At 46.3% G+C, this 116,782-nt stretch overlaps 3 protein-coding genes across 5 annotated transcripts; all 3 read left to right on the top strand.

Annotated features, from left to right (window-relative positions):
• The first annotated feature begins 8,649 nt into the window (after positions 1 to 8,649).
• Positions 8,650 to 33,096, top strand: HORMAD1 (HORMA domain containing 1). Its single transcript, XM_056111029.1, has 14 exons — positions 8,650 to 8,682; positions 11,799 to 11,943; positions 13,439 to 13,502; positions 16,132 to 16,168; positions 18,807 to 18,827; positions 19,045 to 19,071; positions 20,581 to 20,648; positions 22,281 to 22,432; positions 24,190 to 24,443; positions 26,518 to 26,584; positions 27,149 to 27,222; positions 28,422 to 28,505; positions 30,899 to 30,967; positions 33,016 to 33,096. The coding sequence occupies exons 1-14, from the start codon at positions 8,650 to 8,652 to the stop codon at positions 33,094 to 33,096; spliced, it is 1,176 nt and encodes a 391-aa protein (XP_055967004.1).
• Positions 33,097 to 34,590: 1,494 nt separating this feature from the next.
• GOLPH3L (golgi phosphoprotein 3 like) lies at positions 34,591 to 63,857 on the top strand. Of its 3 annotated transcripts, XM_056111169.1 has the most exons (6): positions 34,591 to 34,736; positions 35,185 to 35,322; positions 36,913 to 37,107; positions 51,945 to 52,076; positions 54,707 to 54,821; positions 61,523 to 63,857. In XM_056111169.1, exons 3-6 carry the CDS (start codon positions 36,925 to 36,927, stop codon positions 61,948 to 61,950), a joined length of 858 nt encoding a protein of 285 aa, XP_055967144.1. In that variant the 5' UTR covers positions 34,591 to 34,736; positions 35,185 to 35,322; positions 36,913 to 36,924; the 3' UTR covers positions 61,951 to 63,857. The 3 variants fall into 3 exon arrangements, with proteins under 3 accessions (XP_055967144.1, XP_055967085.1, XP_055967217.1); XM_056111110.1 differs by lacking the exon at positions 35,185 to 35,322; XM_056111242.1 differs by lacking the exons at positions 35,185 to 35,322; positions 51,945 to 52,076.
• Positions 63,858 to 73,442: 9,585 nt separating this feature from the next.
• ENSA (endosulfine alpha) lies at positions 73,443 to 80,192 on the top strand. Its single transcript, XM_056112251.1, has 4 exons — positions 73,443 to 73,566; positions 75,246 to 75,371; positions 77,278 to 77,444; positions 79,924 to 80,192. The coding sequence occupies exons 1-4, from the start codon at positions 73,510 to 73,512 to the stop codon at positions 79,937 to 79,939; spliced, it is 366 nt and encodes a 121-aa protein (XP_055968226.1). The 5' UTR covers positions 73,443 to 73,509; the 3' UTR covers positions 79,940 to 80,192.
• The last annotated feature ends 36,590 nt before the right edge of the window (positions 80,193 to 116,782 follow it).

The raw sequence follows: 116,782 nt of genomic DNA, 5'->3' as shown, positions 1-116,782 counted from the left end.
CATCCAAAAATTATTCTGAGGGACTGGAAAGGGGTTAGGGCACTTGTCTTAAATGTGACCAACCCTAATTCAATCCCCAGCACTTCCATAATAATTCCTTAGCACAGCCTGGTGTGATCCCAAAACAAACAAACTTCTTATGTGCCCATAGGCTTCAAAAGACAGACAGAGGTTAAGAACCCATGATTTCAGGGATCAGGCAGATATTCAACAGAGTGGAATACTTGCTCTGCACGTGAGAGGCCTAAATTAGAACCCCTACAGTGCCAGGAACAACTCAGAGTACCAGTGCTGGAAGTGGCCCCTGAGCATAGCTAGATGTGGTCCAAACACAAAAACTAGGCAATACTTTTTTCTTCCTCCAAGATTTTTGTTTTTACAGGACTTGAAAAAGTGTGTGGGGGGGTGGGTGGGGGGGTTAGGGGTAGAGCAATAGTACAGTGTGTAGGGAGTTTGCCTTGCACCTGGGTTCGATCCCCCACATCCCATATGGTCCCTCTAGCACTGCCAGGAGTGATGAGTGCAGAGCCAGGAGTAACTCCTGAGCATGAGTGTGACCCAAAAGAGTGTGTGTGTGTGTGTGTGGGGGGGGTAGCCAGAGAGATAGTACAGCTAGTAGGGCACTTGCCTTGCATGTGCCCAATCCAAGTTCCATCCCTGATCACATCTGGTCTCCTGAGTCCACAAGGAGTGATCCCTGAGCATAGCCAGGAGCAAGACCAAGGCATCGCAATGGGAGGGCCCCTCCAAAAACAAACAAACAAAAATTGTGGACAAGAGAAACATTTGTTAAAAATAAAAATAAGAGGCTGGAGCAATAGCACAGCGGGTAGGGCGTTTGCCTTGCATGTGGCCAACCCGGGTTCGATTCCCAGCTTCCCATATGGTCCTCTGAGCACCACCAGGAGTAATTCCTGAGTGCAGAGCCAGGAGTAACCTTGAGCATTGCCGGGTATGACCCAAAAAGCAAAAATTAAATAAATAAATAAAATAAAAATTAACAGATAATTTTTAAATGTACTGTTTTTTGGGCTGAAGTGATAGTACAGCAGGTAGGATACTTGCCTTGCACACAGCTGACTAGGGTTCAATCCATGGCACCCCATATGGGCCCCTGAGCCTGCCAGGAGTGATACCTGAGCACAGAGCCAGAAATAAGCCCTGAGCATCACTTGGTGTGGTCCAAACCTTAAAAAAAAATAAAATAAGAAGCACTGTTTCTCTCCATTTGATGATATTCACATTTTGATTTTGTCATGATAGTTATAAACAATTGTTCTTTAATTTTTTTTTTTTTTTTGCTTTTTGGATCACACCCAGCGATGCTCAGGGGTTATTCCTGGCTCTGCACTCAGGAATTACTCCTGGAGGTGTTTGGGGGACCATATGGGATGCTGGGGATTGAACTCAGGTCGGCCACGTGCAAGGCAAACGCCCTACCCGCTGTGCTATCATTCCGGCCCCCTGTTCTTTAATTTTTAATCAATTTTTGAGCCACAGCTGGAGGTGCCGAGGCTACTTCTAATCTGTTGCTTAGGTTTACAAGGCAAGGAGCGTCTAATCTGCTATACTCTCTCTGACTCAACCAAACAAAGAATGTTTTAACTAAGTATGTGTGATAATTAGAGGACAGAGAGATTGTACAAGAGATTGTACAAGATATATTTCTTGCGTGCTGCAGGCCAGTCTAGGATGGTTCAATCGCTAAGCATTGCCAGTGTAATCCTGCAGGCCGCTACACACTGCCAGGGTATTGCTAATAATCCTTAGCTCTGCAGAATCCAGGCACCCTGGCATCTTGGACCCTCGACAGTAATTTTCTGCCTCTTTGGTCAAGAATCACTGGAGGGGACCCAGAACTCCTGAACACAGCTTGGAAGACCCCCCCTCATAAAAATAATTATTGTAATCAAATATTCATATCTGGCCCCAGTTCCCTTCCTGCTTTATCAGAGGTATGAGAAGTCTCCCTTCACTGCTGTCTCCAGCAAACAGCTGCATCAGGCAGAGGAAGGGCCAGAACACCGGGCACACTCGCGTCTCCAGGATTGCAGGATATTCCTTTTCAGAAGAGAGGGAGATCCATGCCACTGTAATGGCCAGAGACAGCATCACAGGGTATGGGCCTGGCACCTTCAAGCACCCTCCCCGGAGCCATCTCCTAAGTCCTGCTCCTCCTGATATCAGGGTCTCTGACAGCATTAGTCTCTCTGCCCAGAATATTATCAAAGGAAATCGAGAGATGTAGGGAGGAGAAAGAGAGAAATACATGTTCAAGATAGAACACTGGCATCCCCAGGAGGGAAAAATCTCCCTCCAAGGTAAGTGAAAAAGTGAAATGTTGTTCCCTCGGAGATGTTACCTCTGTAGCACCTTCCTCGGTTCAATTTTTCCTCTTTTGACTTTCTCATTAAATCCTGTGCTTTTCTTTTCTAATATTTATACAAAATTATAATTATATATGCATTTATGTACTTATTTGTCTCACATCTTTCTCACTAGATTGTAAGCTTAAAAAGGGCAGAAATCATGACATATATTTACTATTTTATTCCTAGAGTGATAGCACAATGGGTAGGGCGTTTGCCTTGCAAGCAGCTGACCCGGCCGACCTGAGTTCGATTCCTCCGCCCCTCTCGGAGAGCCCAGCAAGCTACCGAGAGTATCTCGCCCGCACAGCAAAGCCTGGCAAGCTCCCCGTGACATATTCGAATTGCCAAAAACAGTAACAACAGGTCTTACAATGGAGACGTTACTGGGCCCGCTCAGGCAAATCGATGAACAACGGGAGGACAGTGCTACAGTGCTACTGATCTACAAATACCTAGAACATAGCACAGCACCTGCCTCAAAATACTCAATTTGAAAGAATCAGTAATAGATTCATGTAGATGAAAGACAGTATCTTACAAATGTCAGAAATACAAATATAGCTCTTTCAAAATAATAGAAATCTATGGGCTGGAGCAATAGTACAGAGGGTAGGGTATTTGCTTTGCATGGCCCTGGGTGGCCGGCCTGGGTTCAATCTCCAGCATCCCATATGGTCTCCCTAAGCACTGCCTGGAGTAATTCCTAAGTACAGATCCAGAGGTAACCCCTGAGCATGCTGAATATGACTCAAAAGGGGGAAAAAAGGACAAAATAATAGAAATCTAGTACTTTCATTTTATTTATTTGTTTTTTATAATGGGCTAGACTGATAGCACAGCAGTAGGGCATTTGCGTTGCACGCAGCCGGCCCAGCTGAGCCGGGTTCGGTTCCTTCACCCTTCTCGGAGAGGATGGCAAGCTACTGAGAGTATCTCGCCCGCACGGCAAAGCCTGGCAAGCTACCTGTGACATATTCGATATGCCAAACACAGTAACAAGTCTCAAAATGGAGATGTTACTGGTCCCGCTCAAGCAAATTGATTAACAACAGGAGGACAGTGACAGTGACAGTTTTTTATAAAGTTGTTCACAATAATTCATTACATTTATATTCAAATAGCAATCCCACCACCATTGCACCTTCCCACCAACATATTTGAATGTTTCCACCCCAAATCCCAAACTATGCCCCCCAAAATAGAACCAAAACAAATAATTTTGTATTGCTTGTTATGAATGGGCTGGAGCAATAGCACAGCGGTAGGGCGTTTGCCTTGCACGCAGCCAACATGGCCAACCGGAGTTCGATTCCTCCACCCCTCTCGGAGAGCCCGGCAAGCTACCGAGAGTATCTCGCCCGCATGGCAGAGCCTGGCAAGCTCCCCGTGATGTATTCGATATGCCAAACACAGTAACAACAAAGTCTCCAATGGAGACGTTACTGGGCCCGCTCGAGCAACTGGATGAACAACGGGAGGACAGTGTTTGTTTTGTTGGCTTGTTATGAATAATCTGCAAAAAATGATCCGATAAAGTTTCCTTAGAGGAAAGTGTGTGAAGACTGTTGTAGAAATCTAGTATCTCCAGATACTATTTCAAAGCTTCTGTTAAAAATGGTTCTTTTAGGGGCTGGAGCAATAGCACAGCGGGTAGGGCATCTGCCTTGCACGCGGCTGACCCAGGTTCGAATCCCAGCACATCATTTGGTCCCCTGATCACTGCCAGGAGTAATTCCTGAGTGCAAAGCCAAGAGTAACCCTTGAGGATCGCCAGGTGTGACCCAAAAAGCAAAAAAAAAAAGAGGGGGTTCTTTTAGAACCCTTTACAAATTCTTTTTCTTTCGGGTCACACCTGGCGGTGCTCAGGTATACACCTGAGTTTCTGTACTCAGGGATCACTCCTGCTGGGGTTCAGGGACCATATGGGGTGCTGGGGATCAGTCAGACACGTGCAAGGCCAGTGCCCTAACTGCTCGGCCTCAGTTTCATGTAACTTTAAGTGCAAGATATAAGTGAGACTTGAAGGAGAGAAGCTTTGTTTATTTATTTTTATTGAACCACAGCGAGATATACAGTTATACAGTTAGAGTTGTTCATGATTGAGTTTCAGTCTTATAATGTTCCAACACCCACGCTTTCACCAGTGTACATTTCCCACCACCAATGTCCCATCCAGCCCCTTCCTCCCTCCCATGTCACTTTCCTTCTCTGTCTGTCTGTCTCTCTCCTCTATCATTTTGGGTATTATGGTTTACCATATAGATACTGAGAAGTTATCATGTATATCCCTTTAACTACTCAGTTCTTGTCCAGAGTGATCATTTCTAACTATTTTTGTCACACTGCTTCCTTCCCTATCCTAACAGCCCTTTGACCCCTGCCCACGCCCCCCCACACACACACTTGTGGCAAGCTTCCAATCACTGTCCAGTCCTGGCCCATTTTTTCTGGCCTTGAATGAATATCAGTCTCATACTACTATTTTTTTTAATATCCCACAGACCAGTGCATTCATTCTGTATCTGTCCCTTTTCTGACTCATTTAACAGCATGAAACTCTCCATGTTCGTCATTTATAAGCAAATTTCATGAGGTGCGTTAAGTAGCACTGTAGCACCGTCCTCCCATTGTTCACTGATTTGCTCGAGCGGGCACCAGTAACGTCTCAATGATGAGACTTGTTGTTACTGTGTTTGGCATATCGAATACACCACGGGGAGCTTGCCAGGCTCTGCTGTGAGGGCGAGATACTCTCGGTATCTTGCCGGGCTCTCTGAGAGGGGTGGAGGAATCGAACCCGGTCAGCCGCGTGCAAGGCAAACGCCCTACCACTGTGCTACCGCTCCAGCCCAGTGCGTTAGGTAGGTGGACAAAAACAAAAATACAAAACATGTAGAAAGGAAAATAATTATTAGATTAGGGGATCATCACTAGTTCTAACCCTGAAACCTGCGTTTCTTCATCTTCTCTCTTACTGGCTCTGGGCAAATCTTCTATCTGGAGATTTTAACAGGCAATGCAGCTATACTCAGGCTCGGAATAATTTTAATATCACTGTCCACTGTCCTCCCGTTGTTCATCGATTTGCTCGAGCGGGCCCAGTAACGTCTCCATCGGAGACTTTGTTGTTACTGTGTTTGGCATATCGAATACGTCACGGGGAGCTTGCCAGGCTTGCCAGGCTTTGCCGTGCAGGCGAGATACCCTCGGTAGCTTGCCGGGTGGAGGAATCGAACTCGGGTCGGCCAGGTCGGCTGCGTGCAAGGCAAACGCCCTACCGCTGTGCTATCGCTCCAGCCCAATTTGAATATGCAGACCCGTATTTTTTTATTCTTTGCACACGTCACACTAACTTCGGAAACTTCCACGTGGACACAGTCTAGTGCTAGCCGGTGGCCCGGCTGCCTGGCGACGGCTCTAGACAGGGTGCTCGCCGGCCTCGGAGCGGCAGGTCCCGAACCCGAGCCGAGCGCGAGCGGGGGCGACGCCAGCGCCTTCGGCAGCTAAGCTCGGCCTGCGCATGCGCATGCGCACACGGCCCAGCAGGCGGCCGCGCCTTCCCAGCGTGCCTTGCGGCTCTTGGTGGGAAAGTGGCCGGCGGCGGGGGTCAAAGGTCGGCTCGCTGCGCGCGCACGCGGCTGGCCGACCGTTGAAGCCCTGCGCATGCGCGCCGGCTGCTCGTCCCGCGTGCTGCTCCTCCGCGCTCCGCCGGCCGCCGAGGCAGGTGAGGCGCGGGGCTTCCGTCCGTCCCGTCGGTTCGCGGCCCCGTCCTGGGCTCCCGAACGGCTTTTTCTGGCACCGGCCGCTCCTCTGTGGCCCTTCGGGTCTTTGGGATGAGCCGCTGGGCGTGCGGGAGCCGAGTGGGGCCGATGGGGTGAGGGGTGTGCGGCGGCGGCGCGCGGGAAGACGGGATGGCGAGGTCGGGGTGCGAGGGTTCGAGGTGTGTGGGGGGAGGGGACGGAGGGAAGGGGGTGTTGGAGCCGGGGTGCAGGGCGCGGAGATGGCTGTGTGGGCGCAGGGGGTGGGGGAGGGGGGAGGGGTGTGCGGGGCGACGGGTGCGGGCTGTGGAGAGAGGGAGCTAGGGTGGGGGTGGGGTGGGGTGAAGGGGTGGGGGGAGGGGTGCGAGTGCTGGGTGAGAGGTGAGCGGGGGTGGCGCGCGGGAATGGGGTGTTAGTCCTGAGGAAGGGGTGCTGGTGTCGGGGAGGGGGCGCGAGAGGGCGTAGGCTGGTGCCTCTCCCGGGGGCCAGGCCCCTCTCGGGTGGCTCCGGCTCTCTGAGGGTCGGGGGTTGTGCTCAAGGCGGCAGGACCGGTGTGAGTTCTCCTCAGGATGGCGTCTGAGGAGGAACCTGCGTGAGTTCTCCTCAGGATGGCGTCTGAGGAGGAACCTGCGTGAGTTCTCCTCAGGATGATGGCGTCTGAGGAGGAACCTGCGTGAGTTCTCCTCAGGATAGCGTCTGAGGAGGAACCTGCGTCAGTTCTCCTCAGGATGGCGTCTGAGGAGGAACCTGCTTGAGTTCTCCTCAGGATGGCATCTGTGGAGGAACCTGCGTGAGTTCTCCTCAGGATGGCGTCTGAGGAGGAACCTGCGTCAGTTCTCCTCAGGATGGCGTCTGAGGAGGAACCTGCGTGAGTTCTCAGGATGGCATCTGAGGAGGAACCTGCGTCAGTTCTCCTCAGGATGGCATCTGAGGAGGAACCTGCGTCAGTTCTCCTCAGGATGGCATCTGAGGAGGAACCTGCGTCAGTTCTCCTCAGGATGGCATCTGCAGAGGACAAATAGTGGGGAGGCCCCTCCAAGGAAACTGGCCCAAAATAACCAAACTGATGAGTCCCCAGCCAGAATCAAGGGAAATGGCTGGCGCTCTTCCAGATGTCTGTAACGTGGACTAATGTCCTGTGGCACAGAGTTGAGTCATGGCAGAGCCAGACCAGACAGGGGATGCAGGAGGGAGCCAGTGGCTGCAGTGCCTGTCGCTGTGCCTCAGGTGTGACCCCCACACCTCGTAGGTCACTACCCGCAGCACCCTGTGCTCACCTCCCTGGCAAACTGTGGTCCCCTCTCCAGCACCCCTGTTCGTGGTCCCCACAAGTGCTGGGCCTCTCAGTGGCCAGGCCATCAACTCACCTTGAGAGGCTCCTCTCTTGTCCCCACATTTTCCTTATTTTGAAGCTAAAAGTTTTTTGTTTAATTTTGATTGATTGTTTTAGTGGGTTTTTTTTTGGGGGGGGGGGCACACCTAGCAATGCTTAGCTCTTACTTCTGGCTTTGCACAGAGGAATTACTCCTTTTGGTGCTCAGGGGACCATATGGGATACCGGGGGGATGAACCTGGGGTCAGGCGCATGCAAGCAAACTCCTACCCACTGTGTTGTAGCTCTGTGTGGGTTCCAAATAGAACCCACATTTGGGAGCCCCAACTGGTGGTGTGCAGGGATAACTCCTGACTCTGCGATCAGGGGTCACCCCTGGCACTGCTCAGGGGACCAAATGTAATGCCGAGGATCAAACCCAGGTCAGCCAGGTGCAAAACCAAGCGCCCTACCTGGGCCCTGAAGCACTGCTGAGTGTAGCCCCCAAACCAAAAACATACAGAACAAACAAAAGCCTAAGCTAACAGTGGAATGATCTTCTGTTCCAAATGTCCCTGTGCCCTGTTGTGCCCTGTAGCCCCAGCGTGAAGAGTCTGCCTAAGATCAACCCAGCGACCAGCCCCGGGACGTGCGAAGCTTGCATTTTGCCCCTGAGCCTCATCCTACCCAGTCTCCCTTTTTTGAAAGTTCTGTTACAGAGCAAGTTTAATGCCCAATCTCTGAGACTTGCTAATAGAAAGGCTTAAATAAGAACCTTACTCAGGGGACACAGCTGGTAGGACACTTGCCTTGCATGCAGCTGACCTAAGTTCGATGATCTGACACTTCCATGAGGGTTTGCAGAGCCAGGAGTAAGCCCTGAGCATTGCCATGTGTGCCCCCCCCCCCAAAAAAAGGAACCTCACTCAGAAGAGCTGTCCAGTAAAGTGAGTATCCCAAATTCAAGATCCCAAAGTGTAAAGAAATCCTTCACTGCATTTGTGGTTCCAGGTTGTGGACTGGGTGACGCTCTGGGTTCCATTACCATCTAGCATGTACCCTTGGGCACTGCAGGGAACAACCCTTGGGCCTCAAGCCATGAGTTGTCCCCAAGCAGGTGGCTTTAGAGTAGTAAGTTATATAATGCTAGGCATAAAAATGATAAAAATTTAAGCTTGCATGTGTGTTGCAGGTTGAATTCCAGAATATGGCCACGGCACAGTTGCAGAAAACTTCCATGGTATGATTTTTAAATATCTTGACATAATTGAATTTAGCTGATTTTGTGGTTTCTTAAGGTTTGAACAATTTTATTATTTGGGAGTTAAGAGTAAACTGCTTGAGGGGTTAATGATACCAGGAAAGTTAATGGTTTAAGAAATAAAGTTACTTGTAGAAAATTCTAGTATATTGTGTTAAATCACTGATTGAAATTCAATTATATTAGATATTAATAAGTACTTTTTCCTTGATGATATTATTCATAGCAGTCCACTCCTACAAAATAAATGTCCATACCATACAAACAGATGAAATTGTCTTCCTTGCAATAGATCTTACGTTATAGTGAGTTGTGTTAAGCTTGGGCAATAACCAAAAAGGAAGTTAGTGCTAAATATTTACATACTTCACATAAGTATGGTAAAGGTAAAGGTAAAGGCCCTCCCGTTGATCGTCGATTTGCTCGAGCGGGCCCAGTAACATCTCCATTGGAGACTGTTGTTACTGTGTCTGGCATATACGAATACTCTCGGTAGCTTGCCGGGCTCTCCGAGAGGGGCGGAGGAATCGAACTCGGGAAGGCCATGTTGGCCGCTTGTAAGGCGAACGCCCTACGATAACTTATATAACTTACATACATACCTGCAAAAGGATTTTTTAAACACTATTCTTGTTTATTTGTACCGCACCCTCAGTGCTCAGAGCTGAACTCAGGTGTCACTTATTGCAGTGCAGGGGGTCCATATAGGATGCTCAGGATTGAACCAAGCCCAATTGTCTATCAGGGCAAGTGCCCTACAGCATTTTTAAGCATTTTTCAGGTCATCTTAGGCTGCTAGCCTGGAAATCCCCTCATATTCTAGAAATCATTCTTTTCCGGGGGTATGGTGCCGCCAGCAGGTCAATCTGTACCTGTGAGGCAAGTGCATCAGCAGCCTGATGGCACCATCAGACTTCCAGATACCCCAAAATTGCTGCTGTGCCTCTGGCCAGACCCCAACAACTTGGGGCAAAGTTTACCAAGAAAGTAAACAGCCAAAAGTTAGGTATGTGGGAGACACACCCACAAACCACCTCCAGCTCAGCTACATAATTGGAGGCATGGCCTCTCTGGTTCCTGATCGAACTGCTTAATGGCCATGATCCCAGAGACGTTAAACTACGGTGCCATGCCTCCCTGGGAGGAAGAGGGTGTTGCTCCCTTCTGCCTTTCTCCCCCCACCTCCCCACCCCAGCAGCAAGGTGGCTGCCGCCTCAGAGCTTAGAGGAAAGCCAGGTATGAGCCAGCGGTGACGGGGCAACTGCAGTCTCATGGGAAGGGGGACAGTATCAGCTCGTCTTTCACACCCTACCGAGGTCACAAGTTGCCCTCCACGAGCAGCTCTCCGGCACAGCCATGGCTCCAGAGGCAAAAGGACTTAGTCCAGAGCCCAGCAGCATGCAGCAGAAAAGTGAATGGACCATGTGTTAAACTTCAGCACCATGCCTCCCCGGGAGGGAAAGGGTGTTACTCCCTTCTGCCTTTTTTCCCTCCCTGGCAGCAAGGTGGCCGCCGCCTCAGAGCTTATTGGAAAGCCAGGTATGAGCCGGCGGTGACGGGACAACTGCAGTCTCATGGGAAGGGGGACAATACCAGTTCGTCTTTCACGCCCTACCGAGGTCATGAGTTGCCCCCCACAAGCGGCTCTCCGGTACAGCCATAACACCAGACGTACAAAAACCGATCTCGTAATTATCTGGCTCTTTGCAGAAATCCAAAATCATTATATGATTCTCATGACCAGCTATAGAAAACAAAGTATTTCACAATGCCTTTTCAGCAATTCTGATTGTGGGGGGGGGGGCGGAATTCTAAACAATATTGGTGCATCTTTTGTCGAAATAATGTAATCAATGTAGAGGAGTTAAGTGGAAATCATCTGCCTCACAGGCATTGGGAGGGGTGGAAGCGGGGTATATTGGGGTTCTTGGTGGTGAAAAATGAGTACTGGTGAAGGGAGTGGTGTTTGATCATTGTATGACCAAGACTTAAACCTGAAAGCTTAGTAACTTTTCCCACAGTGATTCAATAAATAAATACAAGAAGAAAAATAAAACTATGGAAAAAAAAGTAAGGTAGAGTACACGGCCAAATCAATCAGCTAATCAGTGGCTGAATAAATAGCAGTACTCCTACTTAAAAAAAAAATCATTCTTTTCTGGGATTACTAAGTACTATGGTTCGAAATTCTTTGGGATGGTATCATATTTATGCAAAATTAAATCTTCCTTCAGTTCAGGAAAACTGTCCTCCCGTTGTTCATCGATTTGCTCGAGCGGGCCCAGTTACATCTCCATTTTGAGACTGGTTACTGTGTTTGGCATATTGAATACGTCATGGGTAGCTTGCCAGGCATTGCTGTGCAGGCAAGATACTCTCAGTAGCTTGCCGGGCTGTCCAAGAGGGGCGGAGGAATTGAACCTGGGCTGGCTGCACACAAGGCAAACTCCCTACCACTGTGCTATCGCTCCAGCCCAGGGTGTGACCCAAAGAGAAAAACTACATTTTTAAATTTAAACACCATGAAGTAGTTCATGTTATAGTTGTTTCAGGCATTCAGTATTCCAACATCATTTTTACTAGCAGTGTGACCTTCCCTCTATCGTTGTCTCCAGTTTCCCACCCCCCTCCATACTGCCCCATTGTCATGCACTAACAGATTTACTTGATACTGCTTATTACCACATCACAAAAAGAATTACTGGAAAATAGAACAATAAAAGTCAATTTGTGATCATTGTTATATCCACAGTGGTGTTACTAATATCATTGAGGATTTACTGAACTGGATGGTGCTTGTTGATCCTTTTTTGTTGTTGTTTTCACTCACAAGGTTGACTGGGTTTTGTGGGCTTCTACACAACTTTCCCATCAAATTTGCTGTGCTCCTGCTGAGCTGTGAATTCTGTGAAAGTTGGAGATGTCACAGGAGCGGTGGAGCTGGGCTACTTATATGTCAGAGGATGTCAGGTGGGGGTTGCTGAGCATATCCAGGAGGGAAGAGAATCTGCCCACCTACATTCCAAGAAGACTGCAGAGTGGAAAACATTTTTAACAAATCTGAATAAAATATTTTAATTTTCTTTGATTTTTAGAGTGCTTTGGTTTTTCCCAGTAAGATACCAACTGAACAGCAATCTTTGGTGTTAGTAAAGAGACTCCTAGCAGTTTCAGTATCCTGCATCACATACTTAAGAGGAATATTTCCAGAACGTGCTTATGGAACAAGATATCTAGATGGTAATAATATTGATTTGAATTTTTTAAATGTGTTGTTTTTATTTAGACTTACTTTAAAACTTGAATTTTTTAAACTTAAGATACTTCCTTTTATGTCCACTATGTCGATATACCACATTGAGGGGTGTGTCACACCTGATAATACTCAGGGGCTACTCCAAGGCTCTACTCAAGAATCACTCATGGCAGTGAGTGACAATATGCAGTGCCGGAGATTGAATCGGGACCGTATGCAGTTCAGGGAACTAAGTCAGGGTTGTGCAAAGCAAGTGCCTTAACCTCCGTACTCTATTTAACCTCTCACCCTTGGATTCATGTGAATCTGTTCATTAACTGGTATATGTTTGGGGGTTTCCCACACTTTTATTATTACCAAAAAATTATATTTGTATAGATAAGTAGTTTATTTTCTTCAGGGAGAGACCACCCTAAGAACTGGTTTTGCCAGGGGCTCTTCCTGGTGGATTTGCACTTGGTGGTGCTTGAGGGACCAGAGATATGTGGTGCAGGGATTCAAATCAGAGTTGGTAGAATGCAAGGAAAGCAGTTTCACTCTATACTATCTCTTGCCGAATCTAAGTAGTTTAAATATTGGGGTGGTGTTAACAAGGTGGGGGTACCCAGTAGTGCTTAGGAGTTGTTCCTGGCTCTGTGCTTAGGGATCACTCCTGGCAGTGCTAGGTGGACCATTTGTGGTGCTGGAGATTGGGTCAAGGTTGACTGCATGCAGGGCAGGTGCTTTAACAACTCCGTACTATGTTTCCCCAGTTCCCAAGTAGCTTGTTTTTAAAAGTATATTCAATACCCTTGAAAAGAATCATAACTTCCTCTGTTTCTCAAGTATAAATTTACCTGCTAGTGCTCTTTTTGGGGGGCGGGGCAAGGTCATCCTAGGTTTTTGGACCTCTAAGGTTGTACCCAGTTGATACTCAGGGGATTGTGTGGGGATCAGACAAAGCCAGCCACATGTAAAGCTTGTGCCTTTTCTGGGGAGGGAAAGAGGAACACAGGTAGCAGTGGTAGGGGCTTACTCCTGACTCTGTGCTCAGGAGTCACTCTTAGTGAGCTCAGGAGACCATATGACATGCTGGGGATCAAATCTTGGTCAACTGTGTGCAAAGCAAACACCCTTTCCACTGTACTATGGCTACACTACTACCACTACCACTACTATACTACCATTACTACACTACTACCACTACTACCACTACTACAAAACAAACACCCTTCCCACTGTACTATGGCTCTAAAGGTTGTGCCTTAACTTCTCTGGCCCAAAAGCCTGTCACCATTAATTCAATTTATAGGCCAATTTATTATATACTACCTTTATATATTTAATACATTTTATAAGTAAATGTATAATAGTTACTGTAAGTTTATTGCCATCAATAATATATTTGTAATATGCAGATAGGGAAAATAATCATTTAAAATTTCTACTTATTTGTAATCCTAAATATCTCTGTATTTATATCACCATTTTTGTGTTTAGATCTTTGTGTCAAAATTCTGAGAGAAGACAAAAGCTGTCCAGGATCTTCTCAGTTAGTGAAGTGGTAAGTAAAATAATACCTAATAATAGAAAACATTTTTATTAAATAGAGTTATTTGTACCTCAGAAACCTTTCCATATTTAACAATAAGCCCCCACGAATAGCCAAAGCAATTCTTGGGGAAAAGAAAATGGGAGGAATCAACCTCCCTAACTTCAAACTCTACTACAAAGCAGTAATAATTAAAACAGCATGGTACTGGAACAAAGGCAGAGCTGTAGACCAATGGAACAGGGTTGAATATACTGACATCTCCCCCTAAGCATATGACCTTCGATAAGGGGGCAAGAAAAGTGAAGTGGAGCAGGGAAAGCCTCTTTAACAAATTGTGCTGGCAAAACTGGACGGCTACATGCAAAAAAGTGGGTTCAGATCTCTGCCTAACACCATGTACAAAAGTAAGATCAAAATGGATTAAAGACCTCAACATAAGACCGGAATCCATAAGGTACACTTAAGACAAGGTTGGCAAAACCCTCCATGACATTGAAGCTAACAGTATCTTCAAAGATGTCGCACCACTGGCCAAGCAAGTGAAAGCAGAGACAAATGGGACTACCTTAAACTAAGAAGCTTCTGCACCTCCAAAGAAACAGTGACCAAAATACAAAAACAGTCTACAGAATGGGAAAGGATATTTGCCAAATACATATCTGATAAGGGGTTGATATCAAGGATATACAAAATACTGGTTGAACTCCACAAAAAGAAAACATCCAACCCCATCAAAAAAATTGGCAGATGAAATGAATAGAAACTTTCACAAAGAAGAAATCCGAATGGCTCAAAGGCACATGAGAAAATGTTCCACATCATTAATCATCAGGGAGATGCAGATCAAAACCACAATGAGATATCATTTCACATCACAGAGACTGGCCCATATCCACAAGAACAAAAGCAACCGGTGTTGGTGCGGATGTGGGGAGAAAGGGACCCTCCTTCACTGCTGGTGGGAATGCCAACTGGTTCAGCCCTTTTGAAAAACAGTATGGATGATTCTCAAAAAATTAGAAATTGAGCTCCCATTTGATCCAGCAATACCACTCCTGGGAATACATCCCAGAGAGGCAAAAAAGTATAGTCGAAGTGACATCTGCAATTGTTTGTTCATTGCAGCACTGTTTACAATAGCCAGAATCTGCACCTCAAAACAGGCCTGAGAACAGATGACTGGTTAAAGAAACTTTGGTACATTTACACAATGGAGTACTATGTAGCTATTAGAAAGGAGGAAGTCATGAAATTTACATACAAGTGGGACTGCATGGAAAGTATCATGTTAAGTGAAATGACTCAGAAAGAAAGGGATAGACATAGAAAGATTGCATTCATCTGGGGAACATAAAGTAAAAAAATAGGAGACTAACACCCAAGAATGGCCGAGATTAGTACCAGGAATTTTACTCCATGGCCTGGAGGCCAACCACACATGTTAGGGGGAAAGGGAGCTCAGATAGAGAAGGGAGCACCAACTAAAGGGTGTTGGGAGGATCCTCCCAGGATGGGAGAAGCATGCTGAAAGTAGACTATAGACCAAACATGACTGTCACCCATTGCCTCTTTTGCAAACTACAACACCCAATAAGAGAGAACAAAAGGGAATGCCCTGCCACAGAGGCAGGGGGGAATGGGGGGAATGGGGGTGGGAGGGATACTGGGATCCGTGGTGGTGGGAAATGGGCACTGGTGGAGGGATGGGTATTTAATCATTGTATAATTGAAACCCAAGCACAAAAATTTGCAAGTCTGCAAATATACCTCATGATATCTCACTAATAAAAATTAAAAAATAAAATAAAAAATTTTTTTAAAAAAACCTTTCCATATTTAACCTAGTTTTACTGTTTTTACCATTATCCATTGATACTGTTTTTGCAATCTTTGTAGTTTTTGCATTAAAATTTGTCTTAGCATCCCATATGGTCCCCTGAGCACCGCCAGGGGTAATTCCTGAGCGCAGAGCCAGGAGTGACCCCTGTGCGTTGCCGGGTGTGACCCAAAGAGCAAAAAAAAATAAATAAAAAATAAAATTTGTCTTATTTCATGCTCCATGTGAGCAAGCTTGAACTGGAGCAATAGCACAGCTGGTAGGGCATCTGTCTTGCACATGAGCAACCCAGGTTCAATTCCCAGCATCCCATATGGTCCCCCTGGCACCACCATGAGTAATTCCTGAGGGCATAAGCCAGGAGTAACCCCTGTGCAATGCCGAGTGTGACCCAAAAAGCAAAAATAAATAAATGAGCAGGTTACATTTTCCTATTATGCTCAATAAATAGCTGTCATATATAGTATGCATCTCATTTTTATAATCATTTTATTTTCTCCCATGTTACTTTTTGATTATTTTAATGAATTGATAGTCTGGAGCAATAGCACAGTGAGTAGAGCGTTTTGCCTTGCACACGGCTGATCCAGGTTCGATTCCTCCTGGGCCCACTCGAGCAAATCGATGAACAACGGGAGGACAGTGCTACAGTGCTAATGAACTGATGAGAAGGGAGCTTTAATAACACTTTGTTTTAGTAATGCATAATGTATTTGGTAATAAGATAAATGTTTTTTTAAAGTACTATTTTCTGGAACTGCACTAGTCTAAAATGAATCCTGAGTTTGTTTGTTTTCGTAGGATGCTGGGATGTTACGATGCTTTACAGAAAAAATATGTAAGTCATATGAATTATTTTTTTCTGAAGTTTATGTTCTGCAAATAGGACATGTAGTAAAACAACTTGGGCTGGAGTGATGGTACAGTGGGTAGGGCACTTGCCTTGCACGTGGCCGACCCGGGTTTGGTTCCTCTGCTCCTCTTGGAGAGCCTGGCAAGATACCAAGCGTATTCTGCCCCCACAGCAAAGCCTGGCAAGCTACCTGTGACGTACTGGATATGCCAAAAGCAGTAACAAATCTCACAATGGAGACATTACTGGGCCCACTCAAGCAAATCAACGAACAACGGGAGGACAGTGACAGTGCTATAGTAAAACGACTTAAACTAGATTGTCCAGAGCCAGAGTAAAAGTTTGAACATTTGAATTTTCAAATCTTAACTTTTTTTCACTAATATGATTACAACGGGCTGGAGCGATAGCACAGCGGGTAGGGCGTTTGCCTTGCACGCGGCCAACATGGCCGACCCGAGTTCGATTCCTCCGCCCCTCTCGGAGAGCCCGGCAAGCTACCAAGAGTATTCGATGTGCCAGACACAGTAACAACAAAGTCTCCAATGGAGACATTACTGGGCCCGCTCGAGCAAATCGACGATCAACGGGAGGGCCTTTACCTTACCTTTATGATTACAACATGTTAATGTTTTGGTTTTGGTGTACAGAATTACTACACCTAGGGCAAGAGTAATAATTCAGCAGGTAGAGAATTTGGGAATTTGCAATTTGCCTTGCACGTCGCTGCCCCAGGTTTGATCTCCAGCACCACATAATGCCCCCAAGCCCACCAGGAGTAACCCCCTGAGTCCAGAGTCAGAAGTAATTCATGAGCACCACTCCTCCAAGCAAACAAAAAAATTACTACATCTTCATTATCCCCAAAGTGTCCAAACCTTCTACCACTGTCCTTATCACTTCTGATCCACTTGTTCTTCTACCCCCACTGCTCTGTAGTCTCGTTTCTGCAGTCGGAAGGCAAAGGGTTTGTCATTATTTGAAACTATATATTACCTTGTTTTGTTTTTCTGTATACTACTGTTTGGGCCCCAAGACCTCTAATCATTTGCTTTACCGGATAAAACTTCGTGGGTGGTCGTGTGAGAGCGCCAGCTGTCCTGAGGAAAACTTTGCTTGGTTTTCTTTCTTTTTTTTTTTTAATTTTTATTAGTGAGACACCATGAGGTACAGTTGTAGACTTAGAAATTTTGTGCTTGGGTTTCAGTTATACAATGATCAAATACCCATCCTTCCACCAGTGCCCATTTCCCACCACCACAGATCCCAGTATCCCTCCCACCCCCATCCCCCCCATTCCACCCTGCCTCTGTAGCAGGGCATTCCCTCTCTCTCTCCGTTTGGGTGTTGTGGTTTGCAAAAGAGGCATTGAATGGCAATTATGTTTGGTCTATAGTCTATTTTCAGCATGCTTCTCCTGAGGAAAACTTTGGAGGGAACCAGCTACTAGATGGTTTGATTAATCTTTCGCCCCTATACCCAAGTCGGATGACCGATTTGCACATCAGGACCACTACGGACCTCCACTAGAGTTTCCTCTGGCATCGCCCTCCCCAGGCATAGTTCACCATCTTTCCGGTCCTAACACGTGCAGAGAGACGAGCTGGTGGTGCACCCTCAGCGGACTGGAGAGGCCTCGGGATCCCACCTCGGCCTGGCACTTTCTAAAATCTCAGAGCTAGGACGAAGAAGGCGTTACTGGTGCCTGCTCGAGGAAATCGATGAACAACAGGATGACAGTGATGCAGTGATATACTACTGTAGCTCTGTCCTCCCATTCATCGATTTGCTCGAGCGGGCACCAGTAACATCTCCATCCTGAGACTTGTTATTACTGTTTTTGGCATATCGAATATGTCACAGGTAGCCTTCCAGGCTTTGCCGTGTGGGCGGGATGGTCTTGGTAGCTTGTCGGGATCTCCAAGAGGGGCCGAGGAATCAAACCCGGGTTGGCCGTGTACAAGACAACCGCCCTACCCGCCGTGCTATCACTCTAGCCCTCTATATACTACAGCGGAGTGAAATCATCTGTCCTCTCTTTCTCTCTCTCTTGCTCACTTATTTTCACTTAACATACCCTCCAGTTTCAAGTTGCAAAAAACTATAAGATTTCATCTTGTCTTATAACTGAGTAGTATTATGTATGCACATGACAATTTCTTTATCTGTCATTGGACTTTTGAGTTGTTTCTATAACCTGGCTATTATACTTAGAACTGAAATTAACATGGGTGTATATATATTTTTGAATATTTGAATATTTAAAGCAATAGAATTGATACTTAATAAAATTTGCCAAGAAGTATTTTAAAAAATTAAGGGGCTGGTAGGTAGGAAAGTTGCCTTGCACAGGGCTTACCAGGGTTCAATCCCCAGCACCCCATGTGGTCCTCTTACCCCCACCAGGAATAATCCCTGAGTGCAGAGCCAGGAGTAACCTCTGAGTTTATACCATTAGGTATGGCCCCAAAACAGACAAGAGAAATATTTCTTTTAACATGCATCATAAAATATTTCCTGCAATGTTATTTGATGAAAGAAGGCAAAAAATTATCAGGATCCATTATGAAAAACTATTTCATATAATAAAAGTAAGACTTTTTTTCTTTTTGTTGTATTTCAGCTAAGGATGGTGGTTCTAGCTGTAAGTATTTAAAAAAAACTTTAAGACTGTCAGATAATGGCCTTGCTTAATTAAAGAATACTAAAACAATTGATTTTATCACTATTTCAACAAACAAAAAACAAATTAATATTTTGATGGTTCATTTCGTGTATCTTTTGCTGTCAATTAACAGTTTAAACATAATTATTTCTTTAATACCAACTTCTATAACTCAGTTGTAAATTATTTTTAATAGGTTTACACCAATCCAGAAGACCCTCATGTAAGTATGCTTAAGCTAGTAAAGAAATAGAGGAGCTGGAGGGATTGCACAGCAGGTGGGGCGTTTACCTTGCACACGGCCGGGCCGACCGGGTTTGATTCCCAGCATCCCTTATGGTCCCCTGCGTACCGCCAGGAGTAACTCCTGAATGCAGAGCCAGGAGTAACCCCTGTGCATCGCTGGTGTGACCCAAAAAGAAAAATAAAAATAGAATGCTTATGTTATCTATAAATGACATGAAATATAATATCTTAGGCTCTTAATTGCACTTAAATTAATGTATTTTCACATTTATTTTTACACTTCAGAAACATTTTTGGAGGCAAAGCAGTGATTATATTGTTATATTTAAACAAATTAATATACATACAACAAGAGAGAGTATGCGAATGATCTCAGGTCATCATGCCATACATAAATCATAAACTCTCCTGACATTAGGTTCTTAAAAATACTCCTATTTTTAGGGGCCAGAGAAATACTACTACAGGTCGGGTGTTTGCCTGGCATGCAGCTGACTGTGGTTTGAACCCTGGCACCCCCATATGGTCCTAACCCCCAGCTAGGAGAGCACAGAGCCAGGAGTAAACCCTGAGCACTACCAGTGTGGCCCCAAAACCAAAGAGAGAGAGGGAGGGACAGGGAGGGAGGAAGGGAAAACTGATCTCTATCCCTATATTAGCACTAAAAAAAGTAAATGAAGCAGTGAAAAAGTATTAAGGGAAAGAACTAACAAGATGCCTGGGAGTATCAGGGAGATAGCACAAAGAAATGGGACACTGGCCGTATTTTCTTGAGTCATACCGTGGCACTGCATGGCCCCAGAAACTTCTGGAATTCCTCCTTTCTCCTAAAAAATAGGATTTAGAATGTATCTTTCCTCTGGTACTCATAGCTGAAGTTGTCTAATATTTCTCCCTGGCATGTGGCTTAGCAATAGAGCTTCGCCATGGATTAAATTTATGTGTCTTCAGGAAAAAAGTTTTTTAATCCATGGTGACAAAATTATAAAAGCAAATACCATAAATTATTGATCAGAAACTCTTCAGAAAATGTTTGTCTTTAGTTGTTTTATAATTGCACACTTTCTTTTGATGAATGAACAGATTTGCTGATGCATATTTGGTGAATGCTTGGCATACCAGATATTTCATTAAGGATTCTAAATTACCCCTTTGAAAGCCCTTAGTAGCTGGAAACTGAAATTTAGGTGACTTAAATGACTTGCTTGTGGTTATGATATATCAAAGATTTGAATTTTGTGCTTAACTATTCTGCCTGACCTACCTGTCGAGATACTTCTGCCTCTGATATATATATTGTAGAGATTCGGGGAATAAATCTTGCTCCAAATTCCAAACTATTAGTGCTTGAAAGTTTCATCTGAGCAGTTGGAATTAGCATAGAAGGTAAAATTACTAAATGATTTTAAGAATCACAAAAGCATGTATCTACTTGGCAACTAGTACTGTATATCAGAATATGTAATCACAATGTTTTTCATTTAAGACAATTTCAGAATGTTATCAGTTTAAATTCAAGTACACCAATAATGGACCAGTTATGGACCTCATGAGGTATTGTTTGATATTTTCTTTCTGTATTACAAATTACCACTAACTAATATTAAGGCTGTAAAGTTGACCGTCAGAATTAATTATAAAAATTCACAAACATCTCCCATTAACCTTTAAAGTATAACACTACAAAATATCCATAAACCAAGATTCTATGGATAATCTCATTTTAATTGCTTGACAAAACTAAAGAGTACAAATTATTGGGGCTGGAGCGATAGCACAGCGGGTAGGGCGTTTGCCTTGCACGCAGCCAACCTAGGTTCGATTCCCAGCATCCCATATGGTCCCCCGAGCACCGCCAGGAGTGATTCCTGAGTGCATGAACCAGGAGTAACTCCTGTGCATCGCCGGGTGGGACCCAAAAAAGAAAAAAAAATTAAGAGTACAAATTATTGTATACTTGAGTGATTAGAAATATAATATATAATTAAGGGGGCGGAGCAATAGTACAGCAGGGAGGGCGTTTGCCTTGCATGTGGCCGACCCGGGTTCAATCCCAGGTATCCCATATGGTCCCCCAAGCACTGCCAGGAGTAATCCCTGAGCAGTGCCAGGTGTGACCCCCCAAAATCAATATATATATATAATTAACCCAAATTTTAATTGTTTTTTCATTCATTCATCATCCTGTTATTCGTCGATTGCCTCGAGCAGGCCCCAGTAACTTCTCTTTCATCCTAGCCCTGAGATTATATTCAAGGCTCTTTAGGAGAATGAGACCCATCATTGTTACTGGTATTTGGCATATTTGGTACGCCACGGGGAGTTTGCCAGACTCTGCCCTGTGGGCAGGCTACATTCGATAGCCTGCAAGTTTGTCCAGAGTAGGAATGAGATAATAAGATATTGTGATAAGATTCCGGGAGCTGGATTTTTTAGTCTCTGAGTCTTGGCCGTTGATGGGATTACACGGCGCCAGGGGGCCAATTGGTGGGTGTGACCTCCGCCTACTGGAATTTGGAGGATCTGGGTGGAGGATGCTCAGCCCCGATCCGAGTAGGCTTGGAGATCTCGGCCCCGGGACCCACGTGGCTTTGTTCCTCTGCCGGTACCTTCAGGTGTGCGGAGAGTGGTCTCAGCATGGTGGTGGCTGGTCCTGGAGGTCTTCGGCTGCCGGAGCCCTGGTCGGGGTGGGGAGGAAAGCTCAACCCGCTCCCCTCCAAGGGACCCCAGCGAGGAACAGCCAGGCGTATTTGTTTAAAATCTTATTTAAATTGCATGTTCAAACATTTTTTGTTTTGTATATTATTTTAGATATATATTGTAAATAAAACATTTATAGTAACTTTCAACTTAACAGTAGCACTGTCCTCCCATTGTTCATCGATTTGCTTGAGCAGGCACCAGTAACGTCTCCATCGTGAGACTTGTTGTTACTGTTTTTGGCATATCGAATACGCAACGGGGAGTTTGCCAGGCTCTGCCGTGCAGGCAAGATACTCTCGATAGCTTGCCGGGCTCTCCAAGAGGGTCGGAGGAATCGAACCTGGGTCGGCCATATGCATGGCATACTTCCTACCCTCTGTGCTACCGCTCCAGCCCCCAACTTAACAGTATAATGTTTTATTAAAAAATAAGGATATCAAGTAGTAAAATTTGTAATAAGTGAAATATGTGATTCTCTTCTAGTAAAAACCAAAACAATGAGTCTAGTATGTCATCTGCTGACACCAAGAGAGCAAGTATTCTCCTCATTCGCAAGATTTATGTCCTAATGCAAAATTTGGGACCATTACCTAATGATGTTTGTTTGACCATGAAACTGTTTTACTATGATGAAGGTACTGTTTACAACACATCTCCTTTCAGTTGTTATCTATAGTATCTATTAATGAAACAATTGTTTTCCTGTCATAAATGGTTTTTTTTGTTTTGTTTGGTTTAGGGGTTTGTTTTGATTTGGGGGGTTTTTTGTTTGGGGCCCACACCTGGCAGTACTCAGAGCTACTTTTGGCTCTGCTCTCAGAGATTACACCTGGTGGGGCCCAAGGTACCAAGGATCAAACTTGGGTGGGCCTCATGAAAGGAAGCACCCCTACCCATTGTACTGTCTCTCCAGTCGCCTCACAAATGTTTTTAAACACCTGAATTGTAATGTTTCAAAATTATAAAATTTCCATTAGTACTTGAAAAAGATTGTGGAATAGAATCTTTTTTCTTTTCTTTTTTAATTTTTTTTTGTGTGTGAAGTAAAATATTTTATTTGAAGATTTTATAAAAAAATAAATAAATTTTTAAAAAGGAGGGGGCTGGAGTCATGGGCGTTTGCCTTGCACGCAGCCAACCCAGGTTCGATTCCCAGCATCGCATATGAGCACCACTGGGAGTAATTCCTGAGTGCATGAGCCAGGAGTAACCCCTGTGCAACACCAGGTGTGACCCAAAAATAAAAAATAAAATGAAGATTTTAGGAAGGGGAAGGAGGAACGGAAAGTATGTGTGAGAGAGTAACACCCTCAAGAGAGAACCCAGGCTTCTCCAAGGAGAGACCCCCCCTACACACATCCCAACATTAGATATGAAAGCACACTTCTCTCGAGGGGACATACGGGCGACACGTGCTCAGGTGCCACATATGCTCGGCCACATGGACACGAGCAGCACATAGGCTCAGGCAGCATATGCCTGGGAACAAAATCTTTAAGACATACACAAATGGCTAGAAAGAGAGCTCAGTGGCCCAAGAGCACCACGGCAGTCCCAGCACAGAATGAGGAGTGATCCTTGAGCACTGCTGGGTGTGACCCAAAAACCTCACCCAAAAACAAAACAGAAAGTATATATACAGACTTTTCCATGGACTTCTCCAGGTTCTAGGGATTCCTAGACACACACACACAGAGAGAAAGAGAGAGAGAGAGAGAGAGAGAGAGAGAGAGAGAGAGAGAGAGAAGAGAAGAGAGAGGAGAGGGGAAGAGAGAAAAGAGGGGAGAAGAGAGAGAGGAGAGAAAGAAGAGAAATAGTTGAAATCACACTTTTCATTTGCCAGATCAATAAAAGTTGTGACCCTGTTAATGGCAAGGGTAGGGGTGGGGGTGAGGATGGGAGTAAGTAGTACTTTTATTCACTTTTGAGGAAATTGAGGTGTATTTGTATTCTGTTTTTTTGGAGGGGTCATACCTGGTGGTACTCTGGGACCCAGGGCCCATACCTGAAATAGTGGTACCTCGGGGCTACTCCATCCAGATGAATCAAACCTGGGCCTGCATGCAAATCATATATTTAGCCCATTGAATTATCTCTCAAAACTCCTGAAATTATGACATTTTGTTTATTTTGTTTGCAGGCCATACCCAGAGGTGCTCAGGCCTTACTCCTGGCGGGCAGGGGGACCATATGTAGTGCTAGGAATCAAACCCAGATCAGGCGTGTGCAGGGCGAAAACCTTAAATGCTCTACTATATCTCTCTGACCCATGAAATTATGACTTTAATCTTCATATATTTTAATAATATTTTCAAAATCATGGGCAGTTATTGCAATCTCATTCTGTGATATTACTGTAAGATAGTTCAGTTTATACTTTATTCTTTTGAAGTTACACCCCCAGATTACCAGCCTCCTGGTTTTAAGGATGGTGATTGTGAAGGAGTGATTTTTGATGGAGAACCTATGTACTTAAATGTGGGAGAAGTCCCAACACCTTTTCACACCTTCAAGGTCAAAGTGACCACTGAGAAAGAAAGAATGGAAAAGATTGATTCAAGTATATTATCACCAAAACAAATAAAAACACCACCTCAAAAAATTCTCATGGACAGATATGATCAAGAAGATGAAAAGGAACATTCTGTAAGTATAAATATATTTAAGCAGCTCTGAAATATAATACATTTGACAGTTTTTTTACGTTTCATCAGTATTTGTGTAACTGGTGGGGGCGTGGCTTTTTGGGTCACACCCAGCTGTGCTCAGGGGTTACTCCTGGCTCTGCACTCAGGAATTACTCCTGGCGGTGCTCGGGGGACCATATGGGATGCTGAGGATTGAAGCCAGGTTGGCAGCATGCAAGGCAAACACCCTGCCCATTTAACTATTGCTCGAGCCCCAATATATGTGCAATTTTTAATCATAATCACAGGTTGAAAGGGACTTTAAAGAAAATAGAGCAAGGCTGGAGAGATTGTACAGGGGTTAGAGTGCTTGCTTTGCACGTGGCCAATCCAGGTTTGATCTCCACACCACACATGGTCGCCTGAAAGCTCCACCAGGGAGTGATCCCTGATCACAGAGCCAGGAGTAGACCTTGAAGTCTTAATATATTATGAAAATTATCACCCCAAAACCTTTTTCTAAAAAAGAAGGGAAAAGTAGAGACTTTTAAGTCATAAAACATTTTCCCAGGAATTTCAATTTTCTGTCCTGAATAAAGCAGAAAGTGGTGCTAGAGGCATGTCTCATTTTACTCTTAAGTTACGATCACAGAGGCCAGAGCAACCGTGCAGTGGATTGGGTGTTTGCCTTGCACCTTCCTACCTGGGTTTGATCCCTGGCATCCCATGTGGTCCCCTAAGTACTACCAGGACTAATTCCTGAGTGCAGAACCAGAAGTGAACCCTGAGCATCACTAGGTGTCACCCCAAAACAAAACAACAACAAATTATTATCAAAGTTCTCAAGTGTAGAGACTGACTTTTCTGATTTAGACTTGAGACCACGTTCCTTACAAATAAAAAATTTCGTTTTCAACCAGTTCAGTCAAAGAAGAAAACTTTTCCTTAAAAAGAAATCCCAGGAGATTTTTCTGTACCCTGGAGATTTATTTGTCTGGGAATAGACATGTAAAACAGAAGTTAGCTTCTTTTGCGGTTGACCTCCAAGTATAGAGCTAGTAGTAGTCCCTCAGCACTGTGAGGTGTGGCTCAAACTGCCCCTCTCCCCCCCTCGTCCCCGCCAATAGAACCAGTTTTGAGGCTGGAGCTATAGTACAGGGATAAAAGGCATTTCCTATACATGCAGCCAAGCCAGGTTTGATTCCCGGCATCCCATATGGTCCCCTGAGAACTACCAGGAATAATACCTGAGCACAGAGCCAGAAGTAATCCCTGAGCATCCCACCACCAGGTGTGGCCCAAAATCCGGGGGAAAAAAAATCACAGTTTTGCTTTTTAAACAAATATAGCTGGGGCCAGAAAGATAGTTCAGTGGGTAACACACTGATCTTGCACTGGACTTACCCAGGTTCAATCCCTGTTGCCCTACATCATTCCTGAGCCCTGCCAGGATCCCTGAACACCGCAGTGGTCCAAAATTTCCCCAAATTTAAAAAAACTTATAAATATGGCTGAAAATTGTGTAATTTATTCTTTAAACTATTGAAAGCTCTTGACATGTCATAAATGAAAGTAATAATAAGACTTTAAATCTATTTCTACTATACCATGTCTGAGTTTACCCTTCACTAACTCCCTGAGAAAGTTTGTGTTATATTTATAATGTATACTAGCATCTACATATGAATATATATACATAAATTCCAGAGTTATGGAAGCTATATGTGGTTGTGTGAACATGTCTAATATGTGTTTTCAAATAATTATATGTTCTAAAGTTCTAAAAGCTTTTAGGTAGTTTTAGGAAAGTTGTATGTTTTTATAATTTGCTTATAAAACAATCCTGCAAAGTGAAGCAGTATTTTATACATGTCTGGAGAAATAAGTTACCTTGTTGTAAAGCAATTATAGGACCACTTCATATGTAGCAAGCATAAGGTAATTATAGTGCTCCTTTTTTTTAGCTTTTATGTAAAATTATATAATTAGTAAATAAATTCATATTAAAATTTGTGTATAAAAGTTTATAAATATTTCTACCAGTTTCAATTTCTTTTTAAATATGTTCATTTTATTTTCATGTAATTATGAAGGATGATTTTGACAGTGAAATAAAAATGGAAGAGCAGAAAATAAATCCTGGATCTTCTGAATATGGAGGTAAAAATTTTTTGGAGGAAAAAAGTTTTCCTCTACATCAGTTAAAACGTAGAGGGGGGGGGAAAGTTTGGACTATCAAGCTAACATGGCTACTTTGATTCCCAGCAGAGCCAAAAAAATTAAGAATATTAAAATTTATTTTATTTTTCTTTAGGGGCAAGAGAAAACATTACAATGGGTAGGGCACTTGCCTTGCACACAGCCGACCTCAATTAAATCCCCAGCATCCCATATGGTCCCCTGAGCACCACCAGGAGTACTTCCTGAATGCACAGCCAGAAGTAAACTGAGCATTGCCAGTGTGGCCCAAAAACAAAACCAAAAAATGTTTTTAATTTCAAAGGGACCAACCAGATAGTTCAGAGGGTTAGTGCTATGTTTTATAAGAGGAAATGCAAATTTAATCCCCAGCGCTGTGTGGTTCCCTCAGCAATGCTAGGCACAGAACTGTAAGCATGAACCAGGAATAGGAGTACCACTGTTTGTTGCACCCTTCAAAAAAGTAGGTTAATTCATTTCCAAGTCTACATTGTATAACTTTAATTACTACTTTTTTTTAAACAGGATCAAATTTAGCTTGTGAGGATAAAGTTATGAAATCTAAAGAAAGTCCAGATATTTCCATTTCCCATTCTCAGGTATAATCTTGGTAGTACTATCTCAACTTTCACTGTCTTTTTCAAAAGATTACTTATATGCTTAGTTATAGCTCAGATTTTATTTTCATTTTTTAGAAGAAAATTAGGCTAATATTAACAAAATCTGAAATTATATGTTGAAAATTTTTGATTATATTAAAGGTTGGTTTCTGTAGTAAAAAGAAATTTTGGGGCTGGAGCAATAGCACAGTGGGTAGAGCATTTGCCTTGCACACGGCCAACTCGGGTTCGATTCCCAGCATCCCATAGGGTCCCCCGAGCACCGCAAGGAGTGATTCCTGAGTGCAGAGCCAGGAGTAACCCCTGAGCATCACCGGGTGTGACCCAAAAAGAAAAAAATATGTATGGTTTTTCTTAATAAACCTAATTATGGTTAATAGAACCAAAGGATTTCAGAGTTGAAGCAATTTATTTATACAACCATCCCTTATAATATCCAATACACTTTTTATAGCCTCGGAGCAGAACAAATTTGTTTTTGTTTTCCATGTAAAGTAAAATCCTGAAATTACAATATTAAATAAAATGAACTTGAAAATAATGGAACTAATTAAGTTTATCTTCATCTGCTCAACTCCTTTCTCAAATGGGAGTAGGCTGCAAGTTTTAACCTTAAGAAAGAATATTGCCTGCTGGTTATTTAAGACTTTCTCATGTCAGTGAATACTTAACTATGTAAGCATTAATTTTACTGTCATTTCCTTAGTGGCTTTATTTTGTGACAGTAAAAATCAACTCAAGGGGCTGCAGAGACAGCACAGCGGGTAGGGCGTTTGCCTTGCACGCGGCCGACCTGGGTTCGTTTCCCAGCATCCCATATGATCCCCTGAGCGTCACCAGGAGTAACTCCTGAGTGCAGAGCTAGAAGCAACCCCTGTACATCGCCAGGTGTGACCCAAAAAGAAAAAAAAATCAACTCAAAATTGCTGGATTTTATTAGTTAAGACTGAATTTTATGTGGTTGAATTTTTGAACCCTTTATTGTGCTATATAAAAACCCCTCCTCTGTGGGCGTTGAAGATATAGTTCAGGGGTTATGGTGCTTGCGGCCAACCATGGTTCAGTCCCTGGCACCACATATAATGCCTCCAGGCATTGCCAAGAGAGATCTCTGAGCACTGTCAAGTGTAGCCCCAAAACAAAAACAAGAAATGCTTACACGGTTGTTTGTTTTCTAGGTTGAGCAGTTGGTCAATAAAACATCTGAACTTGACGTGTCTGAAAGTAAAACAAGAAGTGGAAAAATCTTTCAGAATAAAGTGGTAAATGTCTCTTTAGATTTGTTTTCCATTCTGACCCTTTGGATTTTCTCTAATGTTTCTTCATTTTTTAAGTTATTATGTCTTTAAATTGAGCGTTAAAAAGTTATTTGGGACAGGTGAGGTAGCATGGGGGTGAGGTTGCATTTTTTGTATGTGTCTGTCTGGCCCAATTTGATTGTAGTCCTTCATCCCCCCCAACACCTGCCACAATCATTGCTAAGTATGTAACCCTGCTTGTCCCCAAGAACTGCTAGGGTAGCCCTGGTGATCGCTGGCGTCCCAAAGCCCAAGTATCACTGCATCCTTGGGCCTGTTGATTGAGTACTGCTTGGGAATGGCCCCCAGGGAATCTGAGCACTGCTTGGGAGCCCCCCACTCTCACTCTCACTTTTAAATGTTATTAGGGCCCAAAGATAGCCCACAGGGCTGGAGCACATACTTTGCACTTGCGAGCTCTTAGGTTTGAACCCTGGCATCACGTGGGTTCAAACAATGTTTATCCCCCAAGAATAGTTATTAGCAAAGTGGGCATAAATATATAAGCAGCACAAAGGTGGAGCGCATGCCTGCATGCTTTGCATGTATTGAAATTCTAAATCTTTTGCCTAATATTAAAAAAAAACAAAATTGAAAGGTACCTTGATTTGTAGTGGTTGTCATCAAATACTAATTTTTTTGTTTTGTTTTGGGGTGACACCTGGTTGTGTTCAGAGCACTGAGGGTTTGCTCCTGGTGGTGCTTGGGGAACGTATGATTCTGGGCATTGAGCCCAGGCCCACAACAGGCATGGCATGTACTCAGTTCATTGAAAACTCTCTGTGATCCCAAAATAATAATTTATAAAAACTGCATATAGTCTGGAATAGAATAGTAGAGTGTCTGCCTTGCAGGCATGAGTCTGTGAGTTCAGTCTCCTGCACTGCACCACATGCCAAGTACCATCTGACAGTAATGCTGTTCAGTGTCTTGATGACATTACAAAGTGTAACCTCCAGTATACTGAATCCAAGTGTGTGAGGCTTACAACGAAGTGTGCAAGCACTGCAGCCAAGTGTGCAACACAGTTATCACAACCACAAATGGAGGAGAAGGGGGAAATTTAGAATAGATTTTTTAGCAGTATTTGCCATATAGCACATTACTAAAACCAAGAGATGAAAATCATCAGTCAGTAAACAAAATTTGACATATCCATACAGCAGAGTATTACGCAATTATATAAAGGAACAACGTGGATGAACGTCTTTGCAAACATTTTACTAAATGAAAGTAACCTCTCATTAAAGTCCAAACATCATATGATTTCATCCATATGAAAGTCTCAAAAAGGATATTCTATAGAGGGAAAGACTTAGGGCTGGCAGCAGGATAAAGGAATGGTGAGGGGTTAAGGGGATGAAAACTTGAGGGTACAAACTTAATTTGTCATGATGAAAAGTATTCTAAAATTGCCTGTGGTGATAGTTACAAAACTCTGTGATAGTTACACAACTCTGAATATACTTTTTTTTTCCTTTTTGGGTCACACCCAGCATAGCTCAGGGGTTACTCCTGGCTCTGCACTCAGGAATTACTCCTGGCAGTGCTTGGGGGACCATATGGGATGCTGGGAATCGAACCCCGGGTCGGACGCATGCAAGGCAAACGCCCAACCTGCTGTGCTATTTATTGCTCCAGCCCCAGAATAGACGTTTAAAGCATTGAATCGCACTTAAAAAAAAAATTTTATTGACTCACCCTGAAATAGTTACAAAGGTGATCCTGGTTGAACTTCAGTCATACAGTGTTCCAACTCTCTTCCCTTCACCAGTGTACATCTCCTATCACCAGTGTCCCCAGTTTCCCACCCTCCCACCCCCCAGCCCGCGCCCAGCCTGCCATTTGTCTCTTTCTCTCTCCCCACCCTGGCTCTCCTCACTCCCACTCTTCCCCTCTCTCTTTCCCCTTCTCCTCTCTCCTCTTCCCCCTCCCTCCCTACCTCCCTCCCCCTCCATCCTCCTCCAATCCCCTCCTCTCCCTGTTTTGGGCAGTATGGTTTGCAGTATAGGTACTGAAAGGTGACCATGTTTGTCCCTTTACCTGCTTTCAGCACCCAGTTCTTGTCCAGAGTGATCATTTTCAGTTATCATTGTCATAGTGGTCCCTTCTCTATCCTGACTGCCCTCCTGCCACACCAATTGTGGCAAGCTTCCAATAGTGAACTATCCTCCAGTGAAAACTGTGAGTTGTACACTGTTAAGTGGTTAGATTGTATCTGAGTTATGTCTTGATAAAATATTTTTGATAAAACTTTCAAAATATAAAACGTCATATGATTGCCTCTGATTGGAAAAAGTGAGTGTTGGTTGCTGTTTGAAAAATGTCTTACCAGCAATTACTCTTTCTTTGTTGAGGTTAATGGAAATCAACCAGTAAAATCTAAAGAGAATCGGAAGAAACGTATTCGCGAATCTGGAAAATCTGTAAGTTTTATAAATAACACACAGTTTGGATAAAAATGGCAAATATCAGAATACCACTACTGTAAATTAAATTATAAATCGATAAATCTCTACTCTGATATGCAAATGTTTTGTTTCTAAAAATAGAATGATTTTTAATTAAGGTGTGCCGTGTTGGCTTGTTCTTTTTTCTAAATATATGGTGAAATGAATGAAAATATGTCAAGGGTAAAAAAAAGTGAATGGAGGGGCTGGAGCAATAGTACAGCAGGTAGGGCGTTGGCCTTCAATACGACCAACCATGGTTTATTCCCCATCATCCCATGTGGTCCCCCAAGCACTGCCAGCAGTAATTCCTGAGTGCAGAGCCAGGAATAACCCCTGAACAAGCACCGGGTATGACCCAAAAAGAAAGAAAAAAAAGAATGTAGTAAGAAAATGAGTATAAGAATAATAGGACCGGGACGGAACAATAGTACAGCAGGGAAGGCTTTGCCCTGCAGGCTGCCAACCCAAGTTTGATCCCCAGCACCCCATGCAGTTCCCCAAGCACTGCCAGGAGTAATAGCTGAGTGCAGAGCCACGAGTGACCACTGAGCTTGCAGGGCATGACCCCAAAACCAAAAAAAAAACCCAAAACACCCAATTAGGACCCTTTTTTTTACAGAGAGCTAAAAATAAGGCCACAAATTTGATCTGGACTTTCTAAAGAAAAATGTTAAGAATTTAAGATATCAAGTTTAAGTATTCCCCCAAAATGAAACCATATCCTCCTTATACTTTAAAAAACAAATTTTGCCTGAACTAGCGATAGCACAGCGGGTAGGGCGTTCGCCTTGCATGCAGCCAACATGGACGACCCGAGTTCGATTCCTCCGCCCCTCTCGGAGAGCCCAGCAAGCTACCGAGAGTATTCAATATGCCAGACACAGTAACAACAAAGTCTCCAATGGAGACGTTACTGGGCCCGCTCGAGCAAATCGATGATCAACGGGAGGGCCTTTACTTTTTTACTTTACTTTAAATTCTGTTTATATTTTTAATTATTTTACCAAATCAGATCATGTGTTTTTCAATTCTGAGTGGAAAAACTTACTTTTTTTGTCTAGAACTTTTAGTAAGTTAAAATTGGACAACTATAAACTTAGACTATTTTTATTTTATTTGAATTTTGAACACCACCAACCCCAGTGAGGCCTGGAGATTACTCATGACTCTGCACTCATGAATTACTCCTGGTGGTGCTCAGGGGACCATATGGGATGCTCAGGAATGAACCCGAGTTTGCCACGTGCAAGGCAAGCACCTTACTTCTATATTATCACTTTGATATTTTTAAAAAATAAGTTCTAAACGGATATTCCCAAGAATAGTTTGTTAATACTATTTTCAGTTACATTTCAGTTACATGTCTTGAGCAGGGAATGGAACAACCAGACATTTCATAACATTAGGTTCTTTTATTTTTCACAATGTATTGAGCTTTGTTTTTTCCCCTGAAAAATCTCTTTATAATTTTTTGTGCATTTTTTCAGAAAAGTGAAAGTTCAATAACTCAGATAATTTTATTAGAAATTTTCCTAATTCTCCTCCTATTTACTCAAAAGTGTCTATCAAATATCTACTATCAGGCTTCTCTGAGGACCATTGGAGACATGCATTAGTCTCATAGACAAAGACACATTCCTCATAGACAAAACATGAGTTAAATCTCACAGAATGCTAAAATACAGTCATTTTCTCTATTTTACCATTCATTAAGAACACACCCCTCTAATCCCCCTAAGAAATTTTACTATGTTGAGGATGTAATGTTAAATCTATCTTTATAATTACTCTAGCAAACCTAATGAATACCTATACTTTACAAGTATATACTTTCAGCAGCTGTCAGATGATGTAAATGCAGCAATAATAAAATTTACTTTCAAGGAACCTAGATATCCTGTCCTAGTAGGAAATAATTGTGCTGGGTATAACTTTTAAAAAGAAAGAAAACATGAAAAATGTAGAATAAAGACATTTAAACTGGAGAGCATCTATTCTTAGTAATAGTTTTGTTTTGACAGGTCCTTCATCACTATGATCCTGCTAGTCAAGAATCTGTGCCCAAAAGAAGAAAGTTTAGCGAACCAAAGGAACTTATATGAAATTTTTCTTTCACCTGTTTACAAAGTTATCAACATTTAAACTAAAGGACTCTATATTGCTGTTTAAGGTTTGTTTGCCCTGACTTATAAAATTTTTTGTAGTCTTAAATAGGAATCTTAGCTGTGGTATTGTTATCTTTAATCTCATCTGTGACAAATCCAGGAAAGCTTCTGAATACATACTAGTGTACCAGTTTTTAATTCTGTTAATCAATACTGATATATCTTCCATTTTGATGAACATTTTCTTTAAAATATATTAACTTTTAAGGCCCACTGGAGCCATTTTTTGAAATAATGTGTTTTTGGTATTAAATATCAGGAATTCACTTTTCACTTATGTTAAAACTAACATTTAACTGTCAGTGTGTTATTGAAACTATGCCAATATTTTGATACATTTACATGATAATATATAATGTACAATTAAAATTGGTACTTTGCATTTTTTTTTATATTTTTACCACTGAACAACCACAATGACTTTTTTTAAGTGGCAGTTTTGGCAGCATTGAATAAAATATTGTTCAGCATCTTAACTCATGGCTTTTAATTTTATTTAATTTGAATAATATTTTAGGCAATACTTTTCAGATTACATCTGTAGATACAGATTACGTTGCTCCTATCAACTGAGCCCACTTCCTAGAAATTTTGATTGGAGCCGTGCTTTCGATAAGAAAGCTGGGACTGACTCCAGCCTTGTCGTTTCCTTGAAGGAAGATTAAAATCTTGGTTTGCCCGCCTCTGGGGGTTTTAGCAGCCGGGTTCTAAAAACATCCATGGGTTTGCCAGTAACAGTCGCAGCCGAAGAATGTTGCAATGTAGGCTGTGGAAGAAGTGTCTGGAAGAATCATTTTTACTGTAAACCGACCCTCCCCACACTCAGACAGGGTTTCCGGGACAGGAACGACCCATAAAACTCAGCAGTGTAGAGAGCTCAGCCTGGAAACACGACGTTTTCCTTTCGTCCTGGGGCCTCGAGCGGCTGTGCTCAGGGCTTGCCCCTGGCTCTGTGCCCCGGGACCCTCCCTGGAGGGGCTCGAACTTAGATGGGCCGCGTGCGAGGCAAGGACCTTCGAGTTCGTTTCGCTGGCCCCCAAAACGAAGATGCATCGCGAGCTTTTGGACCCCCAGTACCGGCGCCGCGCCGGCCCCTAGGTCGCACCGCGGCCGCGACACCTGCTGCCTGCGGAGACGGACGAGCGGAAATCTCGGGGGCGCCGCCGCTGGCGCCAGCTCAGCCGAGCGCCCCGATTGGCCAGCGCGAGGGGGCGGGGCGCCCGGCCCGGGCTCCTCCGGGCGACGTTTGTCTGGACCGCAGCACAATGGGCGGGGGATGGGGGCGGGGCCGGGGGGCGGGCCGCCTCTCGTGGGCTCCGATTGGCTGATCTCCACCTCGGCGGCGTCTGATTGGCCCAGGGGAGAAACGCCAAGGTAGGTTGCCTAGCGATCCCGAGGAAGCCGCTGGGTTGCTCCCCGGCCTCGGAGGAAGGGTCGGGAAGTTTGTCTCTGCCTGGCTGGGAAGTTTTCCCTCCTCCTCGGGCAGGGGTGGAGGGGGATGAAGAAGGGAAGGCCCCTCCCCAGAGGAGCGTGCGAGCCGCGGCCTGCGCCTCCCCGCAGTCCCGGAGGAACGTCGGGTAAGGAAGGGGAAGACACAGTGTATCTGCGCGTGTGTTACCTGTCTGTCATATGTATCCAGTTTCTAGATTTTTATTTTGTGGGAAAGGGAGGGTCTCGGCTTATAGATTTGCCTGGTCATTTGTTCTTAAGTAGGATTTTTAACCAGTCAGTGCCCAGCGGGGCTGAATTCCTCGGAGAAAACACTCCCTTTGTAGATTTGCATTTCCTTGGATTGGGCTAGGAGGCAAAGCCTTTCCGCAGGGCCAGCTAGGTTAGTGTCCCTAAGCCTTTAGTTCGTGGTTCTCTTTCTCCTCCACTCTCCGTCCACCTCCCACCAAAAAGTCGGGTTCGAAATACAGCCTCGCGCAAAGAATCTTTTGAAAGTCAGTCCATTTGTACTTCTGTTTTGAATGTTCCTATTCGTTGACGAGTATTCGTTTTAATCAGTATATATTTGTTGAGCAGTTGCAACGCTAAAGACATTGTGCTAGTTGCTATGGAGAATATAAAAACTCAAGAAGACAGTACTCCTGCCCTCAAGAAATTTACAGTTGAGAGACAGCCAGACCCAAAGAAAGACTATAATAAGTACTTTAAAAGGAAGTAAGTATCTATAAAGTTCTGTGAAAGTATAGCCCAGGGAGAGACCAGTTCTGGCCGTGGAACACACAGGTAATGGGAAAGGAGACTTGACTTGAGGCTTTGCAGGGGGTCTTCAACAGCTTAGACAACCGGGAGAATTTAGGAAGGAAGGGAAAAAGAACTCCAGCATGTGCAAAAGGGCAGAGGCGGAAGGCATGGGATACGTTTGAGAAGCGATTTGATAACAGGGCATAGTCGGTAGTAATGTGAAATACTGCTAGAAGGTAGAAGAGAATCCGGTCACAGAGGTTATTGAATTATTTTCATCTTGAAAGTATGTTCTTTTAAGTAATTACAGATTAAAAATAGGTATTTATCCTTAAAAACTGGCATGTACATTTTTTAAAAATATGCTAACTGTAAATGTATTTCTTGAGTAGATTTTTAAAAGAACTTTAAGGCATGGTATAAAAGGTTATGTGCTTTAATTTTTTTGAAGTTGAGAAAAAAATGCTAGGTTTTTTTTTTCCAGGGGGACCAGACCCCCTGCAAAAAAAAGCTCAGACTTGATCCTGGTTCTGTGCTCAGGGATCACTCCTAGTGATGCTCAGGGGTCCATATGGGATACCCTGGTCACTGCCTGCAAGTCCACGCCCTACCTGCTGAACTATCACTCCGGCTCCAAAAGTTGCTAATTTTTTAACATTCTCTTTCCGGCACTTTTTCTCAGCAGCTGTGGGTGTGTTAGCAAGGTAGTTAGCTAAGGAGAGAGGTGAAATTTTTCTGGCTGTATGGATATTGCCCATGGTATTCTAAGCATGAGTCTCTAGACAGATCTCCAAAGTAAGTGCATAAAATGAGTTGCTAGGATATTGGAAGGGAATGTTAGAATATGTGCTTCTATTTACTTTTTTTTTAATTTTTTCTACTTTGTGTTTCCTTACGCACTACTGGAAGTATATAGAAATTATATGTAAATTGTAGCAGGGTCGTCCCGTTGTTCATCGACCAGTAATGTCTCCATTGTGAGACTTGTTGTTACTGTTTTTGGCATATCAAATACTTCACGGGTAGCTTGCCAGGCTTGCTGTGCAGGTGGAGTACTCTCAGTAGCTTGCCAGGCTCTCCGAGAGGGGCGAAGGAATTAAGCCCGGGTGGCCGCATGCAAGGCAAATGCCCTAACTTCTATGCTATCGCTCTAGCCCATATGTAAATTATTAAATATATTTTAGGATTTGGATGCTGATCGTTGCTGTTTCATATTATTTAATTTGGGTAGTGCGTTTTGTGAAAGAGGAGTTACAATGATGAACCTAGACTTCTGAGTTACAGGTTAGGCTCAAGAAATCAGAAGACTTAAAAGAAAACTGTTTTTACTTTTTGTTCATTGTCCTTCTGTGGAGTCTAAGCCACATACTTTAGAAAAGATAATGTGTTATCCACATAATTTTTTTGGTGGTTAACACTGCAAAATTTCTTTCTGGTCATTACTTCTTACTTTCTCCTAAGTTTCACTATTTTTTATTTGCATTTTTAGTATGTGTGTATAAATGTATCTATTTTCATAAACACTTACAAAGATCTTTCTCATCATTGCCCTCCACACACCAGTAACAGGTGAGAATGACCACTTTAACTCACCGTGCCCGGCGCACTGAATTGGGCAAAAACTCTGAGAAGAAGGTGGAAAATGAGGAGGACACTAATCAAGACAGGAGTCCAGATCATGAAGACTCTGGAGACTCCAAGGACATCCGCCTCACCCTCATGGAGGAAGTATTACTCCTGGGACTGAAAGATAAAGAGGTAATGCAGTTGGCTTTGCTAGGCTAGCTCAAGCCTTTAACTCTCCTAGAATTAATCTGATAGCCATTTTAATTAATACTAAATGAACCTTCTGCTTCTGCTTTCTGGAAGAGGGATGAGCATGGGAGAGTGGCAGATACTTAAAGGGTAAGATCCAAATGTAAAATCACTTGAAGTGTAATTTAACCGCAAAATTCAGAATTTTGAAGGATACAAAAGGGGATGTAACACAGTATAAAATTTTTTATTTGTAATTTCCCACATGAGATTGATAAGTGAGACTGATAGAAAAAACTTTACTAAATAAAGAGTTCACCAAATTAATTATGGCTTCATAATTAATTTGGTGGGGAGGTAGGAGAGTCTTTTAAGTCGAAAAATAGAAAATAATTTTTAAAAAAATAAATAAATAGAAAAAGAGAGGCCAGAGAGATAGTACATTGGCTAAGGTGATTGTGTCTCACATGGCTCTTCTGAATTCAATCCCAGAACCTCCAGAGAGTTCCCTGAGCACAGCTACATATGACCCAAAAAACAAAACAGTAAATAAATGGGAAAAATAGGAATATGTATGATTAGTCTGGAGCGATAGCACAACGGTAGGGCATTTGCCTTGTGCGCAGTCGGCCTGGCCGAGCTGGGTTCGATTCCTCCGCCCCTCTCGGAGAGCCCGGCAAGCTACCGAGAGTATCTCGCCCGCACGGCAAAGCCTGGCAAGCTCCCCGTGACGTATTCAATATGCCAAACACAGTAACAAGTCTCACAATGTTACTGGGCCCGCTCAAGCAAAATTGATGAACAACAGGAGGACAGTGACAGTGTTTATGTATTTATTTTGCTTTTTTTTTTTTAATTTTTATTTGCTTTTTTGGTCACACCTGACAATGCTCAGGTAACTCCTGGCTCTGCACGGGACTATTTGGGATGCCAAGGATTGATCCCAGGTCGACTGATGCATGCAAGGCAAACACCCTACCCTCTGTACTATAGCTAGGGCCCCTGTTTCTGTTTTCTCTTTCTAAATTTCCCCTTATTAATAGAACATTTATAATTGAATGCATTTGATATGAGTAAATATCTTCCTGACTTCTGCCAGTAGTGTACATTGATTTTTTTATTTGAGATTTACTTTTTTGTGTGTTTTTACACTGCTTTCTTCCCTAATGAAGGGTTCCAAAAATACATACATTTAATAATATACTTTTTTCAAGAAAGTCTTTATAAATAAAGTTTGGGCCAGAGCAATAGTATAGCAGATATGGTGATTGCCTTGCAATTAGCCCACTTGGATCGACTTTCTGGCATCCCTGTGGTCCCCAGAGCACCGCCAGGAAAAATTCCTGAGTGCAGAGACAGGTGTAACCCCTGAGCATCACTGGGGTGTGACCCAAAAAGCAAAAACAAACAAGCAAACAAAAACACCTAAATCTGATCATTGTAGTTATGTAGAAATATATCACTGTCCTCCCGTTGTTCATCGATTTGCTCGAGCGGGCCCAGTAACGTCTCCATTGGAGACTTTTGTTGTTACTGTGTTTGGCGTATCGAATACATCACGGGGAGCTTGCCAGGCTTTGCTGTGCGGGCGAGATACTCTCGGTAGCTTGCCGGGCTCTCTGAGAGGGGCGGAGGAATCGAACTCGGGTCGGTCATGTTGGCTATGTGCAGGACAAACGCCCTACCGCTGTGCTATCGCTCCAGCCCAGAAATGATAATGGTAGCTAGAAATGAATAGACCACTTTTCTAAATTGATTTGCAACTTGGTAAGTCTTTTGTTTTTTTGTTTTTTTATGCTCTTTGGTGCCAGCGATGAACTCTGGCAAAGTAAGTGCTCTACCAATAAATCATCTCCCTGACCTGCATGTTTAACTGAGGAACGCCCTTGTTTCTTTTAGACTTTATGTTTTATTGTTTACCGCTTTTCCCTCTCTCCTGTCTGTCAAATCACCAACTTGAAAAATATACTTGTAAAGCTTGTTATACTTGTGTATAAATTAATATTAGAGACATGCCATATGTACTTAACCAAGACCTAAATATATTCCAGAAAAGATATTTCCTGGAAGTGTGTTTTCCTGTTTGCTAGAAAGTTAATAAGGCTATGGTTTTTATAAATATCAAATAAGTAGCACTGTCCTCCCGTTCATCGATTTGCTCAAGCGGGCACCAGTAACGTCTCCATTGTGAGACTTGTTGTTACTGTGTTTGGCATATCGAGTATGCAATGGGGAGCTTGTCAGGCTCTCCGAGAGGGGTGGAGGAATGGAACACAGGTCAGCCACATGCAAGGCAAACGCCCTACCCACTTGTGCTGTAGGTACAGCGATAGCACATAGCATGATTTATATAGAGGAACTATAAAGAGATGTCTACACACATACACACACACACACACATATACATATATTCCCCAAATAAAATAGTTAGGCATATGTTTAATAATATATACAAAACATACAAAGAAAACTTAAAATTGCTGATGAATAAAACCGAATAACTAAATAGATGGAGACTTTTATTTCATGGATGGGAAACAATGTTGAGATGTCAGTTCTTCCCAGCTTGATCTATTGATTAACTTCACTGCAATCCTAATCGAGGTTCCAGCAAATTATTTGGCGATATTGATAAATGATTCTAAACTGAAGAGGTGTAAGGCTTAGAAAAGTCAACACAATAATTGAAAGCAAACCAAGATGGACCACTGCAACACATCATTTCAGGGTTGACCATAAACTATCAAATAAGTCAAAAAGCAAAACTGACTCTCCAAGAGGATGCAGAGTAGATATGAAGATTAGGTAGCATAAAAACTGCTTTGAGATGTTTATTCTCAATGACTAAGAACATTCATGAGTATAGAAGAAAAGCATATTAGAACGGAAAAGCTGTTTGTTTTTTCTTAGATTTGATTAGGAACCATTTCCTGCTGACCCTAGATACTAAAAACCTTTTGCTTCTGTCCTATAAATAAATGCTTTTGGATTATCTTCTATATTATTTTGTTTTTAATTTTTTAAATATGGGAGGGTTGTGCTCTGGCTTGCTGCTGGCTCTGTGCTTGGAGATCACTCCTGATGGTGCTCAGGGAACAGGAATTGAACTACTGTCAGCCACATGCAAGGCAAGATCCTTGTACTATCTCTTCAGCCTTCTTCATGTATTTCTGAGTTTATACCATTAGTTCACATAAATTTAAGGAAGCAGATTATTTAAATGTTTGGATGGATACTACCCATATCATTAAGGTACTGTACAAAGATGACATCAGAAACATCATCTTTTGAATTGTTCTAATTTTATTTTTGGAGATTGTTTTGTTTGTTGGCTGGTTTTTGGGCAATGCCTGGTGGTGCTCCAGGGCTACTACTGGGTCTGTGTTTGGGGGTTGTTCCCGTGATGCTTGGTGGACCATGCAGTGCCAGGGATGAAACCGAGACCTCCTGCAAACAGAGCATGCACTCAGCCTACTGAGCTATCTCTCCAGCCCTGATCAATTTAAGTTGATAAATTTTTATTTCAGTTGGATCAGGAAAAACAAGTAAAAAATAAACCTTTAGATAAAAATCGGGTAGACCAAACCTTCTGATTATTAAAATAATGTTACTTATTCCAAAATGCCGTTGCAGAGGTATCTTTGAAAATATTACATTAATTTCCAGCTCTTCTTTTTTCTTGTTTCTCAAGTATTTGAAGTTATTTCATCAAAATTTAGTGTGGGAGCTAGAGAAAAAAGCTCCATGGGTTAAATGCATTCTTTGGATACAGGAAGTCTAGTTTTGATCCACAGCACTCCCAGGAGTGGTCAAGAACTTAAGAGAGAAAGAAAATTTGGTACAACTTAGGTTACCCATATTTGCTTAGATTATGATATACTAAAATAAACATAAAATAGATAAAATATATTTCCTTCCCTCAAGAAACTTGAATTCTGCTAGGAAGAAAAATATGGATATCTTTTAAAAGTTTAGTAATCCAGAGGTTCTTCAACAAAACAGATAATAAGTATGAATATATTTATTTAAATGAGTATAAATTTACAGACTAGAAATGAACAGTGTTACAGAGCATGTGTTATTTTTATATCATGTTCAGTGTATATATGCCATGTGTACAAAATTTTAATTTCTCTAGAGTTTTTTTTTAATCTGTGTTTTCAGATGTTTTACTGTGTTATAATTGCTTTTTTCAAAACACAAGATTCAAGGTTTGTGTCCAGTCCCGTTTAAAAATGTTAAACTTTCTATTCTAAAGTTAACTTTTGCTGAAGATTTCATAAGATTCTGTTTCAGATACTAAATTCATTCATTCATTCATTCATCATCCTGTTGATCGTCGATTGCCTCGAGCAGGCCCCAGTAACGTCTCTTTCATCCTAGCCCTAAGATTATATTCAGGGCTCTTTAGGAGAATGAGACCCATCATTGTTACTGGTATTTGGCATATTTGGTAGGCCACGGGGAGTTTGCCAGACTCTGCCCTGTGGGCAGGCTACATTCGATAGCCTGCAAGTTTGTCCAAAGTAGGAATGAGATAATAAGATGTCATAAAAAAAAGTTTTGATAAGATGTCGCAAATGCGGCCGCGCGGTTCCGGGATCTGGATTTTATAGTCTCTGAGTCTTGGCCGCTGATGGGATTACACGGCGCCAGGGGGCCGAAGACCTCCAGATACTAAATACTAAAGACTAAATACTATATTTTTTAAAAGGGCTTTAAAAATGTAAATTGAAACTAATACAAAGAGAATATAGATATTCCAAGAACTCTAGACCTTGAAAGCAAAGATAGTACCTCATACAGTCAAATTTCTTGTGAAATTTTATTGTTGTCTCTTTTAAAATTCTCCTTTGGGAGGCCCCAAAGGGGAGGGGGAGAATTCCCTTAAGGAACAGGTGCCATAGATTGGCAGCTCTATTATCTTGGGAAAATATTTATTTTTATTGTTATAAAGTTGTTCACAGTAGTTCATTACAAATAATGTTCAAACACCAATTGCACCACCATGCACCTTCCCACCACCGTAAGAGGAAAGTGTGTTAAGATTGTTGTATTTCACCCTGGAACCGTCTAAGCCCTCATGCAGCACTGTAGCACTGTCCTCCCGTTGTTCATCGATTTGCTCGAGCTGGCACCAGTAACATCTCAACAAATTGTGGACTTGTTGTTCCTGTTTTTGACATATCGAATATGTCACGGGGAGCTTGCCAGGCTTTGCTAGGTGGGCGAGATACTCTCAGTAGCTTGCTGGGCTCTCTGAGAGGGGCAGAGGAATCGAACCCGGGTCAGCTGTGTACAGGACAAACACCCCACCTGCTGTGCTATCGCTCCGGCCCTAAGCCCTTATATAAGAGATTATAAGTAAGTATATTAAAACCAAACAAGTATGTGCTGCTTTAGGTACATCAGTGGGCTGTGTTGCTCTCCCCCAGGAGCTTTATTTCATAGTCTCTGGGTCTTAGCCATTGATGAGGTTATATGGTGCTGGGGGCGTGGATGTAACTGCCAAGCTACTGGAAAACTGAGAAGCTGACACTGGGCGTCGTGGGGGGGGGGGGGGGGGAGGCCTAGTCCTTCTCTGAGAGAACTTGGAGATCTCAGCCATGGGTCCTGCATAACTGGGTTTTTCCTGCAGGTTCCCCTGTACGTGAGGCTCCTCCGAGCATGTGGAAAGTGGCCTTGAGCATGGCTGCAGTTGGGCTCTGGAGCTTTTTGGCTGCTGCATGGGGTGGGGAGGGAAATTCAACCCGCCCCCCTCCAAGGTGCCCAGATGAAGACAGCCTGGTGCAAGGTCAGGATATTCCCAGGAAAATATTTTTAACTGCATATTAAAGTGTCTTTAAAGTACATTTAGAAAGTAGATATTGAGGGTCCAGAAGAAAAGTACAGCAGGTAAAGTGCTTGCCTTGCATGCGGATGACCCACTTTTGATCCCTGGCACCCCATATAGTCCCCAAACACTGTCAGGAGTGATCCCAGAGCACCACAGGGTGTGTCCCTAAAAAAAAAAAAACAAAAAAGTAGACATTGAATGGGGCTGGAGTGCTAGTACAATGGGTAGGACACTTGGCTTGCACACAGTCAACATAGATTAGACCCCTGGCACTCCAGATGGTCCCCCGAACCCAGCCAAGAGTGATCCCTGAGTGCACAGCCCAGGAGTAAGCCCTGAACACTGCCGAACACTGAACTCCCCTCCAAAAAATTTCTTGTTCTTTTCAAACAATACCGTTTATTCACACATACAGAAAAATGATTAATCTGATTGAATTAAACTTTCACATTATTAGCAAACTATATTAGTGCTAAGGTAGGGCGTTTGCCTTGCACGCAGCCAGCCCGGGTTCGATCCCCGGCATCCCATATGCTTGGGGGACCATATGGGATGCTGGGAATCAAACCTGGGTCAGCCATGTGCAAGGCAAATGCCCTCCCCACTATGCTATTGCTCCAGCCCCTTTAGTGGTATTTTTAACATAACCTGATGGTAAAGAAGAGCTGTTTTATATCAGGTCATATAACCCCAAAGAATTTGTTGGGGGAGATGGTTTAGGGCCACATCGATTAGTGCTCAGGTGCTACTCCTACCGTGGTGTTTGAAGGGCCATGTGGCACCTCTGACACGCAAAGCACATGCTATGCTCCCGTCCATTGAGCTCTTCCCGGGTCCCACAAAGAATTATTTACTGTATGATACTGTGAACTGGCAGATCAAAATTCCGTTTGACTAATATGTAGTCTAAGCTCTTCTTTCTTTCCTCTCTTAAGTTTTGTTTTGGTTTCTGGATCATCCAATATGATCAAGGGTTTCTCCTGGCAGTGCTTGAGGGACCATCTGCCAAGGATTGAACTCTCAGGCCTCTTTCATACAAACCATGTGATCCAGCCCTTTGAGCAATCTTCCCATGCCCAGAGTTTAAGCTTGTTTCAGAACCTGCAGTGCTCTCACTATCCCATACTCCAAATGCACACTTCTCATGTGAAATATTTTGTATTGATATTTTAAAAAAACCGCACGCTAACCAATTGTGCCACTGGAGCTCCTGGAGCGATAGCACAGCGGTAGGGCGTTTGCCTTGCACGCAGCCAGCCTGGCCGACCCGAGTTCGATTCCTCCGCCCCTCTCGGAGAGCCCGGCAAGCTACCGAGAGTATCTCACCCGCACGGCAAAGCCTGGCAAGCTATCCGTGATGTATTCGATATGCCAAACACAGTAACAACAAAGTCTCCAATGGAGACGTTACTGGGCCCTCTCGAGCAAATCGATGAACAACGGGAGGACAGGACCACAGGACAGAACCTCCATCCCCGTTTTTTTGTTGTTGTTAATTGTTATAAGCTATCTCTGTGGTAAGAAACAGTCTAAGGTGTAAACTGACAGTTCTTTTAAATCCTTTCTGAACCTGAACCTTTTGGGGGGTATTTACGGTGAATTTCTAATGTCCTCTGAATATATGTTATTACTTTCAAGTGTTTTTCATATCTGGCTCCTGAAGAGAAAACAAGAAATATAACAGGGAGGAGAAAGGTACCAACTCTTTAAATAACCAGAGGAAGAAGGTACTGAAATAAGAGGAAGTTACAAAGACCCAGGTTAGTGGTCTGCAATCACTGGTCTACAGACCCCTGCTGATCTACAGTGTAGGAAGGTTAAAAACCACAAGTCTGCTGTCATGGGTCTAACTGCTGGCCGGTGGACTAATATGCAAGCCACATGCCAGACAGGAGGTATAAAAAGGTTGAAAAACACAGACATGACCGAGGTGACTGACCGAGGTGACTGTCTCCATGATCTGCAGCAGCAATCAGTGAACAGAGATTCCTGATATTCAGAGGTCAGGGGCCTTACTACCCTTGCTCATTCCCAGGATTGACATGTAATCTGCGCCAAGTACTTGTTTGTGATCTGTGGGGCTAAGGTAAGAGGGGTAGGTAGTGCCTGATAAATTAAAGGTTCAGGGGCTGGAGCAGGTAGGGTCCTTGCCTTGCTCGAAACCTACCCAGGTTTGGTCCCTGGCATCCCAAATAATCTCCTGATACATAGGAGTGATCCTTGAGCACTGCTGGGTGTGGCTAAGAACAAAAGAAGTTAAAATTAATTGCAATTTAACATTCAGACCTTACCCTGAAATCTGGAAGAAACATCAGACTGTAGAGTTACATTAGTACATTCTGCTGATAGAACTCTATTAGTATGCGTTGCTGATAGAATTGTTGTCTAGGTGTGGAAATAGATACTCTAGTGCTTCCTGCTATACCCCCAGCTTGGTGCTTGGGTCATTCTGGTGCTCATGGGGGACTGTGCAGTGCCAGTTATGGAACTCAGCCTTTCCAAAGGCAAAATCCAGGCCTTTAAGCTATATTCCTGGCTCTGAATTTCTTTGAATTTCATAAACAGAACTGGAGGGTCATAGCCAGAGCCGGAGGAGGACAGGATGAAAGTGGTCAAAAGGTGCAAGGGCTGGAGCAATAGCACAGCAGGTAAGGCATTTGCCTTGCACACGGCCGACCCGGGTTCGATTCCCAGCATCCCACATGGTCACCTGAGCACCGCCAGGAGTGATTCCTGAGTGCAGAGCCAGGAGTAACCCCTGTGCATCACCGGGTGTGACCCAAAAAGCCAAAAGAAAAAGGGTAGTCAAAAGGTACAGACTTTTAGCTACACATAAATAAGTTCTGGAACCGTAATGTTCAACATTATTACGGTTAATTGCTACATTAACTGTAGTAATTAGTGATACAACATTTTTACTACTACAGTTAGTGAAACTTTATTTTGCCTTTAAAAGTTACCAGGAGGTTAGATCATAAATGTGTTTATCACAGCAAACAAATAGCTTGTTAACTTTGTGAAATAAATGAATGCTTTTGGGTGTTTGGGGCAATTTTCTTTTTTTTTTTGGAGGTGGAGGGTGAGATCACTCTTGTCAGTGGTGTTGGCTCTTCCTGGCTCAGTGCTCAGAAGAGACCTCTAGTTATGTGTGCCAGGTATCAAACGGGGCTCAGTGAGATTCAAGGCTTCAAGGCAAGTGCCGTAACCCCAGTACACTCTATGGTCTCCAAAATAAGGAGTGTTAACTAATTAACTTATAGGAGTTGATTTCATGTTCTATAGAGACATAATGTTGTACACCTGAGACTAAAATATAAACCTTCAAGTAACGTTGTTTCATTTAATAGCATCTCGTTATAACCTTAACGAGAAAGGTTTTGAGAACCTGCTTTTATCACGGCCAACATTGCACCAATGACTATTATATGAGAACCTACTTTTATTATACTTATTTTATTTAAAGACACGATTTCCAAGAAACTATCAATGAATGACATTGAGGTTTACTGCATAATGTTTTGTCATATATATACCAAAACCAAAAATCTAATTTTTTTTTCTTTTTTTGGTTTTGGGGTCACATCTACTGGTGCTCAGGACTTACTCTGGTTCTGTGCTCAGGGATTTCTCTTTGTGATGCTCTGGGGGTTGAACCCCAAGGCAAGCACCCTGCACAGTGTACTTTCTCTCCAGCACCAAATCTAAATTTTTTTTTTTTTTTTGCTTTTTGGGTCACACCTGGCGGTGCACAGGGCTTACTCCTGGCTCTGCACACAGGAGTTACTCCTGGCGGTGCTCAGGGGACCATATGGGGTGCTGAGAATTGAACCCAGGTCGGCCGCGTGCAAGGCAAACGCCCTACCCACTGGGCTATCTCTCCAGCCCCACCAAATCTAAATCTTAAATTGGGAAATAAATCGATATGGGAGAAGATGTGGTAATGGTTCTTATAAGAGTAAAAAATATAGGATATTTTGACTGGAATGAGATTCAAAACAAATATAGGAGTGCTCAGGGATTACCAGATTACCATTGCTTCCCTTTATTTTAGATTTTGTTTCTGTTTTTGGAACACAGCCAGTGGTACTCAGGGCTTACTCCTGGCTCTGCTCAAGGATCACTCCTGTCAGACTGAGGAGACCATAATGGGTGATGAGGATTGAACTTGGGTTGACCTTGTGCAATGCAGCTGCCCTACATGCTGTACTGTTTCTCGGCCCAACTTGAGATTTCTTTTTCACTAACAAAGCACTACCATATTTTAATTTCACTTTACCTGGGGGACGTTGGGCCACACTTGGCGGTGTTGAAGGTTACCTTTGGCTCTGGGTTGCTCCCAGCAGTGCTTGGGGACCTGAGCAGTGCCAGGGATAGAATTGGGGTCAGCTGCGTGCAAGACAAGAACCTTAACCCTTATACAATCTCTTCAGCCCTTATTTTCTAAATTTTTTAATAATCTTTAAAGGGGAAGAAGTTCATCTGGGAGTTCTGAGAAAACTAAAAAATAAAATTATTCTTATGACTAGTATTTCATCCTCCCACCCAACTTCCTGAAAAGCCTCTGAAGGGAATATAATAGGCAGTGTAATTTATTGAGAAATCTTGCCCATTTCCTTAGATTGAGACGCCATCCTGCGCCAGACATGCTGATGTCATCTGGTAACCCAGAATATCACCCAGGGTAGAGTTTTGTTCCCCATTATGATTCAGTAGATTGAATTTCAATGCTTAATTTCTTGTACGAGATATCTCAATTGACTGAACATAGACAAATGAATTAGAATGAGGATGAATCACACTCGTTAATAAAAGAATTTAGATCAAATCTTGGAGTAATTCTTTCAAAACAGCACTTTGAAGGAAAAAAGAGTACATTCACTCGAAGTAATTTTTAGACTGGCGCTCTGGCTCAGTAGTAGAATGCATGCCTTGCATGTATGAGGCCCAGGATTTAATCCTCGTAACAGCACCCCCACCTATACTTAAACTTATTTTTGGTGGGGAGTTTTTGCCACACCCAGTGGTGGTCGAGGTTACTTCTGGCTCTGCACTCAGGAATTACTCCTGGTGGTGCTCAGGGGACCCTCTGGGATGCTGGGGATTGAATGGAGGTCGGCCATGTACATCGCAAACACCTACCAGCTGTACTGCTTCAGCTCCCCTGCAGAATTTTTAAAGTGAAATAGTTTTGCGCTTACAATTTTTGAGAAGCCATGGAGATTGTGTAGGCATCGGGGTTAAGAATTGGACATATGGAAGTCCTCGAGAGATAGTACAGCTAGTAAGGCCCTTGCCTTGCATGTGACTTACCTGGAATTAGTCCTCAGCACCCAGTGGTCCTCTAAACCCTACCGGGAGTAATCCTTGAGGGCAGAGCGAGAATGTATCCCCCAAAAATGTGGGGGGGTATATAGCTATGGGCTAGCAAACTAGTACAGGAGATTTTATGGCCCTGTATCACATAATGGTCTGAGCACTGCCAGGGATCAGGCCAAGTACAAGCTGAACATAGCTCTTGAGCACTGTTGGCTGTGACCCAACCTGCACACCTCCCCCAGAAAGTGGGCATATAAAAAAGGACACAGAAGAATTCTATCTTGAAAGATGAAACAGTTTTCGCATTAAATCTTGAGATTTGGAAAGAGGAAAGTGTATTTTATAAGGTAATATTTTTTCACAGCATGTTATTTGAATAAACTATAAAACATTTTATAATATCTTACATAATCAGCATCATCTTGAATATAACTATAGGTAAGCAAGCAGCTTTAAATCATTTAGCCTTCAGAATTGTTTTAAGGTGTGTCTTCAAGGAAGTTTGAATAAGGAACTTGACTAGGCGGAAATTCTGCACAAAGTATTTACTGTGAATTTATTGACATTTCATTGCCCAGCCTTTCCCAGAGGAAAAAAAATAATAAAAAACATTTCACTCTGAAAGCAGGGAGATAGGTCACGGGGCTAGGGCTAGGCCCAGGCTTTATCACTTGGTCCCAAGTTCTACTGGGAGAGGGATCCCCAAGTAGTAAGCCCCCAGGTATCACCAGTGTAGCCAAAAGCCACCTCCCCCCAAAGAAAGTAAAAAACGTTCTACGGGACCATGTGGTGACAGGGATTGAACCCAGGGCTTCTGCATGCAAATGTGGTCCTGCTCCCTCCCAGCACCTTTCAGCCCTGGGAGGGAAAAAAAGTTTCCTCTGCACCGGCCTTTGCCTAATCCATTTTGCTAGTTTTGATGCAGTTGTGTATTATGCAATTCCATAGTTTTTCTAAGGTTTCTCTCTTTATCCCCATCTTTCTCTCTCTATTTGGTGATAAGATTTAATGATTGTGTGGTGAACTTGAACATGGATATGCCACATAACCGTGTGCACTAGCTCTTTAATGCAATATTTACTATAACTGGTTTGAGAATTCAGTGTAGACAGATATATTGAGAGAAGAAACCTTAGAATTAGTTCTTTCTTAATCTGTGTATGTGTATTTTTGCACAGAAACATAGAAATGTGGAGTGGCCGCCACATTTGATGGTACTCAGGGCTGACTCCTGGCTTCTGCCATCAAGGGATCACTTCAGGTGGGTGTTGGGGATTGAACCCAGGTTCGCCACTTGCAAGGCAAGTGCCCTGCCTGCTGTCTGATCCCTCCAGTCCCACCAGGAGTATGTTTTTTATGTATTTTTTCTTCCCTGGCATATGACTCAAGAGGAAAGTTTTGGAGTCAAATATGGCACCGTGATTTTAAAAAAAGAAAAAATTACGTTGTAAATGTTGCCTCCAGCATCACCAGAAAAAAAAATTTTTTCAGTCAGTAACAAAATTCAAAATTTTTTAAAAAAAATTTAAATAACAAAACTCATTTGGAAGTCATCAAGATAGCCCCAGTGGCACAGTACATGCCCTAGACCTGTGTTTCCCCAAGCAACACCAGCTGTGATTCCAGTGGCCACTAGTACAGCTAAGCCTGGGAACCACCCATTGCGTAGGAGTCATGTCTGTTTAAAGGTCTTTGTAAAGGTCTGTTTAAAGACCTTTGAAGAGTGGGGGAGGGCGGGCAGTGACCGGAAAGGCTGACGTTCATTACTACAGTCTCTATAGTCTGGTCTGCGTGATTTGCGTTGCTTCTCCAAGGCAGTAAAGAGGATTTCTAGATCCCGAACAGTAGAACTTTTCTCGACTTGCTTTACTCTTGCTAAACTGTTTGTAATACCTGCCAAGATGTAGTAAATCACCAGGATTTTATGAAAGTTATCCTCCAATAAATTATGTATTCTGAAGTAAGTTCTAGTTTAATCTTAATTAGGCAGCTCAATTGTATGAAGCCAGTTATTAGTATTTCTTTTTTAGACTCTGCCAGAACTGCCAAAGTAGCCGTCATGATCCCCAGTACCCCAGTATCGCCCACACCTGCCCAGTGGCGAGTATCAGTCAGACTGGACAGATTACTGGATGCCCAGGAATTTGGGGCCAGAGCCAGCAGAGGGAGCTCAAGGCTAGAGCACATGCTGGAGCACCTCCCTGCTGGAGGCTGATATCCTCCTGGGCAGCGCCCCAGGAGTAGCCCCTGAGTACCACAAGGTGTGGGAGCCCCAAAACACACAGACCCCAAAGACATCATCCAGTTTCTCCAAGCCATATTAGGAAAAATGGAATCATCAGGCAGTATATAGTAGTGGGGTGAATATTGTCTTTTTTGAGAGAGGACCAAATCACTTTCTTGAAAGATAGAGGTAGATGTTTAGTACGACTTTTTAAAAAGTTAAAGGTAGCTCCAAGAGCACGTACTTCCGGGTGGCCAAAAAGTCACCATCTTGGCTATGCAAAGCCAATGTAAGACTTAGCTCTCAGTGTCACTTGTGTCCCAGTGTTTGTCAGAGAGAGACACTACAGCAGATTCAGGTGCCCTCGTCTTGTGCAGTTACCAGAAGAATTGGGTATTTATGAGCCTGAGAGTTAGTCCAGGGTTATTGTTGTCTTGCAAGCAGCCAAACCCCATCCTGGTTCCCTGGCATACAAATGGTCCACCAGGCATTTCCTGGAATGAGCTCTGAGCACTTCCAGGTGTAGTCCAAAAACAAACAAAACAAAGAATCGGATGTTAGCAATAAACCTTGAGGTCACAGTAGAATGAGGAAGTTCAGTTTAAAAGCCCCAGTTCTGTGGTAATCTCCAAACTTCCTTCCCCAACTCTCTGCTTCACTTTTCAGATGCAAATATGGGCCTTCTCTCTGGGGGAACATAACATTTAAGCCACTTTTTTAGTTTAAACTTTTAAAATTAAAATCACCAAAAAATTAGATATCTCAAAATTTTTTTTAATTTTGGAGGGGGAGGATGGGGGCCATACCCAGCTATGCCCAGGGGTTACTCCTGGTTGTGCACTCAAGAATCATTCCTGGTGGTACCCAGGAGACCTTATGGGATGCTGGGGATCAAACCCAGATCAGCCACGTGCAAAGCAAATGCCCTCCCTGCTATATTATCACTCTAGCCCCTTTTGGCTAGTTCTGAAGTGTGTTTATAATCGCCTTCACTGAAGGGAGGAAATCACTACTCGGGTGGTTACTATATTTCAGACTTTGTACAAAATGCTTTCTCATACCGAACATCTTATTATGCCTCACAGCAAACTTAGATAGATCTTAGTGTCTGCATTTCACAGATGAGAGCGTTGCCTTTGAGAAAGGTTCAGTAGCATATCCAAAGCATCTAGCAAAACTAGTTTATGCTACACCACCCATCAAAATATCTTGCAAATCAGGTAATGCTTTGGAGGAATAAAGGCGCAATTTTTTTTTTTTTGCTTTTTGGGTCAAATATTTTATATATTTTTTCTTTATTTGTATTTGATATTTAGAGTGATGAAAATGGGTTTCAAAGAAGTAAAAATACTCAAAAATTAAAAGTCAAACCATAAGTATTACAAAGATTTTTAAGTCAGACCACTCTCAGTATGCTTACTACGAATCTTCCTCTCTCAGAACAGTTTCCTCTCCCTTTTCCAGGGCTACACGTCTTTCTGGAATGATTGTATATCATCTGGCCTACGCGGGGGAATCCTCATAGAGCTGTCCATGAGGGGTCGGATCTATCTGGAACCCCAGACTATGCGTAAGAAGCGACTGCTAGACAGAAAGGTACAGCACCCTGTGGGACTGTTCTCTCCTGTGGGACTGTTCCCTCTTGTGGGACTTCCTCTTAGCTTAAGAAAGGGTAGGTTCCTAGCAGCTGGTGAGCTGGCCTGAGTTCACCACTCAAGCACCTGCCTGGCATGTGTGAGGCTCTGGGCTCAAACCCTGAGACCATGTGGTCCTTATTAGAGGGAGGGAGAAATGTAGGAAGGGAGGAAAAGGAAGGAAAGAGGAGGAAGAGAGAGGGGCAGTTTCTAACATTCCACATTTGAAGAAATAGGGTTTGCGTAGTGAGATAAGGTAAACATTTCTGACTCAGCTGTCCTGCTGACTCAGATTCGGGTATCCCACAACAACCAGGAACCAAGGCTCAAAATTTGGAGCTGGAGAGAGAATGCAACAAGTAGGGCTCTTGCCATGCATGCGTCCAATGTGGGTTTGATCCCTGATACCCAATAGGGTCCCCTGAGCCCCACCAGCAATGATTCTTAAGCCCTGAGCACCACTAATGTTAGCTTAAAATATTTGCGGGGGGCATGGGGGGTGATGGGCGGGAACCTGGGGACATTGGTGCTGGGAAATGTACACTGGTAGAAGGATGGGTATTGGAATACTGTATGACTGAAATCATCGTGAACAGCTTTGTAAGGGTCTGTCTCACAGTGATTCAATAAAAAAGTTCAAAAATATATATTTTTCAATAATTGTAAAGGCAGAGGAGACAGCTCAAAGGGCTAGAGTGCACGGTATGCACATGGTGGTGCTGGGAACCACATGGTTTCCCCCAGCACTGCCAGGTGTGCAACCCCCACCCTAAAAAAATTAAGAAGTTTGTGTTATTTTCCTTTCAGTACAGTCATCACACTTCAAATACTAGGGCAGGAGTGAGAGTACACTCCTGGGTAGGGCTTTTGCCTTGAGTGCTGCCGACCCGGGTTCTATTCCCAGCGTCCCATTTGGTCCCCCAGGTACTACCTAGCCTGTAGTAAGTAGCTCCTGAGTATCGTTGGGTGCAGTCCAAAAATGAAAGAAAAAAAAAAGAGCAAAAACACACTTAAAATACTGTCGATCATTTCTCTGTTTGTGCCTCTACTGTTGTGAAGTGGAGTATTATATAGACAGGCAGACACGTCAGCAGGAACAGTCTCTGCTGGACTCTGGTCATCCTCAGCTGTTTCATTTCCTTCTGTTCACTGCATATCTTCTCCAGCACGTTGATATGTACACCTGACTCTCTTTTCTTGCTGATTTTTTCTACTCAAAATCTCTACCATTTTTTTTTCTACTCAGAACTGGCTGAGGACGTGACTTGCCTCAGGTGAGTGGGGCTCTGGGTTCCATCCCCACCACTACATGCCCCCACCCAGAACTACCTGGTATCGCTTGGTAATCCCAAACAATTGGTAATCCCAGGTGTGATAACTCCACAGTAGCAAAACAAAAAAACCGCCATATGGTATTGAGAAACTGCATTCTTCGATAAAGCCAAATTCCTTCCAGTGAACGAATTAGTTTTCTCTTTTACGTGAGCCATTTTTCACGACCTCCTCCTATCTCCATTCTTGGCTTTCTCACTTCTCTGGTAGTACCCTATTTCCATTCTTCATTTCTTGGGGGCGGTGGGGCAGGGGGCCCAGGCCGGGAAGAGAATGGCCTCCCCAGCAGTTGCTCAGAAGACCCGGGCCACTCTGACAGTTTTTGGGGAACCAGCGCACCGTCAGAGGCCCACAGATCCACTGCTGCTTGTAGTGCCAGAGCTTGTGGGGCCTCTCGGTGATGCTGGGACCTCCTAGGCCACACCTGGCAGTGTTTGGGAACCTCCAGGCACCCCTTGTGGTGCTTTGTTTCTTTGCAAAATAATTTTCTGTCCTTTAGGTGTTGTTGAACCACATCTAGGAGTGCTTAGGGATTTTCTTGGTGGTGATGTGGGGACCATGTGGTGTCAGGGCTCAAAAGTCGGCTGCTGATTGCCAAGTGCTTGCTCAGACCACTGACCCGTCCTCCTGAGGATGCTGTTTACCTTCACTGCTTGACCTGTCACCTTTGTGACATCAGCTGCCAAGTTCCTCGACATGTCTTCCTTGTCCACTTCCCAGAATATATTTAACTACTGACCAGATGTCTCAGCCTCACTCTTCCAAGATAAAGCTGTTATCAAATTGGCTTCCTTTCCTGGCTTTACTATCTTTGATTGTCGTTGGCGGGGTGGGGGTGGAGAGCCCCATACACACCCAGCAATGTTCAGGCATTATTCCTGGCCTGCACTAAGGAATCGTTCCTGCCGGGGCTTGGGAGGCCATATGGGATGCCAGGGATAGAACTTGGTTGGTTTAGTGCAAGGCAAGTATTATCTCTCCAGCCCCTGACGTTCCCGTCTTAATTGTTTCACAAACTGTTTTCCTACACTCAGAGTTAATGAAACTTTCCAGCCTTATCATTTGGTTGTATCAGTATCAGTTGGTTACCAAAGACCCCTTCAATGGTTTTTTTGATCTCCCTTATTTCCCCACATTCTTGAGAGATGGGGTCAGTATATTTTGCATTTCCTATAACACTTAACCAATAATGTGTGTGTGTGGTGTGATTTTAATGTGAAGGAAGTGAATGAACTGGGTGCCTTGTCTCTTTCCTGAAAGGTACTGCTAAGGTCTGACAGCCCAACTGGTGACGTCTTACTGGATGAAACTCTCAGACACATCAAAGCAGCCGAGCCCACAGAAACTGTCCAAACGTGGATAGAGTTACTTACTGGTAAGATGATCACAAAATGATTTAAAAATCCCAGACATTTTCATCTTGATCCAATTTTTAAAATAAGAAAAGTGAACAGAAATTCAGGTGCTGGTCCAAGAGAGAATACGGGGATTAAGGCATTTATCTTGCACACAGAAAACCTGGATTTGATTCCCAACACCTCGTATGATCCCCTAAGCACCACCAAGAGTGATCCTGGAGCCCAGAGCCAGGAATCAGTCCTGAGCATAGCCAGTTGTAGCCCCCTAGAGAAAAATAAATAAGCCCCATTCCCATTGGCGATTTCCCCCCAAATTTTCCTCTAACTCTTGCCAGTTCTGGGCCATCACTAATACCCATTTTTGTTTTTGTTTTTTTTAATTTCATAAAGTTGCTCACAAAAATTGATTACATTCAATATTTCAACACCAATCCCACCACCATTACACCTTCCCACCACTATTATTTCGAAGTTTCCCACCACCACTCACGCCTGCCCCACAGGCAGATGCTAGATAATTTATTTATTTTGTATTGCATGTTATGAATAGTATAAGATGTCTGTAAAGGTCTATTTCACAGTGATTCAACAAAAAGCAAAAAAAAAAAAATATGAGATATAGTGCAACTGCAGAAATGGCTGCACGCTCCTGGGATTGTAAAAATTTAAATAATTGGATCCTGGAGCCACCACTGCAACGAGCTGCTTGATTCTGAGATTCATTTGAGTCTCTGGATCATGGCCTTTAATGCGTCTGAGTGGCACCCAGAGGCAGTTCGTGGATGTGACAGCCAGGACCCCAGGAGGGCAGGAGGGGCAGGGGGATAGGAAGGGATGGCCCACTCCTGACCCCATGAGGCCTGGCGTTTTCAGTCACTGGTCCTGCCTAAACCTGGCTTTTTCAGTGGATTTAGCCTCTTGCATGGGGAACCCATGGCCCAGAAGATCGGCCATGAGAGTTAATGCCCATTTTTTAATTATATGCTGTTCTCGTTGAGTTTAAAAGCTATTCATATATCCTAGATATTAATCCCTGTCAGATATGATTTGCAAATAATATTTTTTCTCACATTCAATAGGTTATCTTTTTTTTTTTATTGAATCACCATGAGATTCACAGTTACAAAGTTGTTCATTGTTGATTTTGTGTCATACAACGTTCCCACACCAATCCCTTGCCTTGCACGCGGCTGACCCGGGTTCAGTTCCTCTGCCCCTCTCGGAGAGCCCGGGAAGCTACCAAGAGTATCCCACCCGCATGGCAGAGCCTGGTAAGCTCCCCGTTACGTATTTAATATGCCAAAAACAGTAGCAACAAGTCTCACGATGGAGACATTACTGGTGCCCGCTGGAGCAAATCAGTGAACAACGGAGGACAGTGCTGCAGTGCTACAATGTTCCCATGCCAATTCCTTCACCAGTGTCCCCTTCCAGCAATAATGTCCCAAATTTCCCTCCCACCCACTAGACTGCCTCTATAGTAGGCACTTTTTTTTCCTTTTTCCTCTTAAGCACTGTAGTTTGCAATACTGTTACTGAAATCGTGCATAGTTTTATGCAAATCCCTTTACTTCCTTTCATCACCCTGTTCATGTCCAGAGTTACCATTTCCTACTATGAACCAGTTCCTCATTTTTATTGTCTGTGTATTATTTTTTTAGTGATTTTTTTTATATCCCAAAATTCACTTGTCATCAGTCTGTGTCTGTCCCTCTCTCTCTCTGAATCATTTCACTCAGCATGATAACTCTCCATGTTGATCCATGTATAAGCAAATTTCATGACTCTGGGTTTTTTTTTAATGGCTGTGTAGTATTCCATCGTGTAGATGTACCATAGTTCATCTATTCACTCATCTGTTCTTGGGCAATCACATTGTTCCCAGATTCTGGCTATTGTGAATAGGAGTGCAGATGGTTTTTCTGCACTTTTGGGGGGTGTACTCGCAGGAGCAGCATTGCTGGATCATACGGAAGCTCAGTTCCTCGCTTCTTGAGAGATGTTCATATTTTCTTCCCAAAAGGCTAGACCAGTCGATATTCCCACAGCAGTGAATGAAGGTTCCTTTTCCCACATCCTCACAGCACAGGTGGTTGTCCTTTGTGATGAGTGCCAGTGTCTGTGATATGAGGCAATAGCTCATTAAGGGGTTGCAGCTCTGAGGCACTCAAGACTGCAGAGCCCGTCCGTCCTGTGTCAGAGGCCAGGACTCGGTGTCTGTGACCCACAGCCCTCCAGGATGAGCCGCTTTTCATCCCCCCAGTTTCAGATTCATCCCCATCACCCTTGGCCCAGCCCCTCTCAGAGCAGACCCACCTCTCCCCGGGACTTGGACCTGCCTCGGAGATGAGCTGCCGTCACCTGCTTCTGGTCCTGCAGTGTGATGCAGATGGACACAAGGGCCTGGCCAGAGTGACCCCTGGCCTGCATTCCCTGGCGCTTTCCAAAGGTACCCACAGACCTGTTTGGAGCCTGAGATTGGGGCCAGCAGAGACCAGAAAACAATGTCCACTGCCAAGGTCTATCCATAGAGTGCCCCAGCCTGAGCACTGAGCCCACAGCCGAGCTGCCAGGGTTAGCCCAAAAATAAAAACTTTTTTCCCTTCATTCTGTTAATGTGATGTATTAAATTTATCAATATTGACATAATACAAATTTCAGGTGTATAGTAGCACTGTAGCACTGTCCTCCCGTTGTTCATCGATTTGTTTGAGTAGGCACAGTAACGTCTCCATTGTGAGACTTGTTGTTACTGTGTTTGGCATATTGAATACGTCACGGGTAGCTTGTCAGGCTTTGCTGTGTGGCGAAATACTCTCGGTAGCTTAATAATTGTAGTAAATCTAGTTAACCACTACACGAAATATTTTCGGTGTCTGTGACCCTGAGGCTGGAGTGATAGTACCGCGGGTAGGGCATTTGCCTTGCACCTTGTGGCCGACCTGGGTTCGATTCCCAGCATCACATATGGTCAGGCGTAACCTGTCAGGAGTAGCACTACCAGGAGTAACCCCTGTGCATCACCAGGTGTGACCCAAAAAAGCGAAAAAAAAAATTCTTTTTGCGTGTGTGTGTGAATTCTTTTATTTTTTAATCGAATCACTGTGAGATACAGTTTCAAATCTTTAATGGTTTTTGACAAAATATTTTCTTAGGATGAAAGAAGATTTTCTGGGGGAAGGTCATACTTCGGGGTGCTCAGAGGTCACTCCCAACAGTGCTTAGGGTCAGTGCAGTGCTAAGGACCAAACCCAGGGGTACTTCATACAGAGGGTATGGCCCTGCCTGCTTTCTTTTTCTTAAGAGGACCCATACCCAGCTGGCACTGTTGTGCTGTAGTCAGGGTGCTTGTCTTGCATGCAGCAAACCAGGGTCCATCCCTCGCACCCCTTGTGGTTTCCCAAGTTATGCCAGAAGTGATCCCTGAGCATTTCCAGGTGTGTGTCCAAAACAAAAACAAAAGCAGAGGGTGGGAGGCATCATCCCTAGCAGTGCTAAACTGCACCAGGGCTACCCCAGGTGGTGCTTGGTGGGGCCGTCAGGTGCCCAAGATCGAACCCAAGCCTCGCACATGCTCATCCTGTGCCCCCTCCACATGTGACCTATCTCCCCACCCACCCACCTCCTTATTTTAGCTTTTGGGGTCACACTCAGCAGTGCTCAGAAGCTATTCCCAGTGTGGTCCTGTGGCTCAAACCCAAGACTCCGCATCCAACACATTTACTCCAGCCCTTGCGTGTCTCTTCAGCGCCATGTTTTCTTTATCCCCTCATCTGTCAGTGGACATGATTGTCTCCGTGTCTTGGCTATTGGTGCAGCAATAAACAGGGTTGGGCAGGGAGGGATGTTCTTTTGGAAGTGTGTTTTTTTTCCTTCATATAAATACTCAGAAATGGAATTTCTGGATCACACGGTAGTTCTGCCTTTAGTTTGGGGGACCCACCATACTGTTTCTATTTTTGCATACAAGGCTCAACTTTCAACAGCATGTTAGTAATTTCTTATAGAAGGGCTTAAAGGCTCTAGAGTGAAATACAACAGGGGCTAGAATGATAGTACAGCGGGTGGGGCATTTGCCTTGCACGCGGCTGACCCAGGTTCGATTCCCAGCATCCCATATGGTCCCCTGAGCACCGCCGGGAGTAATTCCTGAGTGCAGAGCCAGGAATAACCCCTGAGTATTGCCAAGTGTGACCCAAAAAGAAAAAAAAATTGAAATACAGCAATTTTCACACACTTTTATCTAAGAAAAACTTTTTTGGATCATTTTTAGTGGATTATTCATAACAAGCAATACAAAATAAATTATTTTGGTTCTGTTTTGGGGGCAGGGCTTGGGGTTCAGGATGAAAACATTCAAAATAAGGTGATGGGAAGGTATAATGGTCGTGGGATTGGTATTCAAATATTAAATATAATATAAACAACTTTATAAAAATTTAATTTAATTTTAAAAAGAAAGAAAAGTGCCTGCCATAGAAGCAGGCTGGTGGGGGAGGAGGGTTTGGAGAATGGGGGAAGGAAAACGGGGGGCATTGGTGGTGGGAAATTGAAGGGGTGGGCATTGGATCATTGTATGACTGAAATCCAATCATGAAACAGCTTTGTAATGGTCTGTCTCCTGGATATTCAGTAAAAAATTAAAAAATAAATTGAAGTCCTTGATAGCAGACCTGAACCCATAAGGTACGCAGAGGAAAATGTGCGTAAGTACCACTCCTGTCGGGCTCAGGGGACTATATGAGATGCTGGGCATTGAACCGGGTTGGCTGCATGCAAGGCAAATTCCCTACCCTCTGTCCTATCACTTCCATCCCAGTGTTTCCAACACCAGTTGTTAAAGAAGCTTTCCTTACTCCTTTATATTTTTGCTTCTTGAAATTAATTTATCATTTACCTGAGATTCCTGTTATATAACGAGTCTCATTCCCCTGACCCTGAAAGAACCTCCAATACGGCACCATTGGGAAGGACGAGTAAGGAGAGCCTGCTAAAATCTCAGGGCTGGGACGAATTAGAGACGTTACTGGCGCCCGTTCAAGCAACTTGATGGACAACAGGATGACAGGGATACAGTGACACCTCAGAGTCTTTCTCAGGATATTCGTCTCTATTCCACTGATTTTAGGGTCTGTCATTATTCCAATATCATGTTGCTTTAATTACGACCACTTTGTAGTACAGTTTGAAGTTAAGGAAAGTGCGGCCTTCCATCTGTCTTTGCCCAAGGATTGCTTTAGCTCTTGTGGGGAAGTGGGGAGGGAGGCTGTATTGTTCCATATGAATCTCAGGGTCTATTTATCTGAAAAATGACATGGTATCCTTATATGGACTGTGTTGGATCTATACAGTGCTTTGGGGAGTATTGCCATTCGAATGATATTAATCCTCCCAGTCCATGAGCAGAGGATGTATTTCCGTTTCCGTTTCTTCTTGAAGTAGTGTTTTGTAGTTTTCTTTGCATAGATTGTTCACCTCTGTGGATCGGCAGTTTCCGAACTGATCTTCTTTCTTTTGTTTTTTGTTTGTTTGTTTTGGGGGGTGCCACACCCAGGATGCTCAGATCACTCCTGGCAGTGCTTGGATCCTCAGGTGACCATAGGGGATGCCAGGGGTGGAGAGCATCGATCCCGGGTTGACCTTATGCAAGGCAAGCATCCAACCACTGTACTATTTTCCCAGCCCCAGTACTTGATTTTCTGAGGCACAATTGTGAATTGGATTGTTTTCAGTTTTCTTTTTTATTATTTGCATAAAGGAAAGCCATGGACTTCTGAGTATTAATTTTATAGCCTACCACTTCACTCTACAAATCTGTTGTAAAAGGAGATTTTTATAAAGTTCGTAGGATTTTTCGTGTCATCCACAAATAGTGTGAACTTTTCCTCTTCCTTTCCTATCTAGAAAGGATATCTTATTATCTTTTTTTCACCTAATTGCTATGGAAGTACTTCCAGTTCTAAATTGAATATCAAGTGGCAATAGTGGGCACAACCTTGTCCGGTCTTGGAGGTAAGAGTTTTTGCCCATTGAGCATGATGTTTGCTGTGGAATAGCCGCGATTTTATTTCCCACTATATTTTTTTTTAGCAGTCTAACCAACGGTTTGTTGATTTTGTTGATTTTTACAAAGAATAGCTGGCTTCCCATTTCTATAGTTTGTTTTTCTCTATTTTTCATCCATTTCTTTCATTTGTTTTTCTCTATTTTTTATCTTCACACTCATCCCTCTTCTTCTTTTGGGTTTAGTCTCTTTTTCTAGTTCCACAATGTGAAGTCAAGTGATTAGTTGGAACTTTCTTCTTTTTAATGCAGGCATTTAAGTAAATTTCCCTCTGAATACTGCTTTCACTTGTGTTATTTCAGTATTTTGTAGTTTTGCTCATTTTAAGAATTTCCTAATTTCTTTTTTGACCTTTTTCTTTGGCCCTTTGTTTAAGATTAACTTCCATATTTGTGTATTTTCCGGTTTTTTATCTTCTGTGAATTTCCAGTCTCATCCCTTGTGGTTAGAGAATGTATGATAGTGTCTGATGCCAGTTTTTTGGAACTATTGAGGCCTATATTACAGCCTAACCGCTCTGTGTGTGCCAGTGTGCCGTGTTTCCCAGAGAATAGTTCTGCTGCTGTATACATAAGGCGAAGTGGTCTTTAGCTGTCTTGTCAGGCCTAGCTGGTGGATAGCGTCGTTCACGCCTTCCCTTCCCTTTCCCCATAGGTGAGACCTGGAATCCCTTCAAATTGCAGTACCAGCTGAGAAATGTCCGCGAACGAATCGCAAAGAACCTTGTAGAGAAGGGCATTCTCACCACTGAGAAGCAGAATTTCCTCCTGTTTGACATGACGACTCACCCAGTGACCAATACAACAGAGAAGCAGCGGCTAGTGAAAAGGCTTCAGGACAGTGTTCTGGAGCGGTGGGTGAACGACCCTCAGCGCATGGACAAGCGGACTCTCGCACTCCTGGTGCTGGCCCATTCATCGGACGTGCTGGAGAACGTCTTCTCCTCTCTGACGGATGAGAAGTACGACGTGGCCATGAACCGAGCCAAGGACCTCGTGGAACTGGATCCTGAAGTGGAGGGGACCAAGCAGAGTGCCACAGAGATGATCTGGGCCGTGCTGGAGGCCTTCAATAAATCATAAAGCCAGCAGGTGGGGGTGTCGCCCATTTTCCCTGCTGGCTGGTGCTGTACCTGTCACTGGCCTTTGAGAAATGTCTTCATCGTTTTCTCCTCCTCCTCTTGAATCAGACTGTGATTTGAAGAGAGTGACTCCAGGGTCTCCACTAGGAGTGGGTCACTGTAAGCTTGCCTTGTTTCTCTCTCTCTTCGCTTGAGACGAATAAGCTGGGTGAACCCACAAACACCCAATAAACTTTCACTTCTGTCTCGGTTTACCTCCCTTTTGGGTGCTGTTAAGTATGCAGGGATAGAGCTAAGTGGGATGCCGAGTTCTCCAGACTCTCCAGCTACAGAAGGCAAGTGAGACATAGAGTAGACCATTTGTTACTTTTTTACAAGTGTTTTCTATCTGAAATACATGTTTTTCACAGCCAGGTCTCTGTTAAGTGATTTAGTTCATTGAGATGACTGTCTCTGAAGCAGTTGGAAGTAAAGCTAATTTTTGAAGCAGATTTTCTCTGGGATTGTATTCCCACTAGTGATTTTCTCATTTTTCATTTTCTAACCTGATGAGAATATTCCAGATTTGATGACCTGATTCTCACAATTGTCAAACTTGAGTTCCTATCCTCTCGCAGCACTATTTTGCTCACTCATTCTTTAGAGGGAAAAGTCGAAGTGAAAAAAATGTCTCTCTCCAACTCCCAACACACCCACAACCACACCCACCCCACCCGCTACACACACACACACACACACCCCTACACCCCTACCCTGTTGAGTCAGCTTTATATGTTGTAAGGAAGGGAGAGCTGGCATGAGAGTTTCCGACCTTTGACTCATGACTACCCTGATGGCTCTGTGTTTCTTCCGATTGAATTCAGGGGTTTTTAACTTTCAGTTCTGTGCTGAAATTCAGTACTGCATAGCAACATGTTGACAGCACAACTCAACTCCAGCTCATTTCATGTCTTGTCTCTACATAAGTTGATAATTAAGAGTTCTTAAGGGGCTGGAGCGATAGCACAGCGGGTAGGGCATTTGCCTTGCACGCGGCTGACCCGGGTTCGATTCCCAGCATCCCATATGGTCCCCCGAGCACCGCCAGGAGTGATTCCTGAATGCATGAGCCAGGAGTAACCCCTGTGCATCGCCGGGTGCAACCCAAAAAGCAAAAAAAAAAAAAATTCTTAAAGTAATTTTGTGTAAAAATTCTCAGATTCCTTCCTAATCGTTAGTCTAATCTTAATACAATCATGTCTGTAAATCTACAATGTTTTTCAAACAAAAATTTTTTTTTCCGTGTGGGAAGTCCTATTAGAGGGTAAAACTGCTATGGTAGATAAAGTCCAATATTGGGGTATATGAAGATGAAAGACCCCAAGCTATGCTAATGTCAAGCATGATACTTTGAATAAGTCACACCTCCTATTCATTACAGAGAAATGCTGTCACCAGGACTAATCCAGATGACCCAGACCTGTTATCAAATCTTCCTGATCAGAGGTCATTTTAATGTATCATCTCCTCCCCAAATTTGCCTAGCCCTCAAATCAATAATCATATTTAATTTTTCACTGCTGGTATTGCATAGCTGACTGGGGGTTACAGATTTGAACATGAGAAGATTCTAAGGCAAAGTAAAGCTTTAGTCGGGCTCGCTGAAGTCCAGAAACCTTGGTTTTCCTTTCCATTTGGACAACTGAATTAAGACCAGGTTTTCTGGTGTCACGTTTTACCTTGATTAAAGATAGAAACTTATTTTGTTCAACTTATTTTGCTCAACTCTTGGTCAGTGTTTATTTTTATTCTGTATCTCAAAATAACGAGAATTGTCCTCAGTTGAATGCATAATGTTCACTGCAAAACGCACTCTGGTTTAGTGTAGATGGCCTTCACGTCTCTGTGTAATAAAGATCAGTCATTGGCTTTCTGTTCTCTCTGTGGCTTTGCATCTTGAATTATTTTAGTTGGAAATAAGAATTATCCATACAGGTCTGAAGAGATAGTACATGGGATAAGGCACTTGGCCAACCACAGTTCAATCCTCAGCACCCGTATGTCCCCCCAGCACTGCCAGGAGTGAGCCCTTAGCATCACTGGATGTGGCCTAAAAACAACAACAGCAACAAAAATGTCACACATACATAGAGACTAGAGGACAAGACTTTTCAATGCTAACTTGTACACTGGCTCTGGTCTCCAGCTCAGCCTGTGATTCAGTCATTGCTACCTTAGGAGGGTATGTTCTGTCTTAAGTGACACCTGAACTGAGAACTGAAAGTCTTATACACACACACTATACATATTAAATATATATATATATGAGACTTTAAAAGGTGGGAGAGCTCTCAGCGGACTGCAGCATGTGCTTTGCATCCAAGTTCTTCCACTACCTGTTCCCCCTGGCCGCTTGGGGTTCACCATCTTCCAGAGGCCAATGGACAGCCAGATAGGGGCCCACAGTGACGAGACACATGGGGCCTCATGGGATGGAGGTGGAACTGGCCCTTTCCTCCCCCACCCCAACGAGACCCTGAGTCACCACCTGTGAATGGGCCCCTCTGGCTACTCACCAAGCTGCTTAAGCCATGATCCCAGAGACTCAGAAGCAAATGGTGGAACCCAGCGGCCTTTGGCTGAAATCCCTCCAGATTTAATTGTTCAAATTTCAGAATTCCAAAATCATATGCTGTTCGTAATCAGCAATAGAAAACAAATTGTCTAATGTTGCCTTTTCAGCAGATCTGAGTGCTGGGGTAAAATCCCAAAGAATAATGGTGGGTCTGGTGTCGAAAAATTGAATGTGATCAAAGTAGAGAGAGAGTAATGTGGAAATCACCTGCCACACAGGTAGGGGGAGGGCGTGGGATGGGGATATACTGGGGTTTTTGGTGGAAAATGTGCACTGGTGAAGGGACAGGTGTTTCATCATTGTCTAACCGAGACTTAAACCCGAAAGCTTTGGAACTGCTCTCACGGTGATTCAATAAATTATAAGTAAATAAAGTCCTTCCACTCCCAGTGAGTGACTCATGAGCCAGGTATGGTCCCAAAACCAAAACAAAGAGAAAACAAACTCTAAGACTGAGCAATAAAAGACCATGAGCACCACCAGGTGTGGCCCCAAAAATATTTTTACTAGGATTGGTTTATTTTTTTCTTTTTGGGTCACACCTGGCGATGCACAGGGGTCACATTACTCCTGGCAGTGCTCAGGGGACCATACGGGATGCTAGGAATCGAACCCAGGTTGGCCGAGTGCAAGGCAAACGCCCTACCTGCTGTGCTGTCACTCCAGCCCCGGGTTTGTTTTTTTTTAACTTGGATTGTTTATACCTCCCTGTTTTTATTTGAAACAAAGCATATTCCCCTTAAGGCATCCTTTATGCATTGTTTCTCAAATTATGGTATAAAAACCAGGACCCAGATCAGCATGGTGGAGGAAAAAATGGGAATGAGCAAAGCTTGAGAAAAGGCAGCTTCCTGATCACACCTGAAGTCTCTCAAAGCTACCACATTATAGTTGGAGAACACATCTATATTTTATTGCTATTCATCCAAAATAATCCAGTGCATGGGCCAGAGTGATAGGACATCAGGGAGGGCATTTGCCTTGCATGCAGCTGACCTGGGTTCTATCCCACACACTACGTACAGTCCCCAGAGCACTGCTGGGTGTGGTTCAAAAAATATAACACACAATAGACACACACAGGGCTGGAGCGATAGCACAGCGGGTAGGGCGTTCGCCTTCCAAGCGGCCAACATGGCCGACCCGAGTTCGATTCCTCCGCCCCTCTCGGAGAGCCCGGCAAGCTACCGAGAGTATTCGATATGCCAGACACAGTAACAACAAAGTCTCCAATGGAGACGTTACTGGGCCCGCTCGAGCAAATCGACGATCAACGGGAGGGCCTTTACCTTTACCTTTACACATTTCAAGTGCTTACCAATTAATTGGCACTTGGCTATGTGCTAACAATGTAAAGTGATATAGAGTGCCCAGGGGCATGGCTCAGTGCCCCTGATCTGCTGTACATGAAACAGGCCACTGTCCCATCCCTTCCACATCATGACCAGGTGACTACAGGGGTGGTACTAAGAACCCCACCACCGATGTGTGAATCCTGAATCCCCTCACCAACAAAGGAAAGAGAAGGGACAGGACAAACATAGAACACAATTTTAGCTTCCAAGAAGCACCATTTAACGTGGGTAGATCAGATATTTTGTGATAAATGTTCAAATCGAAGTGTAAACAATATTTGGGAGCATAAAGAAGTAACATTCTCTCTGGATCAGCCGGAAAGAGGTGGAGGAGTCATATTTATTTATAGTAGCCTTCATGGGTTGAATACATTTTTGAGAGGTACTATGGTAACCAGTTTATATATTATTCATTCCTCACACTAACAGACCCTATAAGGTTATTTAAAGACACCTGAAGATGGTGACTTTGCCTGAAGACACAGTGTACACAGTGCATGCAGAAGTGCAGACAGGCATTTGATGCTGGGGTTGTGATTCAGTGGTAGAGTATTAGCCTTTCAAGTTGGAAGTCCTTTGTAGTTAAATTCTCAAAAAATCAATCTCGCCTTCCCCCCAACCTCTCTCACTCCCTCCCTCTCCTTCCCTCTCTCTCCTTCCCTCTCTCTCCTTCTCTCTCTCTTCTCTCTCTCTCTCTCTCTCTCTCTGTCTCTCTCTCTCTCTCTCTCTCTCTGATGCTTGGCACTGCTTGAAAGATCATATACAGTACCAGAGATCAAAACCAGGTCAGCCTTGTGCAAGGCAAATGTCCTACCCCTTGTATTATCACTCTGGCCCAAACAGTAACCGAACAATGTTTTTATAGTTTTACTTTTGTTTGGGGGGAAAGAATGGTTTGGGGCCATACCCAGCTGTTTACTCTTGGCTTTGACCTCAGGGATCATTCCTGGCAGGGCTCAAAGGACCATAGATGGTACCAGGGATTGAATCCAGCTTAGTAGTGTGCAAGGCGGGCACCCTACCCATTGTACTATCTATCCAGCCTGTCAAAAATTTTATTTTGTTTTGTAAGTGTTTTGGTTTTGGCCACACCTGGCAGTGCTCAGGAGTTACTCCTAGCTCTGCACTCAGGAATTATTCCTTGTGAGCTCCGGGGACTATATGGGGTGCTGGGGATTGAACCTGGGTCAGCTATTTGCAAGGCAAACATCTTCCTTGCTGCACTATTGCTCTGACCCCTGGCTGCATAAATTTTATTTTTATTTATTTATTTATTTTTGCTTTTTGGGTCACACCCAGCGATGCTCAGGGGTTACTCCTGGCTCATGCACTCAGGAATCGCTCCTGGCGGTGCTCGGGGGACCATATGGGATGCTGGGAATCGAACCTGGGTCGGCCATGTTGGCTGCTTGCAAGGCAAACGCCTACCCGCTGTGCTATTGCTCCAGCCCCTGCATAAATTTTAAAGAAACCAACAGGCATGACTGCTTATTGAGAGCTGAATATTGTCTCTCTTTGGGAGGCCTTCCCAGCATACTTAACCACTTCACTCTCTTGTCTTCACTTAAAGTCAGTCTTAAAGACTGTCCAGTTTGAGGAGTAAGAGCTATGACTGACGTGGAAAATATTATATTCAAATGTTGTTTTCTTTAGAGGGCCTTCTTTGGGGGGCTGCACCCAGCAGTGCTCAGGAGCTATTTCAGGCTCTGCTCAGGGATCACTTGGGGCTCAAGGGACAGGAACGTTTGGGGTGAAAACAGAGTCGGCAACACACAAGGCCAGCACCCTGTACTACCACTGTGCTACCCCTCCAACCCTATTCAAATGATTTGTTACATGCTAGAACTTCCTGAATGTGTGCTTTTTACATTTATCTGATTTCCAAAAGAGGTAACTTAAGCGAACTGACTAATAACAGAATAAGCAATGCAGAAAGGAATTTTGGTGGGTGCGACAGAAGAGGTGCCAGAGCAATCGTTTGTCTGGTTGACCAGGTTCAATCACTGGCACCACATATGGTCCCCTGAGCATCGTCAGGAGAGATCCCTGAGCACAGAGACAGGAGCAAACCCTGAGCACTGCTGAATGTCCCCCCACCCAAGAAAAGTATAGATCCAAACCATTGACTACACAGTGGTCTTTTGAATTAGCACACAACGTTTAACGTTCATTTACTTCTTCACTGATATTTTCCTTATATAAAATTGAATTCCTTTGTTTTCCTTAACTTTTTTTGGGGGGGAGGGGCACACCTGGCTGTGCTCAGTGCTTACTCCTGGTTCTGTGCACATGGATCATCATTACTGGGGGACTGTAGGAACTTCTGTGAACTGAACCTGGGTCAGGTACGTGCAAGGAAAGTGCCTTGCTCCATGTATTAAAACTGGCTTCCCCCACCAATTATTTTAACTACAAACACAATAAATCAAAGGCCAAGTGTTAGTTTTTGTAGTCTGAGTTTAGTTTCTATGTTGTCTGAAATATTCCTTGATCAGCTCAGCCAAAAATGGTCCTTTAACACTTACAAATAGAACTTATTTGGTGATCGTCATTGCTGTCATACAAAGTGTGACTTAGCTACTTAAACGTGGCCAAACTTCCTTGTTCATAGTTAACCAACCTCTAGGGTTCCAAAACTGGTGACTTCACATTGATTACGCCAACATCAGGATTTTTGTTTTTGTTTTCGTTTTTTTAGTTATGCCATATTGTCCAGGAACTGTAAGACAATTTGTACTCACTTCCCATCTCCACAAAGTGAGATTTCCCTCTCTCCCAGCTTCCCACCCACCATCTCTGTCATCCCCACCAAATCTGCCTCAAAGTCAGTTCATTTTCCAGCACCGCCTCATTCTTCCCACTCATCAGTCTCATTCTGTCTTTCCTAAAGCGTGTAGACACCCTGTATCCAGGAACTGGCGAACCAACCTTGCCTTATTATCCTTCCACTGTTCCTTACCTGTCCTTTGCCCTAGTTGACCCTGGCGGGTTTTGTTTTTTCCCTGCTTTCTCGTTACTCGTCTGGCCAGTCATTACCGGCCAAAGCAAACACAGCCTGCAGGTTGGATTTCAGATTCATGCCTATCTCGGGATAATGTTTCTGTTTTGAATCATCGCTATTTCCTGTATTTTCTCTAGACCTACCATTCCATTCTACTATTTATTTCTCAAAAAATAGATCTTAAAAAACAAACATCAGGGGCTGAAGCGATAGTACAGCGGGTAGGGCGTTTGCCTTGCACACGGCCGACCCGGGTTCGATCCCCGGCATCCCATATGGTCCCCTGAGCACCGCCAGGAGTGATTCCTGAGTGCAGAGCCAGGAGTAACCACTGAGCATCGCTGGGTGTGATGCACAAAAAACAAACAAACAAACAAACAAAAAAAACTTGCAGTGAACTTTTGTGCCCTCCATTTTGTTTTTGTTTGTTTTTGTTTTTTTGTTTTTCATGATTTTAGAAGGGCAATTCATTTTTTTAATTTAATATTTAATTTAATATAATTTTTAACCACATTTGGAGATTCATTTTTTTATTTTTTTTCAGTGAATCACCGTGAGATACAGTTACAAAGCTTTCTTTCATGTTTGAGTTTCATTCATACAATGATCGAACACCCATCCCTCCACCAGCAATGTCTCCAGTACACGTGCCCCCTTTCCAATCTTCCCCCTACCTCTATGGCAGACAATTTCCCCCAAACTCTCTCTCTACTTTTGGGCATTATGGTTCGCAATATAGACACTGAGAGGCTATCACGTTTGGTCCTCTATCTACTTTCAGCACACATCTCCCATCCCAAACGATTCCTCCAATCATCACTGACTTAGTGATCCCTTCTCTATTCCAGCTGCCCTCTCCCCCAGCTCAGGAGACAGGCTTCCAACCATGGAGCAATATTCCTGGCCCTTGTGTCTACTGTCCTTGGGTGTCAGTCTCATGTTATTTTATATTCCACAAATGAGTGCGGTCATTCTATGTCTGTCCCTCTCTTTCTGACTTATTTCACTTAGCGTGATACTTTCCATGACCATCCACTTATAACCAAATTTCATGACTTCATCTTTCCTAACAGCTGCATAGTATTCCATTCTGTAGATGTACCAACGTTTCTTTAATCAGTCGGCTGCTCTCAGGCACTCACGTTCTGGCTATTGTGAATAGTGCTGCAATGAACATACAGGTGCTGATGTCATTTCTACTCTGCTTTTTTGCACCCTCGGGATAAATTCCCCGAAGTGGTATCGTGGGGTCATATGGAAGCTCAATTTCTAGTTTTTGAAGAAATGCCCATATTGTTTTCCAAAAAGGCTGGGTCAGTTGGCATTTCCACCAACAGTGAGAGAGTGTCCCTTTCTCCCCACACCCATGCCAACACTGGTTTTGTTCTTTTGAATGTGTGCCAGTCCCTATGGTGTGAGATATCTCATTGTAGTTTTGATTTGCATCTCCCCGATGAATTTTAATTGCATTTTTATCAGTTTCACAATAATTTATTCCTTCAATATTCCAACCCAATCCTGTCACTTTTACACCTTACCCACTACCATTATTTCAAATTTTCCCAGCCACCACCCAAGCCTGCCCCAACAGGTCCTAAATAATTTACTTTGTATTTCTCTTTATGAATAATTCTCTTAAAATAATCAAAAAAGTTTTCCTTAGAAGAGTGTGAAGATTGTTGCACCTCACCCTGGAGCCACTGGACTGTCCCCTGCATTTTGGCTTCCCCATCAACTCATGTTCACACTGGTCCTTTCTTTCTGTGTCTCTTGTCAAATTTCCTCCAGTTGGGGCCTCTTCTACTTTCTCCTTTGGTAATCCCATCTATTTTCACAATTTTCATTTAGAGAAGAGGTGCACATTCATATATTTTATTCTAGTTTTTCTCCCAAACTGAAGATCTATATTCCTAGAATCCTAACATATAAAATATACAGATTTCGAAGGTGATTTTTCCTAAGTCTCCATTGCTTGGATATTGTCTACAAATAGATCTTTGCACAATACGAGAGGGGCTAAGGCATCTGCCCAAGTAAGGCCAACCCCATTTGCCCTGGCATAGAGTAAAGAGCCAGGAGTCAACCTTAAATGACACAAACTTGGGATATCCCCATTGTCCCTTCAAAAGTCGCTGGTTTTACATTGCAGGCTTCATTCTCTGCTTCAGATCCCATTCCCAAACTGACTTTTCTTTGGTTTTGTTTCTATAAACCCAAGAGGCATTTGTTTCCTCAATCCCAGCTGCTAGTTCCGTAGATTTCCAAAGACTTTCTCAAGGAGGTTCTGTTTCCTATACTTAATTATACTTTAAATCTGAATTATAACAACCTAGAATATTGCAATGACTTGGTTCTACTGGCCACCTATAACGTCTTTCTGCTTGAATTCTATTAATTACAATCAAAATAATAATCTCTGACTTCTTCCCTAAAAATCTTAAATATCTCTCCTGGATTACTGAATTATTCACAGATCCCTTACCCTGCCATCCAGGCCTTATGTGTTCTGGAAACAACTATTTTTCTATCCTTCCTGATACCTAGAGCTTTGAATACCCTCCCTCCATCCCTTCTCTCCTTCCTTCCTTCCTTCAATCTTCCTCCCTCCCTCCCTCCCTTCCAACCTTTCCTTCCTTCCTCTGTCCAACTCCTTAATTCTTCAAAGTTATGTATTCATAACTCTTGCTCCTGAATACATTTTAAAATTAAAATAAAATAAAATTAAAACCTAAAATAAAATTTTGTGATATCGAAGTCTTGAGTCCCTACAGCATGTTATTAGCACTTATTCCTCAGTGCTGGTGGATAAACATTGCCCCCCCCTCCTGTTTTTGGTCTTGTATGATGAGAATATGCATACTCAGAGCTTCTCATATGTTTCTATTAGAAGTACACTTAATTACACAGAAAAATGAGCAGACAGCTTCAAAGCCATCTGCCACAAGAAGCTGACTGAAAATCTGTATTACGATTTATTGTTACAATGTAATTGGTATTAGACTACCGATGGTTTTTGATATCAAAATGCTATTTTGGGTCTGGGATATGGCTCAGTGGCAGAGCAAATGTTTTGCATGTTAAGACTCTGGGTTCCATCCAGGCACCAAAAATACATTTTAAAAATTTAGGCTTGCTCTTCCAAGCCACTGTATTACCTTGAACACGTATCTTAGCTTCCTTATTTTTTCCGCTCTGGAGAAAACCGCACTCTCTCTTGAATACCTATTCCTCACTTTCACTCCCCTCATCTCTTTCTAAGTAAAGTTCATTCAATAAAAATTATCTTGCTTTACTTCAAAAAAAATATTTTAAAGAGGGGTTGGAGCGATAGTCCAGCGGGTAAGGTGCGTCACCTGCGTAGAGCCAACTCATGTTTGATTCCTAGCACCCCATTTGGTACCGAGTGCCAAGCCAAGGAGTAAGTGTTTTGTGGACCCAAAACAAAAACAAAAATTTAAAGAATAAAACCTGTGTTTTTGACTAACACTTCAAGAATATTTGTCTCTTTAATACTGTGAATTTAGAGTACATATAGCATTACTGTAGAAACCTCACGTTCTCTAAGCTTGAGCTTCTAAGGGCAGGAAAGACAGTCTTAATACATGTTTTCCTCGTAAAACGGATACAGCCCAGCTACTGACTCCAAACGCACAAGAAATACTATTGAACTGTGACCTGTATTCTCTAAGTTTGCAGATACCAGGAACAGTGCTCTGTTTTAGGCTTCACGATCACGACCATCCTTTTATTCATCGATTGCCTCAAGCAGGCCCCAGTAACGTCTCCTTCGTCCTAGCCCTGAGATTTTTTTTAAAAAGTGCCATATTCAAGGCTCTTTCAGGGTTAGGAGAATGAGACCCATCATTGTTACTGGTGTTTGGCATATTGGGTACGCCACGGGGAGTTTGCCAGACTCTGCCGTGTGGGCAGGTTACATCCGGCAGCCTGCCAGTTTGTCCAAAGTAGGAATAAGATAATAAAATGTCACAATAAGATGTTGCGCGGACTAGTCTACATTTAATGAAGTTTAGCAAGTATAAAACTGAATAGAAATTATAAAACAGAAGACACATCAGTGACACGCAGGAATACTTTGAAGCTCATTTTGATTTCCAAATTATTTTCCGGATAGATTTTTTTTTTTTTCTCTAACAGTGAGCAAAGCTTGAATACTGAAAATACAAGATCTGCATCCTTCAGCTCTACTGCCTGAGACTCAGCAACGCCTCCGGGCGCTAAGAGGTGGAGCCGAAAAAAGCCAAGCACAGGAAAAAAAAAAAAAACACGCCCAAGCTGTAGCACCGCCTCACGGACTTCCCATTGGTCTCTGCGGCCGCCTTTCTTTCCCTATTGGTGCTTCGGCTTGTCCATCGTCCCAGTGGCGCCCGCCTCTCCCTGGCGCCGATTGGCGGGCCGTTACGTCATTGCCTCGCCTTCCTCGCTCCCATTGGCTGCCGCGAGGAGGGGCGGTCGCAACGTCACAGGCAAGGTCGCCATTTTAACTGAGCAACCCTAGTGACAGGAGCTGGGCGCAGCTGGTCCCCGTCTCCCCTCCCCCTTCCCTTCTCCAGCTGATTTCCCGGCCCCGCCATGTCCCAGAAACAAGAAGAGGAGAACCCTGCGGAGGAGACCGGAGAGGAGAAGCAGGTGACGCGGGGGCGGGCGGGCGGGCGGGGGGTGATCGTGACGGGGCGGGAGACGGTCTCGCACCCGTGCCCATTGGTCGCCCCGGCCCCCGGCTCCGCAGGGGTTGGCCGCTGCTTGCGTCACGCGGGGTGAGCGTGAACGCGACTGGCTGCTCAGGCGCTGGTTGGCTGGGCCTCCTGTCAGTCAGGGCCGGTCCGCTTCCGATTGGCTGCTGGGCCGGCCGTCACGGTGCGCTGCGATTGGCTGAGCGCTGGTGCGAGGCGGGGGTTTGGAAAGCGGGGGTGGGAAGGGGGCCGGTGGTCCCGACTTGCGGAGTGTGTTCTGCGCTTCGCGGAGGTCGTGCTGGGGGGCCTCGCCCGAAGCCTCGGGGGGGATGCAGGTGGTGGCGAAGACTTGTTGATAGGAGCGGCACTGGGGGGCGGAGAGGAGGGATGATCGTCCTGGCAGTCGCCCGCGGGGCCGACGGGGAAAGAGGAAACAGTAGCAGGAACGTCTCGGGAAACTGTTACATTGTTGCAGTGCTGGGGGCTGAGCCCGGGGAAGCGTGTGCTGTGCCCTTGCTCCTAGCGGCTTTCTCAGAGAGGGATGGAGGTCAGACGTAGGGAAGGCCCGTGGTGCCAGGCCGGTGGTGCCAGGCCGATGATGCCAGGCCAGCCTTGCCCTGGCGCCCAGCGGGCCGGGCTGAACCTCCCGTCGGGGTTTGTGTTGGATCCTTAACTCCTGGATGCGGGGCTCAAGGAATTACACGGGCGTCATAGTTTTGCTGGGCTCTCTAGGGAGGGAGATTTATTCCACTAAGGAGTAATAAAAGCGACCGATCGACCTTATTTAGGGCCTTAGGAAAAGTCCCCAAAGGCAAGGTCAGCTGGCCCCACCGGGAGAAGAAGAAAATAATAACCCGAGAACCCCTGCAGCTAATTGAGCTCTTGTCATGATCCCCAGATGAACAGCACTTTTAATCTCACTAGGGAAGGTGCTGATTATTTATTTATTCATTTTTGGCCAAAACGGATGGGTAGATAATGCTAGTGAATTTACTGTATCTTCATTTCCCCAGGGTTAAAAACTCATTGGTGTACCCACCTGTCACCTTTGGGCCACGAAGTAGTGGTAGGGTGGAGAGAGGGCAGCAGGGCCCGGGTCTAGCTACTTTGTAAAGAGACTCGCAGCTGACAGCAGAGGGCTGAGGATGGAGGCAGCAGCTGGGCAGAATCTCCCCGGGCTCCGCTTCGCCTGGAGTGTGCTCTTCTCATCTTGCAGTCCGGACGCCGTGGCTGGCTCTGTTCTCTGCCCTTTCTGGCTTCTGTGCTGAGTGCGCCATGTCTCTCCCCGGGATTAAGGCATCGTCACCTTTAACCAGCACTCCCAGGTCACCCAGATAATTCTAGGGCAGAGGCCGAGTGCGGACTCGTCATCACGCAGTCATCTTGAGCTGTAGGGATTGGAACAGAGTTGAGCTTTAGGAAAACGCTTCCTTCCCCCTGCCTCCGATGGAGCCCGGATTTCACGCAGACACGGCCGGTACTTGGCCACTGAGGTCCGGGCCAGGCCCAAGGTCCAGCTTCGAGAGACTGTCGAGATAGCATGTCAGTGAATAGGCAGGTCAGGGAGGGGGCATCAGGTACTCGAGGTACCAGCTTCTCAGGCTGTCATTCTCTCGGCCGGTTTGTTTCCTCTAGGACACACAGGAGAAAGAAGGTATTCTCCCCGAGAGAGCTGAGGAGGCAAAGCTGAAGGCCAAATACCCCAGCCTCGGACAAAAGCCTGGCGGCTCCGACTTCCTCATGAAGAGACTCCAGAAAGGGGTATGGACCACCATCTCGTACTTCGGAGCTAGAGTGCGTGTTAAGAGCCGCTCCTGATGGCTGAGCTGGAGGTTTGGCAGGGCTGGAGATGAATGAGGAACTTGTGAAGAGCAAAGGGCGGATCATGGTAATCCCCGATGCAGTGTCAGCTCCCTTCTGGCCTCCCCTGAGGAAACCAAGACTGGACACAGGGGCAGGACGGTTGGGAAGGCAAAGGGATTAGGAAAGGACCCGAGTGGCTGGGAGGCCGATGCCCCCGTGTGCATTTGCCTGTTTAGTTGATGAGAGTTCTAAGATGCTACTGCTTAAAATTAGAGCTATATTGGTGTGTCGTTTCAAAAAAAGATGAAACTTTTTGCCCTGCAGATGTCCACGGTTTAAACGGGGCCTTTTTTTTCGGACTTAGCACTAGATATTAATCACACTTGCCCCACGCCTTTTCTCTTTGCTGCCCAGAGTGGTCTGCCCCATCAAGGGAGGATTCCCTTCGCAGACATCAGGCCTAGGGTCCCCATTAAGTCATGGATCCAGAGAACGTGTGTCCGGGGGAGCAGAACAGCGAGTGGGAAGGAGGCTGTGAGGCCATTGGCTCCGGCGTCCTGTCTCCATGCTGCGGGGGGAGATTCGCGGCTCCCTCCCTGTGGCTCGGCAGCCGTGGGCGGGCTGCCACAGCTCTGGAACATGTGTGGGCGTGGTGGGAAGCAGGCTGAGCAGATTTGCTGCATGAGCGAGCCCAGATTCTATTCATGGGCTGAGACTCCTTCTTGGTGTTGAGGTTGCTGGCTTGAAGTCGCTGCCATTGCTAGGATGGCACCCGATTAACCCTTCTGGTTTCCGTTGCCCCAGCACCACGGCCACTGCACGTTAATGTGTCCTCAGTGGGTCTTGCTTCTGAATCACGTCAGTAATGTTAGCCATTCTGTGCTGATGGGCGGCAAGGGAGGTGGATACAGAAGAGATAGGGACCGGCCCTAACTGGAGCAGTCTCTGCTTTGGGATAGCACAGGGGTTAACAGTGCCTGCCTCACATGCGGCCAACCCCAGTTCGATCACTGCCAGTGTGCCAAAATAGTTCTTTTTTTGATTTACATGTAAATCGGATACTGTAATGAGAAACTTTTTGTGGGAGGGTTGGGGAGGGTAGGATAAGACTTTTTCTCCAGAAACCAGGAAGAGTACTGGAGTTCGGTGCTCGCCTAAGCGTGCGGCGACCTCATTGTGATCCTGGGCACCACATATGGTCCCTGAGCACCTCTAGGTGCTTTGCATGCAGTTAACCCTGATTTAATCTCTTGACAGCACATGTGAAATAAGAGCACTGCCCAGGAGCCATCCCTGAGACAGTCGGATGTGATCTAAAACAAACCAAAAAACCTTTTAATCTAACCTGAAAACTTTGTGCCCGAAAAGGTTCGGGAAAATTGGGAAGAATACGTACATACACGGAATCGGTACTGAGCTCTGTGTGCGTGAAGTTAGGCTGGGAGGAACACCTAGAAGTCAGTCAGGGGCCTGGAGAGAGAGCATAGCAGGTTGGGCGCTTGCCTTAGATGTGGCCGATACCACAGACGCTGAGCTCCAAACACCACCAGGAGTAATTCCTGAGCACAGAGCCAGGAATAACCCCTGAACATCACTGGGTCTGGCCCTGAAACCAGAATAAATAATTTTTCAGAAAAGTTATTCTGGAAAAAAGGTAAATTCATGTAACTGATCCAGAGCTCCCTGAGCATGAAGTTAGTCTGGGAGGAACACACGGTACCTGTCATTGATCCTGAGCTCTGTGCGTGACGTTAATCCGAGAAGACCCAAGCTGCTCGTGGGCAGAGTTTGAGAGGGATGTTGTCTCCTTGCTTGTGAGCCGGGCCGGGGCTCCTAACTCACCTGACCCCCTCTTGTCTCTCAGCAAAAGTACTTTGACTCAGGAGACTACAACATGGCCAAAGCCAAGATGAAGAATAAGCAGCTGCCCAGTGCGGGAGCAGACAAGAACCTGGTGACTGGCGACCACATCCCCACCCCACAGGACCTACCCCAGAGAAAGTCCTCGCTCGTCACCAGCAAGCTTGCGGGGTAACCGGGCCCCTTCTCCCCTTCCTCACCCACTGGACTTCCGTGTGTCATAGGCAGGGCTGGAGCGGGCTCAGCAGGTCTCAGCTCACGCGCCAGCCCTCACTGATTCCGCTGGGGGCTGCGGAGAAGGCCGGGGGGTTGAGCAGCGCCCCGAGTTCATTGCTCTGGTCAGCTCGAGATTCCCACACCCTCCCGTAACCCAGGTAGGAACCCCGAAGCAGGAGACTAGGATTGGGGGACGCTGCACCCGCCTTTGTCCCTTGTGTGTAAGGAACGGAGGCGTGCGTTGTGCGTCTGGAAGAGGCGCCCCCCAGTGCTTAGCCGAAGCCTGGGGGGCCTGGCCGAGCTGGGAGTGGTCGCGCGGACCGGCTCTGTCTCTGTGCTTCTCAGTGTCCATCCCTTAGGCTGCTGTTGTCCGTGTCTCCATCCGGACACTTGTGGAGTTGCCGCAGAAGGAAAAAGCATCTCGTTCGCCCAGAGGACAGTGCCCTCTCCCCCTGCGCCATTGCCTCAGCCTGCCCTGGCTCCCCACTCTCGTGCCCCCCGAAAGGCGCCCTCTCTCCCTGACCTGCCTGGGAGGCTCCTGGGGGCTGGACAGAGCGCCCTGGCGTAGCGGCAGGAGTCGGGCTTCCAGTTGCGCTCGCTCGCACAGAACCCACCCGCTCCCCAGGTCGGGTCAGGCTGCCTCTGGATTTGGAGCTTCTCCGTAAACTAGGCTTGGATTGGTTCTGAGTCTCCAGTCCAGCCGCAAACGCGGCTATTCATGGTACCACTAAACGCGGGAATGGCAGCGGGTGTCCTGCAGAAGGGGATGCTGAAGGCCGTGGGAGGGCGGGAGTTGAGTCCTGGGGTGGGACCAGAGGGCCTCAGTAACGCACGGGGGCTCGAGGGGAGAAGCTTCTAGCCTCTGCCTCATTCCATCCCGGCTGTAGGCTGTCCTGGGGTGGCCGTCAGCGGTGGGCCCAGGAGGACAGGCTCAGGTCCCAGGCGGGTGTGTTGTCGGAGAAGGAAGAGGGGATGAGCTGTCTGAGCCTCAGGGCCTCCCTCCTGCCGGGCTGGCGCAGCAGGTTCTGGGGGTGAGTCATCCGGGCAGGAGCCACTCGGAGAAGACTGAGTCAGGCACAGGGAATGGGAGGGAGGGCTTGCAGCTGGCCGGTAGTTTCCTGGAGGGTCTGGTGGTTACTGGCTTGGCCTGAATCTTCCTGACTGCAGCCCCCCAGGCCATAGTGCGAGCAGACTGTCCCAGAGGGTGCCCTCCCGCCATTCTCTCTGCCTTGTCGCCTCACAGACTCTGATCTGCCAAACACTGGCCCAGTGACAGGGGCCCGGAGATGTGCCCCTGTCCTGACCGGCCATTCCCATCGCAGGCTCTTGTTGAGACTAGACAGGAAGGAACGGCGAGACCAGGGTTCCCAGATCTCCCGGCCCCCCCGCCCCTTGTACCCGCCCTGTAATTGTATATAATTTGTGTGTTTTTTGCTCCATTCCTCATGCTGTCTTCCGAGTCCATGTGAGAAGGGGAGAATGCGACACCCCGTATAGTTTCCTCAGTTGTCCGAGCTGTGTTGTACATAGATATGTCACATGATTATATATATAAATATATATATAATTTTGTACGTTATTTTCATCTTCGATCTTCTCAGAGTTTGTACTTTTTTTTTCTTTTCTGTCTGAGCTGCTTTCTCTATTGGCCAGTTTGAGTCCTTAGGACTAAGGTCACAGCAAAACACAGGGAAATAGGGGGAAAAGAGGGGAAAAAAACCAAACAGGTTCTTTTCTCTCCCACCTGTCATCTTCATGACTCAGAAAACAAATAAACCACAATTCCCTGTTTGCCACCTGTTGCAGCAATATGAAGTACATTCTGTGGCAAAAAAGGTCATTTCCAAGGGACTGGAGACATAGCACAATGGGGAGGGTGCTTGCCTTTCACGTGACTTACCCAGGTTCGATCCCCAGCATCCCATGTGGTCTCTGGAGTCCGCCAGGAATGATCCCTGAGTGCAGAGCCAGGATTAAGGCCTGAGCACTGCCAGGAGTGGCTCAGAAACAAAAAAAAAAAACTCTTTAAAAAGTCATTTCCAGAGCCAAATTACATTGATTAAGCCTCGATGGTGTGTGGGGTCTGTCGGGCCCACTGCTGCCGGGGGTCCGGCTGTCCCTAAAACCAAAGACGGCCCCAGATTCAGCAGCGGAATCCTTGCACACCTCCAGTTACTTTGATCTTGTCTAAACTGTTTTCATGGTCGCATCCAAAAACAGAGCACATTTTGTTCTATAGTTTGTTGTACATACGGGGACTTGACTTGTCCCCGCCCTGTCTCGCTGGCCCCGTGGACAGGGTGGACAGGGTCAGGCCGGAGGGCGGCGCGAGCTGAGCTGAGAGGATGGGCAGGGCGGGGCAGGGCGGGGCTGGAGCGGAGGCGGCTCCCTTATTACTTGACAGTGTTTCTTTTTCTTCTGTGTTCGTCCACAGCGGCCAAGTTGAATGATGCTGCCTGGGGCCCCACCGATCCTGAGACGCTGTCCCCCCCGGCTCCTGTGCTGGCTCCTGCCCCCCTTGTTTTTGCAGCCAGGGGTGATGGGGGGCGCGGGGCGGACTCAGGCCGGGGAGGTGAGGCCCTGCCTGCTGGTGCCCCGGCACAGGGAGCCCCTTGGGCTGAGCACCAAGACCTTGAACCTTTTTTGTTTCACCTTTTTTCCAGTTAACTGTTTGCAGAAACCTCAGTGGAATTCTGGGCTGGGTGGGGGCGGGGGGAGGCGGGAGGACCATGCATTAGGCCTTGGAGTTGATGCAACCGTTCTGACTCTCCTCCTTAGCCGTGTTTAGGGGCTGGGGCTTGGGGAATAGACGGAAGACGAGGGCATCTGATTGGCCTCTGTAGGAACACGCTCTGCTGGCCTCTGTGCCTGGGAACCTGGGTCAGAGAAGGCGACTTGTCGGCTGACTGACCAAGGGCACGGAGCCTCTGGTTCTGCAGAGCATGCAGTGTGAGCTGTTCATTAAAAAGGAAAACCAAGTGCTGACCTTGGAATAGATTTGCTGTGGGGTCAAGGGCAGGGGCAGTGGCAGGGGGAGGGGCCATGAGTGTGGGGAGCCCCACAGAGCCCTGGGAGACGTTTTTCAGTTTTGGAAATTTAAAAAAAAACCTACAGGAAAACCCAGCTCAGAAAGACTCTGAAGTGGTTGGTGTGTTTTATTGGGGTCTGGGTTAAGGGAGGACACGAGCCTGGGGTCCCGTGGGGAGCCTCCCTCCAAAGGGCCGGGCAGGGGTGTGGGGTTCAGACCAGACCCTGCCGCCTTCACAGCTCCTGCAAGAGGTGCTGCCTTTGGAGTTCAAGTCCAAGTAGACCTGTGGCATTTGACCCTCGTGGTTTGTTGGCACCGAGGCTTCATCCAGACAAGGACAGTCACTCCTTCCCACTCAGGCTGCCACTCACAGTACTGCTTGGGGCCATAGCACGTGCCCAGAATGGAATGGCCCAAATTTGGCCCAGCACTACAAGCCTGCAACCCCCTCTCCTCCACCACGGCTCGGGGGTCCAAGGAGTAGCCCCTATTTGGAGATTCAAAACAGGGCCTGGAGTCATGGTACAGAGGGAGGGTATACTGTGGCTGGCCCGGGTTCAACCCCCAGCACCCCATGTGGTCCCCCCGTACCCTGCCAGGAGGAAGGCCTGAGCACCACTGGGTGAAGCCCCGAAAACAACTCCCCAAAAAAGGCAACAACATACAACGCATGTCTTGCTTTGCATATGTGGGGGTTTGGCCTCCAGCTCCCACTCTTGTGTGTGTACACCACGCACACAAAAGTTGCCCTGCATGTAAAGAAGTGTGACCTGACAAGCCAAAGGAAAGCAGTGACCCTTCCCCAGTGCCCTCCCTGCCTGTTTGCTGGCCGCCGGCCCTGGCCAGGACTCGCAGGAACACACGTTTCCCTCCAGCCTGTAGGAGGCATCACCAAAGGAGAGGCCAACTGGGCGCGTGCCCCAGAACCCCTGCCCCTGCCGATTCCACCTTCATATCAGTTCCTGCCGCTCACCTGTGTGGCGCCCCAGGGCGGACTGAGCTGTACGGGACAGGGGGCCGCGGCCAGAACAGACCTTTCTGAGAACTGCCTTCCTGCTGAGGGAAGAGTTCTCCAGAACAGCGGAAGAAATGTTCTCGGAAATGCGATCAAACTGGCAAGAACATGGGCTGGAGCGAGAGGACCCTGGGGAGAGTGCTCGCCCTGCACATGGCAGCCCCCGGTGCCGTCCCTGGCATGTCTCTGGTCTGCTAAGCACTGCCAGGAGTAAGCCCTGAGCATCAACAAGTGTAACCCCAAAACAACAATAGTCCATTCAATAAGTACGTTTAATAAATCGTCACGTGAGTTTTCAGCAACAGGTGGTTCCTGACTGCTTTCCTGGTTGAGCCGGGACTCACGATCCCTCCTGCTTCGTCTGGTTTGGTTTATGTCGGTGATGCCAGGAGTGGCCTGGGGCCTCCACTTGGCTAGTGTTGTCAGCCCGTGCAGACGGCAGTGGAAAGTCAGATGGAGGCCACGGCAAGAGACTAGGGGCAGCTGACTGGACGGGACCGCAGGAAAGAACCAGGATGGGCAGGTTGGAAACTGAGCTGCGCCGTGGCTCCCCGTCTCTCTGGGCAGGCTGGGCAGAACAGAGCTAGGTCCCCTCGCCCGGGAGCTACGCTTTGAAGAAGACAAAGTTTGCTATAGAAGGTGTAAATGCAAAAGTCTTATTTTGAGGAAGTGCCTTGACCACACCCAGCAGTGCTCACGATCACTCCCTCTGCTCAGGGCTCACTCCTGGCAGGGTGGAGGGGACCATGAGGAGTACCGGGGGTTACAGTGGGGTCAGCCACAATCAAGGAAGGTGCCTTAGCCACCGTGCTGTCTCTCTCACCCTAAACTCGCCCACTAGCAGTGATCCTGGAGGACAGAGGCAGGAGTCAGGCCTGTGCACCGCCAGATATGACCCCAAAACAAAAGAGCCAAACTCAGCCTTTCTGCACAAGAACCATGAACTACTGCCATTGAGCTATCTCTGGTCCTGAGCTCAGATCTTACACTCAGGAACTCCATAGACTGTGTGTGTCTGAGGTTAAGGTGTTCTGGTGTGACAAGATTTGTGAGTCTTCTTAGTCAGACTCCCCAACCAGGCCCATGTCTTCTTTCTGAGCATATCTGGATCACTCAGTGCAGTGTCATCTTTGTACAGGCCAGGAGGCATAGGAGTTGACTTAAAAGGTTGCAAGACTTACTGACGAGTTTATGTTGATAATCTAATCTTTCATGTGATTTTTCCATTATTCCTGATTCCTGCTCTTGACCTTAGGAATCCTGGGCTTTGGGGCCAAAGAGATAGTTCAGGATGTAAGGCACTTGTGTGTGACTGGCCCCGGTTTGATCTCAACATTCCATCTGAGCACTGTCAGGAGTGATTCTTGAGTACCTACTGGTGCTCAGACCCCAAACAAAAGACTTTTTAAAAAGAAATCCTGGGGCTGTGGGGGGAGGCCAGAGCAATTCTACAGCAGGAAGAGTGCTTGCCTTGCATGTGACTAACCTAGGTTCAAGTCCCAGCATTTCATACAGTCCCCCAAACCCATCAGGAGTACATGTGTAAGCCCTGAGCATCACTGGGTGTGCCCCCCACCAAAAAAAAAAAATCCTGGGGGCCACAGAGATATAGGAAAGCAGATAAGGCACTGGCCTTGCATGCAGCCAAACCAGGTTCCATCATTGGCACCACATTTGGTCCTCTGGGCCCCACCAGGAATGGTCCATGAGGACAGCCAAGTGTGGCCTCAGAACCAAAATAAAATGATTAGACTGGGGCCAGAGAGGTAGTACAGTGGGTAGTGCACTTGCTGTCCACACAGCTGACCTGTTTTTTGTTCCCTGAACGTAGCCAGGAGTGCCTCAAAAAATAAATACCATTTGGAGAGAGTGTAGGTGTTTGCCTTGTATGCAGCTAACCCCAGTTCAGTTCCCACAGGCCACCAGGAGTCACTTCCTGAGCATTGGGTGTGGCCCCCAAATCTCCTCCTCTAAAATTCCCCAAACTTGCCATTCTTTCACTTCCGTCGTCTGTAACTGCAGCAGAAGTGGGGGACCTTTTTTCCAGCCATCTGGAACCACATCACCTGTGGGCCATCTGACACAGGCAGGCAGGGCCATGGGCAAACATTAGCTTCATTCGTGCCTGGCCTAGCATGTATCAGGGCCGGTTTGCAGGATTTCTCAAGCCTCATATGGACCACTGTCTGGACATTTCCCCCCCCACAGCAAAGGAGACCATCAGAGCAGACTGCAGTGACTGGCTTTCGAACACCCAGTGAATTCCAGGGCTCTGCTTAGAGGGAGGGTATGCTGGTGCAGGACTGGAGTTATTGTCATTCCTGTCCAGGTGCATTTATTTCAAGCGGAGGTAGATTGAGCATGGACAGTGTCAGAGAGCCAGCCTGAAGGATTTGACAGTGAGCCAGCCCCTCGGTCCTGCCGCCCTCTGCTGGCCCTGGCAAGGAAAGCGAGGTGGGGAAGCCAAAACTAGATTATGGCATGCAGAGAACAAGCAAATCAGCATTCTGCAGAATTCCAAGAGCGAAGAGAATGAAGAGTGGGTTGCGTTAGCTGAATTTCTGTGGAAATGGGGGACATAGAAATAAAGGTAAGATGAAGCTTAGCCCCCTTGGACAGCAGCATCCCTAAGCTATGATCGAACACTCCCTTGGAGGTCGGGACTAATAGCTGTTGGAGATGTCGGGCAGTGGACAGTGTAACAGGTGATGGCGAGGTCTGGACCCTCTTGGAACTGGCACCTCTACATGCAGCATGTGACGGACAGTCTGCCACTAGGCAGTAGGGGAAGTTCTCAAAAGGGAAAATTCAGGGGCCAGAGATACAGTACAGCTGTCAGGGTTCTTGCTCTGCATGCGGCCAACCCAGATTCAATCCCCGGCACCTAGATGGTCGGTCCCCTGAGCACCACCAGGTGTGATCTCTGAGCACAAAGCCAGGCGTGGTCCCTGAACACAGATGGGTGTGTCCCAAAAGCGAAAAAAAAAATGGTGGGAGGGAAGAAGGAGAATACAGAGGTCTGGAATCATTAGGCAGATATTAGTGGAGGAAACGAAAGGTAAACAGCTTTGGAGAACGGACAGTTTTGTTTATTTGGGGGTTTTGAGCCATACCCAGTGGTGCTCAGGACTTCTTGCACTGCACTCAAAAATCACTCCTGGCAGTGCTCAGGCGACCAGTCACATCTAAGACAAGCATCTTAACACCAGTACTCTCAGGGCTGGAGAGATAGCACAGCGGGTAGGGCGTTTGCCTTGCACGCGGCCGACCCGGGTTCGATTCCCAGCATCCCGTATGGTCCCCTGAGCACTGCCAGGAGTAACTCCTGAGTGCAGAGCCAGGAGTAACCCCTGTGCATCGCCAGGTGTGACCCGAAAAAAAAATAAAAACACCAGTACTCTCCAACCAAAAAATGGCTGAATTTGTTTATTGGGCTATTCCCTATATATGCTCAGGGCTTACTCCTAGCTTTGCACTCAGGGATCACTCCTGGCTGGGCCCAGGGGACCATATGTGGTACTGAGCATCAAACCCAGGTCAGCCGTGAGCACTCTACCCACTATACTGTCCACCCCAAAGATGGGAAGGTGTTAAGCAGTCCAGTTCAACTATCAATAAGTACCCACATAAAAGCCAAGTGCTGTGATGAAACGAGGTCAGCCATCAAGTGGGTGCTTATTTCAAGATTATATTCCGCTCAGGAGACTACATATGGGGAATCATACCACAGTTGTTCAAGCAGAGGCCTTGCTGTGAGGGAAGAGGGCTGGAATTCACTGTAGAAAGTTCCGCCAGTCTGTGCTGAGCCCTGTGGTCCCTGCAGCTGGCACCAATCTGTGATCTTCACGATTCACGATTCTCTTGCCCCTGCCCTTGCACATGAGAAAACTCAAAGGGTAGCTTCCACGAATAAAGGCAGGATTCTCTCCTGCAAAGGGAAGTGCAAAGTAGTGACCAGGAGAGGTTGCCTGGAGGAAGTTTGAAGGATGAGCATTGATTCTCCAGAAAACAAAGGTGGAGAAGGGTCTTGGGTTACGGATATGGGGACTTAGAGGTGAGCCGGTCCGGCTTGAGTAGCTGGAACTAATGAGTGGGGAGAGATAGTCCAGGGCAGCCAGGATCCAGGTTCCACAGGCCACTAAGGTGTGGCAGAAAAAAATATGTGAGCACAGGTGTTTTACGGAGGACACTGCATCAGTCACACACTGCTTACACTGTCACCCTACCTGGTTTAACTTCTGGGTTTGGTAGTTTTCGACTCAACTTTTTTGCGGGCTGGAGCGATAGCACAGCAGTAGGGCGTTTGCCTTGCATGCAGCCGGCCTGGCCGAGCAGGGTTCGATTCCTTGGCCCCTCTCGGAGAGCCCAGCAAGCTACCAAGAGTATCTCGCCCGCATGGCAAAGTCTGGCAAGCTACCCATGGCGTATTCAATATGCCAAATACAGTAACAACAAGTCTCACGATGGAGACGTTACTGGGTCCGCTCGAGCAAATGACAAACAACGGGAGTACAGTGCTACAGTGCGACTTTTTTTGCGTTTGTTTTTCTGAGGTAGCACTGTAGCACTGTCCTGGGCACAGCGGGTAGAGCGTTTGCCTTGCACGCGGCTGACCCAGGTTCAATTCCTCCGTCCCTCTCGGAGAGCCCAGCAAGCTACCGAGAGTATCCTGCCTGCACGGCAGAGTCTGGCAAGCTCCCCGTGGCGTATTCAATTGCCAAACACAGTAACAAGTCTCACAGTGGAGACATTACTGGTGCCTGCCCGAGCAAATTGATGAAGAACGGGAGGACAGTGCTACAGTTTTTCTGAGGTGCCGGGGATTTTACACTGACAAGGCAGGTGCTTTACCACTGAGCCACATCCCTGGCCCCCTTTGCTTGTGATTATTAATCCTCTGTTCCTTTTGGTGCTACTAACCAGGGACCAAACATGCTTGCACCGGTGCTTGTACCTGCGGGGCTCACCAGCGTTCACCTGCTCTCAGCCGTGTGCCTGCCTGAGTGCCGGTCGGGGGCTGCAGGTGAGTGTGCACAGGTGGGGTCCACATGCTCCTCAGGGCCACGCACCCGGACACAGTGCCCATATGCCTATAATCTGGCACTGACCACGGGCCCCACATCTTTTCGTGGCAGTTCTCCCGCATTCCAAAGTGTGACGAAGATCACACACTCTGTTTTTGTTTGTGGTGCTCAGGGCTGACGCCTGCCTCTGTGCTCAGAAATCATTTCCTGGCGGGGCTCAGTGGGCCCTGTGGGGTGCCAGAGGTTGAACCCAGTTCGACTGAGGCAAAGCAAGCCCCCTCCCTCTGTGCTATCACGCCAGCCAGATGGTCTTTATTGGATTTATGAAAGAGATCCATTTGATTGGACAATTAGCGTCCCTCTGAGACCTGTTTCAGCAAATGAGAGAAACTTGCTTGTAGAAATGAGCGGCCTGGGAAAGTCGGACTCCCGTCTCTTGTTCTGGGATGTTAAGAGCTTGGACACGTGGATTTACTAAGTGAAAAGAAGTAAATAAAAGTTGAAGCCCAAGAGATCAGAGTGATGATAGCTCAGAGGACTGGGACATTTGCCACCGAGTGGACAGGGGGAAATGTTTTAGTACCACACCTGCAGCACCTCTGGGGGAGACCTGGTGGTCTGAGTCGTTCCAGGCCACGAATGAGCAGCAGAGCATCAGGCAGGCTGACCGCCAGGTGCTGTCATGAGGACCAAGGCCAAGTCCTGCAGGAGAGGACCAGAAACAGAAAGTCGAGGTGCCCGAGAGAGAGTCTAAGGGGAGGGGGTTGTCTTTGCACTGGATCAACCTGGGTTCGATCCTCAATACCCCATAAGATCTCCCAAGCCTGCCAGGAGTGACCTCTGAGCACAGAGCCAGGAGTAAGCCCTGAGTACTGCCTGGTGTAGCCCCCCCAAAAAACCAAAACGAAGAAAATTGAATCTCGGTAGAGCACAATGATAACTGAAAGACAGAGTTGGGAAGGGAGAGGAGCAGGCTCAAAAGTAAACTACAGTGGACGTGTTTAATCTTTGCAAAACTTCCGCTCTGTACACACAAGCCTTTGCCACGCGTATCAGCAAAGTCTATCTAGCTGAGAGACAAGATGGTCTAGGCGGGTGCTGGAACATTACGTGACTGAAATCCAGTCATGAACAACTTTGTGACTGTATCTCACTGTTATTCAAAGAATAAAAGAGGGGCTGGCGTGATAGCACAGCGGGTAGGGCGTTTACCTTGCATGCAGCCAACATGGCCAACCCAAGTTCGATTCCCAGCATCCCATATGGTCCCCTGAGCACCGCCAGGAGTAATTCCTGAGTGCATGAGCCAGGAGTAACCCCTGAGCATCACTGGGTGTGACCCAAAAAGCAAAAAAAAAAAAATAAATAAAATAAATGGATCTCAAGCAGGAGACCTGAGGTCTCATCCTGCCATCCTGCCCAAGACCTGGGACCACTGACCATGGGGTCGTGCAGCCCTTTGTGCCTGGCATGGCCGCTAGCAGAAAGGCATCCCGACAGTCTTTCATGGGCCTCCTGGTCTGACACACCATTGTCCTTTGTGGAATGGATGTAAAGTCAACTGAGGGTTTCAGAAGAGGAGATGAGAGGTTTCAGAATGGCAGATGGCGGGACAGAGCCGTAGCAGAGTTGGGAAGGCACTTGCCCTGCACACAACTGACCCAAGTTCAAACCCCAGCACCCCATATGGTCCCCCAAGCCTGTTAGGAGTGATCCCTGAGCATAGAGCCATGAGTAAGTCCTGAGCACTTCAGGTGTGACCTGACCGCCCCCCCCCCCCCACACACACACACGCACACACGAAGACAGTGGTAGTCGAGTAGAGAAAGTGTGGAAGGGCATGGACTTGCTGAGAAGGACAGTACTGGGGCCTGGAGCATGAATGCAGCATGAATGGCGTTCACCTTGCACGCGGCTCACCCAGGTTCCTTCCCAAATGGTCCCCCTGAGCACCTCCAGGAGTGACCCCTGAGTGCGGAGCAGGAGTTAACCTGAGCACTTACAGGTGAGGCCCCAAACAAAAGCAGAAAAAGAATAGCGCTAGATCTGCAAGTCGGCAGGGACAGACCGCCCCGCGGATATGCAGCTCACCAGGTAGAGCCTGGATCCTGGCACTCGAGGGTAAGGCAGGTTGGAGTGCCTAGGTGGGTTCTAGAGCCCGCTCAGGTTGGTCAAGCCTGTTGGCTCTGCCCAGAGAAGTCTGGGAAAAGTCAAAAGACTCATGATTCAGGGAGTCTGGGTGTGTGAGCTGAAACTTCACCACAGGGCAGTCTAACTGTGTTTAAGATTGTTTTCATGGGGAATTGTGAGCATCTGCTTGTTTTTTTTGTTTTTGGACCACGACCGGCAGTGCTCAGGGGCTACTCCTGGCTCAGTGCTCAGACCTGAACCCAAGCTTCCTCCACACGAAGCCTGCCCTCCAGCTCGCTGAGCTTACTCTCATCTTGTGTTTAAGATTTGGTGGGGACAGAGAGGCCTGGGGCAACGCCCAGTAGTGTTCAGGGGCTACTCCTGGCTTTGCTGAGGGTTGGTCCTGGGGTGATCAGGGAACCATGCGGTGCTGGGATCAGACTGGGATTGACACATGCAAAGCAAATGTCTTAACCTCTGGACTCTCTTACCCACATTTGAGATTTTTAAGTTGGGGACCAGAGAGACAGTACAGGAGGAAAGAGCCTTGCATGTGGCTAATTGCAGACCCATCCTTGGCACCACTTATGGTTCCCAAGCAGCACTGGAAGAAACCCCTGCACACTACCAGGTGTGCCCACACCCCCCCCCCAAAAGAAGTTAGAGCTGTTCCATTTGATGGACAGCAAAGCAGTAGGAATGGACAGTTTGAAGGGAAGGCAAAGGCCACCCGAGTGCTGAAGAATGGAGGGAGTTTCCGTGTCAGCAGCAAAAGCAGGGACTAAGTGTCGGGGCCTCCGTTCTGTGAAGTTTTGTTAAAACCAACTGTTTCTTTCTAATAAAAGGAAAACTAAATTGTTTTGTTAAAAAAAAAAAGAAACAGCAAAGAATGATGGGTAATGGTATGTTGTTTCTGTACTTCAAAATATGAATGATTCCAGAATAAAGTCAGACTGGGAAGAAAAGATGGAAATAAACGGTGTGGAAATGACGGAAATGGAGAATAGGAAGGAAAGTTTGGTCTGATGGCGTGAGCCCAGGTCAGAGGGCTTTCAAGCTGTGGAAAAAAAAATGAACTGAAATAATTGAGGAATCCCCAAGGTCACTTACTTTCTGGTGGAGGTGGGGGAAACACCATATGGTCCAAATAAAGCAGGTCATGGAGGCGGGGCAGAGGGGAACTTGGGTCTAATTTGAATGAGTGGGTTGAAGGAAATTCTCTAAATTTTTGGTGTGGGAGGCATGAGAGAAGCAAGTGGGCCAGAAGTGAAAGTCGAAATGAGTGGAGAATTCTGCATTTGGAGAGTCCAGGCATTCTAGATGGGAGAGCCACTTGGTATCAGCCTCTGTTCCCAGTTTTGCTCCAGGAGTTGTTTGGGGACCGGAGCAATAGTACTTGGCTGGCACAGTACAGACATGGGTTCAACTCCCAGCATCCCATAGGGTCCCCAGGCCCTCCAGGAGTAATCCCTGAGTGCAGAGCCAGAAGTAAGCCTTGAGCATCTGTGTGCGGCACCAAAACAAAATTAAATAAAAGTTGTCTGGCCCCGGGACCGAGAGAGAGTAAGGGCTGGAGCACAGGCTTTGTAGACAGAAACTCCAGATTCAGTCCTCAGCACTGTGCCAGGAGTACTGTCCATCAAGGGCGTAGCACTCATGCAAAAACAAACAGAAAAAAAATTGTTTGGTGCCAAACTTGACTGAAGTTCCAGTGGGCCATGGCCCTACTCCGCTGGGACCTCACAAGGACAGCCCTGCCCTCTGCGCCCCCCCATATCTCATTTAACATAGCTTTTGAACCCCAACAAGAGTTAACTGCTTCTTCTCTGATGCAACCCCAGCATCAAGAATGGTGTTTGGGGCCAGCAAGATAGTATAGTGGGTAGGACACTCTCTTTGCACGTGGCCAACCTGGGTACGATACCCAGCATTTCATATGGTCTCCAAACCCTACCAGGAGTGATTCCTGAGCACAGAGCCAGGAGTAAATCCAGGTGTGGCCCAAAAATTTAAAAATAATAAAAAGGAAAAGAATGGCGTTTGGCGTTTGTGTTCAATAAATATTTGTTAGGAATTGAAAGAGCTATGCTTGGAATATCACCTTTCACTCAAATGAGAGAAAAAATCCGGAGTTCCGACATCCGTCGATGATCAAGAATCAGGGACGCTGTCTCGTTTGCCAAGGTGTCAAAAATCAGATGGGCTGGTCACGTAATGAGATTTAAAGACGACCGCTGGACTAGAACTGTTACCGACTGGATTCCACGGGATGTCAAAAGACCGCGTGGCCGCCCACCTACCAGATGGTCAGACTTCTTCCTCAAGATCATGAACGATCGGTTTGAGGCTCTTCATGTTCCTAGAGCGAACAGACGCCATTGGGCGACACTAGCACGCGACAGGGACAAATGGAGACGTTACTGGCACCCGCTCGAGCAAATCGACGATTAACGGGAAGCTAAGTGATTAAGTGAAATATTTGTTAAAGAAATTAATTATTCACTAAACTATGTTCAATTAGGGTAAACAGGAAAAAGAAGAGATTAGGGTAATTAGAAAAAGAAAAGTTTGAGATTAGTGTAATTATAAAAAGAAAGAAGAGATTGAGCTCTTGAAAACAAGTCCCGAATTTTTTGTGGATCAGCAGGAAAGGGCAAGAGCTGTAGGGATGTCAGGGAAGCTGTCCCCCAGGCACGAAGGGGTCCTCTCTTGGGTACCTGGAGATGAACCACTTGCGTGACAACAGGTAAAGCCCAGGTGCTCCGATTACCAACTCCAGGACATGTCTTAGAGACATTAAGATGTCTCCATATGACAGGAAGAGGGACATATTAATTATTTATTTATTTGCTTTTTGGGTCACACCCAGTGACGCACAGGGGTTACTCCTGGCTCTGCACTCAGGAGTCACCCCTGGTGGTGCTCAGGGGACCATATGGGATGCTGGGAATCGAACCCGGGTCGGACGCATGCAAGGCAAACGCCCTTCCTGCTGTGCTATCGCTCCAGCCCCATGTTAATTATTTATAACCACAGTCTAGTACATTTAAGTTAAAGGAAAGTTTGCTGTAAACAGAAGTTTGGGCTTGTTGATTTTGAGGCGGCAAACACATCCAGCGGTGCTCAGGACATACTCCTGGCTCTGTGCTCAGGGATCACTCCTGGCGGGGCTTGGGGACCCTCATGGGGTACTTGGTAAGGGGCTGAATTTAGGCTGCCCAGATTGGCCACATGCAAGGTCAGCGCCCTCCCCACTGTGCTATCACTCCAGGCCCTATAAAGACAAGTTTAGTGAAGAGACGCTTAGTGAATTTGGATGAGCTTTTTCTGACATTTATCACAAGTAATATGAAATGTAAACCCGGGGGCTTGGGGGGAGAGGGGGCAGAGAGACGGCCAAAGGCTGAAATGCGTGTTTTTGCAAGAGCCCCTAATTTTCACCTCCAGCCTGTCATGATCCCCCGAGAACTATCTGGAATCTTCCTAAGCACCTCCAGTCATGACCAAAAAATAAATTAAAAATAAACAGTGTATTTCACAGTGAAATATCTCTTGGTTACCAAATCTTTACTGTACCATGGAGATCAAAAACAGCTTAATGGAATTTGCATCGAACAAACTTTGCTCAGACGTTAGTTGCCAGGACTACATACTTCTCAGCAAACATCATTCTTTTGTTTTGGTTTGGGGCCACACCCCGCAGTGCTGGGGCTCTCTCCTGGCTCTGCACTCAGGGATCACTCCTGGGAAGGCTCAGGGAACCCTACAGCACCCAAGTCAGCAAGGCCAGTGGCCCTTGTGCAAGGCCGACGCCCACCCTGCTGTGCTGGCGCTCTGGCCCGTCATGTTCTGAGTGGGAGTGAAGGTGACAGCAGCAGGCCCACGCGTGGTCCTTTGGGGCAGGCAGCCTGCTCTTGCTGAGATGCTGAACGCTGGGTCCCATCAGCACCCAGGGATCAGGAGCCTGCCGAGATATTGAGTCCCTGTGACTACCTTTTATGAGTCGGAAAGTCTGAGTCCACTGAGACTTCCCTCCCCTGCGTCTGAGTCATTTCCTCTCACTCGCCCACACTTCTGACAAGACACACTGATGCCGTCAATGCCGTCATTTTACGAGTGGGGAAACCAAGACCAGGAGTCAACTCTCGGCCCTGGTCTCCTGAAGAAACGGACCCAACAGTGACCAACAGTCAGTCCCCTGCTTAGCGTCACCGTCAGGAGGAAGCCCCATGGCTAGATTTGAGAAGTGACAGGGCCCACGTGCAGTCTGGCCTCCCGGGTTTACTGCACCCCAGGGACCAGCTGCTTCACCTGCTCCGGTCTGGTGTGCGTTTGTGGTGAAAGCTCTCCTGTGGATTTTAGACCATTTCATGGTTTTGGTGCTCTGTCACCAAAAAGTACCCAAGAACCAGAGAGATAGTACAGTGGGAGGGTACTTGTCTTACACACACCTGGGCCAGGCTCAACCCCTGGCACCACATAGGGTCCCCCAAGTCTGGGCAGAAGTGATTCCCGAGTGCAGGGCCAGGAGCAAGCCCTGAGCACTGCCAGGTATGGCCCTAAATAAAACAGAACAAATACAAAACAACTAAATTGGTCCAGAGAGATAGGGGTTAAGGCACTTGCCTTGCACAGTGGCCAACCCTGGTTCGATCCTCAGCACCACATGTGGTCCTCCAAGCATTACCAGTGTTACCTGTGAGCACAGAGCCAGGTAAGCCCTGAGCACCGTCAGGTGTGGGCCCAAACCCAGAAAGTTGTACCTAGCTACCGCCAACTGCCCCCTGACGTGCGCTGGTTGGGAACCGATCTACAGGACTGGGAACTCAGGCTCGGCCCACCATGGCCCTCTCAGCAGTGCCCACCCTCATTCTGCGTCTTGCTTTTCTCACCCCTCCTTCTGGGGCCATCGTCCACAGGGTCCTCCAACCTCTTTCTCTACCCCTGGCCCCAAAAGTGGCATCTGGGTGAAAATGGGAAGCAGACACATCTGCCCTCCCCCCTGTACCGGGGAACCCCCAACTGAGCAGAATTTACATAATTGGTTAAAATAAGAGCAAATGGAGCAGAGAAGGTAGCTAGAGAGGGCTGGAGCATGTGCTTGGGGCCGGGAGCCCTGGGGCTGGGCACCACAGGAGCAGCCCGAGGCAGTGCCAGGCGCTAACTCAGGACCCAGCGTTCAGCGGGGGCTGCCTCGGACACTCAGGCCTGGCCGCTGTCCTCCTGGGGTGCCGTGGGGGGGATGTGCAAGGTGCCCAGACAGTCCACCCTTCTGCACAGCTTCCTCCAGCCCACACATTCTCACCAAATGCCCATATTTAGACCCCAGCAGCCGGCAGTGTTCTAGAACCACCAGCTGGTTGCCATAGCGCTGTGTTTAAATAAAACCAGGCCCGCACTGGGCCACAGGTGGTACCACCCAGGCTGAGCTGAGAGGAGGTGAGTGCAGCTGTGGGGATGTGATTTTCCGGCTCAGCATGACTTTCCTCCCGTCCTCCAGTGTCCAGGCTCATGCCCCAGGTACCACACCCCGCTGACCACACTCTGCTCTTTTTTGAATGTTTTTTTGCAGGGTGAGAATCACACCCAGTGGGTTTCGGGGGCTACTCCCAGCTCAGGGTTTGGGGCTGGCTCCCTGGCAGTGCTGGGGGGCTGTGTGGCGGGGGGCGAGGTGGGGAGAGTGAGGCCAGGCCTCCTGCGGGCAGAGTGAGCTCCTGCCCACTCTCTCCTGCCCTCTGAAGGCTCTTAAGCATCCCTCTTGCTCAGGCGGCCTCAGTTTAGGAATGGAATTCCTTGACTCAATCCCAGGCTTCAACACCGGAAAATAAAAAGGAATGGGGGTGTGGCTCGGGATGGGACCTGCCTCACGGAAGGGAGGCCCAGGCTGGATCTCACTACTGCAGAAGGAAAGAACGTCGGGTTCACGGCTGTGACTCAGGGGTAAAGCATCTGCCTTGCACACGTGAGGCCAGGAGCCCAGTTCCCCAGTTCCTCCCGCATCACCAGGTATGAGCTCCAGCTGGGCTGTCATGATCCAGGCATAGTGACAACTGTATGACTGACCCCTGGAGCGCAGTGATCAAATGTGAGGTCCCTGGGGACCGCAGTAATCAAGTTTGTGATCCTGGGCTGAAGCAGTAGTGTAGCAGAGAGGGCGTTTGCCTGGCACATGGCCAACCTGTCAATCCCCGCATCCCAGACTCCCCTGAGCACAGCCAGGAATAAGCCCTGAGCGCCACCAGGTGGCCCTTCCAAAAAAAAAAAAAAAAAAGTATGAGATCCCCAGGGAGCAAAGTAATCAAGATGTTCTGAGGATTGCTGTAATCAAGAGCTGATCCCTGGAGATCACAACAGGCAAGGGGTGAGCTCCATGCCAGGTGTGTGACCCTGAGGCACCAAAGCCAACAGAAGGAAAGGCAAAGAGACATGATTCATAAGAGAGCGCGTTTTGTTCTGGGACCACAGACGGCAGCGTACTCCCAGCTCTGTGCTCAGGGCTTGCTTCTGGGATGCGCAGGGTGCGGAGCTCAGACCCAGCCTCCCACACACAGGCTGTGCCTGGTTCATTGAACTGTCTCCAGCCCAGAATAGACTTCTTGCCCCTTCTGAGTCCGACGCCATTTATCAATAATATGAAACTACAGTGCAAGTCTCTTAAGACTTTCATTGGAATTAAACTAGATACATGGAACGTGTACCATGGCTCGCACAACAGACGCTCAGAGCACAGACTGTTCTCATGCTGGGACAAAGCACTGCGGGGCCCTGGGGAGCTGCCACGGGGCCTGGGGGACCTCGCTTGCCTCTCAGTGCGTGGACAGCGTGGCCTGCAGAGACAGCGGCGCTCTCGTGGAGGAAGCGTTTTGTGCGCGTTTATCTTTGCATCCCCACTGCAGAGATGCGTTGGGGGAATCTGCGTGGAGATCGCCTCCTTCTGCAGTCTGACGTGCACAGAAGACACATGAGATCTGCTCCTGTGTTTCCTCTTGCGCCTCTCCAGAGTTGGCCGTGTATCACAGAAGAGGGGGCTTGTTCCTAGTGCAGGTCCTGTGTGTGGTGTCTGTTGAATTGGGCGCTGGGGGGCCAGGGGAGACCGGCCCACACCCAGTGGTGCTCAGGGATCATTCCGAGAGGGGCTCAAGGGACCAGATGTAGTACTAGGGACTGAACCCGGTCAGCTGTATACGGGACGTTCCCCCACTGTCCTATCTCTTGGGCCAGAGGTGGTATTCTCTAACGCCACCTCAAGGGCTTCTGCAAATCAGTCAGATTCCTCGGAAGCAGCACAGTAATGCACCTGCCAGGTTCTCGGCACACCAAAGAATCAGAGCAGAGCACGCCCGGCAGCAGCGATGAAACAGCTGGCACTGCTCCGCAAGGGAGTTCAGTAGGGAAACGGAGGCCGGAGGGGCTGGAGAGGAGAGAGAGCCCAGCGGATAGTGTTTGCCCTGCATGAGGGCGATCTCAGTTCGATCCCCCACAACCCATATGGTCCCCCGAGTCCCTCCAGGAGTGATTTCTGGGTGCAGAGCCGGGAGTCAGCCCTGAGCACCACTGGGTATGGCCCCAAAACCAAAACCTTGGCACACTGAAAGGCAAACAAGTTACACATAACACACAACACACACCATGCCTGCACATTCATCCCATTTGCGTGCCCTGTGTTAATTGCCCATTTTATACCTATTTCTGTTGGGTCTCCTAAGTGTGTTCCAAGCATACCATGCTATCTCATCTAAAAAAGTATCAGGTTAAATACATCCAAACCCTGGTACTAGTCTCTACGTTTAACCTATTTCCACTAAATCTCAGTTACCTGCAGGCCAGGAGCTGCTTTATTTTCTCTGACACACTCACTACCCAGAGATCTGGAAGGATGGACCTCGTGTGCGTGGCGTGTGAGCCCAGCCCCTGTCCCTGCTCCATCCCTCAGGCCATCCCCAGACTCCATGCGAACATCAAACAGCATTCAGCAAGAGCCTGAGTGATGCACTAGACACCTCTGGTTTGGAGTTGATCCATTATTGATGCGAAGGATTCCTAGAGAATTCAAAGGCCGAGCACATACTTGGCACGCAGGAGGCCAGAGTTCCGTCCATAGTTCCCAGGGCCCTGCAGGAGCGGCCTCTCAGCTCTGAGCCAGGCCCAAGGAAACAGAACAACAGAAGTAAGGGGTCAGTGAGGGAGCACAGCGGGACGGTTGCCTGCTGGCTGCCCAGATAATCTGGGTTCCCTGAGCCCTGCCAGGAGTGATCTCTGAGCACAGAGCTAGGAGTAAGTCCTAAGCAGTGAGGTGCGACCCCCAAAAGTAAAATGACTCTGAATGTTGTTCTCGTTACCTTTTTAGCCAGTGACAACTCGGTGCCTGACTCAAATGAAATCTGCAGCTATAGGCCTCATTGTCTCTCCTCAAGAGAAATCTGGGCCTGGAGAGACAAGACAGGAGGTTAAGGCTTTTTCTGTGCAGGCAGCAACCCAGGTACCAGCCCCAGCACTGCTAGGTATGGCACCAGTAAAATCGGGGAAAAAAAGCCAGAGTTCGTGTCTCAAGCCACAGTGAGGGAAATTCAAATCCAAATCCAAGTGGATTAGCCCCTTTCTTTGCTGTCTGTCTCTGGGCCAGGTCCTCAAAGATCTGCTTCTTCCATTTCAGAATCCACTTTTTATTTTTGTTTTTGGGCCACATCCAGTAGTGCGAGGGGCAGAAACTTACGAATGATTGGCACTCATTCTTACGAGATCAGGTACGTTCAGGATGGTATGGCCTTGACTGTCACTCGTTCTTCATTCAGGTGTGTCACCTGATGTGAACTAACTGCACGTCTGGTCCCGCAGACGGGATCACACACACAATCACAAATCATCCTGTTATTCGTCGATTGCCTCGAGCAGGCCCCAGTAACGTCTCCTTCATCCTAGCCCTGAGATTATATTCAAGGCTCTTTAGGAGAATGAGACCCATCATTGTTACTGGTATTTGGCATATTGGGTACGACACAGGGAGTTTGCCAGACTCTGCCGTGTGGGCAGGTTACATTCGGTAGCCTGCCAGTTTGACCAAAGTAGGAATAAGATGTCATAATAAGATGTCACGTGGCCGCAAATGCGGCCACGCGGTTCCGGGAGCTGGTTTTTATAGTCTCTGAGTCTTGGCCACTGATGGGATTACACGGTGCCAGGGGGCCAGTTGGTGGGTGTGACCCCCGCCTACTGGAATTTGGAGGATCTGGGTGGAGGATGCTCGGCCCAAATCTCACTGGGCTACGCAGACAGGATCAACTCATTTTTTTCCTTTCCACCTTCAGCTCTGTGGACAGAAAACAAACTCTCAATTTTTAAGTTATTTTCAGGGGAGGCTCACCCAACAGTGCTCAGAGATCACTCCTGGCGGGACTCAGGGCACCATATGTGGTGCAAGGAATCAATCCTGGGTCAGCCGTGTGCAGAGCTAATGCCCCACCCACTGACCCATTGGTCCGGGCCCCCAATTCTCTTTATCTTTGGTCTTTGGTCCCAACTTGCCACTCCCTAGCTGTAAGTCTATCTAATCTTGAATTGTATTTGTCCATTCAGAAAATATTTATCCAGTGCCTCATGAGTTGTTTCAGGTTCTAGGGATAGTTTTTTTTTTTCTCTACTTCCGGTGGTTGACTACATGTCACAGCCCTCATTAAGCATTAACCATTGATTCATATGGGCAGTGCCACTGACCAGCCCTCATTGGGGTCACATGCCTGGTGGATTTCCCTTCACGGTGCTTTCTGAGCTCCTGTCTCTGGTCCCGGCCTCCTCTGTATGCCACTTTGCATCCCTTCAGAAGGAAAATAAGACCATGTAATGCTAAATTCCCCAGCATTCTGCCTTTTGTGGGGCTGTATCCTTATTCCCCAAGGATATAGCCAGTGGTGGTCAGGGGCTATTCCTGGCAGAGTACTGGAGAGCCACTCCTGCTGGTGCTTCCGGGATCAAACCCGGGGCTCCCACACACAGCCCCAGCATCAGCTCCGCCCTTTAAGGCATCTCCGCAGCCCAGAGTCTCACCTTGTGACTTGAAGCCTGGCCTGTGCCCACTCTGTGCCCTTTCTCCCAAAAGCAGCATCTTTAGACAGAGGTGGAGAGCCTGTACTCTCCCATCTCCTCTTCAGGACATTTCTCTCTTCTTTGTCTTTTTTTATTTATTTTTGTTTTCTGGTGGGGTGGGGGTTGGGTTTTTAGATTGGGTTTTTGGTTTGGGGCCACACCCAGCAGAGTTTAAGGCTTTCTCCTGGGTAGAGGTGTTTCACTCTCTTTTCAGCCAGTGGCATTCAAGCACCTAATTCAAATGAAATCTGCAGCGATAGTGGAATCCAGGCTTTACCTGGAGCTCAGAGCTCACTCCTAGCAAGCTCAGGAGATCATATGGGATTCCAGGATCGAACCCAAGTTACCTCTAAGCAAGGCCAGCATGCTACCCACCGTCCTATCCCATCAGTCCCTCCTCTATTATTTCTCTCACACCATGAGATCATTCTCCCAGCTCTGCAGTGGTGCACATGCTTCCTACGTATGAGGCTTCAATTCTTGAGACCATGCTCCTCAGTCTACAAAGGCCTGAATCCCTCATTCTCAAAAGTCATTCTTCTTTCTTCAATCCAAACTTCTGCTTTTTCATCACTGTCGGGTGGAGTCACTCCCGACAGTGCTCAGGGCTGACTCCTGGCTCTGTGCTCAGGGATCACTCTTGGCAGGACTCAGGGGGCCATATGTGGTGCCAGGGATTGCCTGGGTCGACTGTGCATAGGGCAAGTGTTCTACCCACTGACCTCGTTCTTTGATCCTGTCCTTCCTTTCTCTTCTTATGTAGCAATTGGAAAACAACTCCTGCAATTCTTTTTTTGTTGTTGTTGTTGTTGCTTTTTGGGCTGGAGCGATAGCACAGCGGGTAGGGCGTTCGCCTTACAAGCGGCCAACATGGCCGACCCGAGTTCGATTCCTCCGCCCCTCTCAGAGAGCCCGGCAAGCTACCGAGAGTATTCGATATGCCAGACACAGTAACAACAAAGTCTCCAATGGAGACGTTACTGGGCCCGCTCGAGCAAATCGACGATCAACGGGAGGGCCTTTATCTTTACTTTTTACTTTTGTTGCTTTTTGGGTCACACATGGCGATGCACAGGGGCTACTCCTGGCTCATGCACTCAGGAATTACTCCTGACGGTGCTCGGGGGACCATCTGGGATGCTGGGAATCAAACCCGGGTCTTCCGCGTGCAAGGCAAACGCCCTCCCCGCTGTGCTATCGCTCCAGCGCCCAACCCCTGCAGTTCTACCTTGAGAAATGTCTCTCAGATTTAAATCCTTCCCTCCAGATCCAGTCTTTCCCAGATACTGTAACAACTTTCTAGCTAGAGCTTTCGGGACCAGCCTCTGCTATCTTTCGGATGCTCTCCGACTTGGATCCCTAAAACATAAAATTCAGTCATGGTATCTCCTGCTTCCAGTCCTGCCCGTGGGCCCCAGGAGATCATCACCAGTCTAGCATGAACCATCTCTGCCGTCTCAACTCTCCACCCGCTGCCTCCACATCCTGCTGCCTATCAGCAACATATCAGTGCTTATATTCCAGAATCTACGGAAAGTCTCACAGACCAGCAGTTCTCAAACTTTTTGGCTTTAGGATTCATTGATATTGTTTTTAATGATCAGCCCACCAGGGCTTAGGCAGGGCTACCTCTGTCCTGTTCCCATATGCCAAGCATGATTTCGAAACATCATGCAAGGGTCATATGACCAGGACAGTCGAGCCCACTGGCATTGGGCAGAGTTAGTCATATAGAGGCTGAGGGAGAAAAGCACTTTCCTGGGCTCTGGATGAGACCCAGTGGGTAAGCTCAGGCATCGCAGGCATGAAACCTGGGTTCAATCACTGGGACCACAAAAAGAGGTGTTGGACTGGAGAGAGAGTGTACATCAGAGAGGGCTCATCCCTTGCACGCGGGCAACCCAGGTCAGTCCCCAGCACCCATATTGTCCCCAAAGCCATGCCAGGAGTGATCCCTGCGTGCAAGAGACAGGAGCAAGCCCTGAACGCCACTGGGTGTGACACCAGAGAGAAAGAGGCCGGGGGGGTGGGGGTACAGCTTTATTAACAAGCTGGTAGATTGGATGATGGTGGTTTTGATCCCTAGAGAACCATCTTGCCTGCACTATTACAAGAAGCAACTCGTACAGGAAAAGAACAGGAAGCCGAATTTCTGACAGGATGTGTTGCAAACTGGTAGGCACCCACAGTGGTGATAAGCGTGGTTGGAGGCTGGCCACTGCGGGTGCTTCAGCATCTGTTCCCTAAGTCTGGAGAATTATAAGCACTCTGCCTACGTGCTCTCTTTCTTCTACTGGGTTTTTTGGAGGGACAAAAATCAGACAAACATTCCATCTCGACTGCCCGTGTCCAGAGTGTGTGTTTTCAGAAGGTCCGGCGGCGCTCTGTCTCTCCCGCCGCCCGCGTTCGGTAGTCTCGAGCCGTTTCCCCCACCCCAGGGAGGTCGATGGCGATGGGCAGGCGAAGGAACGAACGAGGGCCAGGCTGATCGATATCAATTGTAGTTTATTCCAATCTTCACTCTCACCTCTGATTCTGCCCTCTGGAACCCAAGCTCCCAAGCCCAAGCTTCAGCCTGAGCCTCAGTCTCTGCTCTCTGGAGCCCAAGCCCCCTTCGAGCTTACAGTCTTAGTTTATATAGCAATCACGTAGGGGGGTGACACAAAGGTGGGTTGAACATTAACAAATCAGCAAAGAGAGGTATGACCACTCCTCGAGGAGATTAACTCAAGGATTAAATCCCATCTAAAGAGATTTATTCCAGATTACTAGGAGATCTGCTCAAGGGTGGGATCCCAACAAGGGTGTATTCTTTCCTTAGCTAGTAATCTACTTAAATAGTTGTAGTAAGTCTACTTTTATTATTTCTAGCAATGTCATTCTGTATGAGCACAGTAAGAGATAAACTTACAGTTTGGTTCTTCCTGCGGACATCTCACTATATATTTCGATATATATATATATATATATATATAAATATATATATATATATATATATATATATATATATCAGTCCTCAGGCCAGGTTAGTCTTCCTAGCCCCAGCAGGGTCCTAGTCTCGTTGTTACTTACTTTTGGATCATGACAGCATTCGTCCATGATCATGCCCTCAACTTATAGTTGAGTATCGTGGCACTTTGGGCTGGCCCATTTCGATACCAGGGTAGCTCACAGTTTGTCCATTCAGCCCCTCGTTGGGACCCTGCTTTTGGGGTGCTAGGAACTAAGGGCAACTGAGTCAAGAAAGCAGATGCCCAGGAGTAAATATTATTCGGAGTCAGTCAACTCCCAAGTTACAAAGCATAATATTAACTGTCTTCCTGTGTCCATACAGAAAGGACATTGCTTTAAGGTAAACTATGCAAAGGACATAACTTATGATACAAGTTCAGTGTCCTTAGAAGGATCTGATCTTCGGGCTGGAGAGATAGCACAGCGGGTAGGGCATTTGCCTTGCACACGGCCAACCCGGGTTCGATTCCCAGCATCCCATATGGTCCCCTGAGCACCGCCAGGAGTAACTCCTGAGTGCAGAGCCAGGAGTAACCCCTGTGCATCGCCAGATGTGACCCAAAAAAAGCAAAAAAAAAAAAAAAAAAAGGAGGATCTGATCTTACAAGCTAACAGAATCTGATTAGGGAGAAAAGGTAATTAACTGGCTGGGGAGGAGAGCACAGAGGAGAGTTTACAGATAAACAGAGGAATGGGAGTGACTGTGATGGGTGTAACCCGATAAACCTAAGCTCCCTGTGGCAATGTTATTCTACACAGAGGACTCTGCTGACTTGAACTCTGACTCCAGCCCTTAACTCCTTTTGGGCTAGTTTCAGTTATTTGGAAATTTTTGGTTCACTTTATACCGAGTAATCCAAATATTCCAAATATTGAGACATTTCCTTATCCAATGCTTAAAAACAAACATTTGCTAATATCATCATCCCATCGGGCTGGAGCAATAGCATAGCGGGTAGGGTGTTTGCCTTGCACACAGCCAACATGGCTGACCCGAGTTCGATTCCTCCGCCCCTCTCGGAGAGCCCGGCAAGCTAGTGAGAGTATCTCGCCAGCACGTCAGAGCCTGGCAAGCTCCCCGTGACGTATTCGATATGCCAAACACAGTAACAACAAAGTCTCCAATGGAGACGTTACTAGGCCTGCTTGAGAAAATCCATGAACAACGGGAGGATCGGGATCAGGACCGTGATCATCCCATCAACAAAAGCAATTTAAACACTTTACTACTAGTGAGGGAACGTGATTCACAGCAGCACCAGTGCATGCCTTGGGTGTATAAAGTGATTGATTTCTGCCACCAAAGTACCCAGGGTCCTCCCCGCACTGTCCCTATTAGTGCACCTCAACATCACCCCCATAGTCAAACCCCAACCGTTCCCGCCCCAGACCCACCACCCTGGGCTTGGCCACTTAGGTTCTCTTGTCAGAGTCTAAGTGTTTGCTTCTATCCTCCATAGTCCCTTTATTTCTCTGTAGATCAGAGTTACATCGTCTGGCATTTATCCTCCTTCCTGACATTTCGGTTAGCATGGCCCTCTAGTTCCTTCCAAGCTAGAGCAAAAGCCTAGATTACATCTTTTCTTGGGGCTGTAGTGATAGCGTAGTGGGTAGGGCACTTGCCTTTCATGTGGCTGACCTGGGTTAATCCTGGTTCAAGCCACATATGATCCCCCAAAACCCATCAGGATTGATTCCTGAACGCTGCCACATGTGACTCAAAAAAACAAAATATATTTATTTTCTTATAACTGAGTAGTAGACATGACAATTTCTTTATCCACTCCTGAGTCATTGAGTACCTGGGGTGCTTCCAAATCTTGGCCATTGTGAATAGCACTACAGTAAACATAGGTGTGCATGACTTTTCAAATTAGTGTTTTTCTATTTTTGTTGGAGGCCACATCTGGATGTGCTGGGAGTTGTTCCCTTTGCTTTTTGGTTTGTTTGGGGGTTTTTTTTGGTTGGTTTGTTTTTTTAATTTTTGTCAGTTTTTTTTTTATCCATACCCAGTGGTACCCACAACTTACTCCTGGCTCTGTGAACATATTGGTGTGTGTGTGTTTGTGTGTGTGTGTGTGTGTGTGTGTGTGTGTGTGTGTGTGTATTTTGAGTTACATTCAGTGGTACTCTGGCTCTGTGTTCAGGGCTTACTCCTGGTGCTGCACTCAGCAATCACTCCTGGCTCCCTTGGGGGACCATATGGGGTGCCGGGCATTGAACCCAGGTCAGATATGCAAAGCAAGCACCCTCCCTACTGTCCTATCACTCTCGTCCCCAGGCTCATGCAAGGGAAGATTGCTCTCTCTGGTACTTAGGGGACCGTGTAATGCTGGGGATCAAACCAAGGAGCGTGCAAAGCACATGCTCAAGTCTTCACATCAGCACCCTGGCCTCTCTGTTTTATAATTGTGCTTTGTTCTGGGCCACACCCAGCAGTGCTCAGGAGTCACTCCTGGCTCTGTGTTCAGTACCACCAGCAGCACCACCAGCAGTGAGTCAAGTTCCTTTAACACTACATCCCCTCTTCTCTGATTGTTTCTGGATTTTTCTACTGGTGAGAGCTGGTCTCACTGTCTTTCAGATTTGAATTTCCTTGATGATCTCTGATTTTCCAACCCCCGTTTTCATATGCTATATACCAAATCTTGGATATTAGTTCTTTGTTATTTGTATGTGTGATGCTGGGGATTGAACCCAAACTGGCCACATGCAAACCAAGGGCCTTACCCACTGTACCATCTTGCTCCAAAAATCTCACATTCTTATCATTGGCTCAAATAGTTTTCCTTGAAATGACAGGATGTTTCTTTTTGAGAAAATGCCTAATATTCAAATTTAATTACCGTAGATAATTTTTTAATTTTTGGGGTTTTTTTTTTTTTGCTTTTTGGGTCACACCTGGCGATGCACAGGGGTTACTCCTGGCTCTGCACTCAGGAGTTACTCCTGGTGGTGCTCAGGGGACCATACGGGATGCTGGGAATCGAACCTGGGTTGGCCGCATGCAAGGCAAACACCCTACCCGCTGTGCTATCTCTCCAGCCCCTAATTTTTTAATTTTTATAGTTCACTTGATCGCCTGATATCCCGTTACTCATCGATTTGCTCGATTTGTGGGCACCAGTAACGTCTCCATTCATCCCTGTTGCATGCTAGTGTAGCCCAATGGCATCTGCTCATTCTAGGAACACGAAGAGCCTCAAACTGATCATTCAGAGTCTTGACGAAGAAGTCTGACCATCTCTGCCCCGAGCAGAGCCCCGACAGCTGAAGACCTCTGGGACCCAGCCAAAGCCATGCTGAGACCACTCTCCACATGCTTGGATGAGCCTCACGCATGAAGGAATTGGCAGAGGAACCCAGGTGTGAAGGACCTGGGGCTGAGATCTCCAAGCCTACTCAGTTCCGGACTGGGCCTCCTCCACCCAGCTCCCCCACCTTCCAGTAGCTAAACAGTTACACCCACTAACTGCTGTGTAACCCCATCAACGGCCAGGATTCAGAGATTATAACACCAAGCTCCCAGAAGCGTGTGGCTGCATTTGTGGCCGCGCAACTTCTTATTCTCTAGTTCTTGCTCTCAGAGAACCCAGCAGGCTACTGAGAGTATCATACCAGCACATATGCCTGAATAGGAACACCTGTAAAGTTTATTTGTGTTTTCAGATTACCGAGAGTATCCCACCCACACGGCAGAGCCTGGCAAGCTATCCATGGCGTAGTCGATATGCCAAATCCAGTAAATACAATGGGTCTCATTCCCCTGACCCTGAAAGAGCCACCAATATGGCAGCATTAAGAAGGATGAGGAAGGAGAGGCTGAAAAAATCTCAAAGCCGAACTAGGCTGCCAAAACAAAGAAAGACAAAAATGACTGTCTGTACTTTCAGTGCACGTATGCTGGCATCAGATGCATCCAGTAAATTTTTTATTATTCACAATAATTTATTACATTCAATATTCCAACACCAATTCTACCTCCATTACATCTTCCCAGCACCATTATTTTGAATTATCCCACCACCACCCATGCCTGCCCCAAAGGCAGATCCGAAATAATTTATTTGTATTGCTTGTTACAAATAATAAGCTAAAAATGATCCAAAAAGATTTCCTTAGAGGAGAGTGTGTGAAGATTGTTGTATCTCACCCTGAAGACATTAAGCTCTTATATAAGAGATTACTAATATATTGTTACAAACTGAGCCTTGGTGCTATTTTTTTTTTTTTGAGATCAGTTGTCTTCTACTTTATACACCATCAAATGTGGTATGCTACTCCTGGTACATCAGAGGCTTAGAGAATGAGGTGTCCTCCAGGAATTCTAAAATTTTAAATAGAATGATAGAGCTGAAGTTAAATTTTTAACTGGATGGTAACTTTGGGGTCTGGAGGCATCTCAGCAGCTTCTGGCTTTCTTCCAAGATTTATTTGTGAGTCTCTGGGCGTTAATGAACTTATATGGTGCCTGACGCAGTTTGTGGGCATGACTGCCGGGCTCCTGGAAGACCAGGGAGATGGGGGAGGTTGCCCATTTCCATTTCCAACTCCGTGAGAGCTTGGAGATTTTGGTCACAAATCCTGAATACCGGGGAATAACTGTAGTTTAACTGTCAGTATTCTTTCAAGTTGAAATAGTGATTCATTTTTTTTTTTAAAAAAAGAAGCTGATTTGGCTGGGGAAATGACTCAAGGGCCGTAGCACATGCTTTGCATGTGGGAGTCATAGGGAGGAAAGGAAGGAAAGGCGCAAGGGAGAATGAAGGTCGGAGTGGGTAGGGCATTTGCTTTGCACACAACCAAGCTGGGTTCAATCTGTGGGAGCTCGTATGATCCTGTGAGCCCCGCCAGGAGCGATTCCTGCGTACAGAGCCAGATGTAATCCCTGAGCATAGCTGGGTGTGGCCCAGTTACTCCACCCCCCAAATAAAAAGAAAGCCAAGAAAGATACGTATCTTTACTTTTTTTCCTATATAGATCCAGTTGGTCTAATTCCATTTCTTGGACAAATCATAACAAATCTTACTGATCTGCAGTGCTGCTCTGTGTCAAATTTCCACATACACAGAAGTCTGTAGCATTTCTGTTCTGTTGCATGATCCCATTTGTCCAGCTCTGCCAAGTTCACCTTCCCCCCTAGTAAACCAGTGAGTCCTAATGTTCGCCTGGCCAGTCCCCTCCTCACCACTTTTTTCTGTTTCTCTCCAGTGTTTCAGCTATTGTGTGTATTTACCTGGGGTGGGGGGTGGGGGGCTCAGTCCACTCCAGTACTCAGCAGAGCATCCTCAGGGAGGAACCCTAAGCAACCAGCTGAACTCTGTTCACTGCTGGGTGGGGCTCAAACACAAAGCAAGACAAAAAGAATTTCTTGGCCAAGTCTTGGCCCTTTGGTCTTCTTTGTCTTAAAATCACCATATCCAGTTTCTTGGAACTGCATTTAATCTGCATATCAGGAGAATACTGACTTCTTACAGCATTTCGCTTCCTTATATGTAAACATGGCTATGTCTTTTCTTGGATTGTACTTATTATGCACTTATATTCATTTTATGTCATTTTCTCCATATAATTTTCTCTTAAGAGATTACAGTTTGCACGTCCATTTCTTCTGTAGTGATCTAGCCGGATCCACAGACACTCTGAATAAAGAATATTTCCTAGCCCCCTTGTAGCTAGGAAACCGTTTAACTGCAATGGTGATTTACAGTTAACGGAGGTACCAATGCTTCTGGGAAGCATCATTAAAGGAGGTGAGAGATCTAAGAGATATCACAGGAGGTAAGTGGCCTTGCCCTGCAGGTGGCCAACCCAAGTTCAATTCCCAATACCCAGTATGATGCCCTGAACACTAAAGAAGTGACGTCTGAGCAGAGAGCCAGGAGTAATCCCTTAGCACTGCCAGATGTGGCCCCCCAAATAAATCACTTCACTTAATCACTTAATCCCCGTTATTCATCGATTTATTCGAGCGGGTGCCAGTAACGTCTCCATTCATCCTTGCCTGCGGGTCAAGAGGTCCCCAGCCCAAATAAATAACATAATAAAAAAAATTTGAGTTTCTAACCCTATGGAGCAACCATGCCAACTTTTTAGTTCGATCAAAAATGAAGAAAGAGGGGGCTGGAGTGATAGCACAGCAGGTGGTGTGTTTGCCTTGCACGCGGCCGGCCCGGGTTTGACTCCAGCATCCCATATGATCCCCTGAGCACTGCCAGGAGTAATTCCTGAGTGCATGAGCCAGGAGTAACCCCGGTGCAATGCCGGGTGTGACCAAAAACAAAAAAAAAAAAAGGAAGAAAGACCGAGAGAGCCCAAAGAGCTGGAGCACACACTTTGCATGCAGGGTGCCTGCGATTGACTGCATGGGTGCCAGAGTACTGCCAGGAGCAGCGCCCGGCACTGCTGAAAAAAAAAAAAAGAATGGGGCCGGAGAGATAGTACAGTGGATAGGGAGCAGCCAACCCAGGTTACCCCATGTTGTTCCTTGAGCCCCGCTAGGGGTGATCACTGAGCATAGAGCCACAAGTAAGCACAAAGCACCAGTGGGTGTATCCCCAAAACTGTCACTATCACTGTCCTCCTATTGTTCATCGATTTGCTGGAGCGGGCCCTGTAACATTGTGAGACTTGTTACTGTGTTTGGCATGTTGAATATGTCACGGGGCTTGCCAGGCTTTGCCATGTCAGCAAGATACTCTCGGTAGCTTGCTGGGCTCTCTGAGAGGAGCGGAGGAATCGAACTCGGGTCGGCTCAGCCGCGGCCGCGTGCAAGGCAAACGCCCTACCCTCTGCGCTATCATTCCAGCCCAAACAAACTAACAAAAGAGGAATGATTATTGGATAAGGCAACTAGCAGTGTCTGGCACACTGTGTGTGTGTGTGTGTGTGTGTGTGTGTGTGTGTGTGTTACTAGAGTCTCACACTTGCAAGACACAAGGTATATTCTCTACCCTGCATCATTGTCTGTCACACCACCTGACAGACGACGGACCTTCCAAACCTATGGGGACTGATCCCTGATGTTGTGAACTAGACCAGGAGGTCAGGTGGTGGCAATGATGGGTGAGTGGAAAGATACCAGCACATAGCAGTAAGAACTATGGAAAATGACCAACTAGCAAGAGGTTCAGTGAGTCATTCTTACAGAAAGCCTTGACAAAAACCTTCACGGAGTGTGGCTACAGGGATTGCTTCTGGCCACAGAAGACCACTGTTTAGGGGAGATAAATTATGTTTGAAGAAAAAAAGCTACATATCTTTTTTTGTGCTTTGTTTTTTGTTTGGAAGGCCACAGTTGGCAGTGCTTTGGGACCACGTGACAATGAGGATCAAATGCCAGGGATGCAATCAGCTCCTTTTTGTTTGTTTTAAAATTTTAAATTAAATTTTTTTTATTTTTTAAAATAGTTCACAATATTTGATTACATTTAATATTCAAACACCTCATTCCACCACCATTTCACCTTCCCACCATCATATTTTGGATGTTTCCATCCCAAACCACAACCCTTGCCCCAAAGCAGAACCAAAATCATATATTTTGTGCTGTTTGTTATGAAAAACCACTGAAAATGCTACAAAAAAGTTTCCTTAGAGGAAAGGGTGTGAAGATAGTTGTATTTCACCGAGGGGCCATTAAGCTTGTCTACAAGAGATCACTAACATGTTGTTAAAGGTTGAGCCTTGTGTGCTTTCATATATCACACACACACACATATCTGTAAAAAAGAAATATTTCCCTCTAATATTGGTTGCCTCCTACTTTGAACCCCATCAAATGTGGTGTGGTACTCTTGGAGTAATGGTAAGGTGTGTGGTATAGTGCAGTCCAGGCATAGCTTCTCTCGTGTGTGAGGCTCTGCCCAAGCGTGTGGAGAGCGGCCTTGAACATGACAGTGGTTGAGTTCTGGAGGTTCTTGGCTGCCGGGCTGGATCCATTGGGGCGGGAAGGGACGTCACCCACTCCACTCTGGGGAGCCCCAAATGAAACAGCCTGGTGCGGGGTCTGGCAGCATGGTTATGGCATGTGTCGTGTTATGCTCCCTTCCAGGAGAGAACATGCGATCTGGATTGTGGCCCATGGTGCCAGAGGTGGCTTGTGGGAATGACGGCTGAGTTGCCAGAGACATCGGAATACAGGCAGCGTATCCCTGTTCCCGGTCCCATTGAACCCAGAGTTCTCAGTCACGAGTCCTGCAGACTTGGGTTTTCCGGGCATTTACTCATGGGTGAGGCTTGTCCCAAGTGTGTGAAGAGCTGCTGTGAGCATGGCGGTGATTGAGTTCTGAAGGTCTTTGGCTGCCGGGGCGGGGTCCCTTGGGGTGAGCAGAGGTCTCACCCGCCCCCTCCAGGGTACCCCACCATTCAGCTCCTCTGAACCATCTTCCCAGCCCTAAAATTTTTCCCTGGACATTGGAGAAATAATGTAGCCAACAAGGGCACTTCCCTTGCACGTAGATGACCAGGTTCAATTCCTGGTACCACATATGGTGATCTGAACCCCGCCAGGAGTGATGCCCTGAATGCCATCAGGTGTAACCCAAAAATAATTTTTTTTTTACATTTGGGCCACACCCAGCAATGCTCAGAATACTCCTAGCTCTGCACCCAGGAATGATTCCTGATAGTGCTCAGGGGGCCATATGTGATGCCGGAGAGTCAGATCCTCGTCAGCTGCATGCATGGCACATGCCTTACACACTGCTCTGTGGCTCTAGCATGCTCCTCCCCTTTCTTTTCTGGGCTGTAGGGGCAGTACAAAGGTTAAAGCACTTGTTTACATTATGTGCGACTGACTATGGTTTGATCCCCAGCATGGCAAAGTGCCCCCAATCACCTTGGGAGTGACCCCTGAGCACAGAGCTAGGGGTAGTTCCTGAGTACCACCAGATGTGGCCCCAAATCCTCCTCCCTATTTTTCTTCCTTCTTTCCCCTTTATTTAAACATCATGATTTTTAACGACATCCCTGATGTCTTTGTTACGAGCATTCAGCATTCAATACCAATTCTACCACCAGTGTGACCTTCCTCACACTACTGTCACCGTTTCTCCAACCAGCCTCACAAGCCTCTGAAAGGGTAGGGGAACACACTGGTGGAGCTCAGGGATGACTCCTGGCTCTGTGTGCAGGGATGACTCCTAGTAGTGCTCAGGAACCATACATGGTGCTTGGGATCAAACCAGGACCCATCACATCAAGAAAAGCACGTTAGCCGCTGTACCATCTCTCTAGTAAAGTAAAGTAAAGGCCCTCCCGTTGATCATCGATTTGCTCGAGCGGGCCCAGTAACGTCTCCATTGTGAGACCTGTTGTTACTGTGTCTGGCATATCGAATACGTCACGGGGAGCTTGCCAGGCCCTGCCGTGCGGGCGAGATACTCTCGGTAGCTTGCCGGGCTCTCCGAGAGGGGCGGAGGAATCGAACTCGGGTCGGCCATGTTGGCTACGTGCAAGGCAAACGCCCTAACGCTGTGCTATCGCTCCAGCCCATCTCTCTAGGGGAAAAAATATTTTAAAATACAGTATAAAGGGACTGGAGTGATAGTACAGAGGGTAGGGCACTTGCCGTGACATGTTTGACCCAAGTTTGATCCCTGGCATCCCAAATGGCCCCCTGAGCACCATCAGGAGTAATTCCTAAGTGCAGAACCGAGTAACCCCTGAGCACTGCTGGATGTGGCCCAAAAGCCAAAATAGCTAACTGAATACAAATGGTGTGAAGAGTTTGAAAGAACTTTGTTCTTTGGTAAATTCTCTGAAACAACTTAGAGAAAAGACAGGGCAATAGCACAGGCGGTAAGGCACTTGGCCTTGCATGCCCCCCTCTCCACCATTAAATCCCAGTCCCATCCTGTGGACTGCTAGATGTGACTCAAAATTGGAAGAAATGACACTAAAAGGCAGCGGAGGCTGGAGCTGTAGTAAAGCATGGAGAGCGCTGGTCTTGCATGCAGCTGACCTGGGTTCAATCCCTGGCAACCCGGGTGGTCTTCCTCGCCTACCAGGAGTGATCCTTGAGTGCAGAGCCAGGAGTGGTTCCTTTTGCCACCGGATGCGGCCCCCAAACAAATCAAATCAGCACCAGTTTAGAGAAACATAATAGAGTATTTTGATAGTGCTAGAAACTTCTCTCAGCAGAATGGAGCACCTTCCCAAATCTGAGCTATACAGAGGGACTATTAACAAAGCAATCCACCTCTTGGCTATGGGAATGAAAGAGCTGACCAATGAAGAAAGAGAATAAGGTAAGAGCAAGAACTCTTTAATTGGAGAGAGGGAATGCAGCACAGGAGATTAGATACCCCCAAATCCAGGCTCTAAAAGACTGGAGAGAGGGGCTGGAACGATAGAGCAGCGGGTAAGGCATTTTCCTTGCATGCGGCTGACCCAGGTTCGATTCCCAGCATCCCATATGGTCCCCCGAGCACTGCCAGAAGTAATTCCTGAGTGCAGAGCCAGGAGTAACCCCTGTGCATTGCCGGGTGTGACCCAAAAAGAAAAAAAAATAAAAATAAATAAATAAATAAAAGACTGGAGAATGAAACCATTGGAGAACTATTAATACTGTACTCCTAATTAAGCTGCTTTTTTTTTTTTGGCTTTTTGGGTCACACTGACGATGCTCAGGGGTTACTCCTGGCTCTGCACTCAGGAATTACTGCTGGCAGTGCTGGGGGTACCATATTGGATGCCCAGAATTGAACCCGGGTCAGCCGCGTTCAAGACAAACGCCCTACCTGCTGTGCTGTCGCTCCGGCCAATAGGCGACTCTTAATACTTAGTTCCTCCACCCACACCCAAATCTAATTTTAATTTTCTATTTTGAAAGAAATGATGTAAATTAATTCTCAAAAAAAAAAAAGCACAATTTAAAGAGGAAATGTGCTTGAAGTTCCAAAGGATTTCAGAGAAGTTTCAAAGGATTAGACAGGCAGGCAGTCTGTCAACTGCACTTTCCTGGTTCAGAACTGGGCCAAAATAGTTATCCTAAGAACAAAACACAGCTTCTCTCAGATGCTGCTCTCGCAAGCACAGTGAATGTTCCTAAAAGTCCCTGGACTTCCCGTAAGAAATGTGGTGGCATCAGCTCCACAAACACACAGTATCTGGAGGACAAGGGTCTTCTGTGAGCTGAGGAGAGCAGAGGGTGGGAAGCAGAGTGGTTATGGAGACAGAACAAGCCACCTTCCAGAAAAAGGCTAAAGCTATGAAGAAAATTGTGTGGAGAGACTCAAGAAATGAATCTTGGAAGAGAGCAGCACCCTGCAGAGATGCCTCCGGACCCCAATTGTTTAAAATTTTAGAATTCCAGAAGCATGGGGCAGACTTTGAGACATCTCATACTATTCATAACCAGCAATACAAAAGAAATTATTTAGCATCTGCCTGTGGGGCAGGCTTGAGTGGGGGTGGGAAAATTCAAAATAATGGTGGTGGGAAGGTATAATGGTGATGGGATTGTTGAAATATTGAATGTAATCAATTATTGTGAATAACTTTCACAAATCACAAATCACAAATCATCCTGTTAATCGTCGATTGCCTCGAGCAGGCCCCAGTAATGTCTCCTTCATCGTAGCCCTGAGATTATATTCAAGGCTCTTTAGGAGAATGAGACCCATCATTGTTACTGGTATTTGGCATATTGGGTGCGCCACGGGGAGTTTGCCAGGCAAACTGGAGTTTGCCAGTTTGTCCAAAAAGTGAATAACTTTATGAAAATAAAATGAAAAAAAAACAAACAGAAAATTGTGTGGAACCTTCTTGAATGCATTGCATCCTGTTGCAAATGAGATGCTACATTTTGTTTTCTTTTATGGTCTTTTTTTTGGGGGGTTGGTTATGTGTTTCTTTGGTTTTGAGACCACCCCAAGGTGCTCAGGGATCACCCCTGGACTCCTGGTGCTTTGTGGGGGCTCTGAGGACCATATGGGGTGCCAGGGTCAATCCTGGCTTGGCCACATGCCATACAAGCACCTTCTCTACTATCCCTCAGGCCCAAGGTGCATCATTTTGAACTGAGAGATTAAAAAAAAGGAAAGGGGCCAGATGATCCAGTTCTAAGCTTCCTCTTTAATTCTGGAGATTAGACAACCATGAGGTCAGTTTCTCTTCACTGGATTACAGCTGGCCTTTGGAGAGGGAAGTCACTCAGGCTTTCAATAAAATCCCCATGTGGGGGAATTTGCTTAATTTTCTTCTGGTACTTGGAGGGGAAAAACACAAGGCTTAAGAAGGAGATCCATTGTAGAGTTCTAATATGCCATGTACCAAATCTAGAGTGTCTTCTGTTGGTTTTTCCAGCAGGAGAAGTAGAATTGGGTCAGGCCTGAGGCTGCGTTAGCTCTATGTTCACAGGGTCGCTGTGTGGTGCCTAGGGGACTGTGTGTGGGACCGGGTATGATGCTGGGGTTCGGCATGTGCTTCAACCCATCTTTCTCTAGCCCCTCTGATTATTTTCTTTGGGGGGTGGCACACCATGCAGCGCTCAGGGCTTATACCTGGCTCTGTATTCAATCACTCCCGGCAGAGCTCAGGGAACCCTACGCAGTGCTGGGCGGTTGAACCCCAGTTGGCCATGTGCAAGGCAAGCTCCCTGCCCACTGTACTATCGCTCTGACCCCCTCATCTGATTCTTCATATGACTGGGAGTCAGAGACCTTCTGAATGAACTCAGATCCCAAGGACACCCCGGAAATCCCAGTCATCCGGAAACGTGCTGCCTCCTTCCCTCTCAGTAGCCCAGAACCATGCCTCAGAGCCAAGCTTTCCCCACTGCAAGGTGAGTAGTTCTAACTTTAGAAGAGTCCAGAAGAGCCTGGCATGTAGACTGCCTGCTCATCTCATGTGGTGTGAATGCGTGTCTGATGCTAATGTCACTCTGCGCTGGCCTCTTCAGTGAACCCTGCTCCCACTGCCTTTCGGTAGATCTGTTCCATTTCCGCTAGTACCCTCACATAGAAATCACCATTAATTTTTGCTTATTTCTTATTGCATTTGCCTCCCAATTTATTTCTTTGCTGCCAATCCTTTCTCTATCAGTCTGTTCCAAATCTCAGAGCAATAAATCTGCACCAGAGCCTGCATCACACTCAGTGGATCCCAGCTGTCTGGAAATGCTTGGAGCCCTAAAAGCTGGTGATGACTGTCTGTTGCATGTATGAGGCCCTGGGTTCAATCCCAGGCAACCCAAAATAACCCAGAAAGTTCATAGTTCTTGGGGCTAGAGAACTAGGGCTTACACATTGTTGATCCTGGTTTGATCCCTGAGTAGTGCTGGGTGTGACCCCCAAAACTCCCTCCCCAATGCATAGAGTTCACAGCTCTTTGATTTTCAAAACCCTCAATAAAATGACCACAGGTCACTTTCCGGTCTTGATATATCTCATGTTATAAACATTCACATTCCGCCACTCACTTGTCTAGTATCTAGCACTTCTCAGGCATGGCCAGGAAGGAGACAGAGTGAATATTTTTTTCTCATTTGAAGAGATCAATCAGGGGCTGGAATGATTATACAGCAGGTAGGGCACTTGCCTACCAACCTGGGTTTGATCCCCATCATCCCATATGGTCCCCCCAAAACTGCCAGGAGTAATTCCTAAGTGCAAAGCCAAAAGTGACCCCTGAACATCACGGGTGTGGCTGAAAAACAAAACAAAAAAGAAAAAAGAAGAAGAAATGAATAAAACTGAAGAACGGTCAGTGCAGAAGAAGGAAATGTCAATGTCACTGTTGCCCTAAAACACACCAAGAAAGTGTTTCAAGACAGGAATGATGAAGTCAAAGAGAGAGTTCAGTGGGCTAGAGCACATGTTTTGTTTGCAGGAGACCCAAGTTCCATTCCCAGCACCAAAGGTCTCCTGAGCTGGAGTGGCCTCTGAGCAGGTGGGGTTGAGACGGTAGTTGAAGTCACTACTTGGCCTTCCAGGAAGCCAAAGAAGTCAAACCTGGTTGGATCTGAGCTGCATATCGTCCTCTGAGAAGAGTTGGGAGTTGCCTCTGAGCAGCATAGAGCATGGCCCAAACCTCCCACACCACCCCCCAAAAAGTGAACGATTGGGTCAGAGAAATAGCTAAACGGGCCAACCAGGGCCAGAAGCAACTCTGCCCCCCGCACCGACCCCTCTGAGCTGGGAGTCATTCCCGAGCACCGATAGGTGGGCTCCCATGCTGCAAACAAGAAGTGAGGTAGAAGTCGAATGAGCTGAGAACTACAGCTGACCAGGCCTGTCCAGTATGTGGTGACCTTGAAAGAATGGTTTTAGTGACCTGGCGGAAATAGATTCAGGAAGAAAGGTGAGCAGGGAAGACCCTTGAAGATTCTTGCTGGTGGGGTAATATCACGGGAACGTGGTTCTGGTGTCCCCCTACTCTGGGGTCACTGCTTCCCTGCCTGGGAAGTGCACTCTGCTCTCGTTGCCTTGAGAAGTCCATGTTCTTTCTTTATGCTTTTCTGTCTCCCTTGTTCTGTTTCCCGAAATAAAATGATTTGCCACACACACACACACACACACACACACACACACACACACAATTTGGTTTTAGGAAACTTCATATCCCTTCTATGAAAGTCATTTTATTGGAGATGGGTGTGACCATCACACCTGGGTGCTGAGGTGAGGGGTCACACCCCCTATCTCAGGATCGCCTGCAGCAAAGTATTCATTCAAGCCCTTTGAGCCATCTCTGTGGCCCTGTTTTTTAAAAAAAAAAAAAAAGTTTTTTTGTTTATGTTTTTGGGCCAACTTCGAGGTTCTCAGGGTAATACTTGGCTCTGCACTCGAGAATCCTTCCTGGCAGACTTTGGACACTACACGGGATGCTGGGGATCAAACTTGAGTCAGCTGCATGCAAGGCAAGCACCCTAACCACAGTACGATCATTCTGGCCCACAAGATGGTTTTTGACTGAAACTTGCTTAGATGTGAGAGGAGAAAAGAGGGGAACTGTGTTCAAGAGAGAACACATACTTCTTCAGGGAGGAAATAAGTGAGCG

Source organism: Sorex fumeus, unplaced genomic scaffold (assembly GCF_029834395.1).
Source record: "Sorex fumeus unplaced genomic scaffold, SorFum_2.1 ptg000001l, whole genome shotgun sequence".
Lineage (NCBI taxonomy): Eukaryota > Metazoa > Chordata > Mammalia > Eulipotyphla > Soricidae > Sorex > Sorex fumeus.
This window is presented reverse-complemented; position numbering and strand designations above follow the sequence as displayed.

Coding starts and splice junctions, on each gene's coding strand:
- HORMAD1 (XM_056111029.1), top strand. CDS start 8,650: ATGGCCACGGCACAGTTGCAGAAAACTTCCATG. Junction 20,649..22,280: donor CCAGTTATGGACCTCATGAG/GTATTGTTTGAT, acceptor ATTCTCTTCTAG/TAAAAACCAAAACAATGAGT. Junction 26,585..27,148: donor TGGATCTTCTGAATATGGAG/GTAAAAATTTTT, acceptor TTTTTTAAACAG/GATCAAATTTAGCTTGTGAG.
- GOLPH3L (XM_056111110.1), top strand. CDS start 36,925: ATGACCACTTTAACTCACCGTGCCCGGCGCACTGAATTGGGCAAAAAC. Junction 37,108..51,944: donor TGGGACTGAAAGATAAAGAG/GTAATGCAGTTG, acceptor TCCCTTTTCCAG/GGCTACACGTCTTTCTGGAA. Junction 52,077..54,706: donor AGCGACTGCTAGACAGAAAG/GTACAGCACCCT, acceptor CTTTCCTGAAAG/GTACTGCTAAGGTCTGACAG.
- ENSA (XM_056112251.1), top strand. CDS start 73,510: ATGTCCCAGAAACAAGAAGAGGAGAACCCTGCGGAGGAGACCGGAGAG. Junction 73,567..75,245: donor AGACCGGAGAGGAGAAGCAG/GTGACGCGGGGG, acceptor TGTTTCCTCTAG/GACACACAGGAGAAAGAAGG. Junction 75,372..77,277: donor TGAAGAGACTCCAGAAAGGG/GTATGGACCACC, acceptor CTTGTCTCTCAG/CAAAAGTACTTTGACTCAGG.